This window comes from Lagenorhynchus albirostris, chromosome 3 (assembly GCF_949774975.1).
Source record: "Lagenorhynchus albirostris chromosome 3, mLagAlb1.1, whole genome shotgun sequence".
Taxonomy (NCBI): domain Eukaryota; kingdom Metazoa; phylum Chordata; class Mammalia; order Artiodactyla; family Delphinidae; genus Lagenorhynchus; species Lagenorhynchus albirostris.
Window position 1 is genome coordinate 26,800,460 of NC_083097.1, and position 144,179 is coordinate 26,944,638.

Here is a 144,179-nt window from a genome sequence, read left to right on the forward strand (position 1 = left end):
TCACCCTGTCTTGATAACCTTTCCTTGAAAGCCTTCTAGGAGTTCAGGCCTTTTAAGCACTAGCTACCTGGACTCCTTGCTTGGTGCCCTGCAATGTATGCTGCACTTTCCTTCACCACCACCTGGTGTCACAGTGCCACACTGTGAGTGTGGGCAAGTGACCCAAGTTTGGTTTGGTAACAAGTGGGAGACGGCAGCTTCGTGGCTCCCCAGGTTCAGCAGGGGATTTCAGAAAGAAAGTTATTTAGATGAGTCAATAAAGAGAAGAGACAGGAACCCAAACCTCTTAATCAAACATGACTTACTTGCAGGAGAATGGGGCAGGGAGAGAAGAAGTTAGGGAGAAAAGCATGCATCTGTACATCAGTGCAAAGGCAGAAGAGTCTAAAAGGCAAATGGAATTGACTGGATAGGGAAAACCTCAAAGTAAACACCACCAGAGTGAGCTGATGAACACAGAAATGTTCTGGTACGGGGCCTAGCAGGGCCAGCATCTCTCCTGGAAAACACTCCAAGGCCTTTGTGATACTATGAAATGAATTTTTATTGTCTATATCACTCTATAATATTTAAAAATCTCTGCGATCTTGCTTCTGCTATTAGTCTCTCTCTCAACCACCCATGGGAATTTCCCCCGTCATTTACATTCCTCTGAGTCTTCAAAGCTGAGCTCATTCAGTTTTGTCTGGGAGGTGGCTGTGTCTAACTCGGTCAGCAGATGTCACTGTCGAGTAGTTACAGAGTCCTCCCCACCAAATCTTAGGCCAGAAGCTTCAGGTTCCCTTGGATGGATTTACTTGGTTGGCTCTGTAAGGTCTAAAACCTGACAGTGGTGTGGCCACCTCTTCATTTCAGATATGACGTTCGGGATGTGATTTGCCCTGGGGTCTGCAATCCCTGGCTTTCACCGGCTGCCAGCTGCAGCACATTGCCTCATGCCCCAAGAAGCCACAGTTGCCCTTCAAGGCTGATTCAATGGCACCTAATAGTATCTACCCCTGGCCCATTGCCCTCTGGACTTAGATCTTGAAGTTGTGGCCAAAATCTTAGCTCCGAAGATGGAGATGGGATCAGGTACCACAAGGTCCTGAGTGCAGGAGCCAGTCTGAGTGTGTCCTGTCACTTGATCGCAGACAGGCACTCTTCATCAGCTACTCAGGACTCCAGGCGCCAGGAAGTAAGTTGAGGTCAGGGAGTTTGTTTTATCTACTGATTTGGAAAAATATTTAGCCTCCCTGGAACAGGGATGTGCATTCCGTGTGCCTGAAGCCATGAAATTTGGCAAGTCCCATATCAGATGCCTAAAACTGTTATACAACTCAGTCTAATTTAGATTGTAAGGCTTCCAGAGGGAACCAGGTCTCTCCCTTGGTCCAAAAGTCCCCTCTGGCAATTCTTAGGGCCCAACACTATCAAATCATAACAATAAAAATGATAATGATAATAATATTCATTGCCCAGATTTGACCTACAGTTCAAGACACACAGTTTTGGGTAATCAGAAGTTGATCTGGTCCAGAGGGAAATGTGAGTACTTGTGCAATAATTTGGCCATCCTACAAATGAAGACAAAGGTACTGACAGTGTCAGTTGTAGTGAAAACATCTCCCAAGCTAGTGCTTCTTCCACAGTTTGCTCTGGCAACCAAAAATGAAAAGCCATCTTTCTCGTAACTTTTCAAAGGAGAGGTCGTTGCATATCTCATATAATTTTTATTCAGAATTGTCTTAAAAAGATTTAATCCTACTTAGTTTTGCATGGATGTATGGATCTGCAAGAGCAAGCACTAAAAAAACAAAACAAAAAAAAAACAAACTTTGTTCCCTAGGAAAGTAATACTTAAAATGGAAATGCAAACTCAAAACCAGAATGTCTAACACTTACCTTCCAAATTGGGATTGACATGTGTACACTGATGCGTATAAAATTGATGACTAATAAGAACCTGCAGTATAAACAAACAAACAAACAAAACAACTAATACTAAACTTTCTTTGGGTTATTTGTATGGAAATATGTTAATATAAATGTTTCAGACATTACATGAAATTTCTAAAAATCTTATATGTTCTGGTATAATGTTATAAGTCATAATTCTAGTTATTACTTTAAACTGTATATCTCAGAAATAACTAATTTTCCTTGTCAATTGCAAAATAATAATAATAACTTTGTTCTCTAGGAAAGTAACACTTAAAATGGAAACGCAAACTCAAAACCAGAATGTCTAACACTTACCTTCCAAATGATTTAATGGTACTTGTGTGTGTATATGTGCACGGAACCGTAGAAAGAACGTACGTTTTAGATTTAAGTAAATCTGGGTTCAACTTGTCACTCAGCAGATTCTTCAGGTTTCTCATCTTTATGTTCTGTTCCTTATACCAAAGTGTATCCTGCTAATTTTGTAGAATAGGAAAAAAAGATCACAGGAAAGAAAAAGGAACAAAAGTTAATTAAGTTTGGAAGGGGCTGGGTTAAATAAAGTTCAACTTTTTTAAAAAAAATTAATTAATTAATTATTTTTATTTTTATTTTTTTGCCTGTGTTGGGTCTTCGTTGCTGTGCACGGGCTTTCTCTAGTTGTGGCAACTGGGGGCTACTGTTCGTTGCGGTGTGCAGGCTTCTCATTGTGGTGGCTTCTCTTGTCGTGGAGCATGGGCTCTAGGCGCATGGGCTCAGTAGTTGTGGCTCATGGGCTCTAGAGCACAGGCTCAATAGTTGTGGCGCACGGGCTTAGTTTCTCTGCGGCATGTGGGGTCTTCCCAGACCAGGGCGCAAACCCGTGTTCCCTGCATTGGCAGGCGGATTCTTAACCACTGCGCTGCCAGGGAGGTCCCTCAACTGACTTTTTAATTATAGGGTCACTCAGAGCCTTTAATATATTAAAATAGAATGAGACTATCAAAGAGGGGGAGCAATAGATAAATTAAAGCACAATGAATACCCAAGAGTTGCCCAAACTTATCTATGGAAACTTTTCTCCTAGAGCATCTCATGGAATTCAGGAATTCAGGGGAATAATGACAATATTCCTCAGGACTCTTCAGGCTTCAAATAATAGAGACCAAACATCAACTTAGAAACCATTTGCTCGGGGAACCAAATCAAAGGTAGGACGTGGGTGGAGGTAGCCTCATGACCAACTGGAGAAGCTTCTAATAGTCAATGTTTATTGTGGGGTGAGCATGTGCCAGACACCATTCAACATGCTTCATGTGCATTAATTTGCTCAACCTCACAACAGCCCTGTGAGCTAAGGACTATTATTATCTTCTTTTTACAAAAGTAGAAACTCAGGTTCGGAGAGGTTGTTTCCTAGGGTTGCCTAGGCAGTCTGTCTCTAAGCCCACACTTGGAACCACTATTCATTGTGTGTCTCCAGGGACTTAAATGCTGTTAAAGTTTATTCTCTGTGTGTGACTCTTGTGTCCTTGAGTCTATTTCATTCTCTTCAGCTCTCCCCATAAGATTAGAGACCCGGCTCCCACCTCTGAGCTTGCCCCCTCACCTCATTTCCAAGAAAGGGCTCTTCCCCCTTAATGTTCTATTAAAAACCTTCTGCAGAAGAGCTGCGATTAGCCCCTGACTTGAGGTCAGGTGCCTGATCTTGGTGGGCAGGTGGGTGGGGTATTCTATTAGCTCAGCTCATGTGCTGCTACTGTGGCCAGGAAAGTGGGGAACCACAATTAGCCACGTCCACTCTATCAACGTGGTCTTTACAGGGTGATGGGAGCAGCTCTGAAAGGTGAAGGTGTGTTTTCCAGAAGAGGCCTGGGGCACTGACATTCTGAGCTCTGACACACCCAGGAACTTTTAGGATCACAGGGGAGATGTATGTAGAGCTGCCCACATAGCTCCAGGCACTGGAGTAGGTTGTCAGTTTATCGTGGCTACTCTTCTATGCAGGTTGCAGAAGAGAAATATTCTCCTTTGAGCGATGATGCTAAACTAAACAGGTGGAAGAACTAGCTGTGAAGTGTGCTTCATATGAAGCCATGGTGTTATAACAAGACGTGTCTGTCAGGTCAAGGTCTAGGTCTCAGAGGTCAGGCCAAGCTGGAGGACAAACAAAACCAGGTTAGAAGTCCAGGGAATGGGACAGCGAGATCCAAATGTGTCATAAAACACAAACATGCTCAGAGGAAACCGGCCAGGAGTCAGCTTCCAGAGGTCCCACCTCAGTGAGAGCCACAGGCAGCCCAAAGTGAGGTCTGTGTGCCCACTTGGGCTGGAGTGTAGGATTCCAGGGGGGTGGAGGTCAGGGAGCAGTCCCCAGATGCAGAACAGGGAGACAGAGAACAAGGCTGTAGATTCCAAAGTCTGGGACTCACTGGAGAGCCAAGGGATGCCAGAAAGAATTTCCTCCGATGCCTTGAAGGGAAAGTCAAAACAGACAACGCATTGATTTGTTTCAACCAACTATCCCCACTAATTCTACGGGTCTCCATGGACTACTTGTAGGAATGGGTGGTCAGATCCCAGATGGTGATCCACACGGGGCCCTCGGTGCAGTGGCTTGGGTTCTGGTGGGCAGTCTTCAGGTCAGTCTCCGCAGCAGTCACTCTGTTCTCTGGATGCGTAAGGAGTGGGGTGCCTCTTCTTTGCGATCCTCATCCAACTTTGTCATTGTTTCATACCGCTCCTGCGATCAATTACCATGAACTCAGAGACTTAAAACAACATGAACTTACTATCTCACAGCTCTGGAGGTCAGAAGTGAAAACGGGCTAAAACCACTGAGCTGAAATCAAGGTGTCTGTGTTCCTTCTGGAGGCTGTAGGGGAAGGTCCCTTTCCTTGCCCTTTTCAGCTTCCAGAGGCTGCCCGCGTTCCTTGGTTCGTGGCCCCTTCTGCCATCTTCGAAGACAGCAGCCTAGCATCTTCCAGTGTGACTCTAACTCGGATCTTCCTGCCTCCCTCTTATTACGACCTTTGTGATTACCTTGGACCCCAAATTTTGCAGATAATCCAGGATAATCACCTCTTCTCAAGGTCCCTCACTTAATCATACCTGCGAAGTCCCTTCTGCCATGTGAGAAAACATATTCACAGGGTTTGAGGATTAGATATGGACGTCTTTGGTGGGGGGGATTAATTAGCCTACCACAGCTGTCATGTTCACCTTTTTTTTTTTTTTTTTTTTTTTTTTTTTTTGCGGTACGCGGGCCTCTCACTGCTGTGGCCTCTCCTGTTGCGGAGCACAGGCTCCGGACGCTCAGGCTCAGCGGCCATGGCTTACGGGCTCAGCCGCTCCGCGGCATGTGGGATCTTCCCAGACCGGGGCACGAACCCGTGTCCCCTGCATCGGCAGGCGGACTCCCAACCACTGCGCCACCAGGGAAGCCCTGTCATGTTCACCTTTAAACCTCCAGACAGCTTTGGCTGTTTGTCATGTGCATATGTCATTGCCACAGTGCTTCCATTGGTCTGTTGCAGATTTTAGAAGCACCTGCCCGGGTGCCTGCGGGATGAGAGCTGCACGCCCTGGATGTATGAGGTCTCCTTGTGGAGGAGGATAGGGCTGCAAGGGCCATGCTGTTCCCCTAGTGATGTGGGCTTCTGTAACAGCCATTGCATACAGGAGAGGCCCAGGTTACCCAGAGCCTTCTGGGACCATTATGTTCTCCTCCACGAAGGGAAGAATTTCTCAGCAACCTCTGGTTGCTAGCTACAGTTACATATATATTGCCATACTTAAGCAACCTTTATGGAAAAGCAAATGGGATGGATAGATCTCTCTGGAAAAACTCTGTTGCCTGTGTTCCAGGAAAAATGCATGAGAATATTCACCAAAATCTTGTTTGTAATGGTGAAAAACTGCAAACAACTAAAATTTCCTTCAGTAGCAGAATGGATAAACTATTGCTATACCCTACAGCAATCAGCGTGAATGACTTAGAAGTATGCATAATGATATGGAAAAATATTAAAAACATAAGGTTAAGTGAAAAAAACCCCAAGTTATAGAATTATATTGTTTATGTACATAAGAGGTAAAAGTGTAAAAGTATGCTTGGGATGGAAACATTCCAGCTTCAGAATAGTGGCTTCCTCTGGATGGGAGGGAGGAAATGGCCTTGGATAAAGCCACATAGAGAACAGCGGCCGCATAGGTAAGTTTCACTTCTTTAACAAAAAAACTGAAGTGAATATGGCAAAATGGAAATATTTGTTATAGCCACGTGGTAGGGACACTCTCTATACTCTTCTGTATGTTTTGAAATACTTAATAATAGAGCAATAATTAATTTAAAAATCTAAGCATAAGACACAATGTAGTTATTTGGGTTATTTTTATTTATTTATTTATTTTACATCTTTATTGGAGTATAATTGCTTTACAATGGTGTGTTAGTTTCTGCTTTATAACAAAGTGAATCAGTTATACATATACATATGCTCCCATATTTCTTCCCTCTTGCGTCTCCCTCCCTCCCACCCTCCCTATCCCACCCCTCTAGGTGGTCACAAAGCACCGAGCTGATCTCCCTGTGCTATGCGGCTGCTTCCCACTACCTATCTACTTTACATTTCGTAGTGTATATATGTCCATGCCACTCTCTCGCTTTATTTTTATTTTTTATTTATTTTTATTTGTTTATTTATTTTTTGTGGTACACGGGCCTCTCACTGTTGTGGCCTCTCCCGTTGCGGAGCACAGGCTCTGGACGCGCAGGCTCAGCGGCCATAGGCTCAGCGGCCCAGCCACTCTGCGGCATGTGGGATCTTCCCGGACCGGGGCACGAACCCATGTCCCCTGCATTGGCAGGCAGACTGTCAACCACTGTGCCACCAGGGAAGCCCTCTCGCTTTATTTTTAAAAGCAACATTTTTTTTCTATAATAAAACGTTAAAAAGAAATTTGAACTAGTTTCATTATGGAGTCAAACTACATACCGAACCAATGAATGATTTATAGTTTTTCAACACTGTATCCTACTTAAAAATTGATTTGACTCAAATTTCAACTCTTCAATTATTATATAATTAGTAATTTGCCTACTTGTCTTTCTAAACAGCATGGTCAGTGAGAATGTATTCTCTTGTTTTCCTTTTATACAAAATTCCACGTGAAAAGGGGATAAAGGTGTTTTTTTTTTTATCAACAGTAATTCTCACTGAAAACCTCTCTAGTATGGTCATTCCAGCAAGGGCTTGCTTTAGCAGGGTAAATCAATGTTCCAGAATTTCCTCCCCAGGGACTTATGCAGCAGATGTTAATTTTTTCCATGGAATTAGATGCAGACATATGTTAGGTAAAATTTTTATATTGAATACAGAATTTCTTCACTATGATAATATTGAATATGACTTTATCCAAATGATAATATGAAAATCCAGCTTCACCAGTTCTACATTTCTGCCTCATACAAAATGTTACCGGCAAGTGTAAAAGCAACTGCCCGTTCTTCTCCAGTCACCTGGTACTTTGTACAGTCTTTACTCTGAGAGTATCATGTTGTCCTATTTCTCCAGTCTTCCCAAATTACAAGGGTGAGGTTCCTGACACTCTGCAGGGAAGGAGAATTTATAGTTGAAAAACAAGATTTTAAGAGCTGAGAGAGTGTAGTCAGAAGTGAACATGTAACAGTTCTTATACAATTTTTTGTTGTTTACTAGAGCAGTAAAGATAAAACATTCAGGGCTGCTGCCAGGTCATATAGCTACTCTGCAAAATTTAAAATGTACACTTTCTCTGGGTGGACACAGCCGCAACTGGCCACATGCCCTTGTGCAGTACACAACCTGCCCAACCACACATGGCAGCTCTGATTATCCATAGTGTTTTATACATCCTAAAATCGTGGATATGTTACAAACAATTTAAATGTGCAACCCCTTGCTTGGAAGAATTTTTTTAGGGTCTCTTTCCTCTGAACTTGCAACAATATGCATGCAAATGTGTTTGCTTTGCTGAGATGGCATGTGCAATAAAAGGCATTTTTGTTCCTCTGCATCTGCATGTCCATTCAGATGGTCTTTGAGTCAGGACTGTTGAGTCATTTCTCCCACTCACCCATTGTTCCAACATGATGGCCCCAATAGAGCCTGGGGAGGGGTGGTGGGAGCAGGCATGTGTTCAGGGCAGTGATCCACGTAGGGCTCCAGCAGCATGAGAACAGAGTAGTACAATGGTAACTTGGTTCTGCACACAGACGGCACCCTTGAGTAGAAACAAAATAACCTGTGCGCCAAGCTATATCTCCTAAATATTTTTGCAATGCCCACATGAAGGCTCCTCCCGTCAGCTGAAAGTCAGCAGTCCCAGGAGACTGGAATTCTGAAACTCAGGAAAGCATGGCACTGGGAGCTTCTTGTGGCTGGAATACGTGACGGATTTCTTTTATTATTTAATATGCCTCCCTATAATTGGCTGGGATTAGAAAATTCCAAAAGGAAAGAAAAGCTGGAAATGTCCTGTTGAATTTTTTCAGACCATTGTCTCTGTTTCAATCAGAATTGAATTAGTGTTTCTATATGCACTTTAAGAAATATATATGTGTATACATAATACACACACACACACACACACACACACACACACACACACATATATATACATAATTTTGGACCATCACACAGAAAAGTTGCAAGTACAACACAGAGAACTTCTTTACCTCTGAAACTTCTCTTTTCCCCTTTGTAATTAATAAGTATTTTGTGGGGAGAGAATCTGAAACTATGTAAATATGTTCTACCTGTAAACTTACAATTCATTGGTTGTTTTATCAATATGAATATGGGTACATGTGTTTGGGTAATGATCTATGACTACCATAATTTATCTTGATATATTATCCCTGTTTTGCCCCCATTCAAGCTGGCTTTTGTGTCCTTTTGGCATGTCCCCTCATTCTTTGAGCACCTCTTACTTTTCTGGCATAAGATGCTCCAGGCTTACCTTATACTTACCCCGCCCCAGCCTAGAGTCACCATTTCCTCAAAGAGTCCTGGTTCCTTTTAGTGGAGAATGGTGTTTAGGATTCAAGAACTGGGGACTTAGGTGTGCTCATTGCTATTGGGGTGTTGTTGCTCCCAGGCCCTTTTAGTGGATAGATTTTCTGCCTGTCTGTATGTCTCTCTCTCAATTGATGTATGTATATAAACACATACTTCCATCTAAGTTTATTGAAAACCATGACGTCACACCAATATCACCAATTCCAATCCATCACCATTGAGTTCATTCATCCCTTTCCATATTTACACCTCTCTTCTACATGAGAAACCTGGCTCCTTTACCTTTATTTACTCCTTTGATCAACCCTCCTGTATATTGTCAATCTACCATCTCTGTTGCTATCCCTTCCCCTGCCCAGAGGCCCTCCTTACTGGTGCTGACATCCCTTGCTGGGCTGCCTTTCCACAAAGACATCCTTCTCACCCTTGCCCCTATGCTCCACCTGGCACCTCCTCAGCGGGGACACCCTGTGCAAGAGCTCTGATTCCCCCCTGACTGTCCCCGTGTGTGGGTACCGTGTTCTCCTTGCTGAGCTCTGACACCTGCTCTGGGTCATCACGGCTCTTTCCTCTTCTGGTGCAAAGCCGCCTTGTCTTGCCTCACCTGAAAGCCTTAGAACTGCATTGTTTGAGAAGGAAAGAGAAGGGCAGCAGAAGGAGGGGGAAGAGGAGGAGTTATATGCACTTTTTTTTTTTTTTTTTTTGCGATACGCGGGCCTCTCACCGTTGTGGCCTCTCCCGTTGCGGAGCACAGGCTCCGGACGCGCAGGCTCAGCGGCCATGGCTCACGGGCCCAGCCGCTCCGCAGCATGTGGGATCTTCTCAGTCCGGGGCACGAACCCGCATCCCCTGCATCGGCAGGTGGACTCTCAACCACTGCGCCACCAGGGAAGACCTATATGCACTTTTTAATAATAAAAAGCCCCTAACCCTAACCTCACTAAATAAATGTTGAGCCATTTTTAAAAGTAGCATTGGTTTGAAAACGTGCTACATTGACGGCCTTCCCGGGCACCTTGTGTCCCTGCTCAGCCCTGGCTGTCAAGCCCTCTTATGTATGTCTTAGTTCCTTCCTTCTGTATGATTCCAGAGCACAATTCTAAGGAAGTAGGCTTCTCTCAGCTTTCTTTATCTTCTTAAGCGCTCACTGCAGAAATGCTCTGTGATTTACCTTCGTTTTCTATTTTCAACAATCCCACTTCCACCCCTGTTCTTCCTTATCTAAATATGCCCGTCAGGAATGACTTGGGTTTACTGGAATCAAAATTCTCAGGCTTGCCGAAGAGATGGATAGCAGTCAAGGTTTGTTGCTAGAATTCGTCTACCAGGAACTCGTGACTGAATTTCTATACGTGTTTATTCCTGAGTCTGAAGCTTTTTTAAAGTAAATTTTTTTGTCTTTTAAGACTTGGCATTGTACCTGGTACATAACAGGCAGTCAGTGTATGTTTGTTGGATTATTATAAGTGATCTTGCTTGATATTATAGCCCACAAGCTTCCAACACCTGAACCGAAACTAGAAAAACTGTCATTTTCAGTCTTCTGACTTTTAAATTTTTGAGTAGGTTGTCCCTTTGTTCTGGGGAGAACCAGTCAGAATGGCCTTTAGCAATGAAAGGTGGAGCAAAGACCCTCTTCTGGAACGGAGAGGTGTGCGCTAAATGATCTGTCGAATCGCGTACACGAGGGCCATTACTGGGCCGAGCTGCCTCGCTGCTCTCTTCCCTTCAGGGAGGGGAGGGCTTTCTAGGTCCAGATCCGGGCTGTGTTGTTTTGTACGTCGCTGCTCCAGATACTGGAGCAACGTGTGTTCTTCAGGGTCTCTTCAGTGGAGATCCTGGGAACACACACAGGCCACATCTTCCCTTCCCTTGTGGTGGAGGAGAGACTGTGTCAAGGAACTTCGCTGGGAGTAAAGGGACCGGATGGGATTATGGCTGACCCCACATGGTGTGATTAAAGAGTGAACCCACTTGGCAAACATCCTGATCTAGAAATACGTTCTGATGTCTTTCGGAGCTAAGGAACACTATCCAGTCCCGGGGGTGGAGGCTGGAGTCTCCCCTGAAACGAATGGAGAGTCTGACCACCAGTCATCCTGAGAAGAAGTTAGTCCTGGGGAAGGAGGTGGGAGCATAAGAGGAGGGGGAAGAACGTCCTTTCTCTCCGAGGCCTTGGGTCAGTCAGGCCTGGATGCTGACAAGTGGAAGCAACCTTGTGTGGTGGTGGGGTATGCAGGGCTATGTGACCTGAACACAGATGGGGAAGGACCCAGACAGGTGAAGTGTTCGAATCTATTCTTTATGTTGTACTTCTTTTCTGTGATTTTGAAAACACACACAGACACACAGACAGAAACATACACACAGAATTTAAGTCACCTAGGTTGGAAAAAAAATCCCTGGAGCTATGGGTAGAGTTCATCACCTATAAATTAAAGAAAATACGACAGGCCACATAGGGTTGCTGTGTGGATTAAGTGGGGGTAACCTCAGAACACCTGTAACTGTGCTCATTAAATGTGAGTTTCCTCTACTTTGCACGGTGAGCTGCTTTAGGAACTATCTCCAGGGAAGCTTCTGTCTCACAGACTCTTAGACTTGCCTTGAGTCCTTCACTCCAACCAACCAAAGCCAACTCCTTACTCCACATTCTTAATTTTGATAAACGTGCTCATGTGTCATGGTGGCTCGCAGCATTTAATTATCTGGTTCATCCGACATAAATGTAAAGAAACAATGACAGAAAATAAAGTGATGAAATGTCCGAGTGCAAAGAACTTAGAGGTGATCTAGTTTAGTTCCACAATAGGGCTCTGTTGGTTTTCCAGAAATAAAACAAAAACAAACCAAAATTTTGTTTATGGGACTATTCCCCATGCTCATCCGCCCACCTTGTTACAGGGCATTTAGCGTGTTTGATTCCCTTAGTTTTTGTGCCAACCAAAGAACACCCCACACATTTCCAAATGACCCCGAGGTGGGAGGAAATAATGTTCTGTTGAGAACCATTAAAACTTTCATTTTCACTTGAAGATAGGTAGGGCTGGTGAAGTCATATGATGTGTTGAAATTACAGACCAGATAAGAGAGCTAGAAAGGAAACCTACAGGTAAATCTTATTACCCTCTTTACCTGGATAAAGGAATTGAAGTTCAGAGTGGTTAAGGACATGCATTACATCACACAGTTCATAAATGGCAAAGCCTGTATTCAGCCCCAGACCCAGCTGGTTTCAAAGCCCACATTGTACTTCATTATGTGGCGCTCATAAGCTGATTCACATTCAGTTAGAAAATGAAGACCCTGACATGCTTGACACTTTCTGCTGGATGTTTCCCCCACTCGTAACTCACAACTAACCCAGGGATAAGCCAGAGATTTTCTGGTATTTTGAAAATTACCTAATTTTCTCTTGTAAGTTACTGTAATTTTCACTCATAAGTTACTGTAAAAGTGATAGATAATATAGAAACCTCTAGAGAATTTGTTTTTGTTATTACCTACCTATTATCTCATTTTGAATTGTGCAAATAAACTTGCCCAATCCTACATTCTTTCAGTATGACCAACTTCATCACAGGAGTTTTCATACAGAGATATAAAATGTCGGTGGAACATTTTACCCTAACTGTATTATTAATAAAGGCCAATTCTTTGAATAGCTGACCATGGAAGTTAAAGATAATTATATTTCATAAAATGAAACTAAATATTAAGAAGAGGTTTCTGTATAGCCTCTCTTCACAAACCTAGCACTTTATTGATAGCTCTGTTAATATGTCATCAGAATCATTCTGTCATTTATAATACAATCAGTACACACAAGATTGCCTTTTCTTATATGGATGATATGAGAGCTATTCTTCACCAAAATATTCTTAGTGTTATCTGTTCGTGTTTCCAATATATTTGTAAACAAGGCATAATTATAAATTAAAGAGACTGATTTCACCAGTGAAAATAAAAAGATTTCTCATTGTTATAACACAGGTGGTCAACCAAATAAACCATAACATACTAATATATAGTTTTTTGAGATTATTTTAGATATATAAATGCAAAATTTAAACATTCTTGGGGCACTCTTATCTCACATATGAAAACATTTCTTCACAGCTATCAGTGCTCTGTCCTTTTTTTAAAAAAAAGATGCTGTAATTCTTAGTGTAATTCAGCCATGTAATTTAGAATAATTGTTAGAATGCAATTAGAAAGACAATGCATGTAAAATTTGGTTATGTTGAGGACCCTCAAGATGGTGGAGGAGTAAGATGTGGAGATCACCTTCCTCCCCATAAATACATCAAAAATACATCTACATATGGAACAACTCCTACAGAACACTCACTGAATGCTGGCAGAAGACCTCAGACTTCCCAAAAGGCAAGAAACTCCCCACATACCTGGCCGTCTGGCTGACAGGGTCTTGGTGCTCCAGCCGGCTGTCAGGCCTGAGCCTCTGAGGTGGGAGAGCTGAGTTCAGGATATTGTACCACCAGAGACCTCCTGGCCCCACGTAATGTCAATTGGGGAGAGCTCTCCCAGAGATCTCTGTCTCAGTGCTAAGACTCAGCTCCACTCAATGACCAGCAAGCTCCAGTGCAGAACACCCCATGCCAAATAACTAGGAAGACAGGAACACAACACCACCCATTAGCAGAGAGGCTGCCTAAAAGCATAATAAGTTCACAGACACCCCAAAACACACCACCGGACATGGTCCTGCCCACCAGAAAGACAAGATCCAGCCTCATCCACCAGAACACAGGCACCAGTACCCTCCACCAGGAAGCCTACACAACCCACTGAACCAACCTTACTCACTGGGGGCAGACACCAAAAACAATGGGAACTACAAATCTGCAGGCTGTGAAAAGGAGACCCCAAGTTAAGCAAAATGAGAAGGCAGAGAAATATGCAGCAGATAAAAGACCAAGGTAAAAACCTACCAGACCAAACAGATGAAGAGGAAATAGGCAGTCTACCTGAAGAAGAATTCAGAGTAATGATAGTAAAGATGATCCATAATCTTGGAAATAAAATGGAGAAAATACAAGAAACGTTTAGCAAGGACCTAGAAGAACTAAAGAGCAAACAAACAATGATGAACTACACAATAAATGAAACTAAAAATTCTCTAGAAGGAATCAATAGCAGAAAAACTGAGGCATAAGAACAGATAAGTGACCTGGAAGACAAAATAGCGGAAATAACTACCACAGAACAGAATAAAGAAAAAAGAATGAAAGGAATTGAGGACAGTCTCAGAGACCTCTGGGACAACATTAAATGCACCAACATTCGAATTATTGGGGTCCCAGAAGAAGACTTGAAAAAGAAAGGCACTGAGAAAATATTTGCAGCGATTATAACTGAAAACTTCCCTAATATGGGAAAGGAAATAATCAAGTCCAGGAAGCACAGAGAGTCCCATACAGCATAAATCCAAGGAGAAACATGCCAAGACACATATTAATCAAACTATCAAAAATTAAATACAAAGAAAAAATATTGAAAGCAGCAAGGGAAAAGCAACAAATAACATACAAGGAAATCCCCATAAGGTTAACAGCTGATCTTTCAGCAGAAATTCTGCAAGCCAGAAGGGAGTGGCAGGACATATTTAAAGTGATGAAATGGAAAAACCTACAACCAAGATTACTCTACCCAGCAAGGATCTCATTCAGATTTGAGAGACAAGCAAAAGCTAAGAGAATTCAGCACCACCAAACCAGCTTTGCAACAAATGCTAAAGGAACTCTCTAGGCAGGAAACACAAGAGAAGGAAAAGATGTACAATAACAACCCCCCCCCCCAAATTAAGAAAATGGTAATAGGAACATACATATCGATAATTACCTTAAATGTAAATGGATTAAATACTCCAACCAAAACACAGAGACTGGCTGAATGGATACAAAAACAAGACCCATATATATGCTGTCTACAAGAGACCCACTTCAGACCTAGGGACACATACAGACTGAAAGTGAGGGGATGGAAAAGATATTCCATGCAAATGGAAATCCAAAGAAAGCTGGAGTAGCAATTCTCATGTCAGAAAAAATAGACTTTAAAATAAAGACTATTATGAGAGACAAGGACACTACATAATGATCAAGGGATCAATCCAAGAAGAAGATATAACAATTGTAAATATTTATGCACCCAACATAGGAGCACCTCAACACAAAAGGCAAATGCTAACAGCCATAAAAGGGGAAATCGACAGTAACACAATCATAGTAGGGGACTTTAACACCTCACTTTCACCAATGGACAGATAATCCAAAATGAAAATAAATAAGGAAACACAAGCTTTAAATGACACATTAAACAAGATGAACTTAGTTGATATCTACAGGACATTCCATCCAAAAACAACAGAATACACTTTCTTCTCAAGTGCTCATGGAACAGTCTCCAGGATAGATCATATCTTGGGTCACAAATCAAGCCTTGGTAAATTTAAGAAGATTGAAATCATATCAGGTATCTTTTCCGAACACAACACTATGAGACTAGATATCAATTACAGGAAGAAAACTGTAAAAAGTACAAACACATGGAGGGTAAACAATATGCTACTAAATAACCAAGAGATCACTGAAGAAATCAAAGAGGAAATCAAAAAATACCTAGAAACAAATGACAATGAAAACATGACAACCCAAATCCATGGGATGCAGCAAAAGCAGTTCTAAGAGGGAAGTTTATAGCAATACAATCCTACCTCAAGAAACAAGAAACATCTCAAATAAACAACCTAAACTTACAGCTAAAGCAATTAGTGAAAGGAGAACTACCCCCCCAACCAAGTTAGCAGAAGGAAAGACATCATAAAGATCACATCAGAAATAAATGAAAAAGAAATGAAGGAAACAACAGCAAAGAGCAATAAAACTAAAAGCTGGTTTGTTGAGAAGATAAACAAAACTGATAAGCCATTAGCCAGACTCATCAAGAAAAAAAGGGAGAAGACTCAAATCAACAGAATTAGAAATGAAAAAGTAGAAGTAACAACTGACACTTCAGGAATACAAAGGATCATGAGAGATTACCACAAACAACTATATGCCAATTAAATGGTCAACTTTGAAGAAATGGACAAATTCTTAGAAAATCACAACTTTCCAAGACTGAACCTGGAAGAAATAGAAAATATAAACAGAGCAATTACAAGCACTGAGATTGCAACTGTGATTAAAAACCTTCCAACAAACAAAAGCCCAGGACCAGATGGCTTCACAGGCAAATTCTATCAATCATTTAGAGGAAAGCTAACACCTATCCTTCTCAAACTCTTCCAAAATATAGCAGAGGGAGGAACACTCCCAAACTCATTCTATGAAGCCACTATCACCCTGATACCAAAACCAGACAAAGATGTCACAAAGAAAGAAAACTACAGGCCAATATCACTGATGAACATAGTTGCAAAAATCCTTGACAAAATACTAGCAAGCAGAATCCGGCAGCACATTAAAAGGATGATACACCATGATCAAGTGGAGTTTAGCCCAGGAATGCAAGGATTCTTCAACATAAGGAAATCAATCAATGTGATACACCATATTAACAAATTGAAGGATAAAAAACATATGACCATCTCAATAGATGCAGAAAAAGCTTTTGACAAAATTCAACACTGATTTATGATAAAAACTCTTCAGAAAGTAGGCATAGAGGGAACTTACCTCAACATAATAAAGGCCATATATTACAAACCCACAGCCAACATGGTTCTCAATGGTGAAAAACTGAAACCATTTCCACTAAGATCAGGGCCAAGACAAGGTTGCCCACTCTCACCAATATTATTCAACATAGTTTTGGAAGTTTTAGCCACAGCAATCAGAGAAGAAAAGGAAATAAAAGGAATCCAAATCGGAAAAGAAGAAGTAAAACTGTCACTGTGTGCAGATGACATAATACTATACATAGAGAATCCTAAATATGCTACCAGAAAACTACTAAAGCTAATCAATGAATTTGGTAAAGTAGCAGGATAAAAAATTAATGCACAGAAATCTCTTGCATTCCCATACACTAATGATGAAAAGTCTGAAAGAGAAATTAAGGAAACACTCCCATTTACCACTGCAACAAAAAGAATAAAATACCTAGGAATAAACCTACCTAAGGAGACAAAAGACCTGAATGCAGAAAACTGTATGACACAGATGAAAGAAGTTAAAGATGATACAAACAGATGGAGAGATATACCATGTTCTTGGATTGGAAGAATCAACATTGTGAAAATGACTCTACTACCCAAAGCAATCTACAGATTCAGTGCAATCCCCATCAAACTGCCAATGGCATTTTTCACAGAACTAGAACAAAAAATTTCACAATTTGTATGGAAACACAAAAGACCCCGAATAGCCAAAGCAATCCTGAGAAAGAAAAATGGAGCTGGAGGAATCAGGCTCCCTGACTTCAGACTATACTACAAACCTACATTAATCAAGACAGTATGGTATTGGCACAGAAACAGAAATATAGATCAGTGGAACAGGACAGAAAGCCCAGAGATAAATCCATGCACTTATGGTCACCTTATCTTTGATAAAGGAGGAAAGACTATACAATGGAGAAAACACAGTCTCTTCAATAAGTGGTGCTGGGTAAACTGGAGAGCTGCATGTAAAAGGGTGGAATTAGAACACTCCTTAACACCATACAAAAATAAACTCAAAATGGATTAAAGACCTAAATGTAAGGCCAGACACTATAAAACTCTTAGTGGAAAATATAAGCAGAACACTCTATGACATAAATCACAGCAAGATCCTTTTTGACCCACCTTCTAGAGAAATGGAAATAAGAACAAAAATAAACAAATGGGACCCAATGAAACTTAAAAGCTTTTGCACAACAAAGGAAACCATAAACAAGATGAAAAGAAGAATATTATGAAAAAATGTTTGGTTATGTTGAGTTGATCTTTTTAAATAGAGCAGAATGTCATTTAATCTTACTGGATGAGAAATATTTCAAAATCAAGTACTGTGTTTCACAATCACTAGTCAGTGAAATTCTCCACATGTGCATTTACTCAGGAGAATAGCTAATTATTAGCAATTTCATAACTAGAAGAATGGTCTGAATCTTAAACTGTACTCATGGATTCAATTTACATGCTTTTTTATACAATTTGAAAAATATATATTAATATATTCATGGAAAGTAGAGCTTTCACCTACTTAATAGTGATTATCAGAAGGCTGTAAGGTATTTTTCTTTTTAAAATACATTTGCAGAATATCAAGGGCCTAAGAACTATCAGAATGCATGTGGAAATTTTACACCAAATACCTATCTAGGAATTTATAGCAGCAAATCATTGTCATACCCTTCAAAGAGTTTATCTTAGGAGGGTACGCATTTATACTAAGGGGGATGCCATTGCTCTAAACCACTTTTTCTCAAACTGGGGGTCATGATTCCTGGGGTTCCAAGGACATAGTCTCAGATCCTCCAATAGATAGTTTAAAAGTCGCATTTATATTTCTAAGGTACCTCAAAAATTTCATATCAGCACTCAGTTATGATCATCTGAGTTACCAGCTCATAACTGAGAAGTGCCAAGAATTGTTACACCTCTATTTGCATTTGGGTTTTCAATTCATTAACAGCAAGTAACAGTACTCTAATTATCATGGGCTGATAGGGAGAGATATTTTCACACCAAATGAAGGCAAAGTAATGAACTGGCCCAGCTGTCACAAGGTTTTCCAGTGTATTGAAGGGATAAATGTTGGGGGAATCGAGTCATCATAAGGCAAGCAGTGGCATAGCAATGCTGAGCTCCAGGATGCCCGCAGTATAGCCATCAGTACTACGTTCACGTCGGGAGTCGCAGCTCAGTTTCAGAAAAATATCACCTGTCAAGTTAAACTTAGGTAAGTAATTTGAATTATATTGGTTTTGTCATTTTGTTTGAATTGAGTGGCTGTTGTGTTAAACCTTGCTGTGGCTTTATAATTTTATAAGTGCTATAAATCCAAAGATTTTTACCCCTAGTTTTATATTGATACACATCTAAGTAACATTGCAGTAAAAAGGTAATTGAAGACAACACTAGATGATCCACGAGGGTGTTTGTTTTATAATCTTTTATGTATTTTTTAAAAAGTGGTCCCTTTGAGAAACAGTGCTCTAAATGTCTTGGACTCTTTATCAATTGCCTCTATGTGCATTTCTTTTTATATTTTCAAGAGTATAAATCTTTCTCTCTGATCATGGATGTGTTAAAGTCATTGCAGCAGACCTTTTGCACTTGCTTGCCTAGCACCCGCGAAGCCTTCTTTTGGTTACTTCCCCTCTGTTTTCCTTTCTGGAATGCCATCTTGGTGGAGCTGCCAATCACAGTGCCCCATCCTTCCTCCACCCCCATCCCCTGGCGTAGGGCTGGACAGAGGATCCAGATGATGTCAGTCATACTCTCCCTGGAATTTGAGGCTTGAAGCAGAGTGACACAAGGACTGAAAATAGTTGAAGCTGATTCATCCCAATGGTGGAGTCTGTCTACTACTTCCTGTTACCTTATTCCCTGCCTTCGCCTGGATTCTGTCCTTTCCAAGATTTGCTGGTCAGCTGCTGCTTAAATTCTGTGGACTAACCTGACCTTTCAACAAATCCCTTTATTTTTGGTAAATTTAGCCAGAGTTGGTTTCTGTTTAACAAGCCACCATTGATGGGGATGTAAGAGTGAAGTCTGATATAAAGGGTTAGTGATAATTCCAGGAAATTTTGTTCGGGGTCAGTAAAATAATGTGGAAATGCTATGGATAACATTTACTGGGGCTCCTCATTTGGCTCTTCATTCTGTAAACACTACTGAAAGAAGCCATGGAGGCTTGTGGCTTTAGCGTCCAAGAGCTGGTTCTTTCACTTACCAGCTGTGTGACCTTGAGGATGTTACTTATGTTAAACTCTCTAAGCCTCAGTTTTCTTCATGGATAAATGGGGGGATTAAAATGGTGTATACCACATGGAATTGATGTGAAGATTAAATGAGACAAGGTATATAGACCATATAGTAAACATTCAAAACATAAAGATTATTGTTACGATAATTTTGATATCACAAGAGGTCGTTTTATGAGGCCACAATTGAGCTACATGCTGGGGCTGCAGAAATAATAAAAGAAATTAAATCCACTCATATTCTTCTTGGAAAAAGCATTGACTTTGTTTGAAGCAGCACACTGATATTCTATTTCAGGTAGAAAGCAAGGAATTAAGTACCCCCAAGGAAATGCTTAATTACTAGTCGAGTGAGCATGGAGAGAGAAGAGACATTAGCCAGGGAATGACAGATTAGAGATTTTAGACTGAAAAATGATGTAATATGATCCAGCCCGTGTAAAATGAGGGGACAATTGCCATCTGTGTTTAATTTTGGCGTTCTATGTGGGATTATTGAACTAAGGGACAAACCCAGTTATAATTTATATTCGTTCTCTTTATACATAGAAAACAGATCCTTGAAACAGATTTTGGGATTGGGTTGTGTGTATGTTCAAGGAGCACAGAGATTACTTCCTTGACAGGGGTCGGGGAGCATGGGCCGTGGGTAGTTCGTGGCCTGGAGTGGCATCATGACTATTCCAGTCATCACTGCGTGGTATCCAGGAGTGAAGTGCAGGTGGCAGGAAAGGCGGGGGGAGATCAAGTGGCCGTGGGACTTAGTTGCTATAGTGACAGTAGTGTTTGTAAAGACTGTGGAGTCACTTGGCTTCTGAGAACCCTAGACAGTATGAGAGAAATGAAAAGCTATGATCATAGACTTAAGAATACTCATAGGGAACCAGAAGCCCTCCACACAGCTTTGAAGGAATTCTCCATCCCTTCTAACTTCAGGGTTGATACAGCTGAGGGGTAAAGGCTGAAGAATTGTAAGTCAATTAAATGCTTAAATTGCTAGGCTTCTTAGCCTAGGGTAAGGGCACTCGTGGGGCTCCAGTGGGACAGGAGCCATGGCTTGAAGACATTAGGACAAGGCTGAGAACTTGGAACCTTTAAATTCCCTTCCACTCCCTTGCCAGCAGAGAAAACCTCACCCGTCTCCGAGGGAATAAGCCTTCCTCTGCTAAAAGCCTTTAAAATGGAAACATCTGGTGATTGCCTCCTAAACTAATGTTACCACTTATTGCCTTGAGGCCTGTAACAAGAGTTAAAATCCAACAGAGCCCTGACTGAGAGGCACAAAGGCCAGGCTTGGAAGAGAGAGTTTATACAGAGTTACAAGATGTCACTGATCAGGCTTGGCAAGAGTCTGAGGAACATACATGAGAGTGGATTCTAAAGGTGTTAGACCAAATAAGACACCATTTAAGGCGCTTTTGGCCTGAATTGATTAACACTGGAGCATTCTTACAGGATTCCAGATTTCACGCGCTGGGTAGACTCAGCCATGGTTCGGCAGCATGGTGTATTGTCCAAGGTGTTTGGAATATATATCCCATCCCGTATGTGTCAGTTCTCTTGCTATCACAGTATAGTTTGGAGAAATAGTGGCCATTTTGATATTCCCATAGTAGTTGGAATTATGCTAATGAGACTTGGTGATCAAGAAGTAGAAAATTCTTTTGATGCCTTTGCATGCCCCGGTATGAAAAACAAATACTGAGAAAGATTAGGGCTTTGCCATCTTGGTGAATTTCTAGAGTCCAGTGATCTGGGTATTTGGGGATATTCTTTCTACAGTGAGAGACGTGTTGTTGCACCACGCCTTGCTCACCAATAAGAACTGGTGAGCTTCTGTGGATTTTGGAGGCCTATCCCATAGGGCAACAGTTTTGAATGGGACCTGGAATAAGAAATGGCTCTGCAGAAGGTCTAGGCTCTGACCCCAGCTGACCCTGGCTGCCCTGCCACTGGAGCCTTGTGACCCAGCAGAACCAGCAGTAGGAGAAAATTTCTTTGGGAAAAGAAACTCCAGTATAATAAAATAAAAATAAAAATTTTTATTGTCTCATCTTTTCCCATTATTTTCTCATTTTTATAAAATAATACATACTTATAGAAATTTTAAGAATATAAATATGGAGAAAGAAGAAAATAAATCAACTATAATCTCACAGCCCTTATCTACGGTGGATCCCATCTTGGTGCACATTCTCTGTATCCTCCCAGCCTCTTTTTTTTTAATGCATGTAAATACTTTTTTTTACAGAAAAGCAGATCACATAGAACACAGAATTTTGTAACTTACATTTTTCATTAAGTGTATTGAAAATATTCATCGTTCTTCAGCAACATTATTTGAAGTACCTGTTTCATGTTTCATTGTATGGATATCTCATCATTTACTTAATCTCTTAGCTTTGGGTATTTAGATTGTTTTCAATTTCTAGCTACTCTGATAGGTTTTGCTGATAAACACATGTTAATTTTTATTCTATTCAACTAAACCACAGCCTAGAAAAGAAGGAAAACTGCTATTGGAAAAGTAATATACCTTTAAATAAAAAATGTTAATGCAGAAAGAAATATGTACATATGTACAGTTTTTTTTTTTTTTTTTTGGCTTAAAACAACAGAAATTTATTCTCTCACAGTTCAGGAGGCTAGAAGTCCAAAATCAAGGTGTCCACAGGGCCATGCTCCCTCTGAAGGCTGTAGGGAGAGGATCCTTCCTTGCCTTTTATAGCCCTGGTGGTTCCAGGCATTCCTTGGTTGGTGGCAGCCTCATTCCAATGTCTGCCTCTATCCATATATACATTCTAAATTGGAGAGGAGGAGGGCAAAGCGTCCATCTATCCTTACAATAATGTAAAACTTCCTGAACTTAATTGTACTTCTGTGATTTAGGTTATTAGTTCAGTAATATATTCTACCAGCATTGGTCAATGTTTGGGACAGAACCACATATAAAATCCAGAGATTGTATAGATTTCCTCTTTTTTTTTCCGTAAGACTTAATGAATATTAAAGAGCAGTTCTACCATGATATTTTGTTTTTGGTTAACTCCACCAAAGAACAACTTGCCTAATAGTTGCCTTTTGTATTAATCATGATCTTTATCTGCTTTGACATCTCTGGCCGCCCTTGCTGGCTTGGGAGAGACGGCCCCTCCAGGATGAGCTGCTTCCTAGAGAGAGCAAACAACTTTTCCATGAGCTTAACTTTCATATGCACACTAACCCATCCGAAGACCCTGTCCCTGGCCACCTCCTTTGTTTAACTCACACACCAAACCAATTTCCTTGCCCTCAAAATCAGATACTGGACAACTGGAGACCATTCCAACAGCCCATAGCCCTACAAATTATTCAAATGATTCAATTCTACTCTTGTTCAAACTTGCCAACCCTGCCTTGCCCATTCCTTCCCTCAGAAACCACAAAAAAATCTCTGGCCATACTTCTTCCTTCTCCTCTTCTGCCTCCTGACCCACCCACTTCAATGCTTCCCCACGTGGTCCTGCGTGGTGTGTCAAGCCCCCTTCTCTTGGGAAATGTAAGCAATAAACTCTTCTTTCAAAGGCAGTGTCACTTCACCATACCTGATTAAAACAAATCCCGGGTACATTTTAGAACACCTTCTTTCTCTTCTTAACCATAAACATTCCAAAGCTGCCTGGGGTCCCAATTCTATGCCTATGCTCAGCGCACTTTTCCAGTTTATAGCAACATCCAGGCAGGGTCAGTGTGCATCTGAGGTTTTAGGATTGCCCAAGCCCTGAGGCTCTGCACACTGTGTGGGCAGAGTTTTTTCCATAATACAGAATGCCTTTTGGATATTGCAATTTGTTTTTTATTTTTCTTGTTTTTTAACTGTGTCTTCATGGTTCTTCCTTGTTCAAAGGAAGAAGAAAACAATCTATTACTTTGCTTCATCATCTTTGAATAGCTGAATGAAACAAGAGGCCCCCTGGATTTTCTATGACGAAAATATGTCTACAGCTATGCAAATTTTACACAGTGTGAATCTTTCCCCAAAGTCCAGTAACTAGTCATGTAAAAGATGTGTCAGCCAAAGCTTCCGTTTGATCTTTGTGGCTCTGGCAGCTTGAAAATAACTCCCGTTGAGAAATAGAAGAGTGTCTACTCATGATGACACTAGGAAACACAGGAACTTTTAAGAATGAGTGATTCATTAGGAAGATAAACCAAATAGAAATATAACCCAATTAAAACCATTATTCCTGAAAAATAAGATGTGTAGATTTTAAAAAAGGACTTACTTGATAAAAGGCTGAATATAGAAAGTTTAGAAAATTAGGTCAAATACTAAACAATCACCGAGTAACACCTCCACACACTTCAGGCTCAGAACAAAAATCTCCGAAGTTCTTAATAACAATGTATGATAACACAATAAGACGTATCCTACCGAGGGATGATAGAGTCATGATGCCTTGCTTCTTGGCTTGGATTTATTTGGTGGCACTGGCCATTCATGGAAATATCTAGGCTCTCCTTCATCTGTGAAATGAAAGATGGGACTGGCTGAATTCTTCTAAAAATTTGACATGTTAATAATTTACTTGGGATTCGTTCTATGACTGTTCAAAGCCCATCTTTAGGTCTTAAAATAGAAGCCCCCAGTAGTAGAGACCTTTCCCCTTAATTTATTAGCAGTACCTAACACTTTTGATATATGCTGAAAAATAGATGCATGGACTTACATTTTGTAATAAATGAAAAATGACCTGATTTCCACAGTAGGAGGCAAAGCGCCAAACCCCACCTATATCACCCTAAAATCGGAAGGGGTGAAGGTTGGGGAGGCTAAGGGAAGAAAAGCCTGACAAATATTCATTGCAGCCATCACTTTGGCCTCTCGATTTTCACCCTCAAGAGTATCCCCATACCTCACAGCCAAACAAGAAAATCACCTCACATGATAAGTTATTCCTCATGTACCTAAAAAGGCACTCACTCTTTCTCCTGAGGAAGAGCAACTCAGATCACATTGGTGATAGTAACCAGACTCTGGATCAGGAGTTTTCGATAGGGTCCATTATTTCTCTAATTCTGTGATGATCCCATCTCAATATTCCACAGCTGATGGACACATTGTAAAGTTATCAATGTGACAGTGGAGCAAACAGAGAGAAAAAGAGAAAGTAGGTAAAATATACAAACATACGCTGGATAGAATGAGGATGGAAACAAGAGTAGAGATCAGAACCCTCAAATCTGTACCAAATCAGGAGGCTATCATTGGGTTTAGGGACTCTGCCATGCCGTGGATCCTTTGACTTCAGCTGGTATCTCAGCTTGTTACTGCTCTTCACCTGATGAATTGACCCCCAAACCTTTAATCCACTGGAGTCTGATTCCTTGGCTCAGATATGCTGCCTGTGTTCTGAGGGTTCTGGTAGTCAGCCCTGTCTGCTTATCACTGGTGTTTTCATGCGAGGAGGACCTCACGGGAGCCCTTTAATTCCATTCATATTTCTGTGTTTCGGCACACCTAGTTCCCCTTAATAGTTAAGATTAACCCTTCTAGACAATGTAAGACCAATTTAGGACTCATCCTATATTTTGCTTATTTACTCATTGGTACACAGATCCCAAGTAGCCATTGTCAATTGTGAAATCATTCCTTCCTGGGTTCAAAACCAGCAGAACCCAGAGTCACAGAGATGGCAGCATAAAATTTGAAAGTGGGTCATTAGGAGTAATAATGACATGTGACAATCCCATTTCTGTCCCTTCATTCCTAGAGCCATGTATTCTGGCTGTGGAAGCAACAGCAATGTATTTTGATTGAACCTTAAATAGGTTTTTCCTATGTTCTTTAAAACTAGCTGCTTCCGACAGATAGCGAGTATGTGATAAAACCTGCAGATCTCATGGGAATGAGATTATAACCTACCTTTTTTCATTGTAAAGTTAATTCCTTGGTCATAAGTAATGGTGTGTGGGATACCATGACAGTAACTCCATAGATGATGGAGCTGGCAGAAGCATTGTGATAAGGAAATCAATCCAAATACAGAATAAGTATACATTTCAGTGAAAATATTACATAGCTTCCCTTCAGAGAGGTGGATGTTTCACCCAGAGAATGGTTATCTCAGGGTTGTTCCCTGCTGTTGTCAAACTGGGTACTCATAGTAGCAGTAGCTAAGCCAGTTTTGCTAAGGCAAAGTCTATTTTGTGGAGGTGATGTATAACCTCTGCTCCTGACAGCATGGATAGTTTGTTTATGAGTCCTTTGAACAGCAATGGAGTGGCTGGGGAAGGAAGTTGCTAGACAAGGTCATCTTTCCCACCTGAATAACTAAGACCCTCCTCCAGGGTAGGAAATTTCTGCTGAGCATTGACATGGAACACAAATATTCTCACACTCTAGGCCCATTCAAAATGTCTATCAACATACCTTATCCCTACATCTCTTTGTCAGCAATCTTCAAATCTTTTTCCGACCAGAGCTCTGACCATAGAGTCATTCCATTAATCTTTTTCCATCACATGAATTTGGATTAAGTTCATCTGCATATCACAGAAAAACTCAATGTAGTGGCTTAAGCAAGAAAGAAGTTTATAACCTAGAGAAGTCTTCAGCTGTACCATTCAGGGCTATCACTACCTCTTCTTCTTTAGGTGTGATCCTCATCCCTTGATCCAAGATAGCTTCTTGAGCTCTAGACATCATGTTTCCTTCTAACTGGAGAAAGGAGGAAGGGGGCGGATAGCAAACTATGATTTCTTTCATAAGCCTCTCTGGAAATGACACATGACATTACTGCTTACATCTCTTCATTAATCACATGTCTACATCAAGCAATGTGCCTAGCTAAAATCATCAAGAGTGAAGGGGACAGTGGATCTTGAAAGGCAATTAACAGTCTCTCCCATATACATAAATCAAATATTCTTACTCAGGCCATATCTCCTTCAAGGTAAAGTAGACAGGTAAAATCTTTTCCACTGTCTCTTTGAGGCCACTTGCAGGTGGGTGAGATGGGGGCTGTAACTTCAGAGTCTGCTTCTAGCTGATGCTAATATACTTTGCAGCATTATTCTTAAACCAGGCTTGTTTTTTCTCCCCTTCACCAGTGAGTTGGCTGGAATACATTTCCTATGACCAAAGGTGTAAATTAAGGAAGGAGTATCAGTATGGAATGAGTAGTATTTATTCAGAGAGAGTAAAAATCTTCCCCATGACCCTCCAGTATCTGGTGGGCCTGAACTTATACATACTTCTTCCGTTTGATGTGGGGAACTGCTGGGCATGTTTGGCTTTATGTGAAGGGGTTAGATAAAACTCAGTTCAGGATGGACAGCTCAGGTCACATGGTCACTTGGTGGTCTATGGTCAGACATTCTGTCTTCATCAAGGTCAAGCAGCAAGCCAAGGAATGCTCCTCACAAGGAGAGTATTTACTTGCTCCAACTCCAAGGTCAGCTATTGTGATGCTTCTAATGAAGCTTGTATCTAGACAGTATCTCCATCTTTCACAGACACTTCAAGGATCTCCTACATCATAATGACAAGTAGCAGACTTCTTATACTTCAGCCTAGACTTGTTGGAGAGCTTGCTTTTACTTTGGTCCCCACTTAAAGCTAGCAGTCTTTCAGTTTAGCTGGGTCACTACAGCTAACCCAAACACAGTATACAGTGCCTCCAAAATTCAAAGAGGCCTGGCAAGTGAAATGTATCTTTCTTTCTTAAGGGTATGGAGTATAAGATGCGTAAATTTGTCCTTTATTTTACAGTGCAAATACATGTATTTTCATGGGCTCTATCTTCTGTCTTCACCTAAGCATATATTTTAAATGGTCTGAATAGTATTTGTCATTTTATGTTTCCAGATACACTTAATATGTTACAAAAGTACTTGATCAGTGTGATGACCTATGAGATATTAAGACAGTCAAGGTCCCTGCAAAATTATGTTTCAAGCTAGTGAGTTGAAATATACCTGAGGTGCTGTCATAAAAGTATACTGCTTTCCCTGCCAGGTCAAAGAAACTTGATCTGGGGTTTTTAATTTATTAGGCTAGAGCTGGTGTCAGAAAATTACAGCTTTCTGTTCTTGTAAATCAAGTTTTATTGGAACACAGTGATATGAATTCATTTATGGATTCTCTATGGCTTCTTTCATGCTACAAGGACAGAGTGGAGTAGTTGAGACATACTATATGGCCAGCAAAGACTGAAATATTTACCATCTTTATTGGCAAATTTTCTAAATCCTGGGTTGGAGAAATAACTTGTTAAGTCAGTAGTTGCAAAACAGTTTCGAGGGAGCTGTTTGGTTTGCCCACATCTGTTTAAATGACTACAAATGCTGTCTCTACGAGATTGAACATCAAATAATTCACTGTCATTTTCCCAAGATTATACTCTTTTCATTCCAGCCAAATTGGACATATAAATGGACATGTGATAGGAATCATCTTCTTCCCTCACATATAAAAAATATTTCATGATGCCCCCAATCTTGGTAATTTCTCAGAAATGCAGAATTGCTTTTGGTTTTCAATTTTGGAAAGGAGGGGAAATCCTTGAGTTTCCACTTGGTCTTGTCTACTAAAATAGTCCTTACTCTATGGGTTAGAAGGCAATGAAAGTATTCTTGAGCTGAGGATATCTATATTTTTGGTAATCATGGATAGTATGACAGTCCCATTGGACCTCTGGTGAGGTGGATAAAGTTAAAGAAAAAGTCAGCATATCATGTGTCCTTTATTATCTCTACTGTGATTGGTAGACTGTAGTGATATCTGGGAGCTCTGGGAGTTAGAATTACCCTTGATTCCGTGTAACAATAGTTTTCCAAAATTTTGGGTATTTCCCTTTTTTCCTAGTGCATGGTTATACTGATGAATAGCTAAAGGTCCCTTTGGAGAAGAATCGGAAGAAGAGTCACAGTACCCACTTGTGGTGTTACTTCAGGTTCCTTCTTTCCTCAGTGGAACCCAGACTTTTCTTCACCAACTCTGTGAATGGATTCAGGACTGAAAATTGGGCAAAGTGTTGTTACTCTTAGGACTTTGTGTTTTTTATTCAAGTCAAGTAGGACCTTAGCAGTTTAACTTTATATTTTTATTCCAGGGACCAAATAATAAATTAAAAGTCACCAAAGTTTCACATGGATCAGAACATTTTAATTACAATGATGACATTACTGTCTATAAGAGCAGGAAGGGGAGGAAGGTAAGGCAAGCAAGGTGCCTAGGATACAAAATTTAAGGAGACACTCACTCTCGGGGGTAACATGAGTGCTAAGCCCTTCACTGCCACAACCTTGAGAGTGAATGTCTCCTTAAATTTTGTGTCCGGTGTGTCTTGATTGCCTCGCCCTAGTCCCAGTCCTGTAGAATAGTAATCATGTGTTTCTACTTAACCTTGGATTGCTAAGTACTGCTTCTGGGTCTCCAACATCTCTAACACATTGGATTCATTCATTCCTGTTGATATTGAAGAGACCATTTCACTTGCGGTGTCTCCCCGGCTATGGTGAATGTGTGCTCTGCTTTCCAGATCCCCGTTTTAGGGCAGAGACACACTCATTCCATCAGCTTCTGGGGATGTTGCTAGCTGAGGACTGTCAGCTGAGTTGCTCTCCAGGAATTGCCTTTATAAGCTGAAGAAAGCCACTTCATCCAAGGTCATGCATCTCATAGGGGTCAGACTTCAAGGTGAAGCTGGATACCTTGCTTCAAACTTAGGCATCCTAGCTCCAGAACTCTTGGTGGGATTGTATTGCAACTCAACCCCTCTCTCTGCCTAATTCTCCTGCTTCACCCTCCCACAGATGTTCTCATCATGAAAACATTTACCAGTAAATTTCCTGCATACAAATCTTCTCTTAGAGTGTGTTTCCCAGAGAACCACAACTATGAGAGTTGGTGCCAGGTGTGGTATGAGGAAGCCAACCCTACAATGAGATTTTGGAGCCGGGTCATCTTCCAGCTGACTGGCATTGAGGACAGCATCAATGGTGACAAGTGGAACAGAGATCACCCCAGGCTTGTAGCAACGCATTCATTAAAACTGTCACGGTTGGTGTACTGGGATGGGATACCAATGGAAAGGAATTTATGGGTAGATTGTGGAAAGGAATGCAGAGGTAGGGGCAATACCACAGGTGTCTGAGAAGTTTGGTGGAAGTAGTTATTATAAGAACTGTGGAATTGGATGGCTATTCCTGAGGAAAATTAATCAAATAGAGTAAGACAATGAAAACTGAGGGATATTAATTATTAATTAAAGGTTAAGTATGAAAGTCAGAAGGCCTTTTGGGCAGCATATAAGCAGACGCTTAAAAATCAAAGGGATCAGGCATAGTGCATATAAGAATACTAGTGCTCCAGAGGTGGTTGAATTTTTAACATTAGAAAGTCTGTGACACCAAGGCCATGGCCCTGACTGGGAAAGAGTAGTAGCCTATGACATGAAATGGGGAAATCGGAACTTCCTAGGGCTGCAGAAAGGGCCCACTATTCCCTGTTAAAGGACCTTCCCTCCCACCCTCTTGCTTGAAAACAACTTGGAAGCCTCTGCCACGCAAGACAATAAGAAGTCCCCTTGGGATCCACACCCATCTCACATCCTGGCTACCAGGTCAATAGTTAGGGTCAAATCACAATAAAACTCATCTGTGGAAGTGCTGGCCTGCTAAGGAAGGATAGCAACTCTACCTGGAAGGAAGTGCAAGAACTTACCAATATGGTAGCTGCTGCTGGGAGGATGGATATGGAACTGGGTCCTGAGGGTGCTGCATGAAGGGAAGTTAGAACATAATAAAGGAGTTTATCACGGGAGCACGCTTCCATGATACATGATTTAACAATATTGGCAATGACCCTGAAAAGAAAGGGAAGGCTCACACCAAGCGAAATAGAAATTCCAGAGCTGCTGTGGTAGGCAGTGAAAAACAGATCAGAAGTTTCAGAGAAGAGGGCATGCTAGAATAGACATACAATCTAAGGTCAGCGAGCCCATTAGCTGATTATGTTCTGGGAAAGGGCCCAGAGAATAGTCTATTTATCAATGTATTAAACAAATGCTCTGGTGAGAGGGCACCAGATTCACTGAAATGCTCACTGGTATTTGTCCTTGATGATAGGAGACGCTGATATAGAACTGAGCTTCCTGGTAACAAGGAATTTTAGGATTCTAAAATAATAAAGACCTGTTGGTCTTTAATCATCAGAAGAAACGAGGCTACAAAATCAGAGGGGCATGGGGTGAGTGGGTTTGACCTCAAAAGAAGGCTCAGGGTTGGTTAACAGAAGATGTCTTCCCTAGGAGCAAGACAGAAGGCAGGCAATAAGGGTATTGCTTAATTTATGCAACAAGAGAAATCAAGCATGGATGATAAAAGGGCTGAATGCATCCAGACCCAAAAGTCATGATCCTTTGCTCAGTTTCCAGACCCCGAGCTGTTTTAAGACCTAGAACCCCTGAATTAAGGGAGAGGCCATATCTCCAGGAGGAAGGACTCTGCAATACCATGGCAAGTGTATATGGTGACAATTCCCCTAGTCCCTTCCCAAGGACATCTATGGCATTTACGCAGATAACCAATCACTGGGGAAAAGGCAATACCCAAACATTACAAGGACTGTTGGACCTGGGGTACAATTTAACATTGCTATCCAGGGAACCAAAACATTTTTGTGGACCACTTTTATAGTGGGGGCAAATGGGAGACCAGGTAATAAATGGAGTCCTGACTCAGGTCCATCTCACAGTGGATCTGAGGGTTCTATAGACCCACCAGTGAGAAAAGTCTTCAAAGGACTTTTCTGTATAACAGGAAAGAATAAAAGGAAAGTAAATACCAAGTTTCAAGAAACCACAACAGCCTAATTTACATAATACAAGTTATTCAACCTACCTTGATGGACTAGGTTAGGACTAGGTTCATGTATATTGACCAAAAACTCAAACAAAGAATGGCATAAAAATATGAATTCATTCACTCTTGTAAAAGAAGCCTGCAGGTCTATCATAGGGGACTCAGACACTGATTTTTCTCTTCCACCATCCTTAACATGAGGGCTCTATTTTCAAGGTCATTTTATAGTCTGATATGATTGCTGGAGCTCCAGCCATCATGTACATATACCAGGAAGGAAGAATAGAAAGGAACAAGCGCCTTAGTGTATGTCCTCCCTTTAAAAAGAACCTTCCTGAAATTTTTACCCAACTTCTAATGTAACTTGTAGTTACATTTGATTAGCTAAACTTCGTTTCACATGGCCATGCTAAGTGTCAAGGGAGGATGATCAATAATAGTTTATCAGCAGAGAAGATTGTTTCCTTGAATAAAGTGGGGTTCTAAGAACAAAAGGGAGAATGGACATTGGATGGACAATAGCCCTGTCTGCCATTGCCAAAGACGGCATCCATGGCTCAGAAGCTATATTCAGTAGATGTCCTTCAGCTTTAAAGAACTGGGAAAAATCCAAAGCCACATTGCCTGTATTTTGTCTGTACCTTGAGCTCCTCTCCAGAATCCATGGGGAGTTTTCATCTTAGAACCCATCACCTCAGTGCTCCCTCAGTCTCCCAGGCTGGCTCAAGCCAGAAGAGACAAATTTTTCTCTGGGCTTGTCCTACTTGGTTTCAATTTTTGGCCAGGGAGTCATACCTCTTCCCTAGGTGACTCTCAGTAAAACTCACCATTTTAGGGTAGTATGTTGTGGAATTTTCTGTCCTCTAGCATGGTAGATTCTTATTTTAATGGCTGCCAATGAATCATGCATCTGGTACTCACTCCCTTATGTATTGTATCGCCTTCCCACACTGACGCTGGCCTTGGCCATGTGACATGCTCTGGCCAGTGAGACATCAGCAAATGTCAAGCCAGAGACTTGATATGTGCTTTTGTACTGGGACTTGTATTCTTGGATCACCTGTAAGAAAGTGTAAGAAAGCTAGGTCATCTTGTTGAAGAGGTTGCATGGATGAGAACTGAGACTTAACAGCCAGCAGCCCCAGCTAATCTCCAGGCATGTGAGTGAGGCCCTCTTGGATCTTCCAGCCCTAGATAAACTACCAGATGATTGTAGCCACGTGAGAAATCATGAATGAGAAAAATCCCAGAACCACCCGGCTGAGCTCATTTGCAGAATCATGAGTAAATAAATGGTTGCTGTTTCAAGCCATTATATTTTGAGGTGATCCTTTATGTAGAAACAGAAAACTGAGACATATTGGAAATTGCTCAGAGAAGTTATGGCTAGGGTTAGGGTTATGGGTTGGTCATATCCCCTAACCACAAGGCTATGGTTTTAAGAATGTGCTCTTCAGTAAGCGTGTGTTGTTTTTGGCCACCCAGCATCCGTTCCTCCCTCATTTGGTAAGAACACTAGGATTTTACTCAGGGCAATCAATTATTCAATTCTCACATGTGATTCCTTTGGCCACAGTGTTTAGACAGGAAGAAGTAGGTGACTTAATTCAGACAATTAAATGTCTGGTCCAGGACTTTTGTTCAAACTTTCTTTTCATCTAGAAAGCAGACTCTGAAGTTATGAAAGATCTGAGGAAACTGGTTTGGCCCTCCTCTTTGGTAATGGAGACATACCAAATAGCCACTGGAAACATACTGAATTTTTACTGTAAAGAAGTTCCTAAAGGAAACCCTCATGTAGAGCTGGAGGGAGCATAAATTGATGCTGCCATTCTGCTGTAATCTGACCATAATAAGTAAAGTAAAAACACATATACATGTTGATGCAGCAAAATATACCCCAGGGAAACTCTACTATAAGTCCAAAAGGGGACACAGATGAAAATCATCATCAGAGCAGTTTCTGGTAGCAGAGAACGGACACAGGTATCAAAAACTAGGAGAATGGGAGTTCCCTGGTGGCTTAGTGACTAGGATTTGGCACTGTCACTGCAGTGGCCAGGGTTCGATCCCTGGTCGGGTAACTGAGATCCTGCTAGCTGCACAGGGAGGCCAAAAAAAAAAAAAAAGAAACTGGAGGAGTGAACAAGTAAAATATGGTAGAATACTATGCGGCATTCAAAAGTAATGATGTAGGCCAGCAACACGGCAGGCTAGGAGGTCTCAACGCTTGCCTGCTCAACAAAAACAACAAAATAATAAATGAGCAACTACAAACTGATAAAAATAGCTCTGAGAAAGCTCTGGACTGTAGTGAAGAAGTAGTAGAAACTCTGCAGGGCTCAAAAATGGAGGATGGCCACATGGAAAAGAGTAGGAAGCATTTTACCTGTGTCACCCATCCCCCAGTCCAAAGCAGCTTGGCACTGAGCGGGCTCCCCTTGGAGGGATTTTACCCCAAGGGGCAAGGGACAGCAGTAGAAACCCAGCAAGCCTCATTGCTGTGGACGTTTGCAGGCTTTGCTACTGAGGACCCCCGCAGTCCTCACCAGCACCAAACTCAGCTAATGGAGCTGCCCACTGCTGTGTCCCCACTGCTGTGTCTTCCCCAGGGTTGAAACTGTCACTGTGGTGACATAATAAAGGCTATATATGACAAGTCCACAGCTAGCATCATACTCAACATTGTGAAGTTAAAAAGACTTCCCCCCTAAGATCAGGAACAGCAGACGGCCACTCTCGCAAGGAAAAGGCAAGGAAAAGGAATAAAAGGCATCCAAATAGGAAAGGAAGAAGTAAAATTATCTCTGTTTGCAGATGACATGATCTTATATATAGCAAACCCTAATGGCTCTCTGAAAAATTATTAGAACTGTACATGAATTCGATAAAGTTGCAGGATATAAAATCAACAAACAAAAATCAGTTATGTTTCTTTACACTAACAATGAACTATCTGAAGAGAAATTAAGAAAGCAATTCCATTTACAATGGCATCAAAAACAATAAAATACTTAGGAATAAATATAGCCAAGGAGGTGAAAGACCAGTACACTAAAAACTATGGCATTGATGAAAGAAGTGGAAGAAGACACAAATAAATGGAAAAATATCCCATATTCTTGGATTAGAAGAATTAATGTTCTTAAGATGTCCATACTACCCAAAGCAATCTATAGATATAATGCACTGCCTATCAAAATTCCAATGGCATTTTTCACAGAAATAGAAAAAACTGTCCTAAAATTGTATGAAACCACAAAAGACCCCTAATAGCCAAAACAATCCTGAGAACGAAGAACAAAGCTGGAGGCATTATACTTCCTGATTTCAAACTATATTAAAAAGCTATAGTAATTAAAATAGTATGGTTCTGCCATAAAAGCAAGCATATAGATCAGTGCATCAGATTTAAGAACCTAGAAATAGACCCATGCATATGTGGTCAACTAATCTTTTTTTTTTTTTAATTGCGGTGCACAGGCCTCTCACTGTCATGGCCTCTCCCATTGTGGAGCACAGGCTCCAGACGTGCAGGCTCAGTAGTTGTGGCTTACGGGCCTAGCTGCTCCGCGGCATGTGGGATCCTCCTGGACAGGGGCACGAACCCGTGTCCCCTGCATTGACAGGCAGATTCTTAACCACTGTGCCACCAGGGAAGCCCAGTCAACTAATCTTTGACAAGGGCACCAAGAATGGAGAGTCTCTTCAATACATGGTGTTGGGAAAACTGGATATCCACATGCAAAAGAATGAAATTGGACCTCTATCTTACACCACTCACAAATACTGACTTGAAATGGATTAAAGACTTAAATGTAAGACCTGAATCCATAAAACTCCTAGAAGAAAACAGGGAAAAAGCTCCTTGACATTGGTCTTGGCAATGATTCTTGGATAAGACACCAAAGCACAAGCAACAAAAGCTAAAATAAACAAGTGGAACCACATCAAACTAAAGAGCTTCTACACAGCAAAGGAAACAGTCAATAAATTGAAAAGGCAACCTATGGAATGGGAGAAAATACCTGTAAACAATATCTGATAAGGGGTTAATATTTAAGATATATAAGAACTCATACAACTTAACAGGAAAAAGCAAATAATCCAATTAAAAAATGGACAAAGGACCTGAATAGACTTTTTTTTTTTCCAAAGAAGACATACAACTGGCCAATACGTATATGAAAAGATGCTCAACATCACTAATCATCAGGAAATGCAAATCAAAACCACAATGAGATTATCACCTCATACCTATTAGGATGACTCTTACCAAAAAGGTAAGAGATAACAAATGGTGAGGGTGTGGAGAAAAGGGAACACATACACTTTTTGGTGGGAATGTAAATGGGTACAGTCATTATGGAAAACAGTGTGGTGATTCCTTAAAAAGTTAAAAATAGAGCTTCCATATGATCCAGGAATGCCACTTCTTGGTATATATCCAAAGGAAATAAAATCAGTATCTCAAAGAGATATCTGCATTACCGTGTTCATCACAGCATTACTCACAATAGCAAAGATATGGAAGCAACCTAAATATCCTTCGATGGATGAATGAATAAGAAAAATGTGATGTATATGTATATGTATGTATGTATTACAATGAATATACAATGGAATATCATTCAGCCATAAAAAAAGGAAATCCTGCTATTTGCGACAACATGGATGAAAATTCAGGACCTTATGTTAAGTGAAATAAGGCCAGAGAAAGAAAATTACTATACACTGTATGGTATCAGTGGAATAAAGAAAAAGTTGATTCCATAGAGAAACAGTGAATAGAATAGTGATTGCCAGGAGCTAGGAGGAGGGGCATTGAGGAGATGCCAGTCAAAGTGTGTCAACTTTCAGTTATAAGAAGAATAAGTTCTGAGGATCAAATGTACAGTCTGGTATTGTATACTTGGAAGTTGCTGAGAGTAGATTTTAAGCTTTCTCACCACACACACACACACACACACACAAAGAGTTACCTCTATGAGGTGATATATGTGCTAATCATCTTGACCTTGGTAACTACTCCACAATGTATATCATACCATCACGTTGTACTTTAAATATGTATAATTATATTTGACAATTATTCGTCAATGAAGAGATGACTAGTTCTAAAAACTAAACAAAATGAAACTAATGATGTAGATTTTCCCCCTAATAGTTTTGTTAAGATCAATCCATGACACTCTCTGTGAAAATAAGAAGTAGCATAATACAGTTTCTGTATTAGAATAACACATGTATGCACAAGACACACTCTTTTTTAAGAATATAGACTTATCTACAGAATGTACTAAACACATAAAGAGGATCTTATAGAGTGAAAGGAATATGAAGGGAGCAATGAAGGGGAGAACTTAAAATAAGACAAGAACCATACAGATTGATCATGAATGTGCCAAGAATTGAGGATATAGTTAATTAAAACAGTTGTACCTGAGGTTAAACAAAAACCCCAAAATGATTCACTAGAACATGAATGACTTGCAATTTGAGACAATTTGTACACTTATATACACTTGAATATGACAATTTGCCCAAGTGGAAAGTCATTTCCATATCTCACCTCCAGACTTCCAAAAGTCTGCAAAGCAACAGGGTTTATGTTAAAATAATTCTTACTATTTTCCCCAGGCAGTTAGTAAAGGGAAAAAGAACATAAAGGCTGAAAAGGGAATATTTTTGTGGGAAGGATGAAGAGAAAAGAAGAGCACTTAATGTAGAGGAATTACCAACAACTGAAAAGTAACAATGTTAACTTGATGAAACAGTTTTCTCCACTAATGTCAGGGCGAAATTTGATGTCACAACATGATCACCAAAAATATGAGAGGGCAAATGTCAAGCATTTTCCTGATGTTTTCCTCATGGCATTCTATTCTATTTTAGTCTCATGCATCAGCTTTCCAAGATATAATACCTCTTGGAATGTACTTGCTGGAAAGAAATAAAAAACTATATCTCACAACATTGTACACGGTGGTAACACAAATTTTCCTCATAATCTTTAATTCCTGTTCACAGCATTACAAAAGATAATGTACTGAGTTTTGCTTTTTTTTTAGAATACTGCATTTTTCTCTTAGCGAGGAAATAATCAAGAATTAGGTATGAGTGATGAGGTGCTGGTATGTCAATGTGTTAAGATCTCTTGAAGTTAGTATTTAGGATCTTTGGCTTATGATATTATTTGCATAATCGTAACTCCAACGTGATGATATCTGAATATTTAAAAAGTTATTTTAGAAGTTATATATATGAATATATATGAGCTAATTTCTCTTTGAATTATCTTTTTCCTTTCACTGCTGTATTATTTCTCTTCTAAATTCTGTTTTATAGGAAACTTGCATTTTTTGGATTTATCATTGGTGAAATGAAATTTCAAGTGCCTACTACATCATTCTTGAAGGAGAGAGTGCAGGATTAAAGAAAAAAAAATATCCCAGCCCTCATGGAGTTTACATTCTAGTGGATTAATGCTGATTAATTTGGAGTATAAACTGCTCAATATTGTGATGCAATAACATTAGGAAAATGGTTTTTATAAGATTTAAAAAAATGTTATGTTTATATGATGAAATTTGATATATTTTTGTCCTGATAATGTTTCTCTTAAACTTTGCACACGCGACTATCACATAGATTCAAATATAACTTGGGTCAAATCATATCCCCAAATAAAACAAGTGAATGTCTGATGCAATAGGTTTAAGCTAGAGAACACCATTGTCCTTGACACACTGTAGATGTTTAAAAAGGTTTTTTGAATTGGACAAGAGCATTAAGCCCTGGGTCTGACAATTTTACAGCCTGGGTTTTAATACATTAGGACATTCTACTCTTTTCTCATTACTTATGGTAATATCCATGATCTATAAATTAAATACATTCCTTCCAGTACAATCCTCTGTGCTTCCATACAGCATTTGCTCCCCTTTATCTTGAAGGTCTGGCCCCTTGCAGGCACCAGCCACTTCTATTCTTCCATTTTTAAAACTGCTCTCTGATTTGTCCCATTTCCCCTTGCTCCCTTTAGCCTGAGTTTCTGGAGGAGACTTAAAGCTGTGAAGGGTAGCTATGCGCATGAGCTCTTGTTCTCTTTGCCCCACTATGCAGAGGAAAGAACACTGAACAAGCTCCTGCCTCAAGCTTATCAGGAAATATCTGAGTCTGGGAATCCAGGGCCAATATCGGAGTGATTGCCAAAAAGTTTCCTCCAAAAAAGCCACTGTTAAAGTTAAAAAAGAAGGCTTATTAAATAAAGTCTGTTGTGATCAGGCAATAGATAATTCCAAACAAGGTATGCATAAACCATCTTGGTTTTGGGTTTTAAATTCATTCATTCACTCATTCCATAATGAATTTATGGAACATTGATCGAACACTTACTTGGTATAGTACTCTTCACCGGGCATTGAAGGGAATGGAATAGCAAGAGCTGCCATTTATTAATTTCCTACTGTATACGAAGCACTGTGAGTCTATCAATATTTTTTTTTCTGACTCTTACTTCTACAGCACCAGGGCAAGACCGTTATCTCCATGTTAGAAGGAGAAAACTGAGGGAAACGAGGAAACTGAAGGGCAAATAAGTGAGGAGATAATCTCGGGACATGTTGTGAGGCTTCCAAATGCGTGCTGTTCCCGCAGGACACCGCTCTGAGGACTTGATCCCTATCCAGACTGCTTCCTGGTAAATGGAAATAAAATTGAGTGTGATCACGACCCTGAGGGATGCTGTGGGAACTCAGACGGGAGAGGTGACCATTGCCAAGGCTTGCAACCGTTAGTAAAACCTTAAGAAAAAAAGTAGGAGAGTAGGATGCAATGGCTGTGCATTTTGCCCTGAGAAAAATTCTCTAAAATTCCATTTTATATTTTTACTTACCTTCTTAAGTCCTTTTTGGAGTAATGCCATGTACAACTAAATAAACCAATTAAATGGAGTCAGAATTGTTATGGATAAAGTTGAGGCACATACACTTGTTTTTGTGAATCTAATGATTTATATTAAATGACTTGTCTATAAATCAACGGTGAGAATGCTTGATGTAGCTTGCAAATCCTAGAAAACCTCATGCCAGCCACTCAGGTTAAATCACAGATGAGTTCTACATTTTTCGGAAGTGTTTCTAATGTCATTTTATCTCAGGACATCTCCAAAGAAATGAAGAGAGATTGCGGTTGATGGAAACCTAGGAGGACAGTAATACAGAAACAGATCTGATCATAAGGAGATAAATCTGGCAGAGCAGCATCTTCAAAAGAATCCCTCGAGGCCACATTTAACTGCATTTTCTGATGAAAGTAAATCATAAGTTTAAATAGAAAAAATATGTAATTGCTTTTACTTACAGTGCTGGCAAAAAAGTGTAGATTTGTATAAAAGAAGAAAAGAGATCAATTAACAGAGTCCCTGCTAAGGAAAGCTAAAACCTAGAGGCAAGGTTTCAATTTAATTTTTTGCCCTTTATTGATTTTCCTCCCATGTCTTGAATGGATGGTTCCCTCTAAAAGATCAACTATATGTTAAAAACAAAATCTCAACACTTATGGAATTACAGAAATGTTCTTGAATTATGTGTAATATTCTTTCATCTTTTCTGCCTCTAGGGGGAAGTGTGTTTTCAACAATTCTGTCCCCAGAGGACACTTTCTTTGTGGGCTACAGGCTTCATAGGGTTATTCTACAATATGACTTCAGGGCTGGCTTAACAAGGGAGAGGAGATACTCTTTGAAAGGCACTTTAGAGATTGCTGCGCGAATTCTGAGGGAGATCACACAGACTGTGACAGTTGGTAGAGAAAACTTCCTTCTGATATAGCATTTCTAACACATTTCAAAGAATCACCGGTTGAGGTTCCCTATAGAATGTTGTCTTCCCTGGTGGAAAAGGAATGCCATAGAGACATGATTTCATTTCACAGATGGAAAGCAAACAGCTGAATACTTTATAGAAAACTTGCCACTTGATTTTAGTAACAAAGTTAAAAAATATGATTTGTGGATATCGATGAGAGTTCTAAATCCTATAAAAAGTCTATTATTGATGTTTTCTGTAATATCACATTTAGGGCTAACATTGCTTTTTATTTGGCTAATTTTATTTTATTTTGCAGCATTTCCCTGTAACTTCCTTTTGTTTTCATTCAGTAATTGTAGTCAGAAAGAATGCACTCGGTGAAAAGGTTAGCAATGCTGCATATTTTCAAAACAGCTTTGTATAAAATCAAAGTTTGATATAAAGCATGTTACTCCTTAATGAAATTTAACTTTGTTCCCAACACTCTTTTACATGGTATAATAAGTATTTATTTCTAATCCAATCCCATGTAAAAATATTCTCTGGGGATGAAGAGGTATTTATATTCTTTGGCCTAGATTCTCCACATAGAGAGTGAAGGGTCTCAGGCTAGATGACTTCTAAAATTTTTCCAGCCCTAAGATTGGAGAACTTCATGATATGCACACTTTCAGTTGCCTGGGAAAATCTAATTTGATGGAAAGTGAATAAAACTGGTAATGTTAAATCCATATACATATATTACTTGGCAGGTCTTCCTATAATCTTGTGCCTATTTTCATTTGAAAAACTTTCTTCAAAAATCCTAAATTCTATAAAATGATGTCATGGGGATGTAATGTACAGCATGGTGACTATAGCTAATAATACAGTATTGCATATCTGAAAGTGGCTAAGAGCAGATCTGTAAGTTCTCATCCCAAGAAAAAAAGTTTTTGTAATTCTATGGTGACAAATGTCAACTAGACTTGCGGTGGTGATCATTTCACAATATATACAAATATCATATCATTGTGTTATATCCGAGACTAACATAATGTCGTATGTCAACTATACCTCAATAAAAAAATCCTGCTCAATGGAAAAATTTCTGTTCAATGGAAAAATGTAAGGGGTGCTTTGAGCATTAGCAAGAGAGGTAACATTGGCTTTTCTGGTACTGCTGCCTAGTTTGGGGGCTCTCCCTTACACGGTTTGTCAGTGCTCTTGAATGACAAACTGGAAGTTGAGAGCTCTGATCCAAAGGCCACTGAGAGGCTGCGATACTCGCTCGAACATAAATGCACTGACTACCCTGCCCGTGACCCTTGGCGCGAACGGGCAGCGCCTGTTAGGGGAGAGGCGTTCACACCCGGTGCCACTGAAACCCCAGCCTTTCCGACTAAGCCCACGTTACACAGTGTGCGGAATCATATCGCCGTTGGCCAGTGTTCCCCAGACACGGGGCATAGCGAGCAGTAATAGTAAACCTTGGTTCCTTCACGTCTCCTGGCAACCAGTTTCGAAATCCATTAAGACCCTTGGAATTCGGGATTTAGCTTGTTTCTCTCTCTCCCTCTTCCCTCCCTCCCTCCCTCTTTCCCTTCTTCCCTCCCTCTTTCCCTCCCTCCCTCCCTCTTTCCCTCCCTCCCTCCCCCCTTCCTAGGAGTTCAGGGGGGATTTTATCGCTGTGAAGCTCTACATCTCAATTTCCAGTATGTGAGGACTACTCTTCGTGTGGAATTAAATTGTACACAGATGCCTCGTTTGCTACTGGTTAGCAGCTGTAATAAAATAAATGAAAGTTTTCGCAGGAGTAATAAGGTCCTACTTGAAGATTCAGGGATCACAGTGCATAATCTGAACTCTAAATGCCCCGGAGGATGAGACGTTACTCATAATTACATTTACGGTGCCAGAAAGAGCGACAAGGAGGGTTCTGTTAAAGGTGACGAGCGCTGATGCCTGAAATTGCCACATCTCCGGAAACCCCAATTTGCCTTTTTATCGTCACAAATGAGAGCGACTGCTCTTTGAGGCCTCGGCGTTAAACAAAGAAAAATAAAACAAAGACCAAAAGCAAACTCAGCGCCTGGGGTGGTGGCAACGGGGTTACAAGTCGGCTACAAGTTTCTGCCGAAAGAGGGCGTTGGTCTAATAGACTAATAGAAATTTGTGGACACGGACGCCCAAATGAAAGACCATTTTCAATTTATTTTAATTTGTGGGACTTCAGTGTCAGAATTCACCCGTCCAATGTAGTACGTTCCCACTGCAAATGACCTCGGTGTGTTACCACGTTCAGAGGGTCAAGCTCCCATTCGGACCTGCCCTGCAGCGCAGCGGACTCCGGCGAGGCTCCTCTGGCCACGGACTTCTCCACGGCCGTTTCCACCCTCGTCTCCACCGCTGCTGTGCCTGTGACAAGTGTAAAGACTGGGTCTTGGACGCAGGACCTTCCTCGGCACTACCGAAGCCGGAGCACAGGGTCTCGCGCTGCCCGCAGGAGAAGCGGTGGGATTTCCGAGCGCACGGATTGGAGCGGAGGACGCGCCTCCACCCAGGGGACCCTCGGGGTAAAGCTTTAGGGCGAAGGTCTCTTTATTTAATTACCTGGCTTAGCAAGTAAAGCCCAGACGACGCCTTGGAGATGCTTTTCAAGCTTTCTTTCTGCCACCTTCAGAAGAAATGTTCTCTCGTCTTTGGAGGCAACAAGTTTAACTTTTCTGCTCGCAGCGCGCCGGCGGAGGTGTCAGTGCGCCGGGGACCCTGGATGCCCGGCAGCACTGCGACTCTGGCGCGAACTCGCGCGGCTCTGGGGGAGGAGGCCGGCGGGGGTGGGGAGCGCGGGAAGGAGGGATAGCTGGGACGCCTGGGCTAGCTGGGCGCACCAGGTCCGCGACCGAGCCGTCTGCCCCGGGACTTTGGTCCCTGTTCCCCGACCTTGCGCCAGGGGACCGGGAAGGTCGAGTGCACGCCCCGAGTGGGCGCATCAGGAGGGAATGTGGCTGGAGTGAGAAAGAGGTGAGAGTCATCGGGACCCTAGGGTGTTTTTTTGTTTTTTATTTTGCAACGAAACCACCAATTTCCAGGGCCACCTCCTTCCTTTAATCCTGTTGTTTTTTGCACGGCGTGGTGTGTGTGTGTGTGTGTGTGTGTGTGTGTGTGTGTGTGTGTGTGTGTGTGTGTGTGTGTGTGTGTGTGTGTGTGTGTGTGTGTGTGTGTGTGTGTGTGTGTCTGCGCGCGTTTCTTTACTTTCAGACATATTTCCATTTTTAAAGCCCGGAACTGGAAAGAGAGCTGCCGCGTGCGGGGCCAGGGAGAGGCGGGGACCCCGCTACACCCAGGTGGCTGTGTAGCGCGTTGGGGGCTCCCGCCGGTACAGAAGTGAGCGACTGTGGCTTTAAGGAAAAGGCCCAGGTCTGGCGGGGAGCGGGGAGTTAGGGACAGGGGAGGGGTGGGAAGAGTAGGGGTGCGGGGAGGAGTCCTGATGTAAGAATGTTAATGAGAGGCTCCCCTAGCCCAGCCGCCACCCCCCCCACCCTCCCCACCCGCTGGAAATACAAGCCGGGCCTCGGCGCGCCTTGTGTGGTAACACGCTCCGCCGCTGCCACGCTATTTAAACGCGGGTTATGGATCCAGGAACCGGCGCGAATCAATGAGATCAAACGCGAGGGAGATGCACCGTCAATTACAAGCACTTGGACAAGTCTAACTTTTTCTTCTTTTACAAATACGCTTTCAAAAGCAACCTTAGCAATGCCCAAATAAGAAGCCACCTCTAAGCAAAATAGTATATATAAAGGGAGGGCGAATATATATATTTATAAGAAGTATATATATAAATATATTACAGACGTACAGGTTTACACCCGGTGAACTTTTTCTTTTTTTCTTTTTTTTTTAAACGAGTGGCATTGCAAAGGAGGACTCTTCTTCTCTCTTTCGGCGAGTTAGTGAAGGGGGTATTCTGTTTTCTTAGAGCGCCCAAGGAGGCGCAGGGACCTCGGAGAGAAGAGTGGGGAGGAAAGAGGAAGGGTCGGTGGGGGGCAGAGGGCGAGTCCGCACCGAGGGCAGGCGCTTTCCTGCGGCACGATGCCGTCCCTGCTGGTGCTCACTTTCCCCGCGTGCGTCCTGCTCGGTTGGGCGTTGCTGGCCGGCTGCACGGGTGGCGGTGTCGGCGGGGGCGCGGGCCCGGGCGGCGGGCGCCGGGAAAGAGAGGCGCTGCCGCCGCAGAAGATCGAGGTGCTGGTGCTGTTGCCCCAGGACGACTCGTACCTGTTCTCCCTGGCTCGGGTGCGGCCGGCCATCGAATACGCGCTGCGCAGCGTGGAGGGCAACGGGACCCGGCGGCGGCTTCTGCCACCCGGCACTCGCTTCCAGGTGGCCTACGAAGACTCGGACTGCGGCAACCGCGCACTCTTCAGTCTGGTGGACCGCGTGGCGGCGGCGCGGGGCGCCAAGCCCGACCTCATCCTGGGGCCTGTGTGCGAGTACGCGGCGGCGCCGGTGGCCCGGCTAGCGTCGCACTGGGACCTACCCATGCTGTCGGCCGGGGCACTGGCAGCCGGCTTCCGGCATAAGGACACGGAGTACTCTCACCTCACGCGCGTGGCGCCCGCGTACGCCAAGATGGGCGAGATGATGCTCGCCCTGTTCCGCCACCACCAGTGGAGCCGCGCCGTGCTGGTCTACAGCGACGACAAGCTGGAGCGGAACTGCTACTTCACCCTCGAGGGGGTCCATGAGGTCTTCCAGGAGGAAGGCTTGCACACGTCCGCCTACAATTTTGATGAGACCAAAGACTTGGATGTGGACGACATCGTGCGCTACATCCAGGCCAGTGAGCGAGGTGAGCAGAAGTGCGCCTCGGGCCCCCAGGCCCTAACCCAACCGCTCTCCGCGGCTCTCGCTACACGCTCGTCCGCTCCTCTGGGGACCCCACTACCCGCTGCGGCACTGAGGACCCGGGGAGGGCGCGTGAGCTTGGACTCGCCGGGCTGTGCGCTGTCTGGCTGCGACGAACTTTGACCATCATCCATGGCTGTGGTGGGGTGTACGCAGAGCGTCCCGGGGAGGTGGTGGAGCCTGGGGGAGGGGCATGTGAGCTCGCAACTCGCTAGTGCTCTGGTCCAACAGGTGCTGTCAAAACTCCTGGGTTTTTTCTTTCTCGCTTCCCTGGCTCCGGCGCCGGGCTTGTGGTTAGGGGCTCACTACGGGTGCCCTTCTCCAACCAGGGTCTGAAAGCGTGACGAGGCCGAAGGAATTTGTTACCCGGTCTTTGCCGACGTGCGCCCCCTCCGAGTGCGGAAGTGTACGCTCTACAGCAGACGCTCCGCCTCACGGTCCGCTCCGGTCTCCGGGTTTCCCGGCTGCTCCTCGCACAGATCCCAGCTTTCTTTTAAAGGCTCATTGTATCGCCCTTCTCATTCCTTCCCTGGCCCCTCCAGCCGCTTATGAACGGGCTTCTGTGGTTTCCATCAAAAATGCCTCGCAGTGTCTGGACTCTGGCGACACTCACTGCCCCCGGCGCGTTCGGCATCGCGGTCTAAAGCGCCGGCAGCTAGGCTTTGCTAGAGCGCGCGCGCTGGGGAAGCGGGCGCTGAACCTCCTTTCCACGTCCCCCCGCCCCCGCCCCCTTGAAGTTTTCTCCGCGGGTCTTTGGGGGTTTGAATAACCACCAAACTGGCCAAAGAGCTCAAGGTTGAGGGTAGTGTCTATGGCTACAGGGAATGGGAGGAGAAGCGGCAGGTCACGGATACATAATCGCGGAATCCCCCAGTGCGGCTGCCTCATTGTACTGCAGAGTAGACCTGCGGGATGGCGGGCGGAGATGCCAGCATAGCGCAGCTCCCTCCTTACCGATGTCAGGTTTGGGTGCATATCACTCAGGGAATCCTGCCTGCTCCCGCTCGGCGCGCACGCGCCTCTATTGTCAGTGGGGTGCAACCCCAGCAAAGCTCCCCACTACCCGACACGGGGAGACGGAAGGGGAGAGGGGCCCACTACCCCACGCGGGGAGACGGAAGGGGAGAGGGGCCGAGCAGGGCGCGGGGCTAGCCCACGACTTGGCACGGCTGGGCACCTGGGCGCTGGCCGTGGGAGACAGCGCAAGCGGAGGCAGGGGGCCTCAGGAACAGGTGAGAGTGGGTAAAGGTTCCAAAGAGGATGGCGCTGCGGTCATCCCCCTTCCCAGTTTGACTACTTCGGACTCGGAGTGAACGCACTCTTTAGAGCGAGGAGGCGGGAAGTGTTGACGGTGGGGATGCACGGCCAAGTTTTGAGCGTTCGAACTCCAGGCTGTCTGCGCCGAATTCCTGCCAGCCAAGCAGGCGGGGCGCCGGCTTTGCTGATTATGAAAAAGGGCGCTTGTATACAATGGCTGCGGATTCGCCACGCCAGGCTGAGAAAGCCACATCTGCTCTCCCACTCCCAGTCCCTAGGTTACGGCAGACCCCTGCACACCTCGGGCTGCTCTACCCCCCGAACCTGATTATTCAGCTCTCGCTCTCGAGGGCTTGGAGCTAGGAGTTGGAGACTTCCCAGCTTAGGCTGGGGATGGGGGTGTGTCCCCCTACGGGCGAGATCCGCGGTCTGCCAATGCGTCCGTGATGCTACTGCCCTGAAGGTCTCAGTGCCAGCGGTGATCTCCTCGCACGTGGCCTGGGATTCGTGGCCGAGGTCAGCCCAGAAGAGGGCAGATCGAGGCCACCGGGGGCCCCTCAGCCTCACAAGGGTGTGGCTGAGCCAGAGGGTAGCGAGGGCGTCAGGGCCCTAGTGGGCCTGGGGGCTTCAAAGAGATTGGGCTACAGTCTTGCTGCTGATTATTTTTTAATTCCGAAAGCCTCGTAGATGTTCCCAAGCCTCTTTACTTTTTATTTCCCCCCAAGTTTGAATCTAGCGGTGAAAGTTTGTTTGACCGACCGGTATGTTTTACAGGTGATAAGGTTACCATTCTTACTCTAAAATACGTTTCCAACAGTGACTTGGCAGTTGTTCAGAAATATAAAACAAAATAATTTCTCCCCTAAGCCCTCCTCCCTCCCCTGAAATTCCCTACTCTCAGGAGAGAAAGCTGCTTGATAACAGAGCTCTCTCTGGGGGTCTTTTAGTTTTACTAATCACCTTTATTTCACCATAAGTGGTTAATGGGTTAACTAGGGGTCCAGTACAAGGATTTAGTGGCGTTTGAATTTTCAGAGCTCTTGGCCTGGCTGAGGCATTCACTGGGGAGGGAGCTTGGGCTGCCATAAACCTCTGTACCTCAGGATCCTCAGGTAAAGTGGGGGGATGCTGGGAGGAGCACATGAGCTATCTTACAGGAATGCTCTGAAACAGTGCAGATGCCTACTGAGTGCTCAATAAACCCAGGTTTTATTAGAGTTGTTATAATTATTTTATATATATGGTGATAATCTCCTTTACCGGAAGGCGAGACCATGTCAAGGGTGAGAAGCAGACCCTCTGGATCTGGCGGCTGCACTCAGCTGCTGCAGGGCCTGCCCAAGTCACTTACTTTCTCAGAGGCCGAATTTCCTCTTCTGTGAAATGGAGGTGGGATGAGAATCGGGCCTCTTCAGACTGGTATTTGGTGGTTCTGATTTCTGCTCACTCAAGTGTAAAATGGAACTGACTCTATTTTTGTCTTTGAAAATTCCATATTAAATATCATAGAACTAGAGAGTCACCCCCCCCCTTTTGAAGATAATGCTTTTAGCATCTTTTTGGACTTAAGTTCATCTTTAAAATCAGATCACAAAAGTTTTAATCTCTCTTTTTTAAAAAAATTAATTAATCAAGTTTTTGGCTGCGTTGGGTCTTTGTTGCTGTGTGCAGGCTTTCTCTGGTTGCAGGAGCAGGGGCTACTCTTTGTTGCGGTTCACGGGCTTCTCATTGCGGTGGCTTCTCTTGTTGTGGAGTACAGGCTCTAGGCACACGGGCTTCAGTAGTTGTGGCACACAGGCTCTAGAGCGCAGGGTCAGTAGTTGTGGCGCACTGGCTTAGCTGCTCAGCGGCATGTGGGATCTTCCCGGACCAGGGCTTGAACCCATGTCCCTTTCATTGGCAGACGGATTCTTAACCACTGTGCCACCAGGGAAGTCCCAAAAGTTTTGGTCTCTTAAAGGGTAAAACTGATAATGCCACCATCTCTAATAATAATATAACTAAAATTTCATTTGGCTACGTGTGTGCTATAGAATGAAAAACTGAGGGGTATTATTTATTCTTCTTAGGGATTTACTATCAAAATCAATAATTAACATTTTTTCTCTCATGTTTTTAGCTAACATATATCACTAAAATACACACACCTGAGCATGTATTATTTTTAAAAAATCAACTACTACCCTCAATATTCTATATTCAACGATAAATTTATTTTTAAAAAGGGAAGTTTAAAAAGAAATATTTTTTTAAGCAATAAAAGCCAGCAGTTCTTTTGTCTATACATCTCATAAGATGCAGAGCCAGAAGTGTGTGCACACAACATTTTTGTATGAAGAACTGTAGTTTTATCTTTTTAGTTATTAATATGTCATTATTCTTGGCCTGCATAACAACTGTAGTGATAACAGTATTTAATCAGTAGAAGAGTCATTTATTTTTAGAATTAGGCTGGGGTAAATGACAGAGAGTTTGGTCAGAGTTTTTAAGCAAAGAACCCATGATAAATGTAAAATAACTAATTCATAGCAGGGGGTAACAGAAGCATTGTAGGCTGCAGTGTAGAAATTCTGAAAGCCTTTGGAGTAGATGGAACTTTGTGAACAAAAACAATAAAGGTGCAGTCTCTATTTTGCAAATGAAACCTATTGCTTATGTAAAGTAAAAACAGCCAGAGAGAAATATATATTTTTAAATAATAGATTTTATTTTAATGAAAGTTATACAGCTATGTAGTTTAGAAAGTCAGAAAATGACACAACTCTTACTAGGAGTAAGAGTTTCCTATCTCCTGCTCCCCATATCTCACATCCCAGAGGCAACTATTTTCAACTCCTGTAGCTATGTCTGTAGGTATTTGACTTCATACCTCTAAATAACATTATTTTTTATTTTTTTCAGGTTTAGATCTTATTTCTTGCCATCCCAGGGGAAGATAGTGATTTAGTTTTCTTCTACTGCCTGTTAACCACACACTCAAGCTTTCCTTCCAGTCATCCTTTCAATATGATCGTGTCAGGTTTTTTTTGGTTAGCTCAGTATTCAGTGTCTGTATTATTATTACCTTCTAAATGCTATATGTAGTTGAGCCATATAAGCTACTACAATGATATTTCTTTATTGCCCTACTTGTTTTCCTTGGGGTTAAAAATATAGTCTAGTTTTGCTTAGTTTCCTATAAACTTATAACTAAATCATCTACCAATTCTCTATTTTAAGCCTCCTGAGTTGCTCCAGTTTGGTTATTTTCTAAGCATACCACATGGTTGCCACTCTGGAGTCTTTCTTCCACATCCTCTGCAACTCTATCACCTCTCCCTTTTGAGCTAGATCCCTATGTGTTCCTATTTCTTGGTTTATGGCCTTCTTTTGGTGGGGCACATCCTCCAGGAGCTTTCTGAGAAAGGATGGATGAGAGCTAAAGTTTGAGACCTTTCACGACTGAAATTTCTTCTTCCTACCCTTATACATAACTACAGAATTCCAGGTTGGAAATAATTTTTCCTCAACATTTGAATTGTCATTTACGTTCCAGTGGTGCTATTGGAAAGCTTGATTCAATTGTGATTTTTGACCTATTGTTTGCTATTTGCTTTTTTTTCTGTAAATTTTTAGAATCCCCTTTTTCTCCCAGTGTTTTAACATTTCATTTTGATTGTACTTGTGTGCCCATATCTTGCCGTATGCCCTTTAGGGTATTGAAAGGTAAGTCTCTTCCGTTCACAAACTCATGTCTTTTAGTTCCGGGAAAATGTCTTAAATTATTTCTTATATCCCCTCATTTTCTCTGTTCTCTCTTTCTACAATTTGTTTTATTTGTATGTTAGGTTTTCTGATTTGGGACTCTGTTTTTCTCATCCCTTTTCTCCTATTTACCACCTGTCTTTTAAAAAAAAGTTCCTCTTACTTAGATGTTTCTTTGGCTACTCCCACAGTTACTACTGAGTTTTAGTTTTAAATTTCTGCTGTCATATTTTCAATTTGCAGTACATGGCATATCTTGTTTTGCTTCCATGGAATAACCTCTCTTTTCCCTTGTAAGTTTAGAATTAAATAGAAGATGGATGCAAGAGTCAGATGGAGAATATGAAAATGTCATTTTTATTATTGATAACCTATTGGAGAACATGGGTTTAGATCTGTTGCCAAAAGGGCCTGCCTGCTATTACTTCCCCTCATAATTAGGCAGGGTCATCCACTAAATCACAGGTAGCGCTGCAGGCCCCCCTCCAGGACACGCCCCTTACTACAGGGTGAAAGTTGCCCATAATGTATACTCTCTGCAAGCAGACACACCCCAAAGAGGACGGAAGAAAGGGCTGAGTGCAGTATGCCCAGTTGTCTTTTCCAGACTCAGCAATCAGACAGTTCCCTCCTTCTCCTCCCCCACGGGAATGGGGGGAGAGGGACAAATGAAGGCACATGGGGAGATGAAGAGTGGCCTTCTGTTAGAGGTTGCTCCAAATGTAAACCTGAAAGGGGGAAAGGGTATCACCCTAACTCAGGTATGCTTCCTGGATTGTTTTGGGGTCTCTGAATTGACTTCTCTAGCCACCCCTTTGTACTTCTCTCTGCTGTTCTTAGAGTGATTGCAAGAACGTGTTGCAGTAGGGAGAAGCCACTTAACAGAAGACATTGTGGGAATCAGATAGTGGAGGGTAACATGGAATATCACAGATAGTGGAGGGTAACATGGAATATCACATGTTCTTTGGTAAGGGGGAAAAAATAGAGCAGAATGATGAAAAATCTATCCAGAAACTTAGAATCGCATCATCATTTCCTCTTCTAGAAGTTTAACAATTTGACCAAAAATGTTAGTACTTATATATTTAAATATCTATTTAATATACTTAAATATACTTAATATATGTTTAAATATTTATATATTTAAATATACTTAAGTGTAGCAGAAATTATTTTAATTGACCTCCACTTAAGCAGCTTGCAGCGTTAGCTGATGCTCTCCTTTTCTCTATAAACTTTATTGGCTGTCAGTGAACGCTGGTAGCCGGTATACTTCTCCCATGTTTGCCAGCACATTTCTCATAAATCTGTTGTACTTATTATTATAAGTATACAATTTAATTAGTTATTATGTAAACTGATGAAACATGAGTAAGAAGAGAAAGCTATTTCAGTGAAAACTATTTTCAACCTTCCGAAAGATTGTATAGAGGCATGTTGCTAAAAATACTTGCTGTTGAATTAGGCATGAATGAAAAAGCCATAAGAGATTAAGGAACATTCTACAAATGTAGAAGGACTCTGCATTCTGACTGCTCGGCCAGTGTCATTAAGTGCTTGCTCCAACTTAAACTGGGCGATAATGTGCACTATGGGTTTGTTTTGTGGAAGAAAAACAATACCTGACCCATGAAGATGGGAGTTAGGATTTCGTTTTCAGAATTGGACCACATCGTCCACACAAAACAGATGGGATCTACAATAATTCCAGTCTGCTCAGATAGGCTCAGTGCTGCTCTGTGTCACTCTTGCTTGGTCCAAGCAGGTACTGACATTTAAAGAAAGAATGTGTCTATCACAAGGGGTTGATCTTAGTGGTGATGGGAAGAGAGAGAAGGAGAAGGGCCAGGGCTGTAAACATAGAAAAGAAGTGACAGAGAGGCCAGTGTTGGGCTGACAGACAGCCCATCCAGGACTTGGGGAAGCCTGTGCTCTGGCCTGAGGACACAGCCTGTTCAGGCCTGGGCCAGGTGTAGCTCTTAGACGGATGCTTTGGGTTATCAAGACCTGATGCCTTTGGATGCTTGAACCCTGCAGCTGATCTCCCTGATTCTGACGTCACCCTCACTAACATCCTTCTGCTTATAATTTGGCTCCTCAATGAGCACTCCCAGGTTTATGTCGGCACAAACATGTTTGTGACCACTGTGGTCCTCATTGAAATTAATCTTCACTTCAGATTATCTAAAAATATCTGAGTTAGGTTATCGGGACTCTGCTCCCCCAAGCAATGACTCTACTCTTTATGTGCTGACAGAATCAGGTTCTGTGTCTTAAGGTTTAGAGCCAGACTCTGGACTATGGTCAAGTGATCAAAAGATGATGAGGTCTGCCAGTGGAGAGTCAGCCAGGCTTCCTGGAGCCTCCTGGTGCTGCCCACCCTTGGAATCCACACTCTTCCAACTTGTCCAGCCTTAGCCCAGGTTGTTTTGGGAGACACCTTGGCTCTTTTGTCATTTAGAGGACTAGAATCAAATCGGAGCTAAAACAAGTGTCTAGATCACAGTGAGTAATGAGGAGTTTCTTCAAAAGCTTCCTTACTGAGACATCTTGAAATTTGACTATTCATCCCAAATATATAACTGTATTTCCAGGCACAAACAACACCTACTCCCACAGTTATAAATCTATCGGAGTTTTGTATTGTTTTAAAAACTTGTTCTGCAGACTTTGAGCCTGTCGCCTGAGCCCTTTTGTCGTAAGAAATGTCAGAGTCATGATCTAATGCTCTGAATTAACCTGTGCAGTAAACGAAATGTCAGCAAACGCCTGGCCCGTCGCGCAGGCTGCCAAGGAGGCTTTGGCACAGCCTGAAGTTTGTTCTGCATCTTTCAGCACCCATGCTTTTGCAAAGAACATACACAACCTGCAGGGCTGGCATGCATGGCGATAATGTGGTTATGGCGCCCAGGCTTCTCCTCTCCTCCATGTGTGCAGAAAAGCACAGCGGGCACTGTCTTGGGGGCCAGGGGCCATCAACAGTGATCAAAATAACTGGATGAAGGCCAGGTCCCCACTTCCCTCTAGTCCGTTGCAGCTCTTACGTGGCAGACAACGCTATTCTGCAGCTGCTTAAAGCCTCTCAGCTCTGACAGTGTGGCTGTGAACTGAGAGCACGTGGGGAGGGACCTGGAATCTTGGTAACTATTTCCTATATATGTTGAGATAGCTTGAGAAAAAGGGTTCTACATTCAGACTGCAGAAAGCCTGTAGCACTCGCTGCATCCTCTGATTTGCCAAATGAAAGCTTTCTCAGGAAAGTAGGTTTACTATGCGAGTAAAAGCATAAAAAGCAGCTGACAAGCCTCACTATCTTATATTGGGCAAATCTGGGAATTTATTGGAAGTATTTTTTTTAAAGGAATTCATTCTGAAACAATTGTGTATGTTTGGAAAAGACGTAAGAACGTATAAAGCACCTCCTATAGCCTTCACCCAGATTTTTACCAATGGTTAGCATTCTGCCGGTATGCTTTGCCATTCTAATCTCCCCCTTCCCTCCCTTGCCCCTCCAAATATATACACAGGTACATATACATGCACAAATATTACTATCTTTTTAATGAACCATTTGAGAGTAAATAGAGCTATCATGCTCTTTTACCCCTGAAAACTGAAGTGTGTGTTTCCTAAGAACAAGGACATCCACTCATATAACCACAGTAGAATTATGAAAAGCAAGAACTTTAACACAAACACAATACTATTATCCAATTTACAGACCTTATTCAAATTTCTCCAGTTGTCTCAATAATGCCCTTTGTAGAAAAACTTTTATTATTATTTTTCTAAGGTCCAGGATCCAATCCAGGACCACACACTGCAGTCAGCTTTCTGTTTCTCTAAGTCTCTTTTAGTCTAGAACATTTCCTCAGGCCATCTTTGTTTTTCATGAAAGTGACCACTTTGAAGGGCGCAGGTCCGCTATTCTATACACAGTCCCCCAAGCTGGGTTTGCAGAGCCTTCCTTCTGATTAGATTCAGGTCGCCCACTGTGAGGTTTGGGGCCCGGGGTGTGTTACACCAGGGGACTCCTGAGTCTGCTCCCTGGGTGATGTTGATGTCCATCACTTTGTTATGGTGGCGATGGATAGCTTTCTCCATTGTCAAGCTATTATTCTGCCCTTTGTAATTTATGAATAATTTGTGAGGATTCTTTAGGACTTTAGCCGTGCCCTGTTCCCCGTCAGATGCTGTCCTCCGTGCAGGGGCGTTTCACGCGTCTGTTTGTTCTTCCCCGCAGTGGTGATCATGTGTGCGAGCAGCGACACCATCCGCGGCATCATGCTGGCGGCGCACAGGCACGGGATGACCAGCGGAGACTACGCCTTCTTCAACATCGAGCTCTTCAACAGCTCTTCCTACGGTAACTCTGCCTCCGGTTTCCCCTCCCACTGCCAGGGTGTGAAAAAGGGATTGTGAGACAGGGCCAATAACTTGAGTCATCTCTGTAGATTTGATTTCCATAGATAGGGTTTTAGAAATTTGTGATTCTGAACACTCCCACTTCTCATAAGGTCTCAAGCTTTCCTTCTCTGAGAACTCAGAGCAAAAAGTTACCACCACCTGTGATGCCAAGGGACTTGGGGAGAACATAGCTCACTCCAGCACTCCAAAGGATCATAAATCCAGGCCCTGAGGACCCCTCCCCAGTGCATTTCCAACTTTGGGTTGCCACCATGATGGACTGCTGGAGTAATTTTAGGGAGATTTGGACAGAATTTTTAGTAGCATGGAATAGACTCGAACACATCAACGTAATAGAATAGAACATGTCAAAGTGTGTCACACATAGCATATGTATGGTTTCATACAACTTTTATTTTAGGAATATGATTACATGTTTGTGTGTATATATTTATGCATGTTACACATGTATTTGTAATGGACCACAATGTGAAATAAATAAAATAACCATTATTGTAAATCGAGGTAAAAAATTTTGAAAGGTGCTGCTCCCAGTCCCTCCTCCTTCTAGATTACTGTCTCTTAGCTTCTCTTATAAAAATTTGGGGAGCTTGGGCTTTCCTGGTGGCGCAGTGGTTGAGAGTCCGCCTGCCGATGCAGGGGACACGGGTCCGTGCCCCGGTCCGGGAGGATCCCGCGTGCCGCGGAGCAACTAGGCCCATGAGCCATGGCCGCTGAGCCTGCGCGTCCGGAGCCTGTGCTCCGCAACGGGTGAGGCCACAACAGTGAGAGGCCAGCGACTGCAAAAAAAAAAAAAAAAAAGTTGGGAAGCCACTAACAGTTACAATCAAAAGCATTTAACTCCTTAAAATGGATCTGGGGAAGTTCCCAGGGTTCCTGTGATGGAGGGTGTTCTAGGAAGTCATCAAGATCGCAGGTATAAAACATTTTACCCAAATGTGGTTAGGGCTCTCTCTGAAGTAAAGAGTGTAGGGCTATGGACCATTTTCTCAAGTACTGCACGTTGGCAGTTACAGGGGAACTGTAAGTGTGTGTATCACGAACAGCATGTTCATGCTGAGCTCCAGTTCTCAGTTATCATGGTCGAGATATAGTTAGATGGGATCTAAACCTTAAAGCATATGCCTCAGTTTCCTGCTCTGATAAGCTCCTGGCTTACTTAAGCAGTAGATCATTGTGTATAAACATAATGAATCATACTTCTCACGGGAATAAAGCAAAGTTGTTGAATCAAAAGTAACCTCTCTTCCTGTAGCGGATAAAATTGAAGATTTGAGGCTTGCAGGATAAACACCCAGTTTTCCCCTGCTTGCTCCCATCACTGTCTTTCCCCCTATCTTTACACAAGCAGAGTGGCAGTTTTGCTTCTTGACCCAAGATCAGAATGTAATTACATCATTGGTTACGGTATTGAATTCATTGAGACAGTGGTAGAGACTGGTGAAAAATGAAAAAAATTTATTCTGAGTTTTGCAAGTTGGCTACTGCAAGCATAGCATTTTGAGGCAATGCATGTGAATGCATATTATAAGTGCGCAAGTACAAATTAGGTACTGGAATTCCTTTCATTCACGGATAGAGCTTGCATTACTTTTCCCTGCTCATTACAATACACAAGTATTATAGAAAATTTGAGAAACATAGAAAAGCATAGGGAAGAAAATAAGTTACTGAAACTCTGCCATGCAGGTAAAGGTACATTGATAATATTTAGATGTCCGTCTTGTCTATTTTATTAAAAATTATATATTTATGAAAAATGTTCAATAAAATGATCATACTATCTATAGTATGGATACGTAGTATTTTATAATGCTGATATGCCATCTTTCTTAATCAGTCTTTTGTTTTTTAATATTTATGTTGTTTCCAGCTTTTTACTGTAAGAGCAATGCTATATTGAGTTGCCTTGCCATGTGCATTCATGTGTGCACATACATACACACGTATGTATGTGTGTGTAATCTGTAAGACAAGCTTCTAGAAGTAGAATTCTGGGTCAAATGTTACATGCATTTAAATTTTGATAGATATTGCCAAAGTTGTCTTTTAAAGAGGTTTGCCAATTTACATTTTTGCAACGGTGTATGAGATATTTTGTTTTCCTGTATATCTGTCAACCCTGTATCATCTAACTTTTAAATTATTTTATTTATTTGAATTTCTTTTTATGTCCATAAGCAGAGTTTTGCAGTTTTCTTTATTTGAATTCTGCACCATTCTTGCTGAATTCGTTCTTAGACATTTTATGTTTTTTGGTTTTTATTATGTTCATGATCTTTTCCTATTACATTTTGTAACTGTAGTTGTTATATAGAAAACAAGAATTCCACATATTAAATCCTCTGTTCTAATAGATTTCTTAATCACTTTCAAATAATAACAATAGTTATGCCTCCATTTTGATAGTTGAATGTTATATTTATCTTTCTTTTCTTATTGCATTGGCCGTAGCCTCTAGAATAATATTATATAACAATGGTGATACTTAATTTCTAATATCTTGTCAGAAGTAGATGTTAAAATATTCTTTAGTTTATGAAGTGTGGTTTTAAAAATTGGAAGTGAGTGATGAGTGTTATCAAATATATTTTATCTGTACTTTTAATAAATTTCCTAGTATTGAGCCATTATAGTATTCTTGGAATTAAGCATAGTTTGTCATGATTTTTTTAGATGTATTGCTGATTTTAACTTTTTAGTGTTTTATTTACGATTTTTGAATCTATACTCATGAGATTAGACAGTTTTCTTGCATTCAGGTGGTAGTGTCAGATTTTAATATCAGCTTAATATTAGCTTTATAAAATTAATTGGGACACTTTCCATTGTTTTTATGCTCTAGAACAGTTTATATACCATAAGAATATTCCTTGAAACAGTTCAACTCTCTATCTGGACCTAACTTCTTTTCAGAGGTAATTTTTGGAAAATTAAAAAACAAATCTATTTTGAAATAATTTTAGATGTACAGAGAACTTTAAAAAAAATAGAATTTGTGTATACCTTTTACCCAGATTCCTCTAATGTTAACAATTTAAATGGGCATAGTACAATTATCAAAATAAGAAAATTAACATTAGTACAATACTACTGACTAAACTACAGGCTTTATTTGAAATTTACTATGTTTCCTCTTAATGCTCTTTTTCTGTTCCAGGATCCAATCTATTTAGTTGTGTGTCTTTTTTTTGTTTGTTTGTTTGTTTGTTTTGTGGTACGTGGGCCTCTCACTGTTGTGGCCTCTCCCGTTGCGGAGCACAGGCTCTGGACACACAGGCCCAGTGGCCATGGCTCACGGGCCCAGCCGCTCCATGGCATGTGGGATCCTCCCGGACCGGGGCACGAACCCGCGTCCCTTGCATGGGCAGGCAGACTCTCAACCACTGCGCCACCAGGGAAGCCCAGTTGTGTGTCTTCTTAATCTTCTCCAGTCCATGAGAGTTCTTCAACCTTTCCTTGTTATTTATGACCTGACACTTTGGATAAGTCTGTTATTTTGTAGAATGTCTCTCAATTTGGATTTATCTGGTGTTTTCAAATGATAAGTTGAGTTTACACATTTTTGGCAAGAATACTACAAAAGTGGTGCTGTATCCTTCTCAGTGCAAAATACGAGTGCATAAGAAGTCATGTATATGTATATACATATGTATATGACTTATTATTGGCTTTATGTATGTATGACTTACTGTTGGTGATTTTTGGGACAACTTTTTAAAACTTATTTTTCCATTAGTTCAGTTTTTCTACTTCTTGAAAACTGAATTGCATGGAGTTATACAATGTGCTCTGATACAATCTACCAAATCCTTGGTTTTTCTTTTTTCAAATTTTTAAAAATTTATTTATTTTATTTTTTAAAACTTTTTACTTTATATTGCAGTATAGTTGATTAACAATGTTGTGATAATTTCAGGTATACAGCAAAGTGATTCAGTTATACATATACATGTGCCTATTCTTTTTCAAATTCTTTTCCCATTTAGGTTGTTACATAATATTGAGCAGAGTTCCCTGTGCTATACAGTAGGTCCTTGTTGGTCATACATTTTAAATATAGCGGTGTGTGCATGTCAATCCCAAACTCGGTAACTATCCCTTCCCCCGACCCTTTCTTTCTGGTAACCATAAGTTCGTTCTCTAAGTCTGTGAGTCTGTTTCTGTTTTGTAAATAAGTTCATTTGTATCATTTCTTTTTAGATTCTGCATATAAGTGACATCATATGATATCTCTCTTCCTCTGTCTGACTTACTTCACTCAGTATGACAATCTCTAGGTCCATCCATGTTGCCGCAAATGGTATTATTTCATCCTTTTTAATGAATGAGTAATATGCCATTGTATATATGTGCCATATCTTCTTTATCCATTCCTCTGTCGATGGACATTTAGGTTGCTTCCATGTCTTGGCTATTGTAAACAGTGCTGCAATGAACATTGGGGTGCATGTATCCTTTCAGACCATGTTTTTCTCTGTATATGTGCCCAGGAGTGGGATAGAGGGATCATATGGTAGTCCTATTTTTAGTTTTTTAAGGAACCTCCATACTGTTCTCCACAGTGGCTGTACCAATTTACATTCCCACCAACGGTGTGGGAGGGTTCCCTTCTCTTCACGCACTCTCCAGCATTTATTGTTTGTAGATTTTTTGATGATAGCTGTTTTGACTGGTGTGAGGTGATATCTCACTGTAGTTTTGATTTGCATTTCTCTAGTAATTAGCGATGTTGAACGTCTTTTCATGTGCCTCTTGGCCATCTATATGTCTTCTTTGGAGAAATGTCTATTTAGGTCTTCTGCCCATGTTTTGATTGGGTTGTTTGTTTTGATGATATTAAGCCACTTGAGCTGTTTGTAAATTTTGGAGACTAATCCCTTGTTGGTCACATCATTTGCAAATATTTTCTCCCAATCTGTGGGTTGTCTTTTTGTTTTATTTTGCTGTGCAAAAGCTTTTGAGTTAAATTAGGTCCCATTTGTTTATTTTTGTTTTTATTTCCATGACTCTGGGAGACAGTTCAGAAAAAATCTTGCTGCAGTTTATGTCAGAGAGTGTTCTGCCTATGTTTTCTCTAAGAGTTTTATAGTGTTCAGTCTTACATTTAGGTCTTTAATCCATTTTGAGCTTATTTTTGTGTATGGTGTTAAAGAGTGTTCTAATTTCATTTTTTTTACATGTAGCTGTCCAGTTTTCCCAGCACCATTTATTAAGGAGACTGTCTTTCCCCCATTGTATAGTCTTGACTTCTTTGTTGTAGATTAATTGACCATAGGAGTGTGGGTTTATTTCTGGGCTTTCTATCCTATGCCATTGATCTATATTTCTATTTTTGTGCCAGTACCATACTGTTTTTTAAAAAAAATTATTTATTTTTGGCTGCATTGGTTCTTCGTTGCTGTGTGTGGGCTTTCTCTAGTTGCGGTGAGTTGGGGCCACTCTTCGTTGCAGTGTGCAGGTTTCTGATTGTGGTGGCTTCTTTTGTTGTGGAGCATGGGCTCTAGGCTCACAGGCTCAGTAGTTGTGACTTGCAGGCTATAGAGCACAGGCTCAGTAGTTGTGGCGTATGGGCTTAGTTGCTCCACGGTATGTGGGATCTTCCCAGACCAGGGCTCGAACCCGTGTCCCCTGTATTGGCAGGCGGATTCTTAATGACTGTGCCACCAGGGAAGCCCAGTACCATACTGTTTTGATGACTATAGCTTTGTAATATAGTCTGAAGTCAGGAAGCCTGATTCCTCCAGCTCCATTTTCTTTCTCCAGATTGCTTTAGCTGTTCAGGGGCTTTTGTGTCTCCATAAACATTTTAAGATTTTTTTGTTCTAGTTCTGTGAAAAATGCCATTAGTAAATTGATAGGGATTGCATTGAATCTGCAGACTCCCTTGGGTAGTATCGTCATTTTGACAGTATGGATTCTTCCAATCCAAGAACATGGTATATCTTTCCATCTGTTTATGTCTTCTTTGATTTCTTTCATCAGCATCTTATAGTTTTCAGAGTTCAGGTCTTTTGTCACCTTAGGTAGGTTTATTCCTAAGTATTTTATTCTTTTTGATGTGATGGTAAGTGGGATTGTTTCTTGAATTTCTCTTTCTGATCTTTTGTTGTTAGTGTATAGGAATGCAACAGATTTCTGTGTATTAATTAATTTTGTAACCTGCAACTTTACCAAATTCATTGATGAGCTCTAGTAGTTTTCTGGTACCATCTTTGGGATTTTCTACGTATAGTATCATGTCATCTGCAAACAGTGACAGTTTAACTTTTCTTTTCCAATTTGGATTCCTTTTATTTCTTTTTCTTCTCTGATTGCCATAGCTAGGACTTCCAAAATTATGTTGAATAAAAGTGGCAAGAGTGGACATCCTTGTCTTGTTCCTGATCTTAGAGGAAATGCTTTCAGCTTTTCTCCATTGAGTATGATATTAGCTGTAGTTTTGTCATATATGGCCTTTATTATGTTGAGGTATATTACCTCTGTGCCTGCTTTCTATAGAGTTTTTATCATAAATGGGGCTGGATTTTGTCAAAAACTTTTTCTGCATCTATTGCGATGCTCATATGGTTTTTTATTCTTCAATTTGTTGATGTGGTGTATCACTGATTGATTTGTGGATTTTGAAAAATCCTTGCATCCCTGGGATAAATCCCACTTGATCATGGTATATGATCCTTTTAATGTATTGTTGGATTCAGATGGCTAGTATTTTGTTGAGGATTTTTGCATCTATGTTCATCAGTGATATTGGCCTGTAATTTTCTTTTTTTGTGACATTTTTGTCTGGTTTTGGTATCAGGGTGATGGTGAGCTCATAGAATGAGTTTGGGAGTTTCCCTTCCCCTGCAATTTTTTGGAACAGTTTCAGAAGGATAGGTATTAGCTCTTCTTTAAATGTTTGATAGAATTCGCCTGTGAAGCCATCAGGTCCTGGGCTTTTGTTTGTTGGGAGTTTTTAAATAACAGTTTCAATTTCAGTGCTTGTGACTGGTCTGGTCATATTTCTGTTCTTCCTGGTTCAGTCTTGGGAGATTGTACCTTTCTTAGAATTTGTCCATTTCTTCCATGTTGTCCATTTTATTGGCATACAGTTGCTTACAGTAGTGTCTCATGATCCTTTGTATTTCTGTGGTGTCAGGGTTTTTCTGATTATATCCCCTTTCTTTTCCCTTTTACAGCCTGGTTGCTTAGGCTTTGAGCTCGGCTGTCAGCCTTCCTGAGAGTCTGTGCCATGTACTAGCTCTTGGCAAACTGACATAACCCTGCCCTTCCCCTGCAAGTCTTAGTTTCTTCTAATGATAATAATAGTACTTATCTCATGGCATCAGGCTGAGTAATAACTGAGGTGGTGTATGTGAGAGAAACAGAAAACTTCTTGGAACATGATGAGTGCTTAGTAAATGTTCACTATATTTACTATTAATTTTAGTTTACTTTGACCATTACATATAGTACTTTAAAAGTGATAAGTTAAGTTTGTACATTTTCTTGTGGTGCAGTTATATAGCTTGATTTAGGCCATACTTTTTTTTTTTTTTTTGTGGTATGTGGGCCTCTCACTGTTGTGGCCTCTCCCGTTGCAGAGCACAGGCTCCGGACGCGCAGGCTCAGCGGCCATGGCTCACGGGCCCAGCCGCTCTGTGGCATGTGGGATCTTCCCGGACCGGGGCACAAACCCGTGTCCCCTGCATCATCAGGTGGACTCTCAACCACTGCACCACCAGGGAAGCCCTAGGCCATACATTTTTTTGTTACCAAATTAGTCAACTTTTATCTAGTACATCTTAAGGACCTGGGTGCATTAGGAATTATACCTGCCTGCAAATAACCAAGACTTCCAGCTACAGTAATTTAAACAAATGTAGAGGTTTATTCTCTCAACTGTAAGAAGTGCAGAGGTGGGCAGTCCGGGGCAGAATGATGGTTCCATAATGTCATCAGGGACCCAAGCTTCTTCTTGTTTTCTACTCCCTCAATCCTAGTGAATGGCATCCATCCTCAAGATGATGAGATAGTGGCTAGGATTCCAGGGATTGTGTCTTAATTCTAGGCAAGACAGAAGGGGAAAGATGAGAGGCAAAAAGAGATCCTTTTCAGTTGACTCAGTTCTGTTTGAAGGGCTCTCTGGAAACCCCACTCATTAACTTTCGTTTACGTATCATTTGCTACCCGTGGTTGGGAGGGGGGCCAGGAAATGTGTGCTTTTAGCTGGGCTCACTGCTACCCCACATCAATTCAGGAATCTGTTACTAAGGGAGCAACAGAGAGAATGGATGGGAGAATGGATGTAGAGAGGTTTGCCGCAGACCCTGAAGCACTTTTCTTCTTCAGAGTAGAAGCAGTAAATAGAATCTTATGGCAGGCACAGTGACCTAGACCAAGGTTCTGGTGTCTGTCGCTCATAAAGGACTTTCTCTGAGATTTTTATACTCTAAGAATCAGATATATTATCCTGAAAAGTTCTCCAACATCCTCTTCTCCCTGTGCTTCCTCACATCAAAGTCTACACCAGTTCTAGAAAAAGGCTCTGTTTTAAATAATACTTGAGATTGGTTTTTTAAGAAGACATATTGATAGCGTGTCCATATTTACTGATTATTAGATTGTCTTGGTGAGCACTCAGAAAAATTCTCAGATCTGCCCCAATTATATTGTTACAGGAGTTTTGAATATATTATGAGGGAATTCAAGTGATGGAAAATAAGATTGAAAGGATAGGTTTTAAAAAAATCCAGAGTGAAGATGATACATATTGCACTGCAGGGTTTTGAATAGCACCTGTTGGCATTTTCATTCGCTGGCATTATGTTCTTTGGATGTAAGTTAGGTGGAAAGTCATTTGCGCAATCTTGTCTGGGACTGTAAGGTTATTGTAGAGCTTTCCTGACTTCCTGAGAACACAGAGGCACTCAATAAGGTGAGGATGGGAGAATTCCAGGGCTGGTCATGCACATAAATTACTTGACTCGCTAAAAGTAGAAAAATGGCAGAAAAACTGGGGAAGGGTTGGATTTATATTTTCTATTAAAGTGATATATTCCTATTATAGTCAGTTTAGGGTAATGAGAAAAGAGAAGGAATTCTCACACAGTCTTTCAACTGTAAGAGTTGTTAAACCACGTTTAGACACTTCTTCCTCTGATCTTTCTTCCTCTGTTACTTTTATTTTTAACATTCTTGTCCTCCACTGAATTTGAAGTTTTAAATCTTAGAACGCACCAAACTTTGATGAGATGAATGAAGAGCAGGCACCGCACTGGAGTTTGGAGGCTGGCTTGCGTCTGAATCCTGCTTCTACTTATTAACCAAGTGACTTCGGGCATGTTAATCTCCTTGAGCCTCAGTTTCCTTATCTGTAAGATGGGGATCATACTTAAATATTCCTCATAGAGTTTTCATTAGGATTAAAAAATGAAATGCTCCAGGCAAAGCCATTCACAATGGCATCGCTCAGTAAGTGGTGCTGTTATCACTGATGGGAGCATCTGGACCAGCCTCGCTCAAGGCAAGCAGGTAACTCCTGGGTATTTGGAGAGGTTGGGGTGAGGCAGGGTGGCCAATCCTTTTGTCTCACTTAATTGGCTTCCAGAGGGCAAGAGCTACGTACTCTGCAGCCAGTCCAGGCGTACTCCAGGCATCATTTTTTGGATGTAGTCTGTGATGTCTCAGCTCCGTCATTCAGCGCACATTGACCGAAGGCTTTCTATGTGCTGGGTCCTTGGTAAGTACTGAGAGCTACAGGATGACACAGTTATCCCAGTACTGCCGGCTCTCACCAGCTCCCTGGCCGCAGGATTGCCAAGCACAGGGCTTGGTGCTGAACAGGTTATTTCCTCTTTCACAAATATTCCGTACCCTTCTCACTCTAAATGCGAGCTTGGGGCTCCATGATGTTTAAAACCAAACCAAAGAAAGCAAATTCACTTTCCCTTATTCCTGAAGCAACTGCAAGCATCACCTTCTCTGCCCTACTTCTCATTAGCCGACTTCTTTCTCCTCTTCTTAATCCCTTGTTCAGGACCATTGTAAGAGTATGACAACAAGACCCACCACTCCTCTGAGAGTGTTAGGTCGCCACTGACCTTCTCATCACCAAAGCCATCAGCCTTAGTGCAGACCGTGCCTACATGCCTCTAAAGCAGTGTTGTCCAGGGGAACTTTCTATGATGCTGGCTGTGTCCTACTGTGTTGCCCAGTACAGGAGCCACTGGCCACATGTGACTATTGCACATTTAAAATGTGGCCAGTGCGAGTGAGAAACTGAAATTTTATTTAATCTTGAGTAATTGAAATGTAAGCAGTCACCCATGGAGCTAGTGGCGGCTATAGTAGAGCTATATACAGCTCTAGTCCTTGCCATACTGTTTCCGCCCATTTCTTTCCGGAAACCCTGTTTTTCTTAGCTTTGGTGGTACAGCATTCTTCGGGCTTTCTCTTAGCTCTTCTGTCTCCTTTTAGTCCTTTGCCCACTAAAAACAGCGTCCCCAAAGTGTGTGTGCTCACCCTCCGCCCTCTGCTTCTGGGTACTAAGTATAAGACATATGGACGTGACAGCCAGCATCCTCTCTAGCCCTCACTTCTCTTGCTGGCTTAAGACCCCTCTTTCCAACCCCAGCCTGGTGCTGCCCCTTGGGTGCTCTGTAGTCAGTCACCTTGGATTGACCATGACCCTAACTGAAATCACTGTCATTTCCGTGTCCACGTAACCCCTCCTCCTCCCTCTGGCTCTGCTATTTCTTCTGACAACCATTTGCTTTTCCCCTCTGGCATCACTGGTGACGCGCGTCCCTCTCGGCTGTCGTTCACTCCCTCACTCTTGTAGAGTCTTCAGATTCCTCTTGCACAGCCCTCTGCATTCATTCTCAAGGGCCCTCCCTCTTTTTATGATTATAAAAGCAGTAAATATACTGCTGAAAATTTGCTAAAGTCAGAAAAACACGTAAAAAAAGAAAAGAAAAGAAAAGATGCCTGTAATTCTAACCACCCGGAGAGCCATGTTCAATTTTTGGGGGGGTGTGACTTCCCACATCTAACCTCTGGTAACCCCTTGCCTGGATTACTGTGGCTGTGAACCCTCAGCGTCTCCCCAGTCTAATCCATTGCTGTTTCCCAAGGCATGAGTCTGATCATGTCATTCTTCTGTTCCGCTCGTGAATCTCCAGAGGCACCCAGTGTCTGCTGAATTAAACTTGTCCCCACTGATGGGGCATCATGCCAAGCCGACCTCTGCTTTTCCTTGGGTTCAGTGGCCCTGAGAGGTTACTGACACAGTACAATAAGAAAGACACACAAAGCAGGAAGTCATAGTATCGGTTATGGTTGTGACTAGATACCTATTTAGTTTGGCTTACATTTACTAAGCACTTTTGTTTCCACTCTTCTTTCTTTCTTTTTTAAAATTTTTATTTGTTTTTATTTTTTGGCCGTGCCACACGGTAGTGTGGGATCTTAGTTCCTCGACCAGGGATTCAAACCCATGCCCCCTGACCACTGGACCGCCAGGGAAGTCCCTTCTTTTTTTCTAGAAAACGAAACCTCAAGATCATTACCTTTTAGATTGTGGTAGACAAATTTATTGTACTGTATTTCACTTCTTTCAAGATTTAAAAAAAAAAGTTTTTTCCATATTAGTAACTAAGATAGTTGCTGTTTCCAGTTCTATGTGAATTACACAGCATAATACCCTATAGGGTTATTTCCTTTCTTGTGCCTGGAGGGTTCTCTTACTCAAAGCCGAGAAACTGACCCTCATTGCCTAAGAAACACCATTCCTGCTGATTCTTGATACCTCGAGTCAATTAAAAAAGAATCAATACATGTGGATTGCACACCTAGAAGAAATGGGTTCCTTCATGGGTTGAAGATGGACATTCTTAGAATTTGGGGTCTTGCTGGCAAATGGATTTGGCCTCTTGACAGAAGGCTGCATTGTCCATGTCTTCAGCACCCAGAGGGGTTGGCCCTGGCGGATGACAGTGTCACACAGCTCACTTGCCCTCTGAGCAAGCGCCGGCATAGCTGTGGCCTTCCTGGGGTTTGGGAGGTTTCATAGTGGAGGAGGAGGACTTCATCAAGTTTTGTTCAGTGGCTTGAAATTTACTCTTGTGCTCATTGCGAATGGATCGAGCCCTTAATGAATTCTGTCCTTGACTCTGTCTTATTTATCTTTTAACAGCTCCCTGGCACATACTAAGCAATTAATAAATGGCTGCTATTTTTAGGATTATGATTAAACAGATGCCTCCACGAACAAATTCTTCGTCTCTGCCTTTTCTCATGCTCCAGACAGAGGTTCCCAGCTGCCCACTGGATGTCATACACATTTGCACCTGTGCCCGTGCCGTAGATTCTGCCAAGCATGCTTTTCCATCCCCTTCTCCTCTTATTAAAATCCTATTCACACATTTAGGGCCAGGCTGATGCCTCCTCCTGGCATGAAATTTCCCTCTTTGGAGCTGGTTACCTCTTCCTCTGTACTCTGCGTGGTTTCCATGTACCACCGCCCGCCCCGCATAGTAAGCTAACTGTTACCCTGTAATGACTTCAGGTGTTTACATGCCCATCTCTAAATTCCCCTCTTGAAGTGGTGGAGACTGTTCAAAACATTTATGGTGCCCACTGTGCTGGCTGTCACAGAAACTTGCACGTAGTTCAGTTAATCCATGTTTGTCTGATTTAAGCTATGATAGAAATTCCAAAACCACCAGCTCCTAACTGAACTTTTTCTGTAAGAGTAGAGCAAGGGCCATGGAGCCCTGGCTGCACATTCCAGAAGGATCATCTCTTAGCCGCTGGGCTCTGGGCATCTGCACTGGACTCTGGGCTCAGGGCAAACAAATGACTGTGATGTTGGACTCCAGCTGGTTGAATGCCTTGTTGTATTTGCAGAGATCTCAAGAACTCATAATGATAATTCACAGAATTATTATTATTATGGTCAAAAGTTAGAGGTCCATGTTTCCTTTTGGGGTCCTGCAAGCCACATGTTTTCTCAAAAATGAAATAAGAAAGAGAAGAGGAATGATTCTTATCCATGTAATTTGCCTTTGCTTTTGTGAAAGGGAGAGCTGTGAAGCAGCGGGGTACCCAGCTTCTGAATGCCTCAGTTTCCTCATCTGTAAAATAGAGAGGATAATTGTACCCCCAGTCACGGGATCTTGTGAGGATTAAATGAGTTTATAAATATAAAGTGTTCAATAACTAAGCTTTTACTATAATATATATATATACATATATATATATACACACACTCAATAAATGTTAGCAATTTTTATTTTATTACTATTGATGCACAGATCGACTTGTCCAATAAATAATCTTTTTGATGTTGCCAGCACTAGAGAGATATAAATCCTCAAGTTCACCTAAGCTACTTTTCAGTCTGAAGAGATTCGAGAAACATTTCAAGAAATATCAATAATCTCAAACCTTTTTTTTTTTTTTGCGGTACGCGGTCCTCTCACTGTTGGGGTCTCTCCCGTTGCGGAGCACAGGCTCCGGACGCGCAAGCTCAGCGGCCATGGCCTACGGGCCTAGCCGCTTGGCGGCATGTGGGATCTTCCCGGACCGGGGCACGAACCTGCGTCCCCCGCATCAGCAGGCGGACTCTCAACCACTGCGCCACCAGTGGTCCTTTTAGCACCAACTTTATAATACTCGTGTTGTCGTACGTAGCCATCCCTGCCTTCCACATCTACATAGTGTCGGGTTTACTGTAGCGCAGTAACATCTTGGTTGACCTCCACAGTTGATTAAAAAATATTAAAAACTAAGTGTGAATGGAAAGGACTAGACCTACTGCTTACTCCTGCAGTGCTGCAATTCTTGGGGGCTGAAAATTAGTTACAGGGTTATTATAAGGCAATGAACCCAACAGTGCTTTTGTTTCTGCCTCACATTTCAAAGGAACACGTGTTCTTCTCCTTTGAGGATCTTGACATTGTCACTTTCTATCCAAGTGCAAAACTGTGACAATACCTCCTGCCCCAGCCACCAAAAGAAACATGTAGAGACACTTCGCAGTTGGAAAGGGAGAATGGCCCCTTTATGGTGACTGGCTTGGAATTGTAAATATTTTTCCTTCTCCCGTAGGAGATGGCTCATGGAAGAGAGGAGACAAACACGACTTTGAAGCTAAGCAGGCATACTCATCCCTCCAAACAATCACTCTACTGAGGACAGTGAAACCTGACTTTGAGAAGTTTTCCATGGAGGTGAAAAGTTCTGTTGAGAAGCAAGGGCTCAGTGAGGAGGATTACGTAAGTAACTGATTATGAGTCTAGACCTTCGCATCCTGAAAACAGTCTTCGAATTAAATCAGGTGTGATAAAGCGTCCTGTTCTGAACCATTCCTAGGTTCTCGTCTGAATGTCACTGTTGCTTCCTGTGTGTTTTTTTTTTTTCTGGCCAGCTCTCCCCCCTCCTCCCCACCAGGCGCCCATCACCCCACGCTTCACTTACACTTTGCCCGCTGCTGAAGGAAGGGAAACTGCTTTCTGTGGGTACTTGTGGTCATGCTGAGCAGAGATCTGGAGACTTCCATCACCTATTCTGCTAGGAGCGTGTTGGGGGAGAAGACGGATGAAGGATTGCCAAAGTTTTGCATGCCTGATTTTTCCAGAGCTTGGTGAGGAAGATATTTTGGATTTTAGAAGGCTCCTTCTTTTGGCAATCTGTCTTAGCTTCGTGGCCAGTCTGCTTCTCTCTTTTGTGGCCGTGTTGTCGCCTCCTTCTGCTGCAGGCTGTTCCCTACTGAAGTATTCCAGAGTGTCGCACAGCATTAGTGAGGTTGTTACTCATGCCTCTTCCAAGAGTGGACTGGAGTCAGGAGCTCAGGCCAGGCTCAGGATTAAGTAGAGGGACATCTAGCTGTGTGATCTGGGGCAGATTCCTCAGTCTCCCTCATTCAGATGAGGATGGGAGGGTTACAGATAATCTAGCCTAAGTCTTTAGCACTGTCAGGTCAAAAAGTTGGAACTCAACGAATGGTGCCTCTTTTGTACTATTGTTATAAGATCACGCCTGTCTTTATAGGAATTTGCTACTAAACGACATACAAAGTGTCTTATAAACATGCATTAATGTCTTAAATGCGATTTATATATTATACACGTATCATTTAAAATACCTTTTGACTTTCTAAATTAACACTGTCTTCTAGATATGTAATGTGAGCCACAAATGTAATTAAAAAGTTTTTAGTAGCCACATTAGAAAAAGTTAAAAAAAACAGATGAAATTAATTTTAATAATACATTTTATTTCACTTAAATAGAAAAAAATCATTTCAACATTTAATCAATGTAAAATTATGACTGAGATTGTATATATTTTTTGCTTGTATGAAGTCTTTGAAATCCAGTGTGTATTTTACCCTTACAGAGTATCTTAATTCAGTTCAAGTGCTCAGTAGCAATAGGTGGCCAGTGGCTGTCATGTTGGACAGGGTGTTCTTAATTATGAAAGAAGTAGAGCCCAATTTGCAGAAACCTATGCTAGTATTGTCATCATCCGAATCTTTTGCCTCAGGAATGTGAAAGGACACAAAGGACATTGTAGTTCTCTTCAGTAGTTCTGCCAGAGGTGGCCTGTGTCAATACTGAAAACATCCAAGTCTTTTACCTATGTCACTGTATGTGGGTTAATATGGGTTCATATTAATTTTCTGGTTTAAAAACTCAGAAATGGTGTCCTTTTGTCTAACCTCTTTCCTAAGGTTGTTGAAGTTCAAGTATTTCAGTACAGGTCGTCCAACATGATGATACTTAGTGGGCAAAAGTTGGCATTCCACTGCACTATCAGGTACATCTTCTTGGTCATTAGTTATCCTGTGTTCAGAGTGTTAAATCTTATTTTAATGGTAGTCTAGGCAAAATCTCCCTGGAAGGTGTACCTACTCCAAAGACCCATAATACATTCCAAATCCAATACTGCTGCTTTAGAGATTATGTGTAGTTGTAGATTACAATATCGCTTCCCTCTGATGGTGGGATCATTAAAACGGATTTTATACATAAATAAAAATGATAATGTAGAAATTGGAGCTCCTCATAATGACTTATTCTGTCTTTCGTAGTTATGTGTGTTTTAGCTGTGCTCTTTTGAGTGCCACTGCAGCCGTTTATCAGGTTAGTTTAGACAGGTGGTTGTGGTGAGTATCGTGGAAGAGGGAGATACGGGGCCTCGCGGAGGCTAGAGCTTGATCTCCTGCAGCGGGAGATGCTGGAGCGGAGTAACAAGGCTTGGTGGTCTTCATCCTAAGCCTCAGCTCTTTCCTCATTCTTGCTGCTTCTCATGGGTTGAGACAACTCATGGGTTGTCTCATCTACTTAGAATTTCTGTTAGTGACACCCATCGTGAGCTCTTCAGTCCTTGTTACTGGATCTCAAATCCAGCAACTTTGGTGGACTCTATTCTAAAGTTTTACCATGCATTTTCTAAACAACCACAAGATCTGTGAACAGTAACAGTTTTGTTTCTTTTCAGTTCTTCTTTTAAGTATGCTTAATCAAGAGATATTTAATTACATTGTCTATTAAATTAAGTATAATTAATTAAATTAAAACTTAATGATACTGGCTAGGATCCCAATACAGTATTGAATATAAGTAGCGGTAGTGGGCATCCTTGCCTTGTTCTGAACTTTAAAGTGAACAGCATGTAACAGATTTCATATCTGTTCACATCACCATTTAAGTGTGATATTTACTGTGGGGTTTTGGGGAAAGAGTCTTTATTAGATGTGGAAGTTCTCTTTTATTTGTTTTTATTTGTTGGTGAGGTTCTGTTCTGGCAAAATGATACCCTTTATTAGGATAACTGAAACAAAAATAGCACAGAAAACATAAAGATTCACATAATGTAGATTAGGAAAGGATCTGGACACAGGTTTTTTCTTAATTGAAGTATAGCTGATTTACAATGTTGTGTTAATTTCTGCTGTACAGCAAAGTGATTCAGTTATACATATATATATTCTTTTTCATGTTCTTTTCCATTATGGTTTATCACAGGATATTGAATATAGTTCCCTGTGCCATACAGTAAGACCTTGTTGTTTATCCATCCTATATATACTAGTTTGCATCTGCTAACCCCAAACTCCCACTCCATCCCTCCCCCACCCCCCTCCCCCTTGGCGACCACATTTCTGTTCTCTATGTCAGGACACAGCTTTTGATTGTAGGCATTGTAAACTAAATGATATCCTTGACCCCATGTCATGTATGCTAGTATCACAGTCATCAGATAAGCATGTGGTTGGCGTCTTTGGAAAGCTTGGGATCTTCTCAAGATGCAAAAATTTGGAGCTTAAAAAATTTTATAAGGCTATACAGAAACATTAGAAGGATGGAATGGCAATGGTATTTTTTAATAAAATTATTATGATATATTTTAAATTTACCAAATTTTGTTATTAATGTTGCTTTGTTTCTCCCCCTCTTTTGTTCTCTCTCTCCTTCTCTCTTTCTCCCTACCTTCATCTCCAACTCTTGCCTTCTCTTTTTTTAAAGTGACTTTTTAACTGAGATGAGTGCAAATTTACATGCAGTTTTAAGATGCAATATGGAGACATTCCTCGTATACAGTGCCTAGTTTTCCCCAGTGGTAACATTTTGGAAAACTATATGTAAGATCACAACCAGGATATTGACACTGATACAATGCACTAATTTTACTCACATTTCCTCAATTTTGTTTGTACTTATGTGTGTATGTGCATGTGTGTGGGTATTCAGTTCTGTGGAATTTTATCACCTGTGTAGGTTGGGGTGTTTGAATATTATCAAATGCGTTTTCTATATCTATTGAAATAATCAGATTTTTTTCTTTATTCTGTTATAATGTGGTGAGTTGCCTTACCAGGGTTTTCCCCCTGAACCCCAGTTTTATTGAGATATAACTGACATATAACATTGTATAAGTGTAAGTACAACATAAGGATTTGATATTTGTATATATTGAGAAATGATCATCACAATAAGTTTGGTTAACATTGATCATCTCACATAGTTACAAACAAATTTTTTTTCTGGTGATGAGAACTATAAAAATCTACTATTTTAGTAACTTTCAAATATACAATACAGTATTGTTGACTATGGTCATCTTGCTGTACATCTCATCCCTGGAATGTATTGATATTTATCTTATAATTGGACATTTGTATCTTTGAACCACCTTCATTACTAGAGTTTTCTAACTTTAATAATCTCTGCACTCCTGGAATAACTCTGCTCTCTCTCTATACCAAGTCTTAAACTCCTCGATTTCCCAGTTCATATCTTGGAGAATATAATTGTGGTTGAACCTGTACAAGTTTGCCTTGGTGGAGATTTCCATGCTGGGTTGTCTCAAAGGCTATTGGCAGCCTGTAGATTAGGCTCTCTAGGTTGGAAGTCCACTCCTGTTTCACTCATCTCTGGTGGGTAGTTGGGCGGGTACACGTGTGCGATGCAATGGAAAATAGGATTGCTTAGGGCTGGGCTATCATTGGGGCTCTGGGTGTTGCATGTACTGTAATTGTCTCGTTATTACCACATGTATCTAGGACAGTGTCTCCGCCATTCCTTTGGGTACTATAATAGTATTTTTAAAAGTATATTTGTCCTTTTACTAGTGAACCTGGTGGAAACCTTATCTATTCTGATGCATAATCTTTTTTTTTTTTTTGATGCATAATCTTTTAATAGGGCCCATTATATTGGGAGATGGTATAGCCTGATGGTGAAGTGTGCAGGCGTGGGGTTTCACAGACCTAGCTCTGCGTCTTACTGTTTTGGTCTTGAGCATGTTTCTGAAACTGTGCCTTAGTTTACTGACTCTAAAATGGGGATAAATAATTTTTAACTGACAAGGTCACTGAAAGAACTCAAGCATTGTATATAAATAATATTGAACACAATGCCAAGCACTAAGTAAATATTCAATACATGGTAGCCATGATTTCTCTTACTTTTGTTTCTCATATTCCAGGCCAACGTAACAATGTATATGAGACTTCTGCATGTCAGTGTTCTCCCCAGCACCCCTGCTCATCCTTCAGAAGTTAACTCAAACACCACTCTCTCAGGATGTCTTTTCCTGACACTCCAGACAAGTCTCACACACTCCGCTCCTTTCTATCATAGCATGCCTCTCTGGTTGTAACCACACGTCTATGTGTGGGATTTTTTTAAGTTAACGTTGGCCTCTTTTGCCAGACAGTAAGTTCCATGACAGCAGCAACCATGTCTGTTTCTGTTCACTCTTGCATCCCCCTTACTGTATGCTTGGCACATAGGACGCAGCCGATAAATGTAATCTATTATTATTATGCTTATTATTTGGGGTTATTACTGGACCAGAAGACATCAAATCCAAGCCCCTTCCTGTACAGTGGTGAAAACTGAGGCCCAGGGAGGTGAGGTGGCTTTTCCAAATGTAACCGCTATATTGCAGTCAGTACAACAATGCTGGGTGGTGACAGAGTCCTGTGCTTAGACCTTATCAGGTACACAAAGCCAGGAGTTCAGATCCACTTATACTGTGGGAGATGGTACTGGGGGGTAGTAATGGGTTTTTACAGTGGGGATTCTGAAGACCTTCTAGTGGGCGGCATCAGAAATCTGAAGTTAGAAGTAAAGCCCCACTGGAGAGGCCGTCAGATATCAGTGGGACTCCCAGCGTGGCTCAGACAAGTGCTTGCCAAGTGTCTGTCTAGCCTCCTCTGGTGGGGTTTTGTCTTGCAGCCAGGGTGGTCTTTACTGCCTTTCCCTTGGGCTAAGCCAGCACAAAGTCCTTCTGGAGACTCAAGCCCCACAGCAGGAATGGGAGGCGAGAGGGGCTGGGCTGACAGGAAGCCCTGCTGCGATGTCTGGGTCAGGCAGAAATGGCCCTTGTACCTTGGCCCTCTTGAGGCTTGACGGGCCTGCTTGGCCGTGACCACGGTGCTGAGGGGAAGCCTGTGCTGACTGGAGAAATCTCAGGCTCACAGGGTCCAGTAGGCGTCGATGAGGGTCCGAAGGAGGAAGATGGCCACCGACAGCAGCATGTTTTCCGGTTCTCCTGCCGAAGCAGCTGCAGCTCCTTCTCATAGTCGGAGGCTTTGTTCATTGGGCTGCTTTTCTCCTTCTCCAGAAACCTCCTGGCCTCTGAGCCCAGCTCCGCCCCGTAGAGCCTGGAGTTCACAGCCTCCAGGTCCCTCCGACGTGACAGCTTCTTCTCCAGCCCATCGATCTCTAGGGCGATGCCCAGATTCTCCAGCTTCTTTTTTTTTTTTTTGCGTTACGCGGGCCTCTCACTGTTGTGGCCCCTCCCATTGCGGAGCACAGGCTCCGGACGCACCGGCTCAGCGGCCATGGCTCACGGGCCCAGACGCTCCACGGCATGTGGGATCTTCCCGGACCGGGGCACGAACCCGTGTCCCCTGCATCGGCAGGCGGACTCTCAACCACTGCGCCACCAGGGAAGTCCTCCAGCTTCTTTTTAGTCATGTTACTTGCCGGGTTCCCGGAGTCATTACTGGACGCTCTCTGGTGGTTTATATTGGGTCGCCCACATGTGCAGTGGCTCTCACTCCAGGGTGTCTGGATGGAGCTGTTTGGCCTCTGCCACCGAATTGTTCCAATTCTAGAGCACTGGTATTTGGTTTTAGAATGCGCTGTGTGGTGGCCAAGCCAAGATTAGTTGCATCCCCTGACTCCTGGTCAGTGGCTTTCTTTATCCACTACATCAGTCTGACCTTTTTAACAACAATGTGCCCAATATGGGGGCAAACCCATGACCCGAAGATTAAGTGTCTCAGGCCCTACAAGCGAGCACAGGCAGGAGTGCTTCCTTCCTTTTCCTGCCCCCTGCCTGCCCAAACACACACTTTTAACATATCAGTTTCTCTTTACTCTTTCACATACTTGACAAAGTCCAGCTAGGACTCCGTCTCCTCTCCATCTGCAGCGATCTATTTTGCCTGTTTTCTTCTGAAGTGTAAACCACCATTTCCTAAATCAGCAGATGCTGTTTATTGAGCACCCCAGGGACCACGGCTGTGAACTTGATCCTGGACCATGTAATGGTCCCATCTTGGGTGGGATCTTCATCACCTAAAAATACTTGAGCAAGTATATAAATATCCATGGCCGTGAGCTCTGGGAGGCTACAAGAGCTGCATTCCTGTGACAGCACAGATTGGAAACATCATTCACTTCAGTGTCAGCACTCTGACACACTGATGGCATTCGCACAAGTCTGGACAGTTTATCTTGCAGTAGACCAAATGTGGCACATGTGTGAAAATATCCATGTTTCTAGAGAAATGAAGTCAAACACGGTGGAGTGGGTTCACTTAGTTCGTTAGTAGGAGGCTCCCTCCAAATTCATCCGACTTTCCATGACCTCTTTAAGTGGATGAGGGTTTCCTGAGTTAGGGTGCATTAACTCTTTACAATTCTGTGCAACATTTTGTACGTAAGGGCACGTGTGTATATTTCTGGAGAGAGGGGCCAGCACCCTTCATCTGATTTTTAATGGGGTCCATGTCACAAAAAGGTAAGAATCATTGAACTAGACCAGAGTTAGTCAGCATACCGTTTGACCAGTTACTGTCCCAAGCCCTATTTATTCCTACGGATAGGGTACAACATTGTGCAAGCAGGACTGCATTGAAAAATCACTCCCCTGGAAGAAAATGAAGAGACACCTGAATGCGCTAACATTTTTTAATCTTATATTCTAAAAACATTAGTTTTATTTCTGAGATGAAAGAGATACTAATTCATTTATTTATTCCTTCATTCTGAACTAGGGAGTCAGTCCAGTCTTTACAACTACCAGTGTTTTCACATGAGATCTTTAAGAGGTAGACTGTAGACTTAACTTTGTCCCAGCTACTATTTCTCAGTTTAGACTGAGCCAATGTTGGAGACCTCTTTTCCCCTCTGGCAGCTGCTCTGACTTCTCGGTCCTGTAAATCCCACTCTTGGCTTTGCCCCATTCTCCTATTGTGTTTGGCACTTCTGAGACCCATTCACTGGCTGGCCCTTTAACAGTTGGCTCTGCCCTTGGGTGAAGCTCACCCTCTTTCCTTGATGTTGTAGTTGTTTAAATCAAAACGATACATGATTTTCTAGATTGAATACAATGAAAGAAGACCCACACTGAATTAAAAATGAATTCATAATACTCTGAGAGTTAAGGCAAACACAAGTCTCCCATTCTGCTCTTCTCCACTCCTGACTGCCATTCTTTGGAGGCCATAATCCTTAACGTTTTTATTGGCCTCTGCTGTTTCCCTTTGTATTTCCAAAATAGCTTATCTATATTGATGTTTTGAATATTAAAAATTTTGATATTATTTTGTGATTTTGTAAAATGGAAAAAGATTTAGCTCCTTTATACACTCTTCCTCTACCAATACTTTTTCCTCCCATCCTCCCAATATTTTGTGACATAATTTTTAGTTAAAGGTATAGTCACAAAATAAAATTTGAAGCTAAAAAAATAGAGCTTTTATTATTATGACTGCATATATATGTATATGTATTTACAACTGAATCATGTAGTGTTCTATGATTACATTTGTTTTCCTGCCTAGCTTTTTGTTTTTTCTGCAGTTAGTAATTTCCTTGGTTTTTTATTTGCTTCCATGTAATTCTCACTATTTCATTCTTATTCCCTCAGCCAAAAATTTTGGATAATGACGTTTCTTTTTTCCCCCCTTTGTCTTCCTGCTCTAGTTTAGAGTAATTGCTTTATTCAGTATCAACCTTTAGTTCTCTCCTGTACTGGATCCTCTTTTTCTTGGATATCAAATCTCCTTCTTTGTTGAATTTCACCTTAGTTTTGAAGGACAGGGGTACAAGGATTCTTCAGTATATGCAAATCAATCAATGTGATACACCATATTAATAAATTGAAGAATAAAGAGAACCAGCTTTTAGTTTCATTGATTTTTGCTATTGTTTTCTTTGTTTCTATTTCATTAATTTCTGCTCTGATTTTGATGATTTGTTTCCTTCTACTAACTTTGGGTTTTGTTTGTTCTTTTTCTCTAATTGCTTTAGGTGTAAGGTTAGGTTGTTTATTTGAGATTTTTCTTGTTTCTTGAGGTAGGATTGAATTGCTCTAATCTTCCCTCTTAGGACTGCTTTTGCTGCACCCCATAGGTTTTGGGTCATCGTGTTTTCATTGTCATTTGTTTGTATATAATTTTTGATTTCGTCTTTGATTTCTTCAGTGATCTCTTGGCTATTTAGTAGCATATTGTTTAGTCTCTATGTGTTTGTGTTTTTTTTACAGTTTTTTTTTTCCTGTAATTGATTTCTAATCTCACAGTGTTGTGGTCAGAAAAGATGCTTGATATGATTTCAATTTTCTCCTGCTGAGAGAGGAGAAATTTACTGAAACTTCATTTGTGACCCAAGATATGATCTATCCTGGAGAATGTTCTGTGTGCACTTGAGAAGACAGTGTATTCTGCTGTTTTGGGATGGAATGTCCTATAAATGTCAATTAAATCTATCTGGTCTATTGTGTCATTTAAAGCTTGTGTTTCCTTATTTATTTTCTGTCTGGATGATCTGTCCATTGGTGTAAGTGAGGTGTTAAAGTCCCCCACTATTATTGTGTTACTGTCAATTTCTTCTTTCATGGCTGTTAGCATTTGCCTTATGTATTGAGGTGCTCCTATGTTGCGTTCATAAATATTTATAATTGTTATGTCTTCTTGGATGGATCCCTCGATCATTATGTAGTGTCCTTCCTTGTCTCTGTGACAGTCTTTATTTTAAAGTCTAGTTTATCTGATATGAGTATTGCTACTCCAGCTTTCTTTTGATTTCCATTTGCATGGAATATCTTTTTCCATCCCCTCACTTTGCCTGTATGTGTCCCTAGGTCTGAAGTGGGTCTCTTGCAGGCAGCATATATATAGGTCTTGTTTTTGTATCCGTTTGGCCAGTCTGTGTCTTTTGGTTGGAGCATATAATCTGTTTACATTTAAGGTAATTATCAATATGTATGTTCCTATTACCATTTTCTTTATTGTTTTGGGTTTGTTTTTGTAGGTCTTTTTCTTCTCTTGTGTTTCCCGCCTAGAGAAGTTCCTTTAGCATTTGTCTTAAAGCTGATTTGGTGACGCTGAATTCTCTTAGCTTTTGCTTGTCTGTAAAGCTTTTGATTTCTCCATTGAATCTGAATGAGATTTTGCTGGGTAGAGTAATCTTGGTTGTAGGTTTCCCCCTTTCATTACTTTGAATATATCCTGCCACTCCCTTCTGGCCTGCAGAGTTTCTGCTGAAAAGTCAGCTGAAAACCTTATGGGGATTCCCTTGTATGTTACTTTTTGCTTTTCCCTTGCTGCTTTTAATATTTTTTCTTTGAATTTAATTTTTCTTAGTTTGATTAATATGTGTCTCGAAGTGTTTCTCCTTGGGTTCCTCCATTTTTTCAACTCTTCCAACTTCTTTTATTTTCTGTGATTGCCACAACTTTATCTTCCAACCTGTCTACTGAATTTTTAATTTTTGATATCATATTTTTAATTTACAAGACCTCTTTTTGGTTCTCTTTTTAAAAAATAACACACTGACCTTGTTTCCTGGATGCAATATCTTCTTTTCCTGAGTATACTCTTTCATCAGTTCTAGAATATACTTCGTTCACATTTTAACTTATCTAAAGTTGAGATTCATTTTATAATTGGTGGGCTGTCATAATTTTTTCTTTCTAAGGGCACATATAATAAAGGTGCTTCATATAATTGCAGATATTTCATCTTTGTTGAGATTTTTTTAAAGTTTTCTTTTACTTCCTGCTTGCCTATTTCTTTCAAATTCCTTTCTAAAAATATTCATTTTGAATTCTTTCTCTTTCATATTATAAGCTTTTCTTAAACTGTTGGTAATCCTTATCTAAGTTCTGTGTGCATGGGAACTTGTCTAGTGGTGGACTTTATTGTAGGGTGATAACATGTCAAGTTGGCTTTTTCAAAGGGTTATCCCAAATATGATTATGTGAGGGTTGTTTCTCTTAGGCTGGTCAGTTTCAATAAATAATTCTCCTCCAAATAACTTCTTGAGAGTCATAAGCCTGCCCTACATTCTGGGAGCCTAGAAAGGGGGGACTCTCACCTTTAGGACTGAGGACTTTTCACTTACACCTCAATTTTCAGTATTATGCTTCACCCAATCTGCAGCTGTGCCTTGTACCCTCCCAGTCGGATCTTCGTGTCAACATATTCAGACAATAAATCTCCTGTCTTCTGCCTGGATAGGAAGGGACAGTTTCTTCTCTGTTTAAGGCTTGGGGGTGGGGGGATCTGACATTTAAGTGCTTCTTGTACAGATTTTCAACTAATCCCAGTATTTCCAACCCCACTGCATCCCTGCCTCCAGAGGTAACTAGTGTCTCCAGGTTAGAGCCTCTGGACTGGAGTTCTTTGCTTCTTGTTGGAATTCCCTGTCACGCTCCCATGCACACTTGGATTTAGGTTTCTCAGGTCTGTTGAGTCACCTACCCCTTTCCAACTTCCAAACTTTTTTTGACTTTCCTCATCTACTATTTCCTTCCTGTACTCTTTCAACTGGTAAACTTACATCTTAAAAATTTCATTGTCATTTTAGTGGGGATTTTGCAGGGAATGTATGTTTCAATGGTTGTGACTTACTGAAGTCTCTCAGTACCAGGCAAGTATGCAGAGATGGTGGCGCCATCTTTATTTTTTGGGGGTGGTGGTGGTTGTGGTGATCTGGTTACATTCAAAGCAAAGAAGGAAGAGGAAGGGAGAGACAGAGTGTGTGTTTGAGAGAGGGGGTCAGTGTATTTCTTTTAGTCCAGAATGCTCTTGCTTCTTTAGAAATTCCCACTTGGTTACAGCTTCTCTTCTAGTGGCTACTTAATCTTGATTTATTAGCTCAGTGCTTTCTTTCTTACCCTCACAGATATGCCTGCCCTCTGTGATTCTTCAAAAGCAGTTGTACAGAAGCAACACACATGAACAATAATATATACTCACTAAGAAAAGGCTTGTTCTTTTACAGGTTTGTCGTACTAGTGTATGAAGACTTTATTTTACTCTGTGTCCAGGGCTAAACTGTTTCTTCTAATACAGCTCTTATGCCAGTGTCATTGGAAAAAGGAACACGTATAGGAATATCATCTAGGAATCCTGGTGCCAGTGTAAGTAGAAGTTTAGGTTTTAACGTGGATTTTTTAAAAAGCTAAGTTTTAAGGTTAAAAAATGGAATATTTACATAAAAATAATGGGACCTGTTTGTGTCCTGGTGGGTTATTTGTAATTTATCACAATGCAGTGGTAGCAATTTTGCACCCTTTCTAGAATCTCTTAGGACTCTCTTATTGTACAACAAAATACTTCAGAAAAAAGTGAAAACATTGGAAGACATAAACTTGTATAGAGGGTTCCAACAGGGGACTCAGTCACCTTCCAGTGCAACCTTGGGTAGTAGAGACCATCTCCTCTGAAGAGGATCTGTTCCCTAGTAATCTCCAATGTTGCAGACAGCATTATTCTAGAACCAAAGGCAATCCAGCTGGGAAAGGAGCTGTAGGAGAGAAGGCAGCGCTCCTGACCCTGGACTTGGGCTGAGAAGGCCCTTGGCTGGGTCCCTTTACTTCTTAGGGCTTCCTCTGTTGTAAAACCAGAGATTGGGGCCACCACCTCAAGGGGCTTTCCCATTCCCAGGTTTCTGTTATTATATGTTGAAAGTGTTTTTCTAACTTTAGTCTTAATTTAGATGTTGTTATTTCATTGTCAATATCTGGATATGGAATTTACTTACCCTTTATTGAAAAATCACAATGTAACAATCATCACAACCCACCCACCTGCATTTTAGGAGAATTTTATTCCAGTAAAGTATTCTGCTGCTTATAACATTATATCATAAAAGTCTCTTGGAAATTTTCATTACTCCAGCTTTAAAATACAAAGGACCAACTTTTCTTCAGCTCCAGACTGGTCACCGTTCTGCAGCCTGAAACCCTTTGTATATGCAAAACTCATCTTTGTGTACACAAACTAAGTAATTGCAATGTTCTGTGTCCAATTTGCATTTGCAGGGATCCAGCTGCAAGTGTCGTTTTGCAAACACAAAATTAGAGCCTGGTTTTTAAGAGTGGTTTAGATGCATTTTTTAAAAAAGTATTTCTCCAGTTAATCTCAGCGATGGCTTTTTGATGTTGTTGTTAAAGAAAGGTGTTTTAGTTATAGAGAATGTGCAGAGTCCATTTTTTTAATGAAATAATGCTGCACCCTTGGTACTCTGGCTTTCAAATTCAGTTTCATACTTCTTAATGCGACCTCTGTTCTTGACTTGGGGTAGAATTTGGTAAATGCTGTTTTTATTTCTAACCAGGTATTCTGAGCAGGAGGTGATTTTATAACCTTGGATATTTGCTCATTTGAGGTTAGCAGGCCACCCATAGCTTGTTTTTTCTCCTTATTTAAAAGTTGAAAATTTAACTAATTAAACAAATATTCCGGCAGTGTCTGATGCACAGCAGAATTGTTAGGGAGGTGGGATGTGTATTGGGCCATCCCTCCCTCCCAGGTTTCCCTCTGACACTCGAAAACGAAATGGGAGCCTGGAGCCTGCAGCTTATCTAGCCACAGTATTTGAAAAGAGACAAGGTTTAATAAGTCATTGTTTAGATAGGCCAGGCATTACATTTTGGAAAGTCCAAAATGTTGAGAAACAACACTCTCATTTCCTTCAATGAGGGGAAGGCCCAGCAGTAAAGCTGTCTAATCCAGCTTGTGTTTTGACACTGGTTTTCCACAGATGCAGTGTGGGAGGTGTTATCAGTTGAGAAGTTATCAGCTCATCAGTGAAATCTTGGCCGGGCACTTCCCCCCTTATTGTCTTATATACTATCATTTAATTGGAACTGGATACTCTTTTTTTTTTTTTTTTTTTTTGCGGTACGCGGGCCTCTCACTGCTGTGGCCTCTCCCGTTGCGGAGCACAGGCTCCGGACGCGCAGGCCCAGCGGCCATGGCTCACGGGCCCAGCCGCTCCACGGCATGTGGGATCCTCCTGGACCGGGGCACGAACCCGCGCCCCCTGCATCAGCAGGCGGACTCTCAACCACTGCGCCACCAGGGAAGCCCGGAACTGGATACTCTTACTGAAAATTTTCAGTTAGCTCTTCAGTAAAACTAATGAAAGAGAAAAAAAAAATGCAGCGGACGCAAGCAGTATTTGCCCCACTTCTGGTGAGGGTGTGCACAGGCAGCCTTTTGTGTCTGCCAGGGCTGCATCAGAATAGGAGAGTACCCCCAACACCACCCTGCCCTGGGCCCTCACCCCCTTTTCTTTAAAGTCAGCCAGGGAATAATTTGTCCAAATGAAAAGGCCCTTTCCGGCACTGGAGGGCTTTGCTAATTGTATTTGAAAGACTCAAAGCAAACCACAAGTTGGCTTTTAACAAGAGAAAAGTAATGTGTTCACATACCAACATATTAATAAGATTAGTTTTATTAGGAAGATGTAATCAGGCAGAATAAGGACTGCAAGAGGAATGGCTTTTTAAAAGCCATTCTTTTATTTTCTAGCTAAAGAAATACCAGTCGGCTTTCAAAACACATTTAAAGAAAGATGTACCGAAATCTAAAAAAATACATCAATTTCACTTTCTTGACATAAAAGGGAAAAATGTTTTAAAATTGTTTATTTCTGTAACTTTTAAATAGCTTTAGTTGTGCTAAATTAGAATAGTAAAACAACTTGGGAATCTCCTGGCTAAAGTATTTTTGTTTGATTGTAAATAGGTATCCATTTACTTGTGATTTCTACATATTGGCAGGCGTGGATTTATTAATTGCAAAAATGCTGTTGAACTGGTGCAAGTGGAAAATGTTCAAGGAGAATCCACAGCACCCCACTTGGAAATGATTTTTCCAAGCAGTAGACTTCATTTTGACCTTTCAAAAGACAATCACTGCATTTTTTTTTTCCCATTATATGCAGTGATGTAGTTTCAGTTAGAAAGCTATTTTGCAATAATGGTGACAATGTACTCAAATGCGCATGACTAAAATAGCAATGCAGTGTGGAAATAAGTTTCACAATCCAAAAGCCAAGCTATTTTCCTTTGTTTTTCTTCCTGTATCGTCACTGAATGGAGTAGAAGGGCGTTTCACGCATTTGGCCAAACTCTTTACAGCAGAAGTACATTCTTTCTAGAAGAGTCAGGTCACTTAAAATATGGACTAGAGATGCATTACCAGTTCAGCTTGCAGAAAGAACATACATCAGCTCGAACAGTTATACCCATTAGCATAAGTGCAGAAGCATGGGGCAAAACTGGAGAGGATGAAAGCTCAGAGTTCTTTTTTCTGCCTTTCTCCTCCCTTCCAACATCTCTGTGCTCTGGGGGCCTCAGCAGCCTTCTTTCTCCACTTGGTGAGGAATTCATTTCCACAAAGATATTGGGGGTTCAGTAGATTAGCTTTACCAGGATATTTCATTTCAATGGAAAAGGAAGGCAACATAAGTAAACCTAAAGGTGATACTTTTCTGTTCCGTGGAGGAGATGAGTGAGTCTTTCAAATGCCAGGCTTTAGTCTTTCTGCCAGAGAGCTCTGCTCAGGAAACATTTATTTAGTCGGGCCACCCTGTGGCTAGAGCAGCGTGGTACTTTCTAAACTTACGTGAAGCTTTGCATTTTACTAATAGAGCAGCAGCAAGATGGCTGCATTTCCCATAATTTGACAGGAACCAGAGAGGAGTGCCCATGTGTTCAGCCTTCCAGCTTGGAAGAGGGGAGGGAGGCCGATGGGCCCCGTCGGCGTCGTTGGCCGCTGCACTAACAGAGGACTCTTGGTGTTTGATGCTGACTGCAGCCACAGTTTTGAAAGTCCGTGGGCAGAGTTGGGTTCATAAGGCCTGGACATTGATGCTTCTGTCCCTGTGAGTGGATATGGCGGAGGAGCCCAAGGTAGTGGTTCAGTAAATGTTAATTGATAGGCATTAAAACAATCGGCGATCCGGGGGCATGCCACCTTGTGTGCCGAAGACGTTAATCTGTGAAATGGAGAAAACCACACCAGGTTGCTCTTGGAAGTTATGAAGAATGATCGTAAAGGGGTTTTCGAAGCTTAAGCGCTTTGACTGATAGTGTCCGAAGAAAACAGCCCCAGCTGCAGAGAGCAGAGCATCTCCGTGGCCCTGTGAGCAGTGTGCAGCAGCAGTGTCAAATGGCATCCTTTCTGGGGTCCAGCCAATTGTTAAAAGGGAGGAACTAGAATAATATATTGCTGGGGGCTCAACCCCTTCCTGGTTATGAAATTCAAAAGTGACTTAAGCTGTAGGAAATTATTTTGGATTAGTCTTTATAATCTGATTTCCCCCCTGGAGAGAACTTGCTTCATTTTATAAGGTTCTAAAAATCTTTTTTTTTCTTTTTTTAAGACAAGAGGCATCAGCCACCGTGTCCCTCTCTCTTCTTTTTTTAAAAAATTTTATTTATTTATTTTTGGCTGCGTGGGGTCTTCATTGCTGCGCGCAGGCTTTCTCTAGTTGCGGCGAGCGGGTGCTACTCTTCATTGCGCGGGCTTCTCATCATGGTGGCTTCTCTTGTTGTGGAACATGGGCTCTAGGCGCACAGCCTTCAGTAGTTGTGGCACACGGGCTCAGTAGTTGTGGTTCACGGGCTCTAGAGTGCAGGCTCAGTAGTTGTGGCGCACGGTCTCCGTTGCTGTGAGGCATGTGGGATCTTCCCGGACCACGGATCGAACACATGTCCCCTGCATTGGCAGGCGGATTCTTAACCACTGCGCCACCAGGTAAGTCCTGGTTCTAAAAATCTTGCTCCCACAGACTGTGGTTTACAGATAGGGAGGAGATGAGCAGAGAATTTGTGTGTGTATAATGAACAATTTAACAATTGGCCTAAATTTGGGGACCTGTATTATTCCCTTTACCGTTATCTCTATGTGGCATAATTACTAAATCACTGAAGTCAGCCAGCTTTGTTTTTACCCTGTCCTAAAGATCTTAAAGAGATTTCATTTATTAGTAAATAGTCCTGCATCAGATCGGCACTCTAATTTGCCCATCGTTGCTCTACAAACTACATTCATTTCAATTTGGGGCCATTTTCTCTTTTCGTAACTCAGCAGTGACTGAAATATACTCAGCAGTATATTTATGGTAGCCCTATGTCTAAGAATTTCTTGGGTAGAACAGATTTCAGATACAGCACATATGCCCTCTAGATGCACATGCGTTTTTGTTGATCATTTGACCCTATGTATCACCAGGCATACAGTTAAGCCTGCAGACGGTTGTTCATTGAACCTGTATGCCCACCATTGCACACTTACTGAGCGCCTCCTTCAGGCAAGGCATTGTGTCTTGTGAGGACAATTCATCACTTGTGTGGGTGGCTCTTGAAGGATGGGTAAGAAGAGGTGGGTGCAGAAGAGCCTCCTCAGAGAGGCTAATATAGGGAATCCCAGCTTAGAAGAAGGAGGCAGTAGACACATTTAGGGAATAGTGAGCAAAATCACCTGCCTTGAATGAGGGGATTTTTGTAGAGGAGGAGTTTGGAAAGGTCTCTCTTTTTTGAAATTTGCTCCTCCCTTGGCTGCCAAGACACCACCGTGTCTAAGTTCTCTGCCTACATTGTAGACTTTCCTGGTCTCCTTTCATGACTCCCCTTTTCCACTGGTGTTTCCCAGATTCTTTCCTTGGCCCTTTTTCTTCTCTAAACACTTTCTGGGCAGCACATCCACTCGCCTGGGTGGGATGTTCATCTTGATGTGGATAACACTTAAATTTCTATCTCCAACTCCAGCCTGTCTTTGAGTGGCAGACCCCGAGTTCCAATTGCCCATTGGCACCTCTGCCTGAATAACACTGTGTCTACCTGCCTCATCCTTTCATTCAGAACTGCTCCATTCTGAGCTCTGCTGGACCAAGCCTAGAGGGGGAGTCAAGGAGGATGGAGCTCCGAGTTCAAAGAACTTATTCTGCATGCAGAAGAAAGTAGAAAGTAGGAGACTGTAGTCAAAAAGAGATTTTCAAGGATTTTGAAAGTAGAGCAGTTCTGGGTGATGATAAGATCTTTGCTACTCAAAGGGTGGTCTATGGACCAGTGGCACCAGCATCACCTGGGAGACTGTAGAAATGAGGAGGTGTAGTGCTCTATCCCTCAGACCTGCTGAATCAGAATCTGCATTTGAACAAGATTTGCAGGTGAACTGTGTGCACAGTTCTGAGAAGCTTTGGCCTAGGGTATGTGCATGAGAGTGAATTGATGAAGTTCAGTGGAGATGAAGTGTTCAATGTTCAATGTTCAATGAATGGATAATGCACAGGGAGATTGAAATGGTTCAGTACGAATGCAATAATGTGGGTGGAGAGGAAGAATGTGAGCTGACTGCCAACCTTAATGCATTCATTATGCCCTGGGAGTGAGGGAGGGTCCTTGCGTCAGATGACAGTGATATTTGACATAGGATTATTGACGTCTTAGTTCTTTGAGAACAGAGCCTCTGATTAGGATTTTTCCCCTTTAAGTTCTGTGCCTCAGCTCTTAAAAAAGATATAGCAGATCTTTAAATAATGATGAATTGACTTTACGAGCAGTGGGCTTAAACAGATTAAGCCTTTTGGTCAATTTACATTGTTTTAAAGGGAACCTGGAGCTAACTTAAACAATCTGGTATCCAATATCACCTTTTCTCCCCCCTCCTTTGATTATACTTTCCTGACAGGTAATTAAAAATGTGTTTGCTAGGGCAAACTTCTTCGTTCTTCTTTTCTCTCTCTTGATGTGCATATAACATCTTGGAAATCTTATACGTGTTAGAGAACTCGTATTGATGCTCTATCCTTGGGTGTGAGTTTGGTCTTTGGAGGTGCCTTGCTTGATAGACAAATCAACACTGATGATGCAGGTACTGATTTGGAGCCAGGAGATTTGAGCTCCAGTCGCAGCTCTGTTCTTACTATCTGTGCAACGTTGAGTGAATCAGGCAACTATTACAGGCTTCAGCTTCTCGTTTACACAATATGCTGGTTGGACTATATGAGCTGTAAATTCCCTTCGAGTTGTAAACTTGTGATTCTGTAATTCTTTTAGGCTGTTAAGAATGCCTGTGAGGTTAACATGATGCAGCTCCCTAAGATGTGTACCCAAGGGTCTCTCTTGTATTGTGGCCAATATATTTATGAAACTCAGTGTCATTCTATCCATGATTCAAAATCATGATACATCTGCATCTAGAGTACTCTGCATAGTTCTGGTAACTTTCTTAAGAGAAACGAGTCTCCTCACATTAGTAGAATATGTTAGCCCTAAATGTTTTTAAAAAGAAATAGAGTATCTTTTAATTGCCCAAGGGAGTGAAACAATTTTCTTACGAAATAGATTTAAAAAGATCCATCTCTTTGAAACGTTGCACCATCCAACCTTGTGAAGACCATGGGGCATTTCTTGAAATCTGAAGACTTAACTGAATTCTCAAGCAGTAGACCTGAAGGGATACTTTCAGGATAATGACAAGGAATGACTATTTTTCCTGGTAGTTAGTAAGCATATGAAACTCATTACTTGCATATTTTCCAAAGGCTGTCTTAACATGGGTTCCAGAATGATTTAGATCAGTTCATTATGCTGGATCCCAAATGGGATTCAGAGCGTGTTGATCTTTTGGTGTGAGGCCCTATTCTTTAAAGTTGATATTGGCGATATACAAATACCTTTAAAGACTTATTCATTTAAAAATTAAAAATGAATTTAGTTCAGTGATAGAAAACAGAACTGGACTGGACAAAACATAAATGTTGACCTTATGATTATATATTTTCATATGTTCTTATAGAAGCTACTGTGGAAAATTTTCCACAATTTTCCGGACTTGGGATATTCATTTAGGGAATTAAGAAAATGTTTATTATGGGAAATTTTAAATACAAACAAAAATGGAGAGCACAGTATGTGAAACTCTGTGTCCTCACCACTCAGCTTCAATAATTAACCAAGTCAGTCTAATTTCATCTCTAACTTTTTTCCCACCCTTACCCCTCGGTGCCAGTAATTCTGAAGCAAATCTAAGGCATCCTCGTTTCATCTTAAGCATTTTAATATGTATCTCAAAGATAAGTTTATTATTTTATTTAATAAAATTTATACACAATGAAATCCATAGCTCTTGATTGTGCTATTTGATCACCTCTGATAAACGTGTATGTCCATGCAACTACTACTCCTGTTAAGATATAGGAGATTTGCAGGACCACATGCAGTTTCCTCATGTCCCTTTCCAATCAGTTTCTACCCCCATAAGCAACCACCCTCCTCCTCCCACATCTTTAATGAGCTATAATTGACAAATGAATTCATATAAATTGAAGGTGTACGACATAGTGATTTGCTATGTGTGTACATTGTGAAGTGATTACCACAATACGGTTAGTTAACACACCATGACCTCGTATAGTTACCTTTTCTATTTTTATTTTCTGGTGGTGAGAACATTTTAAGATTTACTCTCTTAGTAAATTACATGTATACAATACAGTATTGTTAACAGTAGTCACCATGCTGTACATCAGAGCCCCAGAACTTATTCATCTTATAACTGAAAGTTTTTACCCTTTTACCAACATCTCCCCATTTCTCCCACTCTCCAGCCTCTGGCAACCACCGTTCAACTCTCTTTTTCTATGAATCTGACTTTTTTAGATTCTACACAGGTGAGATCATATAGCATTGTCTTTCTCTGTATGGCTTATTTTACTTAGCATAACGCCCTCCAGATTGTCAAAATGGCAGGATTTCCATATTTTTTTATGACTAAATTCTATGTGTCTCTCTCTCTCACACATTTTCTTTAATCGTTCATCTGCCAGTGGACACAGTTGTTTCCATAGCTTGGCTATTGTGAAAAATGATGCCATGAACAGAGTGCAGTATCTCTTCTAGACACTGACTTCCGTTCCTTCAGATATATACCCAGAAGTGGATTAATAGGATTAATAGGCCTTTTTATTCACAGATGGGTCAGAAATCCTGATTCACTTGATCTGAGCTGCTGGTTTAAATATCTGCTTAACAGTTAGTGTGTTGCCTCATGTCCCCTCTCCTCTTTTCTTCTTCCATCTTCTGCCCTCTCATTCTGTCTCTAGGTGTGGGTTCTGTCCCTCCCTCATCTTCCAGTACATTGTTAGTCTTCTCTTTTATAGACCCTCGCTGGTCTTTCCAGCCTACGTGCTCAACTTGTAGAACTCCTCAACTATTAGCCGCTTAGAAGCAGAAACCAGAGCACAAAACTTTTACAACCTTAGCTGGCTGAACATATGTGCGAGTTGGATAGATGTCATAACTAGGCAAGACTGGTTTGGACCCCTACTTAAGAACTTGCCCACCCAACATTTTCTGCAGTTTTGACCCCATCCACCGACAAAGATCTCTCGTTTCTGTTTAGGATGTTAGTCAGAGTGTCTCTTATAGGATAATAACAGTGTCCATCTATGAAGGTTTTGTAAGGACTAAACACAGTAGAACTTAAATTCTATTAAGTTCAGCTCCTAGAATATAGGAGATGTTCAAGATCATAGTTAATACCTGGAAGTAAAGAGAACTGCTTGACTTTGTTCAATCTAGCATTTTGTAAACCTGTTTAACCATGATAGTGCTATTTCTAGAGCCATCTGTTAACATGTTAAGGAATGCTGCTGCTGTATGGAATCCAGCTTCGGAAACTCTGAATTAAGAATTGAACAAAATTAAGCTGCTGACTGTTCACAGTGAGTGAATAAACCAGAGCTGCTTGAACTGGGAGTCGGGCTTCTGGATCTTAACTCCGTCCTCACCACACCTTGAAACTGCTTGAATAAGAAGGAGAGGTTTCATTTTAAGACACAAGACAGAAATGAAAAAGAAAGTCATCCTGATACAAAGCCTAGATTTTTGCTTATCTCTTCCTTGTAATCACATCTCCAGGTGACTCGAGAGATTTAAGGAAAGCTGTCTGAAGTTCTCAGGCTCAGCTTTCAAGGATGTCGTCAAGGTGGATAGAGTAGAGTCTAGCCTTTCAGAAGGAGTGAGGCCAGAAATTGTCCCCCTGTGTCCCCCGGTCTCCATCTCACTCTGCCTTGGTCACCCCACTTGCAGTCTCGGGGCTGCCCCACCGTCCAGCAGAGTGAGCAGGACACTTGCTGCCTGCCTCGGCCCTTCCCCCTTGGGTTTGGTGTGTGTGTTTACCCACCTCGACATTGTGCCCGACAGGAACATAGACCCCTGGAAAGAAGGCCAGCAAGTGTCCAGAGCAGTCTGTGGGGGTCGGGTCCCCAGGCTTTCCGGAGGCACATCTGGTCGGGCACTGGTGGGACATGAAGGCCAAGGACAGACATTGCTCACCTGATTCATCTGAAAGCCAGAGACGATTATGTCATTAGGTATGTACATTTCTCAACTAAGCCTTCAAGAGTGATAGGTGATGAGAAGCATCCTCATATGACGTGTGTGTGGGACACATTCAAAGGGCACATGTATCAGATGACCGAATTCCCTGTATGAGCACTGGGAGAATTTTAAAAAGTCATTCTCATGCTTGCGCTCCACACCCACTAATTCCAGCAGCCCAGTTCCACGGAGTTCTCCTCCACCTCGTTTCTCGGGGCGGCTCTCCTGGCTGAGGTTGCCTCATGTAAGTGGATGCCGTCCACCAGCACCGCGGCACCTGCGCGCAGCCTGCGCTGCCGTTCCCGTCATTAGAAGGGCAGCCGATTGCGGTAGCGTGGGAGACACCTGAGGGGTCAGAACTTGACTTAATGATCTTCCCCGGGGCTGCTTTTGTTTAATGATCCATTTTGTTTTAGGTGATGAGAGAGAGAAAAAAATCTGCTTCTATTTGCATGCAGCCACACTTTAGGCTAGGAGACCCAAGTTAGTTTCCCAGTCTAGGGCATTACTATAGGGGCAGGGCTGAGCCTGGGATGGAGACAGTCATTTGGGCGACTTAGGGCCCATCCCCACCCCAAACAAGTCTGCCAGACGATATGGCAATTCTTCGGCCAAGCACAGGGCTGGACCCTGGCTCTCTCCCAGGTCTGCTGCCTGACTCTTGGTAAGTCACTTGCCCTTTGCATTTCCTCGGAGTTACTAGGATAAGGGTAAAAATGTACAACTTCACTTTCCTCAAGGCTAAAACAAGTCAGCAAGTGACCAAGTGTGAATTATACTTGGTATAGAAGGCCCAGTATAGAAGGCCCAGTATAGAAGAGGGGTGTATGCCAGTAAGAGTGAGAACCCCTCTTTTGATGTTGAAGAATTGGTGATATCACTTGATTTATGGAAGTTCCTGCTGTTGTTACTCTATATTGTAGATTTAAAATTTTATGTTTCAAAAGCAAATGGAATGAAAACAGATAGGATCTATACTTTTATTGTATGGAGGACATGTGTGCAGTGTTCATCAAATGCATAATGTCCTTTAACCTTCGGCCTCCCCATGCAGCATGGCCAGGCCACTTTCTTCTGTGTCTACCATCTCCAGTGGCCTAGGAGGGCAGGACAAGGTTCATTTTCAGGGTCTTATTACTAATACTTCAAGATGAAGCTGCCACTGTTTCTGCTGTGATAGGGAGAGGCAGGTCCTGGACCATCTCTCCTCTTATCTGCCTGCCATCAAAATGTCCTTGTCCCTGATCTCCCCTTTAACTGATGGGGACGTTAAGGCTCATGTCTTTTCAAAAGACTCTTAAGAAACACTGCCCCAAACCCTGTGCTCTCCTGATTTGCATTTGGAACCGTTGGTTTGTGGTGAGAAAGACAGAACCACCTTACGACATGCTTGAGTACATGTGAACACCACGAGCGAAGCCCTGGGAGAGCCTAGCCTTGTGCTTAACTCTGGTAGCTTTCTCCCACTGGTCTCCATCTGAGAGCTTTACAGGCTTTCTCAGGTATCCAGACGACCCTGGGAGCGAGATTACTGCCGGGTGGTCCACTCTCACTTTACAAGAACAGCTGAGGCATGTAGCATTCTCTGCTGTCTTGTTTGGAGCACAGGCATTGAGGAATTCACCTATGAATTTGTCTCCCCAAAGAGAAATGAGAAAGACTCTGCTCACTGTCACAGATAAGAGCCACGTCAGGAACGGCAACTCTTTATGCTCAGTTAAAAAAGAACTAGATTTCTTTTTTTTTTTTAATTGAAGGATAGCTGATGTACAATATTATATAAATTACTGGTGCACAATATAGTGGTTCATGATTTTTAAAGGTTATATGCCATTAATAGTTATTATAAAATTCTGGCCATATTCCCCACATTTCACAATGTGTCTTTGTAGCTTATTTTATACCTAATTGTTTGTACCTCTTAATCCCCTATTCCTATATTGCTCCTCCCTCCTTCCCTCTCCCCACTGTAGCCACTGGTTTGTCCTCTGTATCTGTGAGTCCGCTTTGGAAAAGAACTAGATTTGTATTCAGCTTTTCCCATGATAGAGAATTAAGAAGAAACTACACTAACAAATAGACATGGCTGACAGGTGCTATCAGGGAGAAAGGCCAAAGGCAAAAATGGCTTTCTTTTATGTGGAATAGCTGCCACTGGCCAGCACCAGAGGACAAAATCAAGGGAACTGAGACGAAATGACGGGACAGCATGCTTCCTTGTTCTGGGCAAACTCCCCAGAATGAGCGGAAGATGGTGAACGATTTCCATCTTGTTTGAACGAGAGACACTTTGATGCACAGCGCAAATCATTATCATCCTGGAGCTGGTCCCTCACGGGGGTCGACTTCACCAGCTGCCGTGTGTGGAGTCCATCTACGCACCAGTGGGGGGCGGCGGTGCTGTTTGGTGGAGACGAAACTCCTATGGCTCATGAACTGTATTTGTTCTCTTAACTCTGCCATCGAGCAGGGGAATGGCTGCATTTAGGAATTTAAGGAAGACTCATGGCTAAGGAAGGGCTTTCTGGCTAGAAATGAGGCTTACTACTAGAACAGGTCGGTCAGAAGAGGGAACGCCGTTTTCTTCCTTTAGTAACCACTGCCTGATCTGTCAGGCAGGAGTTTGAAGTCCCAGTGTTGTTCTGGCCAGAGGTGGGGGTGTGGGGGGGTGGGGGGGGACGGACCAGATGACCTCGTTCCTTTCAGCCTGGGGGCCAGCGGAAAGTGTTCCAAAGGCAACTTAATACTCTGGATTTATTTTTCTCCCTCATTTTTTAAAAAAATTGGCACTTCCAATTTTCAGTGTCTATAATGTGCTAATGGGCTTTCCTCCCATTAAAAAACACGTGTGGATGTGAGAATGTTCTCCTCGAGAAAAGACGGTCTCTGGGGTCTTGCTTCTGGCTTGAGGTCCTATGAGGTAGGTGTTATGAAACGTCCCCCGCAGCGGGCTGGGGTGTGAGTGAACCTCAGTGGGGGCCAGCAGCTCTCCTGCTAATTTTGGCAGGAGAGGGAGACACTCAGCCAATTTGAGAGGAAAGAAGGTAAATTTTGCATTTCATTTGCAAACCCAGATAAAATGAGTTTTTGGACACGAGCAGATATTGAGAGCCTATCTATTCTCTTCTACCATTAAGCCTGTGAGGACAGAAGTAATCCAAGTTCATGTTTTTCAGCCAGATAATTGTTCTTCCCATCCCGATTTTAGAGGGGGCAGCTCAGAGGGCGTATCAAGAAGGAAGGGAGCTCAAGAGCCAGACAGAGGGTGGTGCTGGGACACGTGTCCAGTGCTTTGGGTGGCCCGTGGCAGCGTGGCGGCCCAGGGTTAGGATTTTGAGAAAGAGGAGGGAGCGAGGTGGACAGGTGATGTCCAGCAGCTGGTACTTCACAGTCTAAGTAGGGGCTGTCTTAGACTCCCTCAGAACAAGGACTATAGATGGGACAACTCTCACCTGCAGAATGCAGGGAGATGGCAGGTGAGTGATGCCTTTAGGTTCTCAAAGTAAGGAGTGGATCGGACCAGGGCTTTTCAAAGGCATCTTATGTTTCCCATATTCCACGATTCTATGATGCTTCCCTCTGGAGCAGGGTGGTTTTTATACGATTATCAAAGGGAAGATTGATCTTTTGAAAAAATAGTTTTTATTGTGGCCTGAGGATTAAGTTACACAGCTACAGTCCACTCATTAAAACTCATTAACTCATCAGCATGCTACTTTCTCAAGCCATGATGACTTCGTGGCCTAAGTGAAAATTTCATATTCCTCTGGAAAATTGAATTAGCATAGCACAATCAGCAGAAAATTATCTTTGACTAGTAGATTTTATTTCTACACCATTCTGCTTTGCCTAAAAAAATAATGACTCTGAGACTTGATGGCTAACAGTAAGAGCTAATGTCTACGATTTGCTTTCACAGTCCCAAGAGCTGTGTTAGATGTTTTACGTGCACTCGTTCATTTAATCCCCAGAAGAGCTCTATGAGATGAGTAGATACTGAACTCACATTTAGTCGATAAGGATATTGAAGACTAGAGGGATCAACTAACATGTCAGGGCCAGGATTAGACTCTGGGTCTAGCAGCTAACTGAGGGGTCTCCTGTAAACCATACTCTTCTGTCCTCTGCCTCTCCCAGAGGGTCAGTGGAATTGACTAGCTTGGGCTGCACCCATCGCAGTTGGGTGGAATTAACGACGTGACTTTGTGGAAGAGAACTGTTTGGAATATGAAAGCATGAACAAGGAGACTTAGTTTCCATTAAGTGTAAAGTGGGTCAATAAGATATGTTGTAATAGTAATTAGATCCCTTATTTTTTGAACACTGCTATTAGGAATTAGAAGCTAAGCAGGATTCCTAGGTTTATAATTCTCTGTCTCTAGACAATAACAACAAAAGCTAACAGGGAGTGCTGACTTTTACATATTTTACATCTATTAGTTCACTTAAACATGACAGCAACCCCTTGAGATAGGCACAAATATTTTCCTCATTTTCCAGATGGGGAAAACTGAGACCCAGAGTGGTGCAAAAGCACAGCCAGGAAGTGGCAGAGCTGGGTGGCGAGCCCAGGCTCTTTAACCATTATTCTAGCCTGCCTCTCGGCACTAGGCTTTGGCAATTCTGAAATATTTGCTCCTCTGATGCAAACAGGACTTATTGTCCTTCAGGGTGGGATGAGGCCAAGAAGAACTGGACGTTGAGCCATGTCTTCTGTGAATGTTTGTGTATTTGAACCAGGTGGCTCTCTTCCTCCGGGGTTTCCTTCTACGACTGGGGCAGGAATGCCTCTCTCAATGCCTCACCGTGGTTGTCTGTGGGTTGCCCAATTCACTCCGCTGCATGGAATTCCATTCTTCTGAAAGAAGAAGGCTGGAATTTGGGGGTACTCTTATACCTAATCTGTAAGCTACTAAGTGTTTCAAGATTGTATTTGCTCAGTTCATGTTCAATGAACGTTACAGTGGGTTTAAATGTGGTATCAGAACTTGCCAAATGGTGCTTATAGAAGGACACAAGGCTCAGAAGGATTAAGTGACTTCTCCAATTTCACATGAAGTTGTACGTTTCTGAGCGCAAGGGCTATCTTACTTGAGCCAGGACTCAACTGAGATAAACCAATGGCCCGTTTCCATTCTTGTCCTTGGAGCTTGGCAGGGACTGGAGGTAGGGAGTGGTCAGATGCCCTGGAACTACTCAGAACACAAACTGGAAAGAGAAACTGAGATGTTGATGCTGGTAGAGGAGAGGACAGAAATGCTGGGCAGGCAGAGATGGCAGCGTCCATTCCTCTTTGCCCCCTTTGTGCTCTACTAGGAGTTCAGTAGTATTTGAATATGAATGAATGGATCCCTACTGTGTTTTTAGCCATGCTCTACATTCAGGGCATGGAGATCACAGGGGCTGGTGAAGATGGAGAAGACCTCAGGGGGAAGGTTGGACTCTAGTTGGCTTGAGGTAGAGAGCAGATGTGGGAAGAAGGAGGGCACGTGTGCAGAGGCATCTATGGGCAAAGGCTGATGCGCCTGGAATACTTAACCTGGCCCACAGGTACAATGTTCTTGACTTCTGTAATATCTTGTCTGCTCTCCAAACTCCCAAACGGGGGAAGGGTTTTCCTGACGAAGCCAGTGCCAGGAAAATTGTGGCATGAGTCTTGTTAGCTACTCTTTCGCACACCTCTGCCATCACTTACGGGCCTCGAGTCTAACTTGTTAACCACTTGGATTTGCCCACATTATTCCCGAATGTGAGTCGTTTGTTGTCTGGGCTCACCCAGCTGGGCTTTCCTTTCCAGGTTAACATGTTTGTTGAAGGATTCCACGATGCCATCCTCCTCTACGTCCTGGCTTTACATGAAGTACTCAGAGCTGGTTACAGTAAGAAGGATGGAGGGAAAATTATCCAGCAGACTTGGAACAGAACATTTGAAGGTGAGGTTTCAGTCTACAAGGCAACAACACTCTGCAGCTGACCAAGCTGCTTCTTTCCTGGTTCTGTTTTTCTCTCTTACAACCTTGGGCCCTTGCCGGTGTCTTACTTTTCTCAGCTGTAGAAGAAGGATAATAAGTTAAGATCAACCCACTTCACAGGCTTGTTGTGAAAATTAAATGAGATAAACTTGTGAAAGTGCTTTGAAAGAGTCCCACTGAAATAGGAAGAGCCTTGTCTCCTGATTACTAGATGACAGCTCTAGGCTTCTTAAAATTAATCACAAGCTTCATTCACAACAAATAATCAGTTTGTGAAGAGTTCTGTGATCAGTTTTTTTTTTTTGCGGTACGCGGACCTCTCTCTGTTGCGGCCTCTCCCATTGCGGAGCACAGGCTCCGGACGCGCAGGCTCAGCGGCCATGGCTCATGGGCTCAGCCGCTCCGCGGCATGTGGGATCTTCCCGGACCGGGGCACGAACCCGTGTCCCCTGCATCGGCAGGTGGACTCTCAACCACTGCGCCACCAGGGAAGCCCTGTGATCAGTTTTAAAAGGAATAATCCCAGATATACATTCCTCTGTTCAAAACTGGGAGGTTTGAGATGATAAGCAGGTCCATTTGAGCTCTCTGCTTATATTTTATTTTTTAAAATGGTGAATACCAGCTGTTGCTTAAGAACAGAGAAGTATAAGAACAATGACAACAACAAAATGGCTCGTCATCTCATCACTCAAGCGATCTCTGTTGACATTTAAACATTGTACAAGAATGAGACCATTCTTGGCTGGAAAATTTGAATGTACAAATGTACATTTGAATGTACAAATGTACAAAATGAAAAGTGAAAGTTTTCCCTTCACACCCTAGTCCCCTGTCCCCAGTGTAATCACTATTAACAATTTCCTATGATTCAGCCTAAAAATATTTTATGCCTTCTGCCAGCACATATGCATTTGTATATCTTATCTAAAAAATTTACACAAAAGGGTCATACTATGAATGCCATTCTTCATCTTAGCTTTTTCACTTGTATGTCAAGTAGAAGAATTTTCCATATAAGCGCTCATAGATTCAGCACATTTTTACATGATGGTTCCATATTTTTCCACTGTTTGGCTGTACAAGTATTTCTGTAACCAGTCTCCTATTGATGGGCACTTCAGTTGTTTATAGTTTCTGCTATTATGCAAAATGCTATTATGATCTTACACATCTTGATGAATTTTTGTGAGTACATCCAATAGGGAACATTCTCAGTCATGGCCTATATGGGTCCAAAAGTATGTTGGTACCTTTTAAAGTGCATTAGGTATTGCCAAATATCTTCCAGAAAGGTCTACCAGTCCATATTCTTGGTAATAGCATGTGGAGTGCTAGTTTCCTCTCACCTCCCCATCAGTCAAAAAAAAAAAAATGAACATGAGACTCAATATGAGAATGATCCAGCTGCTGGAGGCCTGCGGATGTCAACTTCAGATTCACTCATTCATTCATGCATCAGATATTCTTGAGCACTTACTATGTGCCAGGAGCCGGTCAAGGCGCTGAGGATTCAGCGGTGAACTAGGGAAATCCCCTGCAATCAACTGAGCTTCCATGGTGGTAGGGGGAACTGGCGATAAACGAATAAATATACCACTTCAGGGGCTATAAAGTAAAGCAGGTTAGGGGGCTGGAAAGTGATGGGGGTGTGTGGTAGGACTGCTAATTTAAATAGAGTTGTCTGGGAAGGTCTTTCTGATAAGCGGTGGTTGAGTAGAGACCTCAGAGTAGTGAGAGAAATTATGTAGATGTTTAGGAGAGAATATTCCAGAGGCAGCAGCAAACACAGAGACCCTGAGTGTATCTGGCAGGAGAGTGCTGAGGGCCCCCGTAAGAGCGAGGAGGCCGGCGTGACTGCAGCAGTGTGTGAGCCGCAGCGTGATCGTAGCCAGAGTCAGAGGTAGTGGGGCCAGATCCTGTGGGCCCGGAAGCTGCACTGAGGACCTTGGGTTTCCACCTGAGTGAGATGGAAAGCCACCAGAGGGTGTCGAGGGTCAGGATCTGTCCTGAGTCTTTTTTAGATGGGGGCTTTCTGGGGGCTGAGGAAAATAAACTGTAGTATGCTGGTGGGTAGCATCTGAGGACCGCTGCCATACAGGTCACTGACCAGAGGTCAGGAAACCCACAACCTAGCCACTGGCTGTGACCTCAGTCCTTTGGGCTTCTTCTTTGTCACCAGTACTAAGGGGGCTGGACTAGCCGATGACTGACAAAGACCCTTTCAGTTCTGCATCATGCCAACTCGTCCTTTAATGCACTGGGGCTATGCCTATATGTATTTATCAAGGCTAGATTTGGGGCACGTGTTTTTTTTTCCCTTGGGACTCCCGTCCACTCCACTGCCTCGTCTTGCCCTTGGTTATTAGAAAGGGTAGGATGGTACAGAGAGGTCAAGTTCCAGCGAGAGTTGTCTGGGCAGCAGCTATGGTGACATTTGGTGGATTTCATTTCTCCTTGGTGGTTTCAGTGGATGCCACATCTTACTCAAAACTAGAGTGACATCTGCTTTAACTCTGGACAGATTGTAGGACATGAACGAATAAAATAAGCCTCCAGGATTATCTTGCTCGACCTCTGACTGCTTCAGCTGAGGAGTTGGAATCAAATAGGATAAGTCAGGGGGCATATTAGGACTGAGTCAAATTTCCCAGAAGTTGTGTCCTGTGCACTGAGAAACCGGCATGTGTGGACATGACCTTGGTAGGCCACATCCTGTTCCTAGTTACTCCTCACTACACGATGTGGTCATTTGCTCTTGGTCATCTGAGGGAGGTTGTTAAGGGAAGGGCAGGTGCCCACAATGGCTGGAACTCAGTTTTCTTTAGAGGACATGGACTAAATTTTCCCATAGGCCAACCTGATGCTTCCATTCTAGGGCTGGGTCTACACAGGCAATACGAAATGAGTCCCAAAACAATCAACTGTATAGTTCAGTCTAAACTTAGAATCTCATTTGTCCAAATGTAAAGATAATTGAAGCCAAGGTAAGTTTTGACCTTGAATTGTTTGAAGAACCCCTTTTATTTGCTAAACAATGATCAATCTGAGGGTAGCCCACAAAAGAACTATAAAAAAATCCCCAACTGTTCTAAAATTAAAAACCATTTAAATTTTAATGGTCACTGTAAGTGACCATAAAGTTGTCAAGGGAAAAATACTCTGGACGTTATTTGACAGATTTGGATTTCATTACCGTGAAACCTATGACCAAATCTCAAGGTTTTCAATAAATGGCCTGGGAAGAAGCTGAATTTCCTCTCTGTGTGAGACGTCAGAGTGACAAGGTAAATAGGACTGTGGCTCAAACCTCGAGCTCCGCTACAGGCCAATAGAAATGAGGGTGAAAAGTCTCATTACTTATGTACAGGAAAATTCTGCTGTCAGCCTGACGATCTCACCTTATGTATAATACTCTCAGGTGAAGTCTCACTTGCTAATTGGCCACCTGAGGGTTCACACCCCATTTCTTGGCAGAATTGTAATAGCTTAAAGTGTAGTGAGGTCTTGGATTACTAGGGCCACCTTGCCTTATAAAATACTCTGCAAAACACGTAGCAGAACACACCATCATAAACACCTCTGAACAGAACGGCATATGGTTTTAGACAGCCAATATGTTTGGAGATAAATGTATATATATTCAAATGACATTAATTACTTAAAAGTTGTATAGACTGTCAAGGATAAGCTAGCTTGAAATAGGTGTATCCTTTGTAATCAGTCTATGTTAAGAAGACAAAGAAATCAAGATGAATAGTAGCTCCATTCTGTTTCCGGCAAAGGAGACCAAAGTCTGGAAAAATCAGTGGGCCTTCAAACAGCAACCCAGAGGACAGTAAACCCACATACTTGCCCTCTCCAAACCACACTAGAGGATGGAGCGTTCCCTTGGGATCCCTTTTCCCAGACATTCATTTTACTTCCGGAGAGAACCACATCAGTAGAGGTGCCAATTAAGAATTACACTGAACTTTGCCACAGTTTAAATTGAAAGAAAACAAATACTTAGAATGTGGCTGACATATAAATTCTCTTAGTTAATGAAAATTGCAATATAGACATATTTAATATCAACTAATAGTATATACGTATTTGCTTTTATTGATTAGCTGCTGTGAGCCACCATTGCTAACCAAAGCAAATCCAAATCCTTTGCGTGGCACTCAAGGCCCTCCATGCTCTGGCCACCCTGTTCCAGCTGTTCCAGCTTTACGTCTCACTGTTCCCTTCCATACACATGGGCCACCTCCCCCAAAACCTCACCGTCCCTTGGATTCCTTTCAGCTTTTGTGGCTTTGTAAATACTAACAGGGCTGCCTTTCTGCCTAGAACACTCCCACACTCTGCTGGCTGCTTGTCTGAATCAGAGGCTTCACCAACATTCCTGTAAAAGACCTGCTGTCTTTTACTGAGTCCCCAGGAGTCTCCCACTAGAGGTGCCAGCTCCTCTTCTGAGTGGCGTGGGCACAGTCAGAATGTCCCCTCCCAGAGTCCAGGCATAGCGATAGAAGTAACGACAAAAGAAGGAAACGACCGACTTCTCTTAAACCCATGTTGAAAGCACTTTACCTGTTTTAGCTCACTTAATCTTTTCAGCAGCCTCTTGGCAGGGAGCTACTATTAGGCCTCTTTTACAGTCCTGGAGACTGAGGCTCTGTGGGCTAAATCCTTGCCCAAGGTCATAGGCTAGGAAATGTGAAAGCTGGGATTCAGATGCAGGCAGTTGGAGTCCAGCGCCACCAAAATAAACCCCTTGTCTAGGCTGCCTCTCTCTTGAGCAGACACTGTGTCCAGATCATCTTTGCCTCAGCATTATATTCAGCCCCTAGTTATCACTGGATAAACAATGAATACTTTACTGTATCTATATGAGATGATGAATGTTAAACTCATTTCACAGTATCTGTAAGTCAAACCTTTATGCTGTACACTTGAAACTCACACAGTGAGATATGTCAGTTACATCTCCATTAAACTGGAAGACAAAAACAAAACCCCCCAAACAATGAATGAATGAACACAAGTGAGATAAAACTAGCTCAGCTTTGCTCTTGGCTCCCATGACCTGCGAAGCAGGCCCTTTGCTCTCCTGGGCGTCCAAGGAGCCCACAGGCAAGCACATTCACTGAGTCCTGGGCCTGGAACGGGTTTTCTTTTATAATGTTTGCCCAGTGATAACGTGAACCCATGACAAGTCTAGGAACTGTACTACAGCTCCGCTTCTCGCTCTGCATTTTTAAAAAAAAATTAATACAAAACTCTGGGATAAGCATACTGCTTTCAGAATTAGCCTTAATCTTTTTTTTTCTTCTTTAACATATTCCCCAAAGAAGGTCATTTGTTTCTTTTCTTTTCATTTTTAAATGGAGAAATGTTAAGAATTTAGGAATGCAGACACAGATGAAATTACAATGTCTTTTCAAATGCCAACAAAAATGCTCCGAGTTTGATGAGATTCCCTGTGGCATGAGTTTGTTTTAAAAAGTCCTGTCAATTCATTTTCTTGTTTTTGTTGGCGGACAGAGGCATTTTAAGTAACCAACTGGAGTCCTTTCCATCTCATCCTCTAGGTATTGCCGGGCAGGTGTCCATAGATGCCAATGGAGACCGGTACGGGGATTTCTCCGTGATTGCCATGACCGACACGGAAGCGGGCACCCAGGAGGTAAGCAAACAGGACTTCTGCCCCAGCCGCTCCTCTGCTTCTTGAAATTCCAGGGAATGTATTTGTCCTGGTGTCCAAATAGCTGCCCCGAAAGCAGCCTCCAAATAAAAATGAGCTGCACACAGGGAGTTTCCAAGAGAGGGCTTCCTTCTGGTTGAGGGTATCAGGGAAGACTTCAGGAAATGGTTCCACGTTTATCCTAAGTGGGGAAATCCTACCTTTCAAGTGGCCAAGAATCACACCTCAATCCTAAGATACAGGACAGCATCATCAGCTGAGAGACGTAAAGTGAAATTGTGTATTTACTTCCTCCCTAAAAATCTGAAAAAAAAATTGTTTTTGGCAGGGGTGGGTACAAACTGGACATGCATTAGTATTTCAAAAGATGATGGAGTTTCAGGATAGCATCACGAAGAGAAAAGGGTGCCCTGGACACACAGAGGAGTTTCTGACACTTCCTGGGGTGTCAAGCTCTTGGCCTCAGCTTCCTCGGCTGTAATGAGGAAATCATAATCTCTCCCTTGCTGACCTCACGTGATGATCACAAACACCAGATAGAATGGAACCTAGAAAAGGACTGTATAAACTTTACATGATAAATATATAAATAAGGATTATAGGAATAGGCAGTGTTTCAGGTCCCATAATGCGGCTCCCTCTCTGCTTCTCTGAAGGCTCTCACCCAGAGTTGATGCTCCTGTCACACTTCCTGCGACCCTGCATGAAGGACTGTCTTCTCTCAGTCCACACGTACTTGGCCTTTGTGGGAGGGGCTGAGCCGGCAGGACCCGCACTTGCTGCATTTACTGCACGGTTTTTTACTCTTCGATGGTCTGGGTCTCCTGTATATTCGAGTCTCCCCCTCTATAAAAGGTGGATAGTAACCATCTATTATAGATAGGGTTGTGGTGAGGAGTCAGGAGTGCATGTGTGTAAAGTACTTGGTATGTGCTCAGTACATGCCAGTGATTGTTAGTTTGGTGATTATCTAGAATTCTTTTCATTCTGACATGAAATGGCCTATGAGAGCTTGCTGGGCCTCCTTCAGGAGAGAGAGGGGGAGGGAGTGTCACAGGCCGCTCAGGAGCAGGGTGCCGGTGCCCAGACAAGAGGGAAACGGATCCCGAGAACCGGGGTGCGAAGGTACTTCTAGGTCAGGGCTCAGGGAGCTGATGAAACGGCTGTTGAAGCAGAAACTGAGAGTGAACCTTGAACTGACCCATAAAAGAATACTGATTTTTTTCAGGGGCCACAGGAGCTAATTGAAAAGGAGTTCAGCTTGGAAGTGGGGTGTAAATAGGGTAAATTCATCAGAGAGGAGAATGTAACCCCTGAAGTCAGGATGGGGAATAGTTTTGCAACCCGAGGAGGGTGAAGTGGGAAGTTCCTGAAGACGCTTTTTAATGCTTGAATTATATGCCAAGCTAACTGAGTGGTGTGAGGCCCACTTAGCCTGGGACCCTTAAGATGGGTCCTGACATCCCTCATCCCTGAAAGGAACTTGGGCCTGACAGATGGCTGACCACGTGGGCTGCTCTGTGGCAGGTGGGAGAAGCAGTACCCTCTCCCGTGAGCAAGGGAAAAGCCATGCCTTCCCAGCTTATTGCTTTCTGTATAACCACCTTCCCTGCCATGGGGAGCCCGCTCTCCATAAATTATGCTCACCTTAAGAGCGCTGTTGGCGCCTGGAAATCTTGACCTACAAAGTCCTCAGAAACACACCATTGTAGTCAGTGTGAACGACAGGGGAGCCTACTCTGTGCCTCCTTTGGAACCAGATAACTTTGACCTTTCAGTGTGTATATGTATATATTTTTTGCCTTTATATAGGTTATTGGTGATTACTTTGGAAAAGAAGGTCGTTTTGAAATGCGACCGAACGTCAAATATCCTTGGGGACCTTTAAAGCTGAGAATAGATGAAACCAGAATGGTGGAGCACACAAACAGCTCTCCTTGCAAAGCATGTAAGTTTAGAGACTTAATTCGCTCTGTGTTTCATCATCTATGGTATCAGTATAATGCAGGGGTCATGCCCTGAAAGTGCAGGTTCCTGTTTCTGATGTGGTAAAACCCATGGGAACAGTTCACAAACTGGCATCCGCCTTCAGCAGAGGCTTCTAGGTCCTTCTTCCCTTCCATCCTTTTCCAAAGTGGTAGAAGGCATCTCCCTATTTTTACATCTTGTACTATAATTTCTTAGTATTTGAGATTTACACTTTTAGGGAGGATTAAAATATCAAATACTAAATGTCACTCGCTTATTCATCTCTTGTTTCAAAGTTTGTATTTATTCTCTTATCCCTCAGAACCAGTGTCCCTTAGGCACCTGAAAATTTACAAATTGGCAAATAAGTGTGAAATCTGTTATTTATGAGCAGCCTTGTCATAAATATAGAAGCAAGTGGAGGGTCTCATAAGGAGCTTAAAAGTAGGAAAATGGTTGGAAATCATTGTTTTAGCAAGACGCTTTGATAAGCTACTGAGGGAGGGCAAAGTGAGTATCGACCTTTCAGGGAACTTGTTCACTTTAGGCTAATGTATGTGTGCTCCTTATGTCTTGGGGACAGTCTTTAACCTGTGAGGTATTTTTGTATATGCAATAATTACGGGAAGGCATAAGGCAGAAATATGTTAAGAACACAGTCTCTGGAGTTATTGGGCCTGGATTTGGAATCCCACCGTTGTCACTTACTGGTTTTGTGAACCCAGGAGTGTTCTTCTATTTCTTTAAGCCTCAGTTTTCTCATATGTAAAATGAAAGAAATGTATCCCACTCTTAGGACTGCTCTGAGGATTAAATACGAGTGCATGTAAGACTGTGTCCTAAACTCTTTCTACACAAGCTAGCTATTTATCGTTTTTATATAATAACTGGGACACTACTGAACTTGATTGTTTCAAACTGTTACATTTTCACAAAGCTATATAAGACATTTTGACATGAAACTCTGGCTTTGGTGAGAGAATATCTAGAAACAGAACATTAACCCAATGAATTTTCTCACCAAATCTTCCAGCACTTGGAAGTGTCACCATCCAAGTGACACTGAAAATGAGAAGAGCCGGCTCAGTCCCATGGTCTCCATGGTTGTCTTCTCTGCCAGTAAACTCAAGAGTGTGGCTAGATCTGAAAACTTCAGTTTCCAGTTTTCTTCAAATCCTCCTTGAACCTGCTTTATTCCCACTTTTATTTTTTTGTAACAGTCATTCATCTAGTATTTTCTTAAGTGCTTTTTTTTTTTTTTTTTTTTTTGCGGTATGCGGGCCTCTCACTGTTGTGGCCTCTCCCGTTGCGGAGCACAGGCTCCGGACGCGCAGGCTCAGCGGCCATGGCTCACGGGCCCAGCCGCTCTGTGGCATGTGGAATCTTCCCAGACCGGGGCACGAACCCGTGTCCCCTGCATCGGCAGGCGGACTCTCAACCACTGCGCCACCAGGGAAGCCCTTAAGTGCTTTTTAAGTTTTGCACTTGGTAAAAAACCCTCAAACCCCAAACCAAACCACAACCACCACTGCCACAACAACGAACAGGATCCCCTAGAAAATAGTTCTCAAAAAGAAAGGAAAATTGGAAAATTTGCCCCAAGTGGGAAATTGAGAAACACCTTCCAATGAATGAAAGTTTTCAATGACTGAAACGTCAGAATGAGGGATTTCTAGCTATTTCTCAATATGAACTCAGATTATCTCTGTTTCTTTTTCAAGCAGGTGGCCTAGAAGAGTCAGCGGTGACAGGAATTGTTGTGGGAGCCTTACTAGGAGCTGGTTTGCTAATGGCCTTCTACTTTTTCAGGTTAGGACCACTTTATAAGGTTTTAAAATTCACTCCCCTTTGCCACTTGCCTTCGAACGATCCTCCTTGTGACCTGTGCCTATCTTGCTCTTACCCAAAAAGCATGTGGTGAGAAGAACTGAGCCATTCCTTTGGTGTGACGCTGGTTTGGTGGTCAGTGGGTTAGCATACCAGGCAGTGGGTCAAGGTTTCTATTGCCTCCCCCTATGGGCTACAGAGCCACTGCTGTCTTTGGCTTACAAATATTCTGACCCCATTCCTACCGCCCACCACATGCGAAAGTGGAGAGGGAATCTGGACAAAGGGAGAATCAACTTCCCCAGTCTCCGGCTTCCTCCAGTTTAGAAACAGGTGCTGGGCTCACCTTCTGGTAGAGGACGTAGTGGCTCCAAGCAGCCTATGCTCTCAGGACATCTGTGCTCAGTATTTGAGAACCCACATGCTTAGTGACCACTGTGGTTAAGCCCCGAGTCTTGTAAAGTTGTAATATTTATGTGTGTTCAAGATACCGATAGTTTCGCATCTTGAGACCTGTTCATTCCTCTGCAATCTTTGGTGGTTGAGTTTGTGGCTTATTCTTAAGTCAGCGGACCATGATTTTTTTCATTTCTGTATGGAACTGTAACTGCGGGTGTATGTGACTCTTTGTGGGGACAATTGTATTCCTGTACGCTTCATCTGATCTTTATCTAGGGCATATCCTGGGAGCTGGGGAGAGCTTCTGTGGCAGAATAGACAAGACTTAACCCACGAGGCACCCAGGGAAGAAGGGGAAGGCTTGTTCTATGGCGTCTGGGAAAGCAGACCAATTTTCCTCCTTGAATAAGGGCACAATGCCTTAGGGCACACTACTTTAATCTTTGACCAGGGTTTCATATTGTGTCACTTCTCATTTATTAACCCAAACCCAGATGTCCCTTGAGGGCATTCTTTGTAAGAGAAACCATAGTATTTTGTAGCCAAGCGAGGTTTTATTACTACATTCGCTTTCCCTTTACCCAGGAAGAAATACAGAATAACCATTGAGAGGCGAAACCAGCAAGAAGAAAGCAACGTTGGAAAACATCGGGAGTTACGGGAAGATTCCATCAGATCCCATTTTTCGGTGGCTTAAAAGGAAGCCTATTCTTTTGGCTTGAGATTCTTTAAGGAGATAAATGGGATGAAAAACATCAATGGAACAGAAAGGGCGCTCTTGAAAAACTCATTCTTTTAAGCAGTTAGTCATTTCGTTGTAAAATTTCTTTAGAAGCTCAGGAACTGTTATTAATCACCATATGCCTCCCGGCCTTTCATCTCATGACAGACAAATATAAGAATATAACGTCACTTTGTTAAATGTTCATACTATTTCAAGGGCACATGATCAGATTTATGTTTTGAAGGCCTGATGTCTCCATATCTTGATGGCTTTTGCGGGGATTTTATGCAAGGCTATAAAATGTGTTTTTCTTAAATGAGATGTTTTATAGCTAGAATAAAATAATTTTTACAAGTAGAATATCCTTGAAAAGAATTTAACCCCAAGAAGAAGAAAACGTAATGAAAAGTCTCAAGGTAGGAAATACATCATTCCTTTCTCTAGCGCTGGTGGACAGATCTGAAGTTGAAAACTGCTCTGTCCGATGTATACATTCAGGTCCTGACTTCATATCTCGAAAAAGAATCCCCTCCTGCCCCCTGTCTCCTTCAGCGTCTCATAAAAGCTACTCTGGAAAGTTGTAACTATTAATAAGTTAAGAGGATTTAGACAAGAAAAGCAAATCTAAGATGTTTCATTTTTTAATATAAAAAAGCCCTATTTCACACTAACACTTTATTTTTAAGTATTTTAATCTTATATTTTACTATTAGAAAATGTGTCTATTTTTTCATTTTGAAGATTAAATTTCACTTCTATTTTAAAAGCATGGGTAAAGTGTACAACAAACCAATAATGATGAAAGATGCCTCTCTTTTTCTCCCTCTTTTCCTCTTCCCCGTGGCTGTAGCCCCATACAAATTGCTGCTTTAATTACAGAGATCTGGAAATGTACTTAGATTATAGACTCTACAGGAATACATCAATTTACCTGTTTTAAATGCAACTTGTTTTAGGGATAGACTCCTTCCAGTTCTGGCCAGTGATGAGTGTCAAGACCAAGGATGAAATTTAATAGAATTAAGTCAGGTTTTATAAAAGGGAGGCGGTCCTTTTTTCTCAAGAAGAACTTTATAGAGTTAGAACTTGACAGTAAGCACAGAAACGATACATTTAATAGATGACATTTTACCAAAATTCACAATGATGATTTTGGTTGAAAGAGGGAATCTAAATAGCTACTATACTCCCTTTTAGTAAACTCCAGAAAGGCTTGCAGTCATCCACTAGTAACCCATGTAACAGGCGTAGGGATATGAGGAATTTGGACAGGGTTGAATAAGTGTATACCAAATCTCTACTTTGTGCCTAGTACTCTGCTCATAGGTTTAAACTCAGGTTGCCGCTTTCATGTATAATTTGTGGAGAAAATAGACAATGAGGGAAGAATGGGAAGTTGCCAGATCACTGTACCATCTTATCATGACGTCACGAGGGTCTTTCCTCAATAACGTTTTGAGCAGCCGGAAAATAGTTTTAAAAATTATCTTAATGTCTGGAAAAGACCATCTATAGGAGGAAAATGGGGCAGTTTAAGAAAGTAGGGGAATACCAGAATTGGAGCAATTCCTAGGTAGTGATGGAGGCTGTGGTTCACACTGGTAATGGTGGAGGTGAGGCAGGGCGAGTGAGAGCCGCGTGTCCTGGAAGTTGGCCTGAGCTTGCTTCCCTGGAGGCATCCGCCACTCCTACTTCAGCCAAAGTGAATGGATTATTTCTGCGTGAGGCACATTCCCCCTCTATTGTTTAAAAATGGAACGCAGGCAGTTGGAGAAAATGATAAAAGAATGAACTCTGATCAACTCAAGGGACTATGTTGTAGTTCTCCATGCTGGGTGCAAATGAAAAAGTGCTGCATTCAAAACATGATGGAAAAAGCAGGCAAGAGAGGCCAGCGCCAGAAATTCTGACACAGGAAGACAGTTTGGGAAGTAAAATCCAGGAAAGTGACGCGTGTAACATCTCAGGACTCAACGTGAAAACAGAATGGAAGAGTTGCATCCATCTTATTTTTGTGAGTTGAGAGACTATTTCTCTCTCATTTATGTTTTTCAGTGATGTTTTCCACGTATTTTAGAGATACTCATTCTCTATTATCTTGTGTTTGTAAAAAAAACATTAAAATTTTGAGCCTATGTGCTTATTACAGGGAAAAAACACTCTTACCTGGCTGCAGTCTTTGGGTAGAAACATTTCTAACCTTTCTAGAATTTATATAGGGACTGTTAACGCTAACCTTTTTAAAGCAAATATCTTTTATTTCTACTTCAGGTAGAGGAATAGTTCTAAACCTAATATTATATTCCCAGGTAAAATCTTAAAAATTTTAAGTGAGAATTTAGTCTTTTAAAAATGGTAGAGCAGGGCTTCCCTGGTGGCGCAGTGGTTGAGAGTCCGCCTGCTGATGCGGGGGACACGGGTTCGTGCCCCAGTCCGGGAGGATCCCACATGCCGTGGAGCGGCTGGGCCCGTGAGCCATGGCCGCTGGGCCTGCGCGTCCGGAACCTGTGCTCCGCAACGGGAGAGGCCACAACAGTGAGAGGCCCGCGTACTGCAAAAAAAAAAAAAAAAAAAAAATGGTAGAGCAAATCATAAGGTTTCTGATATTTGGACGCCATTCTCTTCCAATCTTAAAGTGATTCTAGTGTTCTTAAGATTGTTTATTTACATGTCTGTTTGCTATCCTTTCTTCCTTGAAATTGTCACATGAGTTACAAAACTCTATTAAGTTTTTAAAGCTCCCTTAAGTTGGGAAACCTTTGCTAAAAGTGTAGGTGTTTGGCCCAAGGTTACCCTGGGTTAAGACTTTTGGAGGTTATAAATCGGGATTGAAATTCCTAACTGCTAACATGTTTGACAACTAGTTATTCATGGGGCAACTTCACCAGTAGCCACATATCATATGGTAAAATAAATAGGACTTTAGTTCTTAAATCGTTCATAAATTATTATCCTGAACTCCAGGGCGTTCAGATTTCAAAAGGGATACTTTATCAGTATTTTCTTATCTGGCCAAACATAAGCTGACATTGATACAGGTCAGAATGAGTATATACTTTTTGTGTGTATACTCTTGGTGTTGGAAATAAGTATAGGTTTTTATGGTCATCATCATCATCTTAGATTTTTTTCTTTTCTGGACTCAGAAATAAAAGCTTTCTCTAGGTGATCACTTCTATCCAGGAAGAACTTTCTGTGTAGAGTGTGGAGCTTCCCCCAGAATGACCACAGGCTCCACAAGGAAGTCCCTATAAACACTACATTTCTAGGAAGAACCATCAGCTTGTCCTTTCCTGAACTGCAGACATGGTTCCACAGGCTTTAAAATGGTTCTTTACACCTCAGAAGCTGTATTTAATGGAGGAAGGGGAGAAAGGTAGGGAAAGTTAATGCCTCCTTTTCTCTTCTTCCGTAAATTCAAAGTCTTTTGCTTTGGAATGTCAGGCACTTCTCCCTAATCACATGCTCCTGGTATCATTCACTTATTCAAGGCACCTGTGCCCTTTGCTCCCCAATTGACCACTTTACTTCTGCTTGCCGCTGATTTTGGGAGTGTGAGATTTGCCGTTGACCGTGAAAATAAGGCCATTGTATAGACCTTATGTAGACAGAGACAGGAATTCGGAGTAGGTCCAGTGGGCTGACCACCTTCTTGTGAGTGAGCATAAAGCAGCTGTTTGTGGACGTCTCTTAGGAGACCAAATAGAATATTATGCCGCTGGTATTAAGGGAGTGTTTATAAACTGAAAGGAACACATACCTATGTTTCTTGGGACACAAAGCATTCGGATCCTGAGTGGATGCAGTCATAAAGCCAAACACCAACCAAAATCAGGTCCCTCGGTCTACGTTTCATGGGGTTGGTTTAGTTATGCCGTGTGGTTCAGTGCTTCATAAGGAAGCTGAAGACGAGCTGAGTTTCTTCTTCAGTAGAAAAAATGGAAACTAATAACATGGAGTATGTTTTGGGGGCAGTGCGGAAGCACAGAGAATGAGGTGGCGCTGTTCAGAGGAATCTGTTTCTTTTTCAGTTGATCTTTAGAACTATAGAATAACCTATAATTTAGCTCCTCTTCAGTGAGAAGCTTGGGACACACCCAGCAAGAAGAATCAGGATCAAGCTCTTCCAAAAGAAACAGAAGAGGGTAGTGTTGCCAGCTGCCAGCATCTTTACCGCCCCTCCCGCCAACACCCTTTCCACTGTCCACCATGGCTCCCAAGATGCATCAGCATCGTGCCATGCAGGTAGCAGCTTGTGAGTACCTCCATGCTTCCTCAGGGGGAAAGAAGACCATGTGCTGGCTGTAAGAATGCAGCTGGCTTTTGATCAGAGCCCTTACCTAACTTGACCACGTGCTCCCAGGGCAGTTCAAGCCTCTGATGTGCATATGCTCCAACAAACCTGGCTTCGGTTTTCAGCATGTAGAGCTTGCAGGTGTGCCCCCATAGCTAGACTCCAGGATTAAATCGACTTTCGAAAGGTGCTGGATTGCAGTTTGTTCAAATTTCTCATTAACCACTAATGTTAATTCATACCAAAGGCAAAGCAATTCTAAGCCAGCTGATGCTGTTGATGTTCATATTTTAAGCCACTTCAAACACGGTGAAGGGGTTTCAGTGGGAGCTGAGTCTCAGAAGTAAAAATCCATATATTACAATAACTCTTTGATGTATCAGGTGTGGGATGATTCCTAGGGGACATATTTGAACAAGCAGAATTAAGAGTTAGCTAAAGTGCTGCATTGCTTTGATTCACATGTTTAAAGACCTAAATTTCTACGTGCAAGGAATAAAGAGCCCATTCACCAGGGTAAGTCACAACATAGGCTACCAAAGTGTATTCGATTTGCTAGGAGAACAAAGCTGTCATAGCACATAATAATTGCTCAGAGAAGGTTGAGAAAGAGGAAAATTTGGATTTTGAGACAGGATATCCTATTTATTATTCAATGCCAAGATCTTAAAATGTTCAGTGTGGTGTGTCCTACAAGACAGCAATGAGGTGCCCATAACAGCCTGGAGATGCTGTAAGTTTCCAGATCTTTCTGCTGGGTCCTGGGAATCTGAGTTTTGTTCCCTGTGCATGTTGCATAATTGAATTCAAGAGGACACAGAACAGACACGTGGGGGATTACTTCTGCAGCCCTTGTCTTCTGGGCCATATTATTCACTGATAATTTACTATATAGGACTACCGAACAGTACATACCTACCATGAGTCTGGTAGAAAAGTAAAAGTAAAAGCTGACAGCTACATACAGTTTATTATTCGAATGTAAGTAGAACTATCTGCATATAATGTGATTTAATTTATTGTTGTTTTGTGTAGAAAACGAGAATTAATGACTGTGGATATAACCCCTGTTTTGTATAATATATTTTATTTCTGGTGCAAATTGGTCAGTTAAGATATCTTCATTTGGTGTTTGGATATAAATGTGTATGTGTTCTTGTAAATGTTTCTGTTAAGCAAGAATGCCACATGCTCACAGTATAAAAATGTGTTCTCATTAAAAAAATACGTCCCACAGAAACCTTTTCCTGTTTATAATTCAACCAACATACACTGCACATATCCATATTCTCCGAGGACTTTCTGGTCTCCTAGGACCAGTTTAAGTAAAAGATTAATTAGCAGATGTGATGAGTTGTGCTGTCTGAATGGTACCCATGAAAGAACTCAAGAATTTCTTACCAGGACAGGGAAATTTGCAGAAATAAGAAAAGAATATATTATTAAAATGAGGAGCAAACCTTGAATTGGCAGGTAAGGGGAGAAATCTTTGTGAATGATATCCTGAGTCTCTACAGCTTGAGGACACCACATAGCTACACGTTGGCCTCATATTATTATGTCCCTTGCCCACTGTGAAGAGGTCTTAAGTCAGTTTTGTCATTCTAAAGAGCTCCGCAGTTTCTAGGGTACTAAAGTCAATAGCCTGGAGCATCTACAGGTGACTCTGGCTTGTAAAAAGCTGCTTCACTCTCTGGGAAGTTAGTCATGATTTACTTTAAGCCCAAGAAACACATAGCAATCCTCAGGGTTGGATCAATGTGTCCCGGGCCCTGCTGCTGCTGTTGCCACTGCCAGTGAGGTCCCCTGGCAATACCACCAATGACACATTGGCTACTGGAGTCTGAGAAGATTCCGCATCAGGATGCTGACTCTAGGGTTGGAGGTTGGAGTGGGGGTCCTGGCAGGAATGAAGGGCGGGGCCAGGAAACCTCCAGGAAGCACAGGTGTCTCAGTCTACTTGGGCTGTTGTAACAAAATACCATAGGCTCGGGCTTATACAACAGAAATGTATTTCTCACAGTTCTGGAAAGTTTGGTTCCTGATGAGGGCTTTCCTCCTGGCTTGTAAATGGCTGGCTTCTTCCTGCATCCTCACATGGCCTGTCCTGTGTGTGTGTGTGTGTGTGTGTGTGTGTGTGTGTGTGTGTGTGTGTGTGTGTGTGTGTGTGTAGAGAGAGAGAGAGAGGGAGGGAGAGAGAGAGAAGGAGGAGGGAGGCTCTTTGGTGTCTCTTCTTATGAGGACACTAATCCTATGATGGGGCCCCATCTTTATGACCTCGTTTAACCTTAATTGCTTCCTTGGAGGCAAATACAGCCACACTGGGGTTTGGACTTCAACATATGAATTATAAGGGGGACATAAACATTCAGTCCATAGAACAGAGTATTATCACTACTTTCCTACATCACTTTGGGGACCATGGCCTCCCTGAATCTTTCCATTCCACATCCTACCCATTTTGAATTTCTTCATGAACACCCAACACCCCACAATAGGCTAAAGATGCCTCATGACTGCGACTAGCGGGGGGTATGTCCCTGGAAGAACCCTTGGGAGCTCCAAAAACCATTGATTTAGGGCCTCACCCTAACCCTAAATCATGGGCTTCTGAGGTTGACTTAAATAGCATCTACTATTGGGAGAGGTACCAATGGCTGCGGGTCTTTAAAAAATTAGCAATTTAATGAGCGATCTATTATCACCGAACTAGAACCACGAAAAATAATTCCTTTTGCAGGCTTTGTGCATCCCTGACTGTCATAGCTGCCAAAGCCCTATCATTCCCATTTCATAGACGAAGACACAGTGGAGCCAGACTCCTGGGGTTTATATCCTGACTCTGATCCTTGCGGCTGTGTAACCTGTGTGACAATGGGGATAATCATAGTGCCGAGTTCATCAGGCTGCTGGGAGGACTTCAAACTTGCCACACAGTGAAGCATTCAAAAGAACGATTACCACACTCTCCTGTTTCCTCGGATAAGGAGACAAAATTCTCAGTTGGCCATTTTTGAGCCTTTTCAAGGCAATTTGGCTTGATGACACCTAGTCCTGCCTTCTTAGAGGATGAGATGAGAGACTATGAAGAGAAAGAGGTCCCTTTTCTGTACACTGTCTCCCCCACCCGCCAAAAGGTCCAGACAAGGGACAGGAGGGGACAGTGATGAAGCTCTCAGAGGGCGTGAGCAGTTTCATTCAAATCTGTTTTCTCCTCAGCTGGACCAGTGTGTCACACCTGCCACACACGTCCTGATTTCCGCCACTGGCTGAGAGGACCTTAAGGACCGCTCCCTGGACCTCATCCCCCCTGGGCAATGACGCTAGCAGCTGTGATCAGTCAGAGCAGTACGTTCTCCCCTGCAACATGAGGGACTCTCGTGTGCCCTAAAGAACATCTTTCCCACCAGGGGCTGCCCTCACCCCAGGCCTCCCCTGAGAATGCTGGGATTTTGTCCCAAACGCAACAGCAGCACCTCATAAGTGTGTTAGTGGATGGGGGGGGGATTTTCCAGTGTAGACAAAAGGGGGTTCTTTTTCCACGGTCACTCCGGTGGGCCAAGAGAGACCAGGCATCATGCTGGCTGCTGGAAAGTGACCTCATCAAAGCCATGAAATCCCTGGTGCTTGTGGGGCTTCTCCCCATGGGACCTAGTGGCCCCAGAGACCAGATGAAGACAGAGCGCTTTTCTGGAAAGCCCGCCACAGGGCAGAGGGTCGGGTGAGGCAGGTCTGGGAGGCTGCATTCCAGGCTGCGGCCCCTCCTCCACATCCCTTCTTGCAGGCGCCAGTGCTGGGCACCCTCTGGCGGGGGTGGACCAGTTCCATCAAATGCTTGAGAAGCCCCAGCTGTGCGTGCGAGCTGTGCTCCCCCAGCTGTGGCCGTCGTGGGTGCCGTCAAAGGTATTTTATGCTTTCAGGCAAAAATCCTGCAAGAGGCCCTATCTAAATAGAGCTGGCCCCCTGGTGTCTTAGTCGTATACCCTTGATGACTGTTCTCAGCGTTTTATTCGGAAGGAGAATGAAGAAGGAGAAGGAGCGTGTGCCCATCTCAATCCAACCCCAGTGGCTATTTATGGGGAGCTCCCTACACGCCAAGACTGAGCCAAGCACCTACACTGTGCTCGTTTATTTCACCAGACATGGTTATCCATACGTCACCCCTACGAAGCAGGACTATGGTCAACCTCCTCACCTTAGAGGCACAGAGAGGCTAAGTAACTTGCCCAAGGCCTCCCAGCTACTAGGCAGCAGGGCTGGGGTTTGAAGGCAGACCGGTGGCCGTAGCAACGGCCATGCCAAACTGCTGAATCCCGTGGCTCGTGGTCAGTTCAGTCTCGATCAGCAGACCTCGCGCCCTTTTCACTTTCCACACCCAATCAGATTCTCATCCATCTCTGCCTCTCCATGTTTACTGCCGCCAAACCAGGCCTTTATCTAAACCTCACCCCAAATTAGCAGGGAGCAGCCTCCTAACTCTTATTTCTAAGCTCTCCTCTTTTAACTCATTTGTCTCACCACTGCCATGTCAGTCTCCCTAAAATACTGCTGTGATAATGCTTCTCTTTCTCTCTTTTTTTTTTGGTAGTATGTGGGCCTCTCACTGTCGTGGCCTCTCCCGTTGCGGAGCACAGGCTCTGGACGCGCAGGCTCAGCGGCCATGGCTCATGGGCCCAGCTGCTCCGCGGCACGTGGGATCTTCCCGGACCGGGACACGAACCCGTGTCCCCTGCATTGGCAGGCGGACTCTCAACCACTGCGCCACCAGGGAAGCCCTAATGCTTCTCTCTTGTTCAGTAACCTATAATGACTCCCAATCCTCAGAGGTCAGCTTCCATATTCGGTTCCTGATGTCACAGCCCTACCCCCTCAGTCTTCCTTTATTGCCTTATTATTCACTATTCCTTGTTCAGTCAAATTATGCTGAAATTGACTTAGTCAAATTGATTTACTTGTCATCCACTAAACTTTCCCTGCACTTTCCTGCCAGCAACGATTTATTCCCACTGTTCCTCCCACCTGGAAAACCCTTTGCTTTCTAATCAGGTCCATCCATCCTTTATCTGCAGTTCACATCCCAACTCCTCTGTAAGCTTTTCCTCATCCACCCTCGCCTCGGATGAGCGCTACTCTATTTTGTGGCATTTGTTGTCGCAGGGGTTACGAATGGGTGGTCTGCAGATGTGTTTTGTTTGGCCAGCCAGTGTTTAGAAAGGAAAAAAAAAACAAAAGGAATTTGAATGTGTTTGGATGGGGCAAATGCTCTCCAGTTTGCCAGATCCCCACACTCTCGATGTTCTTACACCCAGTTTTCTGATTTACATCAGGGCTTCGGGGCTTGCAAACTCTGCACGTACAGCTAACTGGACAATCACGTGGACCTTTGCCCCATTTCTTCTACTGCCACCTTACTTATCTTTTCAACATCATAACTTCCAAGCTGCTGGTCTTCAAGATTTCTCTGACACTTCAGATTTGTTTCTCTTCCTTTATCATCTTTGTCAAGTGCTAAGTGATTCCAAAATAAAATATTTCCCGCCCCAGGGGAATTATTACCCAAAGAGACTCCATGTAGTTTTGTAATGTTAATACTCAATCCATAATCTTTCTGCTTTGTGAAATTTTCTTAAAACTGGGATATTCTTAAATGTCCTCCCACAAGGAGGACTCCAGAGCTTAAATTCCTGCTTTTCTGTTTACTAGCTCTGGGGCCCAGCAAACCACAGGCCTCTCTCAGCCTCAGTTTCGTCCTTTGTACAATCAGGAGAATATTAACTACTTTGTAGGGTTCAAGCGATGTCTGATATGCAGCAGCAGCTCAATAAACTGGAGCTGTTACTATTTTCATGAGACAGCTTTACTTATTACCTCAAGTTCTTGGGTTCCTGGTGTCAAGCCTGGTCCCAAACAGAAGACGTGGGGTCTTTTTGCCATGAACCTTGTGGTAGACATGCATCCTTCCAACCTTATCCTCATTTCATAGATGAGGATACTGGGGTGTACCAAGATTGTGGCTGTGAGGTTCCTGGCACAGAGCAGCTGCAATAGCTCGCGTCTGTTGCACAGACCCTCTGCCAGAAGCTGTTCTAAGTCCTGTATCTTACGCAGTCCTGTATCCCACCACAGCCCTACGAGGCTGGCTCTGTGGTCACCTCTGAGACACAGAGTGCTTCAACACCTTGCCCTGATCCCCAGTCAGGAAATGACAGCACCAAGGCGTGAAAGTAGCAAGTCTGTCCTAGAACCCGAGCTCTCCTCCCTCTAAAATACACCAGAGGCACCCTCGGTGTCCTAATGTCCTCAGTATGTCTACAAGACCCCCAAAGACCCTCCACCTTTAATCCTCTGTCACCTCTTGTCCTACCACACATCAACCACTATGATAAGAAAAGGATAGTATGTTTATAGCAGAATTTAGGACTGTAGCTCAGAGGTTCCCAAGTATCAATACCATTTGCAGACTTGTGTCAATCCATGGAGTTTTACCAGTTTGTGCTGAAATAAGAAAAATTAGGACGATAATAGGGAAATGTTCATAAACACAAGTTGATTCAGTATTTAAAGCACTGGCTCTTCTTCTGAGATTATAACTTAGTGATTTTGTGTCTGAGTTGTGAAAAAAATACCTTTTCTATTATAAAATGGTAGTGATGCTAGTAGTGGGTTTTTTTTTTTTTTTTTTTTTTTTGGCTGTGTTGGGTCTTCATTGCTGCGCGCGGGCTTTCTTTAGTTGCAGCGAGAGGGGGCTACTCTGCGTTTTGGTGCATGGGCTTCTCATTGCGGTGGCTTCTCTTGTTGCAGAGCACAGGCTCTAGGTGCGCAGGCTTCAGTAGTTGCAGCATGCGGGCTCAGTAGTTGCGGCATGCGGGCTCAGTAGTTGTGGCCCACAGGCTCCAGAGTGTAGGCTCAGTAGTAGTGGTGCAAGAGATTAGTTGTTCTGCAGCATGTGAGATCTTCCCGGACCAGGGATCGAACCCGTGTCCCCTGCATTGGCAGGCGGATTCTTAACCACTGTATCACCAGGGAAGCCGCGGTTTTTTTTTTTAATGTCTTTATTAGACAAAATAAAAAGTTGGCAAATAATGGTTGAAATTCCTGAAATCCACCAGTCTAGAAACATAGTCTGTTGTCTGATGGAATTACAAAATGTCCGCTTGTTTACTCATTGTTACACGAGACTGTATCTTGTCTTCTGGGCCAGCCTTCCCCCCTTTGTGTATCCCAGGAGCTTAGAGATATTTTTTGAGTAAATTCCTGCTGGCTGATTCTTTTAAGGGCCACACAAAACCTGTGTCCCAGCCCAGATTCTTAATAGTCTATCTTTGCCCTTCTTTGAGCGATCCCTCACATTCTGACTAGTCATGATTAAGTCATCTTCAAACCAAAACTGTTGGCAGAACAAACATCTCAGACTGAAGCTCTTTCCTTCAAAGGTTTCATAGCTGTTTCTCAAAACCAGTCCCCAAGGTTGAACTCTTAGCTACCTTACAAGCAGCTTCTATAGTGAGACAGATCACTACTTATCAGCTTACTATAATAACAACAATAAGGATAGTGACAATAATGGGACAACACATTAGAGACCTCCACTTAGTGTGTCCTTCCAAACCATCACACTGAAACTGTTTTTTCTTACTTTAAGCCCTTTTAAACTTAGCTGCTCTGACTTAAGAGAAAAAAGAACAGCCCCTGGTGCCCAAGTCCTGCATATCACTGTGGATGCTTTTTCCATTTTATTCTCGTTTCTACCCATCCAAGATCCTATATCTTCTCATCCAAGTGAGCCTTGGCTGAAAGCCTTTCTTCGATTTTATTTAAGAATGAATTGTCATTCTCTGGTTCATCTCTGTCCCATAAAGAAACCAGACCCACTGGTGGTGTGCTGGAGCTGGCTCCTACTGGCTTGTAAGAACAAGTTATTACATTTTTAGGAACTCCGTGAGCTGGTGCGTAAACAAAGCCATTCTTAAAAACTAGATCACAATTAAATAAATCTTATTAAAAGCAAAGAAAATAAAGACTCAGACCATCACTTTCTAATTACTACATTTTCCCATTACCTATGCATTTGAGGTTATTTACATTATCTGTAAGGTGTCTGTACGGAAATACAAAATAATGGTGTGCTTGCTACAGTACATCTCTTCTCAACTCCACCTTCAGCGACGTCACACAGGTAGCTAGAAATGGGCCATGGTACGAGTATTTACACCACGGAAAGCAACAAACACTACAAACCACGGCACATTCCCTTCAGAGACACGGTTGTTAAATGCTCACCAGCACACCACTGTCTGTCATTCTCGTCTTCCTAGTAGGTGAACCCAGAACTCAACCCAACAGTGACACTTCTCTTTCACAGATAAAGAAATTGATGTTCTGAGAAGTTAAATGATCTGTTCAAAACCTCACAGCTGACAAACAATAATCTCAGGTCTAGAACCCAGGGCTTCAAAAGTCTAATGCTTTTTTTATACTAGCAGATGAAAGACACCTCAGACCCTAAAAAGAATCTTGAGTGTTAAGATGAACTTCCCAGCTTAACAAGAGCCCTGGAGAGAGTTCTGCCCTAAGGGTCTGCTGAGAGAGCAAAGATTTTGATTCTTATAACAGAAATCCTTAAAATATGAAAATGTTTTTGCCGCCTCAGCTAATATTCCCAAATTGTTGTCTCACAAGAAACCCTTAGTATTTTAGTGAGGTTTGTGTATGGATTGCAAGTTGTGGGACCGAGCCAATGGGAGAATGGCACAAAAGGATGAGAATCCCTGGGGATCTGATAATTGGAAGCTTTGTTGTTGAACTTTTTAGACTCTCCCACCTCCTTAAATGTACACCCACCCTCACTCACCACATGGCACACATGATAAATTTGGCAATATGATAAAAAATATAGAAAATAAAAATCCAATTCAAGGGACTTCCCTGGTGGTGCAGTGGTTAAGAATCCTCCTGCCAATGCAGGGGACATGGGTTCAATCCCCAGTCCAGGAAGATCCCACATGCCACGGAGCAACTAAACTCGTGCGCCACAACTGAGCCGGCGCTCTAGAGCCCGCGAGCCACAACTACTGAGCCCCCGTGTGCCACAACTACTGAAGTCCGCATACCTAGAGCCTGTGCTCCACAACAAAGACAAGCCACCGCTATGAGATGCCTGCGCACCGCAACTAGAGAAAGCCTGCATGCAGCAACAAAGACCCAACAGAGCCGAAAACAAAATAAATAAATAAATAAATAAATAACTCAATTCAAAACAATTGAAATATAGTAGGCCTTCCAAGTAAGATCTCGGTCCATACCATTTGCATAACACTATCTTGTGACATTTTATTTTATTTTTGCGGCACGCGGGCCTCTCACTGTTGTGGCCTCTCCCGTTGCGGAGCACAGGCTCCGGACGCGCAGGCTCAGCAGCCATGGCTCACGGGCCCAGCCGCTCCACGGCACGTGGGATCTTCCCAGACCGGGGCACGAACCTGTGTCCCCTGCATCGGCAGGCGGACTCTCAACCACTGCGCCACCAGGGAAGCCCTCTTGTAACATTTTAAATATTGTATTGTAATGTAGAAACGATCTAAGCACACTCATAGTGGAGCAGAGAAATTTTTACAGGCTTCCCCAAGACAAATGAATATAATTTCCTAAATAGAATGAGAAATCCATCACCAGCCTCCATCTTGGAAACCATTTGTGTGAACTATGTAAACTCTCAGAGACCGGCTACCATCTTTCTTTAATCTCTTAGAGAGCAAACGGTGTTTTTAATATACTTAATTTTATTCCTATAAAATCAATAAAATGACTGTAATAGCTGATAATAAGCGAATTTTCAAGTTATTATCTGCATGGCCCAGCTACTGCCTCAAAGGACCGGCATTTTCCTCTCTCTGCCCTCACAGCTAAGCTTGCTCAGTCCTCCTCAGGCATCATGTCTATGCTTCCGTGATGGAATTTCTGATTCAATATTCGACTCTCAATTTCATACCTAACCTCCAACAACCCAAACTTTATCTTCTTTTCTCTTAGGAACTCAGGTACATTGTAAATGTTTCTGTTGACGAATCCAATATACAGTATTAATACAGTGTTTACATAGATGCAATGTTATGCTAAATAAAAAAGAGCAGGGAATGTTCTTCACACCAAGCCATAGACTCGGGTATTCAAATTGCAATGATTACCTGAATTTTTAAAGTATGAATGACTCTTTCTGCTCTATAAATCAAGGACTATGAATAGGCAAGAAAGAGTGAGTGCCTCCAGTGGCCCTCTGGAGGGCTGGGGGCCAGTTAGATGTTCACATGATTCTCCTTTTTACAATTATTACATCCAAACAGGATATGGAGAAGCATAGGAAGCGTAGTACACTGCTAGTTTAACACAGAACTCGAAGAGAGAAGATCTATCTGGGTAACCTCAGTAGATTTTATATTGCTGTTCTCATATATCATGTAGAAGATACAGAGTCCAGGCACGCCTTATCTCAATGAAAATCGCTAATTCTTTCACTCCACTTGGTGAGCACGATTCCTGATGTGACCTGGCCTTCTCACCCCTTTCTTGAGAAGCCCATGGTAACTCGGTTGAACTGGTCAGTCCCCAAGGGCTTCATTCTTTAAATCCCATTTGAACATGTACAGAAGACATTCCTGCAGCTTTCTTAGGAAACTATTTCTTGAGGAACAGTCATCACATTTCTGAAAAATTATGGAGGCAGCTGATCCAAAGTCTTGGCCTTGAACCCCAGCCAATGTTTTCTTGACTCCAAAGTGTCCTGCCAAAACAAAGTAATCGCACAGCTGACAGAACCTCTCTTGTTACCTCTTAGGAATGACCATAATTTACAGCCTGCAATGCCAGTGGGGGTCTCCCAGTGAACATACAGCTACTCTGGGTGCGTTTCAGTGAGTCATCTCAGGGCTAATAAACTTTTCATATTTACCTTCTCAGGAAAACACGGAAATCCTTGTTTAAGAACAAACATCACTGATAAGGAGTTCTGTTTTACTGTAACTGTGCGCTCCTCTTTTCCTTCCAAGGTGCCTACTGGTCTCCTGACCTGACAGTTTGGTGTCGTGTCCTGAGACCTCCAACTTTTCTCCTAGATGCTGGTTCCAGACTTGAGGTGGCCGTGACCAAAGTGGTCACTATGGAGACTTGTTAAAGTAAACGCATCATATTTGGCTTTAAAAACAGACAGGCTTCCGCCTTCTAAAAGGAATAATTGTTTTCAGAAAGAACATTCTAGGCTTGACTGCTCATTTTAAGGCAAAGTAGGCTCTGAACTCAGGATACTCTGGGCTAGAGATTCTAGACTCTAGGTGCCTGGGAGCGGGGCAGGCAGGAAGAGTGGAAGATGTACCCCTAAACTTTGTGAATCTGTGTGAGAAAATGAGGAGCTAAAGGCTCTCAGGTGACTAAATGCCCAGAGCCAGAGGACACTGAGGGTCTCCAGAGTTTTTAAAATTGTACTTAAGTAGCTTCAATGTCCTCTGCTTTCTGATAGAGATAAACATATCCAGAAAAACCACCAAAGAAAGTTTACCAGGTTCTTTCTCAGGACCAGTCAATGGGAAGAAAGATCTGGACACTGGTTCTGACTAGAAGGCTAGAAGTCACCCAGGGTCACCTAAGAGAGATACCTAGTCATGGCATATTTTCTCGGAAACATTCATTCTCTCTTCCTGTCTGGCTAAAACCCAAGTCCTGGTTTCTGTAAACTGACAAATCCCCACCTGCTTTGTACCAGGGCTCATGCTTTTACTGTTCCAGTGTTCATTCCGTTCCTTATGCATTTTGGGTTCCTGAGCTTTCCATTGATTTTTTTGGTGAGCTCAAGTATGTATTTAAAGGAATGTTTGTTAGAGTTATCCAGCATTTCTAGCTGTTCTGCAGTGGGCAGTTTCTAGGTAATCCCATCCTCCATGCTGCCAGAAGTGAAGTCTTTGAAATCTGATGTAAAGAGAATGGAAACAGATCAACAACAGATGCACCTTCTTACCCTTAGTAGAAAGTGTCAGGCATTGGTGAAGTCCTGAATCAGAGTCTTTGAGATGAGGTGAGTTTCTGTACTGGGTGGTCTGTATTACTCCTGGGAAGAGCTCTCTGACAGGGGCATCAGTTACATTTTGCTGCAGGGCTTCTGCATCTGCTGCCTGGACCACCTGACTGAGTCCCTAAACCTCTGTTGGTCATACTTCCCACCTGGGGAAGGGAGGCTCCTAGTCATGTCTATGGTCCAGACTACTGGTCTCTGTTTCTTAGGCTCTGACCCACTGGCTGGCCTTCTTTTCATTTCTTTGTAATCCTGTGGTTTATTGTGTTAGCCTGTGCCTGAATATTTTGAACTATTGCCTTGATCCAACCTAAAGAACCATGTGTTTCCACCCTTAGATGGCTCATCTGCCTCTTGTGTTGTAGCTCTCAGGACGCAGTACTTTCTCTGAGTCTTCTCCCCAGCACAATAGAGGCAAATCATATGAAGACTCTGCTTTGACAGTTCAGGTAGTACAGATTCTGAGAAGGACAGAGTGAGTGGGTGTGTCGTATCAAAAGATGCAGATCTATCAAGAGATTCAGAATTGAGGAGACCTGAAGTTAGCAGGAAGGAGATCTTGCATAAGACTCTTCAATCCCTTTTGTATCCCAAGGTTATTATCTCAGCTCTCTCTTCATTTATGCTCTGCAGCCTCAATAGTTCCCAAGTTACTGGGAAGGACAGACAAATCCAGACCCCTTAAACTCTCCGTATTCTTTCCCCCATCCATCTTCCCGTTACCTGTGAGGAAGTCTCTCCCCAAGTCTCTCCTGAAGTTAATTGCCAGTGAAGGAATTGGCAATGTCTTTTTTGTTATGGTGGTGGTAAAAAACACATAACATAAAATTTACCTTCTTAACCATTTTTAAGTATGCAGTTCAGTAGTGTTAAGCATATTCACGTTGTTGTGAAATGGATCTCCAGAACGTTTTTTATCTTGCCAATCTGAAACTCTTTACCCATTAAACAACTCCCCCTTTTGCCCTTCCCCTAGGTCCTGGTAACCACCATTCTTCTTTCTATTTCTATGAATTTGACTACTAGATGCGTCATATAAGTGGAATCATACAGTATTTTTGCCTTTTGGGGACTGACTTATTTCACTTAGCATAATGTCCTCAAGGTTCATCCATGTTTTAGTATGTGTCAGAATTTCTTTCTTTTTTAAGGTTGAATAATATTCCACTGTATGAATACATCACATTTTGTTTTTACTTTCATCTGTTGATGAACATCTGGGTTGTTTCCATCTCTTGGCTATTGTCAATAGTGCTGATATAAACGCGGGTGTGCAAATATCTCTTTGAGATCCTGCTTTCAATTCTTTTGGATGTATACATAGAAGTGGGATTGCTGGATCATATAGTAGTTCTATTTTTAATTTTTTGAGGAAGCTCTGTACTATTTTCTATAGCAGCTACCCATTTTACATTCCTACCAATAGGGCACAAGGGTTCCAAATTCTCTACATGCTTGCCAACACTTGTTATTTTCTGTTTTTTTGACAGTAGCCATCCTAATGGATGTGAGATGGCAATATCTTTCTTATATTTCTTCATAAGATTCTTGGAATTATGGATGTTTTGAAAATATCCCATCAGTAAGTCTCTAGTTGCTTAGTTCAGTTTTCAATGGCGATGGGTATTTGAATGATCTTCAAAATTAAAAGAAGTTGTTACAAATTAAGAGTTTTCTGATCAAGAGTAGAAAACATCCAGAAAGTTCATGTTTGCTTTCCATCCAAAATTATCACTCAATTAATGTTCACTACCAAGTTCCACCTAGGTTCATTACATAAGCTTTATAGAACTCTCCTTATAAGCCTTCTGTGTGTTTTCCTAATGATGGAAAGACCACTTCATCTTGGCTTCTGCTTTTCCTCTGTGAGCTCATACTAGGGTCATTGTGCCATGTCTTTTATATGCTTGGAACAGACTAGACTAGAACTATAGGAGTCCATTCCCTTCTGATTTTCAGTCTTGGTCTCTCCTCAAGCTAGGGTGGTTGGCTTTTTTTTGGAGGTCACAAAGGTTGCCTTGGCTACCTTTAAGTAATGACTACAAGCAACATAGAACTTTTACTGCAAATGACTTTCTGTTCATCAGATTTTATTTGCAGTTAATATTGGATTAGAACCTGGTGTATTTAGCTTTGCAAGCTGTATTCCTGTCAGCATTATGCCATTCCCAAAGAGGGTATCTCATGGTGCATTTCTGCCTGGTGTGCCTCTCCCCAGAGCATGGCTCTAAAATAAGAAATTGTACTTCTTACATTCCCTTTTATTTCCTTATTATCTCTTGAGTTACAGCCCTGTACCCATTTAACACAACAAATACATGGCAAGGGGAGAATTTATGACTCACAATCAATAAATATTTTATCTTATTGGGAGGTAGCTTGAAGGAAACACAGTGTGCCAACCTATTCATGATTGAACACTATTAAACATTTCAGTCCAATACAACAATTCTTCTGACCTTGAAACTCATTGGCTTCTGCTGCTTTACAGATAAGTTAGTATGGGACCATGACCCTTTTTTGCCATGTGACCAGGGTGGTTGTTCTCAAAAATGTGCACCTTGGTGAAGCAACATATCCCATGGACCCTACCTAATCACACTTGAAAGTGCCTTGCAAAATGCCCTCATCATAATTAAAAGACAAAATGAGGACACTTTAAATAACAGTTCAATGAAGGATTGATACAGGAAGAAAATTTTTCCTTCATGAACAAACTATGGTGAACATAAACCAGAAATCTTAAAACAATTCAATGGCAGAGAAAAAAGATGGAGGAAAATTGGGTCCTTGAAGATGCTGATGATCCATCTGGAGCCACCATTTTAAGGACTTCTTGTTAAGTGACATCATTATTAGTTAAGCTAGTTGAGTGAGGGTTCTCTGTTATTTGCATCCAAAAGCATCCAAAATCATGAAGCCTTGTAGGGTTTGGTCTTTAACTAATGAACAATGAGAAGCTGTTAAAGGATCTTAACAAAAGTGTGACATGGTCGGCTATGAGTTGGAAAAAAGATGGTCTAATTTCAGTGTGTGGAGATAGGATTGTAGGGGTTTAAGGATGGATGCAGGGAGTAACTATAAAGGAGGACCAGGTTTAAGGGGGAAGATTATGAGGTACATCTTGGAAGTGTTGCGTTTTCCTAGTGGAGATGCCTAGTAGGCAGTGAAATATATGGAACTTAGAGATGAGATCTTGACTAGAGAGATAAATTTAGGAATCATTGATATTTATAGCTATTGAAGTCATGGGTATGGATGAATGGGCCTGAGATGAATATTTGAGGAACTTCAATATTTAATGACAGGGTAGAAGAGGGTGAGTCTCCAAAGGAGATAAAGAATGAGAAGCAATGTAGAAGGTCTAAATACTCTAAAGTCAGTCCATGGATTTCTACTTAAGAACCCATGGGATAAAGGATTGGATTTGAAGATTTCTCAGAGGTCCTTGATTCTAAGATAAATCTGATTGCTCCTTACTGTGAAGTCAATGGAAAATACTATTGAATATTTTTTTGACTCCTGCCAATCCCAAATAATCCTTCTGTCTTCAAACTCACATTTTATATTACCTGTATTCCTCTTACAGCGTATCTTACCTTGTATTGTGGTTGTACGTGACTATGTCTCATTTCTCCCACCAGGACTAGGTATTCTTAGAGGCCAGGAATTATGTCTTATTTATTTCCTATGTTTCTCTCCAAACTGCTCTTCTTAATTGGCAAGACATTTTGAATGTAGTTGGACACCAATACATTTTTTGGTGGATGAGTATTTGATATGTAATTAAATACACTGAGTGAAATTGCTAAACATTTTCTTTTATTGAATTCTTGAATGTGAACTAGAAAGTCTGAATGAACTCCAAGCTAAGAAAAAAGCCCATCCTGAAGAGATCTAAGGGTCACAAAACATCTCCCTGAAGTCCTCCATCTGATGAGCATCCAGCTATCTGTTTAAGGTGGTAAGATCACTACCAATCATTGACTTCCAGATTTTTGATTCAGTCTAATTAGCAAAATATACAGAAGATAAAATAATCCTTACTCTGACCAGGCATTCTTATGTCCCCAAAGTTACTCATTTTCCTATCTCCCATAGTTCTTCCAAATTAGATCCTTCCTCAGTTGATGAAGAAAGGAAGGTTGCATTTGACCAACGCAAGCTTCACAAATGGATGTAGCATCAGAGATTGGATAGTCAATATTCTCAGCTTAGTCTTACTATAGTCCAGTTTTGTGACTGTGTTTTTAACTGATGTTCATCCGAAACAACACATTTAACATTCAGCTTAGTTCATTACAAAATCTAAGAGTTGGCAAAGAATTGGTCCATTATCATGGGACATTTGAATAAAGCACAGAATGGAAGATGAAATGAAACCTACATTTATTTTTACTTTTTAATTTTAAATTAAAAAAATTTAACCTTTTTATTGAAGTATAGTTGTTACAATGTTGTGTTAGTTACAGGTGTACAGCAAAGGTACATATATATATTAAAGAATATATATAAGATATATATAAATATATATATTCTTTGTCAGATTCTTTTCCATTATAGGGTATTACAAGATATTGAATATAGCTCCCTGTGCTAGACAGTAGGTCCTTGTTGGAAACCTACATTTATTGATACCTTCTATTTGCTGGGCTCTTTAATAGTGTTATTTCATTTGACAAGAGGAGTAAAGGTATATGTACATTTGTTTTCTGGTTTTACCTATATGTTTCTAAGTAGTTAAGAATTTTGAATATTATTAGACCAATTATATGATAAATTTAAGATAAAAATTAAATTAAATGACTTAAAGTTCTAGATTTTTAAGAAATCTAGGTTGGCTCTTCTGCTTTCATACATCCAACAATAGCTCAAAATTCCCTCTTTCTTGAGACAGCAACCATTAAGTTACTCTTAAACCCACACTAAGTGCTATGTAACACAGGGGACAGAAAGCCAGATAGGTCTGGTTTTTGGTATCAGTAGTGTCTTTGTTGTGGACAGATGTCAGTTTCCAAATTCTCACTGCACTGTACAGACTTGTATACCTCAGGCAACTTTATAGCTCAAACCCTACTCCTCGGGGACTTACAGCAACTTGTAAATCCATGAGGAATTTTTCAGCAAAGTTATATTTCTTAGTTTATTCATGGATTAGACTTGTAAGAGTAGATTCATGCTAAGGCCTTAATGAGCAGGGCTTTTTTTTTTTTTTCACCCTGAAAAGAACACTTGCTTCTCTTTTTCCAACATTCAGCTTATGATGGTTTTAGAATTTGTGTTCTCAGTTTTGCCCCCATTGACTTTGAAATCTTAGAAAATACTCACCATGGATCTTCCCAAAATCCAGCACTATTCAAAGCCTTTCTTTATGTAGCATTAGAAAATGGAGACCCACAAAACTATTTCACATGAGTTTGTTGCTCGGGTTTACTTCTAGGAACATTGGCTCTGCTCTTCCGACTAACAAGAAGTCATGACAGTGGTCTAATAACTGAGCAATGCCTGGTATTAGGGGTGGAGAACATGAAGAGGATTTCCACAGAGTTTCTCAGAGTTGGGCTAAAGGTAAATTCTTTTTTCTTTCACTGGAAAAGATTTGAGCTAGATTAAAAAAACACCCAAACAATGGATGTCTTCAGAATGAAGTCCATAAAACCAAAGGTGGGAAGTACTAATGGTCCCATTGCCCACTTGGCAGGGTGCGCCAGCGTCGTGTCTGTAATTGGTCTGGGTCATTTCACTGACTTCTATGGAGCCATCAGTATATGGGCTTTTTAAACTTTCTGTTCTGAGCTGAATTTCCTTTTAGTCTTCAATACTTGCTCATTTCTGTTCCATTATGTCCAAACTTCATTCTTTTCTGCTTCACCTCAGTTCAAATGCCTTTCAAGGGTATCTTCCTCTTTTTGGGCCATAGGACAAAAAATTCTTGAGCTGTAATGGTCCTTAGAGTTCAACCACTATGATATCCTCATTTTACAGGTGAGAAAAATGAGGCATAGAGAAGGGAAGGAAATTGCTGGTCACAATTTAATGGGAACTGTCTAATGGGATCCTAGCTCTTCTGAGTCCTGATTCAGCCACCTGACTAAAGGGGCAATATAATCTGAAGCAGAACAAAGGCACATGTCTGAACAGTTTGTTCCCTCACTATATGACCCTGTATTAGATTTCTGTGCCATGTCACAAATTGCTATAATCATAGTATCTTAAAACAGTATACATTTGCTATGTCACTATTTTATCTATATATTTACGTACTATATATATCCTATACTATATGTATCTTACTATTTCTGTGGGTCAAGAATATGATCAAGGCTTAGCTGGATTCTCTGGATTCAGGCTGCAACAATCAAAGTATCAGCCAGGCTGTGTTCTCATTTGGAGGCCTGACTGGAAAAGTATCCTCTTTCAAGCTCTCTCAGGTTGTTGGCAGAATTTATTCCTTGTGGCTGTGAGACTAAGGGCCCTAGCTTCCTGCTGGCTGCTGGCTAGAGGGTATCCTCAGCTCCTAGAGGCCATCCTCACCTTTAGTATATAAGGTTACAGATTACACTATAATACGGCAAATATATTGAAGACAGCTCACAAAACACTGTGTACAATTCAATGGCTTTTAGTATATTCACAGAGTTGTGCAACCATCACCATAATCTAATTTTAGAATATTTTCATTATCCCAGAAAGAAACCCTGTACCTATTTGCAGGCAACACCCCTTCCTCCCTCCCCTAGCTCTCGGCAACCACTACTGTTGTCTCTATAGATTTGCCTATCATGGGTATTACATACAAAAGGAATCATACAACATGTGGTCTTTTGTTACTGGATTCTTTCACTTAGCATAGCACTTTCAAGGTTCATCCAAGTTGTAGCATGGGTCAGTATTTCATTCATTTTTATTGCCAAATAATAGTCCTTTGTAAGACAGGCCACATTTGATTTATCCCTTCATCAATCGATGGACATTCCGGTTGTTTCCGTTTTTGGCTATTATGGATAATGCTGCTTGAATGTTCCTGAACTGGTTTTTGTGTGTACATATGTCTTATTTCTCCTGGATATATAACTAGGAGTACACTGCTCCTCTTTGGTCTCAGACCATTGAGGTTTACTATAAGTAACAGAGCAGAGGGAACTTAGGTATGATGTCTCAGAAGCCTCTGCCATTAAAGAAGGAAGGAAAGCTCATCCCTTGCAATCTCAGAGGGCTGTGGGAAGGAGGAAGGAGCTAGAGTAAGATATGGAGGTCAGACGTAAGGGCTTTGGGGACTTTATTCAAGGCCAAAAATGCAAGGACTGAAGAAATATCCAGATAGGTTTCCATAAACCCAGTCATATTGGGATGATTGGTCAGTTTCTTTAGATGTAGACTGAGATGACTTGCAAAATTCTGGAACTGGCCTCTCAATGGGTTGGGCAGCCACAGCTTCCAATGTGGTATGTCCCAGACAGAGAAGCAGGTTGATGGAAGGATCAGACACACCACTTCCGGCCTCTTATGATCTGTTTGTTTCATTTTCAGAGCCCAGACATTCTCCCGTGCCCCAAGGAGGGCACATGGAGAAGCTGAGAGGACTTAGAGTGAAAACAAAAGTTCACAGTGATAGTGTTAGACCTTACCCGAACCCTGTGATCCTGGAAAACAAGTAAAGGATAAGAAATCCCCCAACCTTTTGTGTTCCAGGAAAGGGATCACCGTAAAGAACCACCCTCCCTCATAGGACCTAGAAAAGACTTTCTGATGCCACCTTGTCTACCTATGACAAGACCAGATACACAGTCCCCAAATGCCCATTTTTGCCTCATAAATGATTAGCTAAACTGCTTGTGTATACTGATCAATTGGAACAAAATAACTTGTTAAGCAAACTGGCTTAGTTAGAGTTAGGATTCTCTCCTTCTCCCAGGTCTCTGAACTTTGGCCTACCCTGAGCCAGAGTACAACCCCTCCTAAGAATAGACTGGTCTCAGAGTACAATATACTCTCTGCTCTACTATTCCATCACACCACCCTTTCATCGAACTTCCCCACACCCAGTTCTTTTTAGCCCTGTTTACTCCTCTCTATAAAAGAAAAATTATTTTTTGCTGAATTCTTGAGAGGCTTGCAGACCTATGGTCACAAAGTCCTCCTATTACAATAGCCCCTGCTCCTTCTGCAATAACCTTTCCCCCTTTTGCAACAATCCTTTGGATAAAGTCTCATCTTATTAAGTCTGGATTTGTTTTTATTTGACAACAGCATACGGTGAGTTTGTGACCAGAGGCAAATGGCCAGGGCTACTGATCCAGCCGTGGGTGCCAATATGATAACCCAAGTCTCAGTTGGGGCCATTGATCTCTCAGGGATGAGACTGGACAAGCTGCTCCATGATTAGACCAGTGAGAACCAGAGGATGCCACTTGGATTTGGGGACCCTTTTCCATCGTCATTAGGTCTCATGATTCCCTCCTTCAGCTAGTTGACATCTTGGAGAAGAAGGGCTGGAGTGCCCCAACGGACTGAAAATTTATTCAAAAGAACTGAGTCAGTTTCTTCTGGCTTAAAAGTCTTCTTTAATGAAACATCATTACCGGAAAATTTATTTTTTTTCCTGCCACCCAGCAGGGTCTTATGAGGGTGACTAGCTCTGTTACCAAAAGTTTACAAAAGCCACATTTTCTTAACACAACTGAAGGTAGTGTGTGCAAATTTGTGACCAGCTACACTAGAATTATGAATCAAATAAAACCAGATGATGTTCCATAGCAGTGAATGTAAGATCCTGCTTTTGAGTTCAAAAATCCGTAAGTACAGGTTGTGAATATTTGGTTTAGGAACAGCACAGCAGCACTCAGGAAGAAAAAATTACGGGTTGTTTTAGTCAGGAATTTTTTGGTTGCAAACTTACAGAAACCCAACTGGACTTAGGCAAAAGGGCAGAAAGGGAATTGATTGGCTCTCGGAATCCAAGAACAACCAGACCAAGGGAAGGAAAGGAGGCTGCTGGGTTTCAGGGGTACATGGGGCAAGGGACACAAGAGCCCTGGGGCTCTCTCCATTCTAGTCTCAGCTTCCCTTTGGGTGGCATTCTCTCCTTTGGGTTTTCTTCTTTCTCGCTACAGACCATCCTTTTGCATTAGGCAGGGTCATGGCCCTTAAATGCTTATGAGTCTCACGTCTTCTGACTTTTGCTATTGGACTTGAGAGATGCTCAGAAAAATTCTGTGGAAGATTTCTGATAGGAAACCTGGTAAGGTCTCTCCTGTAACCAGGGAAACAGAACCATATAAAAAAGGGCAGCTCTCAAGAGAGCCATTTAAATGTCCTTGAAATTCCAAAATTTCAAGAAGTAAAGGGAGTTTCTGGATAAATAGCCCCCTATAGTCTAAGCATAAGCGTGTGGTCAACACTGTTAATATTAAGTCAGCAAGAGAATGTGTTTTTCAGAGAAGCTGATGTGGCCACAGACTGGGTCTGTGAATGTGGAGTTGCAGGTGCAGTTGTCAGCACACCTGGAGGCAGGGGTTCTGTTATGGGGATCATGCTCAGAGGAGTTTATAGGCCAAGTGGAGAGAATTTTGAGGGAAGCAAGGAGACTGGTGGGGCAACTCAAACCATTCCATGCTATTCCTGATGTAGCTATCTCAAGGAGCCCCTGAAAACACTGAGGATGTTTAGACTGGAGAGGAGAAGGCCCAGGGACATAGCAGCTGTCGTCAGCTGCTCCTATTCTTTATGGACTAATACATAGAAGCTTCAGGGCAACAGACTTTGATTCAACATCAGGACTTCCTCACAGTTAAAGCTGTCCTGGATGGCAGGGGGTATATGATGAAGCAGTGAGACAACAACATAAGACAGTATGGGGTTCATTTATTCGCTCCTTTGACCCTTCATTTATTCTGCAAATATTTATGCATTAACGAACAGATAACATTAACAAATAGACAACAGGTTCTACAAGGCAGCTCATCACTGTACTACCTACACCTGGCCCAGAGTGCTAGCACTATATTAATATCTGTTAAATGAATGAAAGAATACATGAATGAGTGAATAGGGGTTGTCACTGGGCCAGGTAGTAGAGATGGCCATAAGACCCTCACAGAGCTGACAATCTCACAACAAAGGCAGCTGATCAAACAGTGGTGATGCCCTGCACACAGTGCTCTGGTGGATGTATGCACAACCAGAGAGACTTTGTCCTTTCAGGGGACTTAAAGAGGAGCTTGCCTTTATGTGTTCTCTGTGTTCCAGGATGGGTGAAGGCAGAGAGAATGCCTCTCCTACTGCGGAGTTCTCTGTCGTAGGTGGTTTTTACGGATCAGGCTGCTTCCTAACTACACTCTGATCATTTAAAAAGTGAAACTCCATTTTGTTTATGGTTTTCTTTGCTGTGCAAAAGCTTTTAAGTTTAACTTGGTCCCAGTTGTTTATTTGTTTTTATTTTCATTAATCTAGGAGGTGGATCAAAAAAGATATTGCTGCAATTTATGTCAGAGAGTGTTCTGCCTCTCTTTTCCTCTAAGAGTTTTACAGTATCCGTCCTTACATTTAGGTCTTTAATCCATTTTGAGTTTATTTTTGTGTATGGTGTTAGGGAGTGTTCTAATTTCATTCTTCTACATGTAGTTGTCCAGTTTTCCCAGCACCACATATTGAATAGGCTGTCTTTTCTCCATTGTATATTCTTGCCTCCTTTGTCATAGATTAGGTGACCACAGGTGCGTGGGTTTAACTCTGGACTTTCTATCCTGTTCCATTGATCTATATTTCTGCTTTTGTGCCAGTACTATAATGTTTTGACTACTGTAGCTTTGTAGTATGGTCTGAAGTCAGGGAGCCTGATTCCTCCAGCTCCATTTTTCTTTCTCAAGATTGCTTTGGCTATTCAGGGTCTTTTGTGTTTCCATACAAATTGTGAAAATTTTTGTTCTAGTTTTGTGAAAAATGCCATTGGTAATTTGATAGGAATTGCATTGAATTTGTAGGTTGCTTTCATTTTGACAATATTGATTCTTCTAATCCAAGAACATGGTATATCTCTCCATCTGTTTGTGTCATCTTTGATTTTTTTAAATCAGCATCTTATAGTTTTCTGAGTACAGGTCTTTTACCTCCTTAGGTAGGTTTATTCCTAGATATTTTATTCTTTTTGTTGCAGTGATAAATGGAATTTTTTCCTTAACTTCTCTTTCTAATCTTTCCTCCTTAATGTATAGAAATGCAACAGATTTCTGTGTATTAATTTTGTATCCTGCAACTTTACCAAATTCATTGATGAGCTCTAATAGTTTTCTGGTAGCATCTTTAGGATTTTCTATGTATAGTACTATGTCATCTGCAAACAGTGACAATTTTACTTCTTTTCCAACTTGGTTTCCTCTTATTTCTTTTTCTTCTCTGATTGCCGTGGCTAGGACTTCCAAAACTATGTTGAATAAAAGTGGTGAGAGTGGACATCCTTGTCTTGTTCCTGATCTTAGAGGAAATGCTTTCAGTTTTTCACCATTGAGAATGATGTTAGTAGTAGGTTTGTCATATATGGCCTTTATTATGTTGATTTAGTTTCCCTCTATGCCCACTTTCTGAAGAGTTTTTTTATCATAAATGGGTGTTGAATTTTGTCAAAAGCTTTTTCTGCATCTATTGAGATGATCATATGGTTTTTATTCTTCAGTTTACTAATGTGGTGTATCACATTGGTTGATTTGTGTATGTTGAAGAATCCTTGCATCTCTGAGATAAATCCCACTTGATCATGGTGTATGATCCTGTTAATGTATTGTTGGATTTGGTTTGCTAGTATTTTGTTGAGGATTCTTGCATCTATGTTCATCAGTGATATTGGCCTCAGAATGGGAAAAAATATTTGCAAATGATGTGACTGGCAAGGGATTAATCTCCAAAATATACAAACAGCCCATGCAGCTAAATATCAAAAAACCAAACAGCCCAATCAAAAAATGGCTGGAAGATCTGAATAGACATTTCTCCAGAGAAGACATACAGATGGCCAAAAAAGCACATGAAAAGATGCTCAACATCACTAATTATTAGAGAAATGCAAATCAAAATTACTATGAGGTATCACTTCACACTGGTGAGAATGGCTATCAGCAAAAAATCGACAAACAATAAATGCTGGAGCGGGTGTGGAGAAAAGGGAACTCTCCTACACTGTTGCTGGGAATGTAAATTGGTACAACCATTATGGAGAACAGTATGGAGGTTCCTTAAAAATTAAATATAGAAGTACCATATGATCCAGCAATCCCACTCCTGGGCATATATCTGGAGAAAACCATAATTTAAAAAGATACATGCACCCCAATGTTCATTGTAGCACTGTTTACGATAGCCAAGACATGGAAGTAACCTAAATGTCCACTGACAGAGGAATGGCTAAAGAAGATGTGGTACCTATATACAGTGGAATATTACTCAGCCATAAAAAGGATGAAATAATGCCATTTGCAGCAACATTGATGGGCCTAGAGATTATCATACTAAGTGAAGTAAGTCAGCCAGAGAAAGACAAATATCATATGATATCACTTATATGTAGAATCTAATAAAAATGATACAAATGAACTTATTTACAAAACAGAAGCAGACACACAGATCTCAAAATCAAACTTATGGTTACCAAAGGGGAAATGTTGTAGGAAGTGATAAATTAGAAGATTGGGATTAACATATACACACTATTATATGTAAAATAGATAACTAATAAGTACCTACTGTATAACACAGGGAACTTCACTGAATATTCTGTAATAACCTACATGGGAAAATAATCTGAAAAAGAATGGATATATATATATATATAACTGTTTCACTTTGCTATACAACTGAAACTAACACAACATTTTAAGTCAACGATACTCCAATAAAAATTTTTTTTAAAAAAGTGAAACTCCAGGTAGCAGTGGCACAGTGAGCAATTCCTCTGACTTCTCAGAGCCCTCAGACCCAGTGGAGTAAGTGGTTACCTTAATGTTATAATATCAATATTTCAAGAGCTTCAGAACATGCTCCCTCCCTGAAGTTCCACCTTACATTAGCCCCAATGAAAATTTCATATACTGGAAGAAGTCACCTCTGAGCCTTACGTGTTATCTAAATTTTAGTATAAAAGGTTTTTTACTTAAAAGGAGAAGGTTGGGGAAGCTGGGAATATCAAATGTTACAGCATTTCTCTCACATTTGGCCCCATGCAATTTGAACAGACTTGTTTCATAGTTTAATAAATAAAGGTTTATAAGGAAGCAATGAAATTAAAAGTGGCAACAAGGGTCGCAGTAACCCCTATTTTAGGGAGATACAGACCATCATGATTATCAGGAGGGAGGATGGAGTTACTGACAATGCTGACTGAGAAATGGCAAAGGTAATCTTTTAAGTAGAGCTTTGCTTAGAAATGAATGGTCTGCCTCCGGTCCTAGCAAAGTTACAGGAATTACAACAAATATGATCCAAGTTTCACTGGAAATGATTTATGGACCAGAGAAGCATGTTTGGAGAGACAATTGAAGAAAATTCAGTGAAAGCTATGAAATGTAAATGAAGTCTAAGAGGCTGGAGACTTCCATGAATGCCTGTGAGGAGTCTTTCAAGTAGGATTATTTTGGGGATGTAATCCTGCATTCTTGTTTTCTTCACTGGGAGCCTAACCTGTGCATCTCTCCTCTCTGTGAGCTGGATATGAGTATATGTAACATTTCTCCCACTTCCTCACACTGCTTAGCAGGATGCAGGGGTTCTATGGATAAAGGCTGAAAGGAAGGAAGGAAGAATGAAAGGGAAGGGAAAGGCAATACAAGGCAAGGGATACAAGGGAAAAAACGGGAGGAAGGAAAAGAAAGAAAGTAAAAGAAGCAAGTCCTATTAGAGCCTAGAAAAGAGAATGCAGACAGAAATAGAGGCAGGCTTTGTTTATCCTGTTTGACCATCAGGCTGCAGGAAGGACTGATGCCTGCTTCCTTGTCCGGGGACCAGCAGGGATCTTGTCCATCTGGGATATGACCAGGAGTGGGATACACAGAATGAGCAGTACCCACAAGTCCCCCTAAGAGTCAGATTGAATGAATTTAAAGAGGTAAGAAGAAGGAGCAAAGGAGAGAAAAAGGCCCAGAGGTGTTAGGCAGGAAAAAACGAGGCAAGTGAGTTTATTTCCAATGCACAGCAAATGTTTTGCAGGTTGTGCAAACTAATAGTAGATACATGAGGTTGGCCTTGGCACAGAGTAGGTAGTCTGTAAATGTTGCTGGGTGATGTCTGATAATGCAAACTAGGGGTAGGCAGAGAAGTAGGTGCTAAAAGATTTAAGGGAATAAATTACTTTCAAGCATATTGGAAGCATTTATGTTTTGAATTGATGTGCCAGTTATAAATCTTTTTTTCTTTTTTTTTTTTTATGTGAAACAGGATCTTGCTGGCAACACGCTCTTTTGTTCTGCTGTGGTCATCATATGGACCACTTCCTAATTCAAGACTCTAAAGTATTTACTTCTTGTTTTGGAGGCCAAGCCAGAGGCTCATCTCCCTACGGGCATCACCGCTTCTGTGAGGGGCCACCTCTTCCTCCTCCTGTTTCCTGACTCCCCATTTCCTCCACTGTTGTCATTCAGCAAGGATGGAGACCACCATGTGAAATGTGGACAGCTGCTACTGCTTGCTGTTGTTCAGTGAGGACCTCGGCTTCTGTTGCTGCCATCACCCCAAGTCTCCCCCTGGAACCCCCTTTCTGCTTTCTGGGATCCCCGTCTCACTGTTGGGAATCCTGCAGACTACTGTGGCTGAAACAGGAGAGTCCCAGCAACCACCTCCTGAGGTCCTGAGTTGGAACTTGGAATGTTTTAATTTCAAAAGCAGAGTTGAAAGTGGTGATGAGATTTCATGGTACTCTTAGTGGACTGCTACACTCCAGGCACAAAATGAGTTAAGGAAGCATTCTGGGGGTCGGCTCAGAATCTAACCGCAATGTTTCTATGGCAAATTGACTACTAATTTGCCAATAATCAACTTAGAAATGACTTTTAGGATCAAGACATATTCACTGAGAGCTAACCTAACTATTTCAGATTTTGCACAAAACTCAGATGGCTCTAACTTGTCTGAATTAGGGCCTTCAAATAAAGTAGATTGAATACATCCTCTTCCAACAGGCTTGCCCTCATTACAGGCCGGTTTGCTCATAGGGAAAGAGGCAATAAAATCTGATATTCTGGTGGTACTAACACCTTCTGGATGTTTGTAGAAGGAGCAACCTTGGACCAAGTGAACAAGAAAAGAGGAAGTTCCTGAACCACTTGCAAAGGGTTGAGGCTGAGGAACAGATGTCTCTGGGCTGCCCAGACGTCTGCCACACGGCCTAGCAGAGCTACCACTGCCGAAACCCCAAGCCTACCACTGAGGGTGGTCTGGAAGTGAAGGATTGTTTTCCCGAGAGTGGTTTCAAGAATGTAGCTCCTCACCTAATAAAAGGAATGTGCAACGATTAACCGAGTCTAATATTAGCATCTGCAAAATAAAGAGCAATTGGGCCTGCCATAAAAGACAGCAAACCTCGCAGGCACCCTCTGCCAGGTAAAATCTGTTCTTTTTCAGTCATAAATCTTGCTTGGAAGCCAGAGAAGCATTTCACTTCCGTCAGAAACAGTGGGTGAACCAAAGAGAAAGAACATGCTGTTTTGGAGATGAAAGCATCTTGAGTTTAAAGCATCTTGTCATTTCTGCCTGTTTTGCTGGTTTCTTTCTGATGGTGTCCTTGACTTGGCCATGACTTGCACTGTTTTTCATAGGATAGAGCAGCAGCAGGGAAAGGTCAGGGTGGGCCATTTGCTTCCGGATTTAGCTTCAGTCAGAGAACTAGCATCTGACATGGAATCTCACTGTCATCCAAGGTGTGCCCTTAGTTAAACTTCTTTGAACACCAAACCTTTGATAATTGTGAAGAATATATTGATAGAATTTATGGTTTTTCTATCTCATGAACACCACTCGTTGAGATGCAGAAGTTGAATTGACTTTTTCTTCACACAAGGTTACCACTCTTGCTGAACCAGAGATTCAAATCAGTAGTAGCCGCTTTACTTACATTATCTAATTTGTCTTCATGAAACCCTTTCATGTGGGGAAGTGGTTCTCCAAGTATGGTCTTCACAATATCAGCATCATCTGAGAACTTGCTAGAAATGTGCATCCTTGGGTCCCACCCCAGACTTACTGGGCCAGCCATCTGTACTTTAGCAAGTTCTCCAAGCGCTTCTGATGCATACTAAAGTTTGGGAACCACTGATGTAGGACACATTATGACTATAGAATTTATTATATGCTATCATATATTGGATCCTTGAAGTCCCTTATAGCTAAAGCTTTCAATGTTAAATGCTAGAATTCCAGGGATCTTCAGTACTATGCATACAGTAGGCAGTCAATAAATGTTCCCTATAGATGCTGCATCTCTGAGGTAGTAGTCATCTTTTACTTTCCTCCCTCCTATCTCCCCTCCTTCCTGCCTTCTTTCCTTCTCCTTCCTTTTTTTTTCTTCTGCCCTATGTCACTTTAGAGGACACGCTCTTCCCCTTTATGTATAGTTTATTTATTTATTGTTGTTTGTTTGTTTTTCAGTATCCCTCTTAGTAACTCTTGTTCATTCCACAATCCAGAAATTCTTGCATCTGATTTGATTTCTTTCCACATCAGTTTTTTTTTTTTAACATATATTACAGATAGGGCCAATAATCAAGTGGATCTTATCTCACCTGTCACTTGGTAGCCACGTAACCCAGGCTGGCCAATCAGAGTGTTCTACTCCCTGGACATAGCGATTGGTCCCAGCAGGGCCACTGAGAATCGCTGGGGTGGGAGAGAGCAACACGAACTCGATGAAGGAGAGACTCTCCCTATTCCTGACTTTGTGAGCGTCGAGAGGCCTGGTGTTCCTGGTGCTCACAGATGAACTTGGAACTTCTGGGAGGTATATTTCCTTCCACATGGAGACAGTCTGCCTGGGAATGAAGCCAACTCAGAGGAAGGCAAAGCCAAGTTTTGGAGAGAGAGAGGGCAGGGAGCTGATGTCATCTTCTGAATCTAGAGCTTCACCATGCCTTGAAGCCAGAGTCTGCTCTCTGCATGGACTTCATATTTAATTCAACATTCCCTGTGAATCCCTTAACCTAAGATCCTGGGGACGTTTATATCAATGACTATTTTTCTTCTTGCAAAAGTAAGAAATACACATACAAATCTGAACTTACAAGAACTGTGTCATGTAGAAAGTTAAAGTCTCTTTTGATCACTCCCACTTCCTTGAAAATCACGATACTATATGGTTTTGTGCATATTCCTTTAGATTTTTCTATCAATATACTAATGAAGTGGGATGTTAACTGAGAATTTTCTTGATGTCTTAGTTTTTCTAGAGGCCCAGAAAATGAAGGATAAAATAAGTGTGGGCTTCCCTGGTGGTGCAGTGGTTAAGAATCCACCTGCCAATGCAGGGAACATGGGTTCGAGCCCTGGCCCAGGAAGACCCCACATGCTGCGGAGCAACTAAGCCCACGTGCCACAACTACTGAGCCTGCACGCTAGAGTCTGCGAGCTTCAACTACTGAACCCACATGTTCCAACTACTGAAGCCCGCATGCCTAGAGCCCATGCTTCACAACAAGAGAAGCCACCGCAATAAGCCTGCGCACCACAACGAAGAGTAGCCCCCGCTTGCCACAACTAGAGAAAGCCCGCGCACAGCAACGAAGACCCAATGCAGCCAAAAATAAATAAATAAAATATAAATTTATATATAAATACACCAATAAGTGTGAATACCTATATTATGGAGTGAGGTTATCAGACCATTTTTGCAGGACTTGCAAAGTGAGTGATCCAGATCTGCTATGATTAGCTCATATAAGAGGTTATATCTTTTTTAAAGGCTATGAATTAATGAGGAGGTCGACAAGGTTAATAGGAGCACATCTCTGGAGAAGATTCTCAACATGATCCTGGGGTGGGGGCAGGGAACACTCCCTTTCACCCTAAGCCCAGTGTGGGGAGGGGACTTCAAGAAAATCACTCCGATGACCTTCACTGCATCCACTGGGATCTGGGGGATGTGGTATCTGGTACCTCATTCATTCCTCATTCCTACCTGCAGGGCAGCAGGGGGAAGAGCAAAACTGAACTCATAACTTGATTTGATTTGACTTGATTTCCTTGCTGACTGCCAACTGTTTCCAATTTGGAACTGATGCAAAACATGAACTCATCCAGGCAGAATGCATCTATCTGGTTTGGCTGACACTTGGGAAACCTTCCTCTATCGCATCCAATCATGTATTTCTCCTTCAAACTCATGACCTTTCTTCTCTACTCTCCTGAGTCACTGCTCCCATTCTGGGTTGTCTCCACTCAACCCTCAGGCACAGCACAAATGGGAGTTATTATTGTGTGAAGTGATTTTGTAGGACCAGCTACACGTACAATGACTTTAGTTATGAGTGCACAGACAGTGGAGGTTGTTACGATAATTTCCAAGTCTATGTCCCAGTTAACATCAGAAATTTCGGGAACTATAATTCTTTTTCTGGCCTCTACATCTATGTTTTCATCCTCAGTTTCTTCTCCCTGTACCCACATGAACTCTACTGTATAAAGTTTTGAATTCTGCCTCTTATATCTCTCCTCACTGAATCCCCTCTTTCCTGAGGATCTAGCCTTCAGGTTCTACTTCCTTATAAGTAATGCAAGAACACTCTTTATAACAACCGTTTATAAACTTTAAATGAGTACATTTATGCCACATGATCTCATTTCCTCCTCATAATATCCCTGTGAGGTATTACCATCTCCATTTTGAAGATAGGAAAATGGAGGCTCAGAGGAATTGAGTGATTTGCCCAACGTCACACAGCAAGTTAGTAGTGGAAATAGGACAAGAATTCAGATTTTCCTGCCTCACAAGGTTTATATTCTCTTCCTTACAACCCTATCTCCTCAGCTGGCTAATCCTGAAGCCACAGGATTACATTCTGGTCAACCAGCTTCAGCTATTTCCCTCTTCTCTATAGCTCTATAATTTCTCTCCAAACTCCCTAAAGTTTCTTAAAACTCTTTCAGAAGTTTCTATTAGAAGAAGTTATATTTCAAGTAGTCTAACCCTCATCAGACTGAGAGCTGCTGGTCTACAAAGGAATTTTGGGGAAGAGATTGCCTCTGCTGATTAATCCAACTTGAATATTTGAGTCTTCTGTTCAATTAACTTTTCTTCAGAGCTGTTTTCTTTTTTTTTTCAAGAAAAATGTTTCCTTCTGAACAGAACAGTCAAAATTCCCATTTACAGGATGAAGGAGGTTTCTTAAAAAAACAAGACTTGTGTAAAAAGCAAGAATTGAGCAAAAATCTGAAAAATATTGGTAAATTAAAATATTCACCCAGGGACTTCGCTGGTGGTGCAGTGGTTAAGAATCTGCTTGCCAATGCAGGGAACACAGGTTCGAGTCTTGGTCCAGGAAGATCCCACATGCCACGGAGCGACTAAGTCCGTGCGCCCCAACTACTGAGCCTGCGCTCTAGAGCCTGCAAGCCAGAACTACTGAGCCCGTGTGCCACAAGTACTGAAGACCACGTGCCTAGAGCCCATGCTCTGCAACAAGGGAAGCCACTGCAATGAGAAACCCATGCACCACAACAAAGAGTAGCCCCCGCTCACCGCGACTAGAGAAAGCCCGTGCGCAGCAATGAAGACCCAATGCAACCAAAAACAAACAAACAAACAAAAATATTCACTCAAAAATCATTGTTTCATTATCACCGTGTACGTATATAACGTATTTACTTTCGTCTTCCCATGTTACTCTTGGCTGCTAGCGTCTTTAATGAAATCTTTGTTCTATGTAATTGTGTTTTGGTAACTTTTCAGTTAAGAAGAGAAAAAAGGATGATCTTTATTAATATT

General features: G+C 42.1%; 2 protein-coding genes across 3 annotated transcripts; one reads left to right on the top strand and one right to left on the bottom strand.

Annotated features, from left to right (window-relative positions):
• The first annotated feature begins 44,062 nt into the window (after window positions 1-44,062).
• NPR3 (natriuretic peptide receptor 3) lies at window positions 44,063-110,432 on the top strand. 2 transcript variants are annotated; one of them, XM_060146931.1, is made up of 8 exons: window positions 44,063-45,392; window positions 54,696-54,818; window positions 68,975-69,141; window positions 97,095-97,230; window positions 102,843-102,937; window positions 104,768-104,903; window positions 106,645-106,732; window positions 107,735-110,432. In XM_060146931.1, exons 1-8 carry the CDS (start codon window positions 44,636-44,638, stop codon window positions 107,844-107,846), a joined length of 1,614 nt encoding a protein of 537 aa, XP_060002914.1. In that variant the 5' UTR covers window positions 44,063-44,635; the 3' UTR covers window positions 107,847-110,432. The 2 variants fall into 2 exon arrangements, with proteins under 2 accessions (XP_060002914.1, XP_060002915.1); XM_060146932.1 differs by having other exon boundaries at window positions 106,648-106,732.
• CCDC167 (coiled-coil domain containing 167) lies at window positions 74,607-92,685 on the bottom strand. The gene is given in 5 exon segments (XM_060145924.1): window positions 74,607-74,920; window positions 74,923-75,130; window positions 91,101-91,261; window positions 92,333-92,394; window positions 92,681-92,685. Coding segments are annotated over 5 exon segments (504 nt in total). The 3' UTR covers window positions 74,607-74,852.
• Window positions 110,433-144,179: the final 33,747 nt, after the last annotated feature.

Excerpts from the sequence above, each read along its gene's own strand:
- NPR3 (XM_060146931.1), top strand. The coding sequence starts at position 44,636 with ATGCCGTCCCTGCTGGTGCTCACTTTCCCCGCGTGCGTCCTGCTCGGT. Across the intron at positions 54,819-68,974 it reads CTTCAACAGCTCTTCCTACG|GAGATGGCTCATGGAAGAGA; the intron begins GTAACTCTGCCT and ends CTTCTCCCGTAG. Across the intron at positions 97,231-102,842 it reads TTGGAACAGAACATTTGAAG|GTATTGCCGGGCAGGTGTCC; the intron begins GTGAGGTTTCAG and ends CTCATCCTCTAG.